Source organism: Platalea leucorodia, assembly GCF_965183815.1.
Source record: "Platalea leucorodia genome assembly, chromosome: 8".
Lineage (NCBI taxonomy): Eukaryota > Metazoa > Chordata > Aves > Pelecaniformes > Threskiornithidae > Platalea > Platalea leucorodia.
In genome coordinates, this window is record NC_138830.1 from 5,167,933 (window position 1) to 5,305,566 (window position 137,634).

The following is a 137,634-nucleotide window of genomic DNA, read 5'->3' on the forward strand; positions in this document are numbered from 1 at the left end:
CATCCTCACAATTATTCCTTGGCCTTTTTCTCCCCTACCTGTGCGTCCTTCCCACCCGCCCCCCCGGGGTGCCAGCGCGGGGCGCGGATGCCGCAGGACGAGGACCCTGGTGCCCGGCCGCTGTGCCCCAGCACCTGGGTGGGATCGCTTCTCTCACCACCACCCCACGCAACCCCCGTGAGGCTGAACTCTTTTATATTTACATAAATCCTGAATATCTTCGCTGAAATAATCAGAGCTAGTCCAGTTTTGTACGGATAGGAGTGTTTTAGCTCTCCGATTGTGGTGGGATCAGAGGTCCTACAGCTGGCACAGACCATGTCCCTGCGTGGTCCACGCACAGAGGAATGCATTGCTCTGCAGAGTTTTCTCCTTAAAACACAAAAACAGCCAGCGGGATACGAAGGAAGCAAATATTACACATCTGCAACCAAATCCCATAAAATTAGCAATGAAAACACTTTTCTTTCTGTACTAGAGATACGGTAGGTGATAGGTAGTCATTGGATACGCGAGGCAGATGCTCGTTGTTTTACTTTTCCATACGAAGTGCACCCATGTGAGACCCGGCAGCCCTCCAACGTGACCAGTCATTTCCGTGGCCACCGAGCTGAACCCACATAATCTCTCCCCGAGATTTAAAAGATAAATGTGAACCCTTGATACGTCATTATACCAAATTAACTTGTACCTCCGTGCCTGTAAGGTTTAGGTAGATAATTGAATTCCTCTTCGTTTTTGGTTTGAAACAATCTTTTTCATCATTAGGCTGGTTGCCAGAAGTGGGTGTTTGTGGCCAGGTGTTATTGCTAGGGCTGAGGGCCAGTGTGCTCATAAACAGAGAAGTGACATAATGTCTTTGGTATAATGAGACAGCTTAATGCAAAGCACTGCAGGAATTAGGGGACACGCTTCAAGAATGGAAATAAAGCGTATGGAAAATGTGCGTTTAGCGCTCTGTCAAAAAGACACTCGGAAAAAACCCACCTATTTGATTAAATACTCTTGGAATGTAGTTGTATTATGAAAAATGATTACTTTAGCTCCATTATCTTAACGTTCATTGGAAATAAATTGCAATTAATTGAGTAGCCTTTAAACCAACAGTTAAAATTGATTTTGACACATGCCAAAACCTCGCAGTTTTGGCATTATCTTCTAGATGCTGGATGTTGGTGGGAAAGAGCTAAAAAGGTCTTTTTTCCTATTGAGAGTTTGCTAACATTTTTTTTGTTGTATAATTTAGTATTGATGTTGCTTAATATTTGTTTTTAAGAGACCAAAACAGTTTGCTGAATCACTTTCATGGTTCATTAAAGCAAAAGCTGCAGCTTCTGTTCTGACTGCCTAGATAACATTTTCAGATAAACACAATTTCCTGGAGTTTGTGCTTTTTTTGTGGTTTTTTTTTGTTTTGTTTTCTCCTAGGTCAAGCCCAGAACCTTTACCTTATGAAAGAGACTACGCTTTCAAAATATTGTATGTTAAGTGTGTGTTGTTGCTTGATATCTATAAATCAGACTCAGAGTCTTAACGCCCAAGAACGTTCCGTTAACTCTAAAGAGAAATGTTCACTTTTATATAGGAAAAAAGTCTGGGCAGAGAAGTTGGAAGTACCAGATGGAATAGGTTGTGCCACACGGATTATAGGATTTCCCCCCCTCCTCCCTTCTTATTGATGTCTTAAATTGAACATGTTCCATCTGTCTGCTCTCAATAATGAATAGTTACTTTTTTTTTATTGTAAAGGTAACAAATTCCATATAGAATAAATTAATTCAAGCATGTAATGAAATGTGCTAGGAGTGTGTGTGTGTGTTGGAATTATGTATAGAAATCTCACGCAGTTTGTGAACTGCAGCAGGTAAGACTAGTGGCAGAATTGACAGCTACTCAGGGAAGGGCAGCTAAAAATTGCTATTAAACATGGTGCAAGGAGAAGTTTGCAGCAAGAACTTTGGGATCTCATAGGAAGAGAAATTCAGTTATGCCACAAGTGTTTATTCTATTTAATAGTACTTGGATGCAGGGCTTTCAGTCGTGTCAGGTCCCCTTCCAGCACGAAGGGGCTGTAAGTAGGTAGAAATGTGGTTTTTGCCTATATCAAGGCCTCTTCACGCTGCTGGAAGGAAACGGACCATAATGTCCATTAGGCTCCAGTTCCCTCTGCATCTTCTGAAGAGGATGAACATAGTGCTGTTAGACCAAAAGCATTTTTAATTTCTCCTCACTGGACTAAGTCCAAAGGATATAAACTTAAACTCAAGTGCTTCGTACGCTGAAGCAAAAACAATGTAACCTTTTAATGCAGTGATGAGCTGTTGGGTTTCAGAGACTGATATGTTTGGTTTGAGATAATTCCCTGCTCCTGCTCAAGAGTGCATTTTACTTTCTCTTCTTTGCTCTGTAGTGGCTTGAGATAAAGGCGCTGTGCCTTTTTTGCACATGTTGCTATAAGCAGAGAATTAAATGCAGAGCTTTAAATGCTAAAACAGGCACGTTTTGCTGTTAAAAGTTGATTTTATTTTTGTATGAACACACAAATATATGTATTTTTGTTCTCGTATCGATGAATTTTAAAAGGCTGGCTCTTTAAACTTTTGGGAACAGTTGGTTTTGATTTTGGATGTAATAATCTTTTCTTTCTGTGACAAGGGTTTTTATCTGGAATTGGAAATTACTCTTTCTTTACTTACAGATAATTGATGCAGACCGAACTTGTTAAAGTCAAAACAAACAACTTGGTTCTTTATTACATGCTTATGTGCTTAGTCACTGACTTTATATTAGATTCTGCAAATGGTACAATTTATGCAGTGACATGTCGGAGACTTAATGTTGTAATTTTCCTGTTCCTAATGGAGAATTAAGAACCTAGAGAAGCTCGGAGGTTCACATGCGCAGAATCCCTACTGCTTGGGTGCAGAGGTCTTGCAAAAATTTAGTAAGTGAGAAGGAGAACAAAGATCCTTAGTTGGGGAAAAAAAATTGGATAGCCTGTGGCTGAGAAGCTGATTGGGACAGGTAGGCACAGTGGGGCGCGGGATAATGAGGCACATGGCAAATGTGATGCACAGATGTGAAGCCAACTGTAGCTTTGGTTCCAGGAGCCGTGCATGCCACAGCGCTGCGCCTCGGGGCTATGTCTACACCAGAACATTTGGAGCAGTAAACGACGGGCAACATTAGGTTCAAATTAATCTATTACTCCAGAGCTGTGAAATGTTGGTTGCTTGTTGCGGAATTACATTGCCTCTGGGTGAAATGTTTTAGGGAGATATTAATGCATGCTCATGGCTCGCAGAGCAGATTAAGAGGAGAAAGGGAAATTAGAAGGGTTAGGAGGGCTGTTGAGGTGCACATTTCTGGTTAAAGTATATGAAAAGAGTATTACATATTTCGCAAACAGGCCTGCTCTCCTGTTGGCCACCTGTTGGGACTGAAATATCCTATGCCGTAATGAAGGCAGGTTTGCAGAAGCCTTGTAAATAGTTTAGAAAGCAGATAGAGGCGACGTTGGCCTTTCCGGAAAATTTGGGAATGTTTCTTCTATCCTACTCCGGGCTCCCTAGAGCCCCGACCGAGACAAAGCCAAACTTTGACTCTCAGCTATTTACCACTTCAATTTTGACTACGCCACTAAATGACAGGTAGTCTCCTAAAGTTTCACAACACGTTATTAGGATTAAGTAATCAGATCCAAACTGTTTTCCCCTGGTACCTAAGTGGTCCTGGCAGGCTCCTTTAAACAGATCCCCGGTCCAAACGGACGTGTATTGCAAGCTGTAGCGTAAGATATTCTAAATCCTCGTCAATTAAATAAACTTTATTCGATCGGCACAAACTGTTTGGAACTATCTATAAAGAATATATGTCTTTTACTATATTGTTGCTTTTCTTATAAAAACACTTAATTGAAATGCCTAAGAGCTGCCCAGCACAAAAGTCAATAAAAAGCCTAGAATAGAGTTTATAGGGGTTGTCTATGTACATAATTAAATCCTTCAGGCACTTTAAAACTCTGCAAAATAAATGGTTATGCAAGAATGGCCTGCTGAGAGAAGAAATGCTTGTATCAGCTTTAAGCAGCTGCTCTCTGCTCGGTGTTTCTGGGCTGGAATGAGAAAGCTATTAGAAGAGGGGACGACTGCAAGCCCCATACAAATCATCTTTGTTACTGACACTTCGGGGAGTGCTTTATGGTGGCTGTCAAGCCCAACACAGAACTTGGGCTGTGCCTGCAAAAGTCAACTGGTGTTATTTAAAAAGGAGATGGTAGTGACAAAACCAACATCTATGCCCAAATAACGTTAGGGGCCAGGATGGAGGGAGCTGAGCCGGGAGTTAATGCCGGCTGCGGCGAGGCACCGCCGGGCGAGCGTGCGTCTGAGTCCCGGGTCTGATGGAATAACAGAGGTTAATTGCTTGCAATGGTCTATTGCTGTAATAGGAGTAAAAGGGGAGGACTGTACTTAGATTTGATTTCACTGTTCTTTAGGGAATACAGATCGAGGGGGTGGGATTGTTATTAGGGGCAAAGGAAGTAGTGCTAAAAAAAGAAGAGTTTAATGAATGTAACCAATAGAAAAATTGTAGGTTTGTTTCTCCCTCTGGCCCTCAAAGTTATGATAAATGATAGCACAAGGAAAAGATAACCTACCATGAGAGTAGGATCACCAAGGCCAAATACTAAAACTCCCAGCTGACTGCCCCATACACTGCAGCCTCTGTTCGTGTTTATTTTTTCTGCTCACTCTTGGTTTCGTCAATCAGTATGATAGACGATAACTCCTGACTAGAGCAGCCTGTGTCCTGCTCTCTCACGGTGGGTAGCATGTTGTGGTTGGCGCCGTGCAGTCGGAGGATCACCCGCATCAGAAGCATCAGGGGATGAGGTAGAGAGCAGTCTTCCAGCAGCCCAGCTCCTGGGAGAATAGCAGGCAGCGGTGTTATCAGCACGCAGCCGCGCTGCCAAGAAAATGACCACACATTAGTAGCTTTGTTTGGGTAGAGTCTAGGGGGGATGTCGCTCGCAAAAATTGAGACGCTCTCTTTCTGTTAAATCATCCCGGTTGCGAGTGTTAAAAGATAGCTTGTTCAAAAAGAAACCATACGTGGCTTGCCCGAGGCGAGGCCACGACAAGACTGCGAGCAGCTAGGAATTTGTAATGCTTTATGTCTTGAGAGGCAGACACGCACCCGTCTGTCTCGAGACAGCAACAGGTTTGCCGCTCACTTCTGCACCGAACCGTCTTCTGCCGTGCCCGAGGGCAGCCTTGCCTTCCCTGCCTTGCCTTGCTTTTCCTTTGCCCCTGCCTTGCCTTTCCTCATGCCTTTCCAGGAAATCTGTAAAAGAGAAAATAGGCTTTTGCTGGCCGCTGACATGTGAAAGGCTGCTCATTAAGCCAACAGCTCATCAGATGGATGGAATTTCCTGCGCGCTATCCGCAGATCGCTAACGTTGTTTATCTCCTCTCTCAGCGCTGATATTTGCCGTGTCCGTTGTCGTCGAAGGTTTCACTCCTATTTCGCTAATTAAGGAAAATAGAAAGTGTGTTTACTATTGCTGAAATCTCAGCTTTTTTTGGGGGGGGTTTGGTACGGCCTCCGGGACCGTTTTATTTTCGAGCCCAGCACACCCTGCCTCCCCCAGCAAAGGAAGTAGCCAATGTGAAATTCTTTTGATATCTTGTGATGTAGCAGTGGTCAAACATTTCCTGTTCAACATTTTTTCCAATGTATTTGTGGTTCTTTTCCCAGGAACAAATGCTTCAGGATTTCAGTGGACTGGGCTTTACCAGACACTTCAGGCAAAGCTGATAAACGCATCCACCTTGGAGCAGGGCAGCCGATGTGACCGCACTCTCTTGGAGCATCCAAATAGGCTTCTTAGGAAATAACCCTGCGTGTGCTTTCCCGCTCAGTGTAAATTTCTTAAATGAAACGTATCTTTCCTCATTCTCACTGGTCTCTGCCTAATAACTACTGCTCTGTGTTGAGGTGAAATTTAACACTAGAATATTAGTTTTATTCCAGCTAATTATGTTACTGCTCATGAACCCTTGGATTTAGGGTTGGTCTGTTTCTAGTTATCCTGCCAAGTTTTTTACTTGACGGAGGGGGTCTGTTTCATACTACTTGGCCTCCCAACCTTTGTAACCCCTGGTTTCCTCTCTTTTCTGAATCACAAGTTTATGTTCTCCCCTTCTGTGAAAAGATTGAAAGCTTGCTCAAGTACAAACTGACCAAAAAGCAGTAGTAATTTTTAGTAGATCTTTTCTTAGCAAAATATTTTTGCTGAAAAATAAGGTAAACGCAGTTGTGACTGCTGATAGAAAGGAATCCAACTATTAATAAAAAGCAGAGAGGGGTTTTGAAACAGGGCTTCCACTGTTACAATGGAGACACTTTCTATTACTTTATTTAGTGCAACACCTGTGGCTGCTCACATTGCTCGTGGCTGAAATAGTCCAGGTCTATGCAGAAAAAAATACTGCAGTTTCATTAACTTATTTGTACTTTATGTCAGTGCTGTAGCGAGGGCTGGGCTTGCAGGGACCGGGCTTGCGGCAGGGGGGCCAGGAGCAGAGCTGGTGTGTGATGGATGGGACCTGGTGAACAGGGGTCTTGTGCTGGGACTGCTCGGAGGATGCATGGACGACCCCAAATCCCGTGTGCCATGAGCAAGTGATCGCTCGTGTGACCTATGCGCCATGAGTGGGGTCCATGTGTGTGCCCACCCCGAGCATCCGGGCTAGTGCCCTTATTGTGGATGCTTCGCTGCATGTGCACACCCATGCCTAGGACCTCGCTGCCTCCTGGCATGGCTCTGCCTACAGCTGGAGCTCTAATCGGAGGGGAAAGTGGAGTTAAAAGCATAGCAGATGATAGCAGAGAAAACTTAGGTATCCGTATACTCAGATTGTCCCAGGAAATATCCTTGAAAGATTAAACTTCCCTAGTTGAATTACTTTGTGTTCCTGCTTTCTAGAAAAGAGATGCTCAATGTTTTCAAAGTCAGATATTGATGCTTAAATTGAAATGAGAATGTTATCTGAGTTTTGGCTGCTCCCTGCATGCCCAGACCTCTGGCCTGCTCCTGCTGCCATTCAAGCATCAGAAAATCATCTGCCTTCTTCTGCTGATAGCCATGCAATTAGTGTCCATCTCCCTCCTAAGGACAACCACGTTACCTCGGTGGGGTGTAAGCAAATGGATATTTCCTAAATCTCATGGTTACTTTCTGCCAACCAACATTCCCGTTAGGTTTTAGTCTCTGGTTTCCCAATGTTCATCCAGACTGTGGCTTTGTGTACCGTGTCTAAAAGCTGTAATTGTCCACTCTACATGAAGTACTGCTGAAGAGGATCTGAACATAACATCTTCATAGTCGGGCTGCGAGAGGTGTATGGGAGCATTTATGCAACAAGAACTAATTCTTTTAAATACTGGAAGCAAGAGAAATTCAAATGTGTATCATAGCTGTTAGATTCTAATTTCTCTGAGCATAGGAGGACTAGCCAATGGTGCTTTATTTGTTTTTGGATGAAAGTGGATTTTGAGCATATTTAGGAAGTTTTAAAAAGGCGAACAGGACTCAGGTGCTTACGGGCTTTAAATGGGCCTCCTTGGACTCTTCTCTTGGTTTCCATAAAAGTTAACTCCTGAGATTTATCTTGGAAATAGAACAACGTGTCTAATAAAATAATTTACTTTGTGCTTGATAAATATATAGACAGTAAAACACTGCTAAGCTGGTCATTGAAATCAGGGGCAGGAAACAGGATTCCAGTGTTTTGATACCGTAGTGAAAGAGCTTCTGAATCCAAAGCACGGGAAAAAGTTGCTTTGGCTCCTTATTGCTCCATTTCTATAGGCAAGATGATTTTTAACAAACAGGTTTAATCACAAGAAAACAACATAGACTTACTTGAGCTAAATTAAAGCATGTTTAAGAAGTATGTATATCCAGCACTTAAACTCAATTAATTGTCTTGACCAACATAATTCAGTGATATGCGCTTCTTTTAGCTCATATTTCAACATGAGTTTTATTGGCCTTTTATAGCCCTGCTCAATTCAAACCAGAACGTGCTGCGGCTTTCCCAGCGCTGACTCCTCTGGGTCCAATTCTGTTTTTCTTCTTCAAGATCTGATTCTGCTCCCATTGTATTCTAGGACAAAACCTCCAATAATGTCAGGAAACCAACAGCCTTTATTCCCACTGAGGTTGGTGGGAAGCAGAGCTGGGTAAGAATTGCCAGGTTCTTCTGTTTTCTTAAACTAAACAGTCCAGACTCCTTTGGTTCCCTCTCATAGATGGTCTGTCCAAGTAACCCTACTGTGAACCTGTTCCAGCCTGAATTTTATTCAACGTGGGTGACTCAATTGCGCGTAGTGTCCCTGAGATCCCAGCCATGTGTTGTGTAATAGAGTGAATAATCTCTTGGCTTAATTCATTCGAGATACACTTTGGCCCTTATCAAGGTGTGCCTCATTGATACCATGTAGTCATCCCCAATCGCCACTCCATGAGCCTTTCTCAGTCTTAAAAGGTGAAGGACGAGTTTCGGGTTTGTAACAGATAACTTGCTATTTGTGTTATTAGATGTCAAACAATTTCTACCCTTTTTGTTTACACACCCTTACTTTCTGTGATAATACCGCTAACGAAAGCATTTAACAAGAACAGTAGGAAGATTGCCCTATAGAAAAGTCCATTCAACCCATACCACTTGCCTTTTCCTTCCAATAACGACTTCTTGACATTTCCAGACAAGCTGGAAGATAACTGAAAATCAAGTCAGAGAAGACCTGGAATAAATGCAAGTGTTGCATAGCCTTCAGCATCGATTTGCAGAGCTGAGTGTGCAGTAAGTTTATACTGCAAGCTTTTATAAGTGAGAAAAGCCCCACCGGATTTGACAATCTTCCCAACCAAACAAAAAATCCTTGAGATTTCTCTAAAGAGGCCAATGCAGAAAAGACTGCATTGCTGGAAATGCAACATATATCCTTTATCACTTTCCAAAGTGATTTTATATTAGAAGGTCACGCAAAAACTGTTCACCTACAGGTGAGGAGCACTTCTCCTTTTGTGCAATGAGACCTTTGTCCCACATGACATGCAAAATTTCACCTTAAACTTTGAAATCTTTTACTATAACTGAAGGAACACAGATTTGACTGTCCTCTCTGTCCAGTGGCTTTCTCTGCATAGTCCTTCTTCCCATGAATTTAAAATAGTTTGCTTCCAAAATGTAAAATCACACTGAATTCAAGTGAAGTGACAGCATGCACTGGTTCATTACATTATGTGTCAGAGTAAATCAGTGGTCCCCCAGCTCCTTTTTGTTAGAGATCTCCTCTGCGATGGCTTGACAGATTGGCACTGCTTCTGTTTATCTCCCATGTCACCTTGCTTCCTACTCATGTACCATTACACTCTACATATGAGCTGCTTTTGCCACGTGCTCTGGTTTAGGTCCCTGCAATACCAAAGAGAAGCTGCTTTGCTTTCAAGGCGCCAGCCATGGACGTGTCCTTGAATCTCTTTTACAGCTTTCTTCTGATCTCTATCTTTCCCTCTACCAAGCAGAGGAGGAGAAAATACATAGTTTGGGGTTTGCTCTGGGTTAGCAGTGTTATGAGTTGCGCATACAATGTCTGCGTTTTTCATCTGAGGATTGCTGAAAAGAATTGGGAGTGTGAGAGAAAACAAATGACTATTAAAATACCTGCATGCTTTTAGGTTACTTATGCGTGAAGATGGATGTGCTTGAAGTTTGTCTCAAGACCTTACCCTTATGTAAAACTTTATCTAGTTGTGAGATTTCACCTTTGCTATGGCTTCTTATATGAAATTCATTTATTTTGAAAAAAGTTGTTACCTTCCTTTGGCTGAGATCTTTGCCACTGTTTCTGCCATCCAGCGTGCAAACCCTGCTATGGATTCAGTAAAGACAGACCTGTTCACAGCTGAGAACATTATCTCAACCAGCTGACTTAGCATGAGTTTCCTTATCATACGCTGTCACGCTGCATTGAAGGCTGAAGGCTGCTTTGCATTTGAAGCCTTTAGGATTAGCATTGACAAGGAGGGGGAAAAGGGCTCAGGGGAGGTTTGTTTGATTCCTCTCATGGTGAGGATCCAACGCCTACAGCGATAGGTTTCTACTTGTTTTGGTGATTTTATTTGATAAGACCCTCCCAGGACTTTAGAGGTCATGATTAATTTGCACGCGTTGGTGGATGAGGATCTGCCAAGTTGTATTTGTCGTTCATAGCAAAGTTGGAGGCTGTGGATCCCTTTCCACTGCCACAACACAACACACCAGCACTGATGTATGGTCGTGGCAGAGTACAATGCGCTTCACACTGATTAGATGCCGGTCCTGGCTGGAACAAAGGGACATGTCCACGGGGTGAGGCGGGATGCCGGGGCTGGGCTCCTGCTCCCCGGCCCCTTGGGCTTCATTCAGCAGCAGCGTCTCGCGGCCGCTTTGTTTATTTGTTCCGCGATTACGTGTATGAGCTTCCAGAATTTATGAGATCAGAGGTCAAGTGAAAGGTCACAGTGCACAGGTCAAGTGAGAGGCTAAAATTTGTGAAACCAAGGAAATGACAGGACAGTGCCAAGTGAAAGGTCAAAAGTCAAGTGAAAGGTTCAGCGTGGATGAAAGTGAGCAGCCTGCGAGCCGGCCAGACCACACACCCAAGCGGGCCCATACCAATGTCCTCAGCACCAAAATGCGGCTGAAATTTCATTCCCTGGCATAGACCCGGGAGAGGAGATGGGCTGAGCAGGCATGGCTCAGATCAGGCTCCAGTGCTGGCTGTGGTGGTGCAGTTTGAGGTTAATTGAGGTTGATTCAATCTTGGACTTGAATAGGTATTAACAGCAATGAATTTTGAGATTTTCTCACAAAATTTCCATCAGTCTGTGACAAGTCAGAGTCAGATCCTCTCCTCTTGCCAATAGTTCTAGTTTTATTTCTCTAGTATGAGTCAGTGTTAGTTCGTCCTCACCTCTTCCGCTTCTGCTGCCATATTTACATGCAAAAATCATTCTTGTATACATGTGTAAACCAGATCAATCAAGATGACTGTTCCACATTTGAACGCTGTCGCATCAGAAAACAATAATTTCTGTTTGATTCTCATTTCAGCGTGCTTTCCTAACAGCGGCTCGAGCCAGCAGAGCACATGCTTACTTCAGGCTCCTGGTTTGTCCCTTAGGGATCTGTAATTGTACGTGCAAAGCTTTCCTATCTGTTTTTTTAATAAATAAAAAGAAGAACAAAATTCAATTTAGTCAAGACATCAGTTCATCTAAAATAGCTACTTTTAGACTTGCTGCTGTTTTGAGATTACTTTTGTCCTGTTTGTGTTTCAAAGAGTCAAGAAATTTGTAGTATCCTCATCAGCTGAGACAAAGAAAAAATACAAGGAAAAATGATGTCACCCTTCCTTTTGTCCAGTCATCCCTTTCTTCAGAAAAACTTCAAACAAAACAATGAAGTCTGGTTTTTAACACAGGACATTAACCAATTAGCGGAACAAAGTTAGTATTGGCACACCTTGTAATGGTGTAAAGGACTGTTGCAGTAATTAGGCTCCATATTAAAAAATGAGAGGCCTTTTTTTCCCTTTCTAAACTGCTCCCTTGCTCTCATGATAAGCCACGGTCCCTAGTGACGTGGTTCCTGGAATTTGTCTTCCAGTTGTCTTCTGTTGAGTTAGGTCCCTGAGAATGGGACTCATCTCCTGGTCAGAAAAAGAGGAAAAACAACTGTTAATTGGGACAGTAGGGGAATGCAAATCAGTGCTTTAGTTCCTAGAGTTGGTAGTTCTCAAAATGCTTTATCTTGCCTACACCATTTGCATCCTTTCTAGATTAAACTTCAACCTCCTAGTGTTTGTCCAGCTTTCCAACCCCCCTCAGAAAAGGTGAGACATGGAGCAAAACATTGTGTGCTTGATGAGGGAGACTGAGATCTTGATGCCAACCCATGTCGACTCACAGACTTCCTAGAAAATTGACGTTTATGCTGAAATTTACGCAAAAAGAGATTAAATTTTACATTTATGCAAAAAGAGATTAAAAACTGTAAGAGGCGAGCAGTTGGTCTTTGATTTAAACCCAGGTCCACAGAGGATTTAGGTGCTGCAGCACTGAGGTCTTCAACATCTAATCATTAAATATCTGTCTCCAGCAATAGCTTTCCTGCAGCTATGTAGGAGTAATCTGTCCCTTTGAGCAAAGTGGTCCATCTCCCCCAGACCCTCCTAGGTACCCCAAGGTGGGGTTGGCAAAGCCAACACGCTATATCCATCTACATTCGCCATCAGGGACCACGATAATGTGTATGACATCTTAAATCCCTTTCTTTTGCCTCCCAGTTGAGAGGTATAGGATGAAATTGGTTTAAAACACTTTGATTATATTAATTTCATGTTTTTTTCATGGGGAACACAGTCATCTGCTGGCTGGTATTCCCCCACTCTAAATTACATGGAGTGTTACTTATTCTTAAGAGTGGTTGTCTCGTTAGGAATTACAGTGAATCACATCACTGTTCTCATTTGCTGCACATTTGTTATCTGGCTTGCATGGTTCCCAGCAGTGTGGGGACAGTTTGTTGAGTGGCATGTTAATACCATTTATTTTTTTAAGCCTAACTAGGGGTATAAAATTCCTAGTCAAAATTCTGTCACGTTCTCTGAGCACTGGTAAATGAGTATCTCCTTACAACTGTTTTTTTTCTAGCAGAAAAGTATAACTTGGTATATACACGTAGGAGTGTTCCGTGGTCTCTGGGAAATGGGACTGACAAAGAAACCTCTGAAGTCATCTAAGGCCAAATTCTTTCCACAGAAATCTGTATGTATGAGACCTGCTGAACTTGCACATGTATATCTGAGGGCAGATTTTGACCCTAGGTAAGCAAACATCTACGACCAAAGAGTTGTTTACTTTTCCTAAGTTTTGCCTTTCCTGGGTATTAATATTACTCTCATAAATTTTGTTGAGCTACACTTTCAAAAGTTAAGACTCCAGGCCCCAGAGGATGAAATACAGCAGCCCAATTACACACCACCAGAGTCAGGCTCTAAAAGACAGGAGTTTGTGAAAGACGTGAACAATATTTAGAGAGCTGGTTAATATTAATTCCTTTGGGAACTATAAGTCTGGCCATTAATAGGCTTAGAGTGATAAAAATGGCAATATGGGGTGCATGTATAGATGATATTGTCAAAAAGAAGCAATTAGTAGCACAGAAAGCATATGCACATATGGCAAGCAGGTTGAAATGAGAACTACTGCCAGCAATATGATAACAGAGTTAATGGCAAAACAAGAATGAAACAGTAGCACAATTTGTTCCTCACCTAAACAGAGCTAAGATTTTTTCATCCAAACAGATTTTCTTTCTCTAAGATTTTTTTCATCTAAACAGATTTTCTTTCTCATTCTCTCTGGCTATTGCTAAGGTCCTGAGTCAAGACATCAGACAAATGCTTCTTGTCTACCTTTCTACATGTATTTGACTGAGACTAGAGAATGTGATTATTTGCTGGAGGATCTCTCAGAAATTGGGGTTGAAAGCCACGATCTGAGTCTCTCCAGAGTCAGTAGAAATACTGGCAGCGGCATCCCAATCTGAAACATCCCTCCTGCCCAGGTCTAACTTGTCAAGTGCTTTAAATTGGCCAAATATTATGTTCCCTACCAACTGTTCCAATCTGGGCAGAGGAGTATTTGAGCCCAGACTTGCAGACTAACGGGCTCTAAGATCGTGATTTCAGTGTTGTTTCAAGCAGGTACCAGACGACCGGAGGGTGCTGCTTACAGGCTGCGTAGAGCCCGTTCTGATGTTACAGATAATCGACTGACTTATCTTCCAAGTGCGTTCAACGCCTCGTATGCTTTCATCCTTATCTCATTATGCTCTTTTAGGGTTAAAAACTAGGAGTTTACAGGGCAGCTAAAATGCTCTCTGTATCCTTGGAGAAAAAAGAAAAAGAGTTATCATAAACATAGCCCTGCCAGCCTTTGAGCTGAGTGAGAGCTTTTGCATTTGGGCTTTGGAAAGGTATACACCTGTCACTCTAAAATGGAGCAGATGGGTTATAATCTTATCTGCTCACCCTAGATTTGTTGTCGGAGGGAAGTGAGGTAAGAGCAAGTGGTAAATGCAATGCAGTTTATCTGCAATGTGGGCTATGCTTTTCCCTCAATGAAAGGGACTAAAGAAATTGGTGAATGGGAACATTTTTACTTCCCCTGAACAATTGTGTTCTCAATTCTTATCTCACAATAATTGATATTATAGGAGCAAAAGACCCTGAAAACAAACTGGCCTGTCTTATGGTTTCTTGCAAGTTGAAATGCTATTTTGATTACTTTTCTCATTCTTACTAGTATGCTTTGGCCTGTTCACTACACTGACTGCTAGTGAAAAACCCTAGCATTTGTTAAATATTTTGGCAAGACCACTGCCTAAGATAGTGCTATTTTCTTCTTTTGGACATACTTCATGAGAAAAACCCGTGCAACCTGTGTTATTGCTGGTAAATAATGACTTTTTATTTTATTGACTGCTGCTCTGTCCGATTCCATTACTCTCTCTCTTTTCATCCTAGTAATTATTTGGACGTTATTGCACAGATAGTTGCAATTGAATAATATACATATAATATAAAGAAGCCTCTACAGCAGATATCTTTTCTTGATGCTTTTGCCTCTGGAATTGTCTGATCATGCATATGCTATGTGAAAGCTGCTTGTACTTCCCTTAAGATTTTGTCTTCTAAAAATTGCACATAACTTTAGAGATCCAGGTCTGATTATAGGGTCAGCAAAGGAAAGGGTAATCACTCAAGCTTCAGTGGGCCTAATCACTCCCTGTGGAGTGATAATTATTGTCCTTCACCACGCTTAGAGTGCAAGCAGTGTCTGCTCTGTCACATAGCTTTACTTGCTTCCTGCCCTCTATTAGGATATTAAATCCTCCAACTGGCAAACCATTGTGACTCTCTGGAATAAAAAAAGATCGAAAAAAAGATGCTGTCCATTGAAGCAGAACGTTGAGATACTCACACAATAAAATGCAGCACCTTATACATCATGCACTGAGAGAAGCGGCAGGAAAGTTTCCAGCATGAAAACTACTGAAAGCTATGTCAAATATGGGCATTTATCATTTGTATTTAGAAAACAGGAAATGATTTGGCCCATCTCATCATGACTGGAATGTGGAAGATGAATCTGGGACCACGGAGCATAATTATTTGCAACTCAGAATATGAAAACCTGCACACACTACTGAAAGCAGGCCAGGAAATAGCTAAAATATCAAAATGACCTGAAGAGGAACAGAAGGTGCCAAAAGGTTGAGAGCTTGTTAAAAATTGACCTGCGCTTAAGGGCTTCGTAGAAAATCTAGAAAGGATTGGAATCAGTCTGGGGGAGTTAGAGGAAAATATAAAACCATTTCACAGCTTGGCAATTGGAAAAGACTGGAGTAAGCTGGAAATTGTATTTTTTATCTACTGGAAATATTAGATATCACATTGGTATGTTTATTTTCTAATTTCAGTAACGCAAGAATGGCAGTAGTATCCCACAAGCTGGGAATGCCTGCACTCTGGAGGTGATGCTGCTCATATCCCAAGAATTTGCTGTCTCTTAGTTTTTGCGGCTAATCTAAGGGCCACTGGAGTCAACAGGAGTCTTTCAGTGGGATTTGGATCAAACTCTTTAGTTCTATGTTTACATAATTATAAAACTCTTATGTCAGGAGCAGTTCAATAACGGGAGAGCACAAGCCAGGGTTTTAATAAATCCTTTCTACCGCCTATTTACAGAAGATATTTCTCCCTCCATTCCCAGTTCTGCTTTTGGCATATTGCTCCATCCTACAATATTTAGGTTGTCTGATATCTCCAGGTCCTGCAGAATCAGTCTCCCAGCTGCTAAAACCAGCTCCCAAGAAAACGCTTGTTGTGGTTTGCTCGTAGCTTGCTTTGGAAAGAGAGCGAATAGCAGAGTTGAGGGCTGGAGCTGGAGTATTACAAAAATATCAGTTATACTTTCCAAATATCTCACAGCTGTGAAACAGTTGACATGGCACGACAGAAGAGGTGCCACCTCGCTAGGATGCAGATATGGTTGCCGATATAAGCAGATGCTGGAGTAATCCTGGAGATTTTCGTGCTTGAGTCAGGAACTGAAAACCTATGGAAAGGTTCAGGGTGGGATTCGCTTTTGGGAAAAAGGCAACGTGTTAGGAAACACACCAAAAGTTTTAAAAATGGATGCCTAATGTTAGGCTCCTCCACCTATATTTAGGGTTCTGAATAAGTTTAGTCTGATTTAAAAAAATGTTGGCGCTGGGCATCAACATGCTCAATTAAAAACTCTTCCCATTACATTTTAATGAAAAAGTAAAACTTAAACAATAGATGATGTCTTTCACAAAGAAGCATCCGTAAGAGAAAGACTTACTCAGCAACGCAACTGCTAGAGCTGCAAAATGACCTTAGGAATTCGCATACTGCAAGTAAATATTTATTGCCATTAAATGGTTGGCCCCAAAAGCAAGCATTCACATTCTGGCTAACCATGTGGAAACTGAGTTCATGCACATGTTGTCAGCCATAGGCCCTGCACCACATCATTAATCTGCAATAAGTATTTGGGAGGAAGAGGCTGGGTGTGCGGGGAGGCTGTGCGCTCGGTCCCGCGGTGTGAAGGGGAAGATCATGTAATAACAGAAAAATAGAGTGGGTGTCAAGAAAAACAAGCCACTTACCTCCAGCAGCAGTGAAATTTATAGTAAAGTTTCTCTTCTTTTTCTACCCTACATGAAAGGAATGCTGCAATAAAGATAAATATTATGTTTTGCACAAATATCCGCTTTCATGGCACCCACTGTAACACTTAGTACGTCCTCCTTTGAAGGACCAGAGCAACATCTCCTAAAACTTCAGTTATTTCTTCACCACCTTTTCCCTCATTATTCACATACTTATGTGACATTCTTTTAGTTCCGTCATTAATTGGTAAGCTTCACGTACGTATTATCATAGATGTCTTTGAAAGTGTAATAAAGATTTTGAAGTCATTTCATCTGACTGCGAGACCATTGATTACTACCTTTTCATGAGCAGCTGGAAGAACCAATACCACTGGCAAAATCAATGAGTGCAGGTTTAAAAGAAAAAAAAAAAAAGTGAAAGAATTGTACTAAAATCACCTTGAAGTTTTGGAGTTTCTTTGTAATTTTTTTGGAATTTGACTCAAAATTGATTAAATTAGAGGTTATGGTTTTGCAGAAGCCAAAAATGTATCCCTGAAGTGCTAAATTACCTTTGTTCTGAGTTAAAACAATTTATTATATTATCCAGAAAAAAACCATGCCATTTTGGCAGAAGACTATGTAGAGTATGCATTTATTGTTTAAGGGATTTTAAAGACGGTGACGATGGGCTGCAGTCTGAGGACAATGGAAGAGGACAGTTTTGTATTTCCCCATATGTATCAATGCTAACGTATTTAGGGATTGCAATTTATGCTTTATGGAAGTGCTAGGGCTGAACCCAAGTCAACCAGTACAATAAGAATCGACAGCCGTGCACATAAACAGCACTCTCTATATGCTGTCCAAAGCTCCTTGGTATTTATGGTAGACTCAACTGGGTGAACAAGGGATGCAATATTAAATTTGAAGTTGAGTTTTCCTGCACTACTACTACTTTTTCTTTTCTGGTTGGTATTGCGACCATGTACTAATTTCCGTGGGTATCTGTTCTCTATCATTAGTAAGTCTTTCTGGTGTTTTAAAACCCATTTCCCATGAATTCCTCATCATAATGAGTATTTTAAAAACTGAATTTTTTTTACCAAAAATCGTTATTATTTGCTCATACAAAACCTATCAAGGATTCCTTACATGACAGACCACTGCTATGAGAAGAAGGGTTTTTTCTGAGCTACCACAGCAGAAATATTTGCACAATTGTTAATATCTGTTGGTGTGTAATCTGCCATTTGCAGCAGCTCTTTCCTCCATCAGCCTGAATTATTAACACTGCCTGTTGGCCAAGGCAAACACTCTTCCAAACATCTCTGGAGGCTTAATTCAGGCGTTTCTAACCTCTCCGGTTTGGAGTTGAGAACTTTAAGTGGTTTAATCCAACACAAAATAAAAGCAATGAAAGGGCTTGCACTCATTTCAGTGAGAACTGAGCCTGGCCCTAACCCCATACAATAATTATTTCCTAGTTTTTCCTAGCGAGAGCCTTGCAGATTGCCCCCCATGATCAATACGTGCTATGAAGAATGAGTTCAGGGATGGAAAGTTGCAATCTGAGACGATTTATTCGTTGCCATTGTGATTGGTTAGGGATAAAAGCTGGTGGAATACAAAACCCTTCTGAGTCTTAACTACAGTGTTGAACGCTATAATTATTTAAAAAAATACGTATCCTGACTCTGCTTAGAAGCCTGTTTGCTATAATTCACCCCTGTGTTAATAGCCTCCTAACATATATGAATGTATGCTAAAATGGGTTTTAAACTACCAGATTTATGGCTTGGCAGACTGGTAAATGCACAATTATAGTTCATAATAGGTAGGTATCTGCTGCCCCTTGATTTTTCTCTTGTTCTATTTCCTTCCAGAGTGATGTCATTAGACATTACGCGGATGACTAATAGTCCTAAGGAATGACATTCACGTGCCAGAATGCCACATGTCGGTGTTCCCGTACGGGCTCCGGCACTGTCCACCATAAGATGGCAAAAACACCCTAAGCATTTCTGTTACAGCAAATCCTCAGCCTTGCCAAATCTGTGGCGGATCAGCAGCATAGAGGCAATTCAGCTAGGGGAAAAAAAGAAGAATGAAACCACAAAAGCTATTTAGGAGCTCTGAATATCTTTCTAATCAGATTGCTGGGAGTGCGTTTGGACTTGTATCTATTCATTCTGCGGTGACGGAAGTAAAGGAACTATCCAGTGAGCTATCTGGTTTTCCCAGAATTGTTTGTACTGCTGACCTTTAATATCTACTCATTTATCCTAATTGTTTTTAGCTGTTTGAGGAAGAATCTCAGATGAGAAAAGCAACTCAATATGTATCAGAGATCCTATCTGCTACAACTTTTGTTTTAATTTAAAGCAGACCCAGCATCATTTTGTGCGCCGGTTGCACAGTACCAAAGGCAGGAATTTGTTGTGGGATTTTTTAATAAAACCGTAGGCCCAAGACAGAGGTCCCTGGACACAGGGAGTGTGATCTGGGGGTGGGGTTGCTTAGACGCCTCTTGCCCAAACGCATTTCCTGATGTTCTCCGGCTGGGGCAGCTTTTGAAGTGGTGCTTTCTTGTGGGAGAGTGGGGAGCACCATTTTAGGGATGTGGCCAAGCTGGCTCCGTCAGCTTTGCCTGAGTCCAAGATAGGAGAAATCCACTGCCAGAGTGTTATAGCGGGAAGTCTGGCTCTTGACATCCATAAAACTCCCTCTCCAAGTGGAATTTCCCAGATTAAATGAGAATATTGAGTTTTCTCAGTATCCCTTTTTTGAAATTGGAGTTGGGCAGGCTTCGCTTCTTCCGGGGGATGTATTAAATCTATAATAGTCGTGTTTTTCTTCCTCCTTCCATCAAATCCCAGTCTCTTGGAAGGGAGTGGGAGACTTGTGACATGTACAAAGTGTTTGCTGATGGTTAATAGAAAAGAATCTGGGTTATCCAATAAACATGCCCCAAACTTGCAACTCATAGGGAGCTCAGGTTTAAACAGTAGCTCCGACTACTGCAAAGCGGTTGTGGAGTAAAATAGCAAAGTGATACGCAAAAGCTCACACTAAGTATATCACTTTGCTTCAGAATTCCTGCATTTACTGCTAATGCAAGAAATAGCCTTTGAACTCTAATCTGGTGTCTCCGGAGTAGTGCATAGCCGAAGGCGCTTCTTTCATCGTAACAGGGTGACAGTGATCCAGACTTGCAGAGCATTTGGTACAGTCCCAAAGCAAGATAATAAACAAGATAATACTGTAGGCTTTGCATTTCTGAGTACACCAGCCTTTTACAAAGACGTTTCAGGGATCCTGCCTCGCAACTTCTGTGTGACATAAAGAAGTATTAGTGTCATTGTCTTGCGTGAAGAAATATGAATATCATTGTCTTGCATACAAGGAAAAAGGAAACGTGGCATTTTTGTGACTTTCCCTCGGTTTGTTCACTAAACCACCAGCAGAACAATTTCTTCAGCTTTTTTGAAGAGAGAGCAAGACCAGAGAGCAAAGTGTATGTTTCTACACTGCTGCAAAGCAATCACCTGCAAGGAATATTTTACCTGTTTAGACTATGAAGTTAGCCAGTGGTTATTGTCACCAGGGGTGGTCACGAAGTGAGATATTGGTCTTAACCACTTAGGATCTAGGAGAGCTGGATATTTCTAATACTTAGTTGAATTCACCTTGGAGAATCATAAAATATTATGACACAACCCGTTTTTTCTTTCCATAACAAATACATTTCCATCTTCACTTGCAAAGTGTTTGTTTGCCTCGGTTCAGGTGGCAGACATCTCATTTTGCTCTTGGCGAGGGTTGGGCCCTTGGCTAGTGGTGCCCATGCTCTGCCGCTGCCGTGCATCTGCTGCAGATCTCCGGAGAAGCTGTTCAGCTGCACCCCGGTGTGACCCTGTGCTGGAGATTAAGTAATGGTCAACCTGGGAAAAATACTGAGATTTTAAACAATTTATGAGACACCTCAAATTAATCTTATACAACAGCAACAGTGTTGTTCTGGTCCTTTCACTGGGGTGTATCCTTTCTGCTTTCATTAAAAAGATGTTGTGATCTCACTGTTTAGTTGGGTAAGACACAGTTCCTTCATAATGGCATTAATTTTTTATTCAGTTTTTATGTGTCCTCAACTTGATTATGAAGACAATAATTTAATTTGAAAAAACCTTCCTTTTTTTTCAGCTTCAGCAGTGCTACTAAATTTGGGTGTAGATAAATGACCACATGAAAACTTCACAAAATTAGTGTTTACACATAATCTGGCAATGAGCTATAATTTGATTGGTAAAAAAATCATTTTGTGTACCTCTGCCCCTATTCTGCTGGATAATGAAAATTTATATCTATGTTTCAGACATCTGGGGAGGATGTGACAGCTTTGGGGCTGAATGAAAGATTATGCCACAGTGACCCCTGTCAGCATTTCCTCACGGACTGGTTACCCGAAACCCAGTGGCAGTTAGACTACTTATTTTTATTTTTTTCTTTTTCTTTTTTCTTTTTTCTTTTTCCTTTTTCCTTTTTCCTTTTTTCTTTTTCCTTTTTCCTTTTTTTCTTTTTTCACTAGAGCAGACTCTCATTTTATTTTGGAAGGTTAATGACACCGTAAATCTAATAGGCCATTTTAGTGCCATCATGTGGGTATTAAAAGTCATGTGACTGGTCAGGATCCCATATGGAGTGTTTTGGGGTTGTCTCGCGTAGGAATGGCAAGGCTCCTATATGGCTGTAAGAGCTGGGTATGTTTTCAATTACTTTCTAGGACAGAGCTGCTTGGAAATTAATTTAAAATCTTTGCCTATGGTTCTGTTTGCCACCTCTCTCAGATTTTCCTTAGTAAACGCTTGTGTATCAAATTCACCTTTGATTCTCTCTGGAGATAATCTGTGCTGTTTAATTCATTTATGCCTCAGGACTATGAACAAACGCGTCTTTGTGCTTGAGGCGCAGAACCGGATCAGAAAAGGGTGATTTTCCAAAGTCGGTGTATTCCCCTGTCTGTCCCAGCGCAGAGGTTTTCTATGCTCCTTGTGCTCTATTTTCTGCCCCCAGACCAGCGTACATCCCATGTACTCCTATGGTAACACCCCTTAAAGGCCTCAAAGCTTCCCAGTTGCACAGGTAGAGGCATTTAAGGTCTTCTGGGATGTATGTGGGCTCTGAAGGCAAGAATGAAATGAAACAGATAGGTGGATAGGTGGGGAACAAATAAAAAAATGGCAGCTAGAGGGTACTGAGAGCCTCCCGTGGAGAGAGAGGAGGTCAGAGCATCTCATGGAGAGTGAGGAGGTCTGAAGACCCCGTTGGGAACTGCCGTGAGTCCTGATTTGGTGCAGATAAATGCAGAACCGGGTTCACTTTTGTGTGCATGGTTCAGTTGCATAAAATACATCCAGATGTTTTCAAGAACTGACAGGTTTTAATGAAGGGTTTGGGTGCCAAGGCTCACCTTCAAAAATTGTGTTTCCCTCCTGCCGATGACAAGATATTGAGACCACGGACATTTTAAATGTATTATGTCCATTTGATTGACGTGGGCCTGTTCCAAAGTGTGGGGTTTTCTTCCCAAATGTCCATTTTTTAAATCACTTTGCCACAAAAGATTTCCACTGAGCTCCACCAAAATTTGTTTACTTTGGGAAGAGAGTCTCCTAAAGCATAAGGATGACATAGGGTTCAAAAATGTGAATGATGTCGTAACAGAGAGAACTCCCTCATGCGTCATACATTTGGATATTTTGAAGAGCAGTGACTGTATCGTTTCCCATGGACACAGCTCCAGGAAATGAATAATGCTCAGGAACGGTCAGAGATGAGCCTGCGAAGATTCACCCACCTCCTTCACTCCTTTGCTTCTGCTCCTCCACTTTGCATGTATTCTTCTAAAATATGTTTTTTTATGGGAAAAAAACATCTGAAGAGTTTGGAGCTTGGGGAGTGGGATGGTTTCTGAGGCCCTCTGAGCATTCCCACTTCTACTTCACTCTCTGTTGTTTCCTATTTATGTGGGTGGGTGCACACTGCAGGTCCAAAGGAGGTTTGACTCCAGATCTCAAACACTCCCGACCCAGGGGCTTCTGAACGACCTTTCTCCAAAAGCTGTGCTAATTTGGGTGGTTATTTAGCAAACACACTGCTTGGAAGAGGCAATTTGTTTTTAACATGCCAATCTTAGTCACTTGCAACCTTCTGCGTCCCTAAAGGGAGAAAAACCCAGGCTCGTTCCACCAGCATGTGCTGGGGCTGCTGGTGAGTTCATCCATCAGGGAAGTCAGAATAAATGTCTTGCTGCTCACACAGCTTATGGTGCCTCCTGTAAGGCTGGCTTTACTTTCAGCCAACATCAATGAATGGCAAAGGTCCTCGTCCCGCGGTTATCAGGTCTCCAGAGGAGCATCCCGTGGCTCCCAGGGGCCCATGCAGCCGGATTTCCTTTCCAGAAAAAAACAAAGAACGGAGACATGGGATATGTCCTGTATCGTCCCTGATATACTGCAGGATCACCCACATTAGACATAGCCAAACAGCTTTTCAGCAAGACGCACTCCAAAATAAGAGATCTGATGGTCTTTCGGTTGTTGTGGAAGAAGGGACAACGCTCCCTTCTCTGGCAGTCTCTGGGGTTGCTCTGGTTCAGCATGACCGTAGCAATCCCATCCCTTCATCTCTTTTGTCTGCTGTCGCAACAGCTCCTGTGCAGCTCTTAGCCTCTGCTTTTCATGTTCACTCCTCATCACCTGCCTGGGGCCTGCTGCCTCTACCTCCAGAAAGTCCAAGAGTTACAGTACGTGCACTGGAAATGAACGTCCCAGGGAGAGGTCCAGGTCATCGTGCTCTTTTACCTTGATCCTACCCACAACTGGTCCTGAAGAGTCATATACTGTATTGCTCTAGTGGGTCTGCAGTGCAAATGCTGCCAACGCTTAATTCTGTCTGTCTTTCATGGCGTGCAACGCTTAAATCTCGATCTGTGAGTGTAGTCCCTGCCTCACTGAAGTCAATTAGGATTTTGATAGTATTTATGCTAGAAATCCTTGAAATATTTTTTCTAGCCAGTACGCAATGTCTGTACTTCTCCAGTAGTGAGAGCAATGGTATCTCTTCACTTAGGCATTCCTGAAATCTTTTTAGCTGGCAGAAGTTTTCAGAGAATGGACAAGTGGCAGCAGTAATTGCTGCCTTCCCACAGACTACACCTGTGACCTGAAAAAATTAGCAATATCTGTCATAAAGCTGGCATATTTGAATGCTCATTTGTCGTTTTCTTTTTAAGCTTTTATTTCTGCAACCTCTTTAGAATGGATATCCTTCACTTTCATATTCACAGCCTGTGGTACCAAATTTCATCTTAGTGTGACTTAAAATATTCACACTATCAGGTCCATAAGCATTACATCCGCATTTTTTTGGGGAAAAAAAATATCCAAGTTATAAACCATAGAAAAATAACATTTGTAATGAAAATGCTGACAGCACCTTAACTGTCACTGGGCACTGCTATAAACAAGCATTATGTTTATGTGCATGAGAGCAAATCCATGCAGCGCTGGGCTTTACCAACTTTGGGGACCAGCAGCACGCGCTTATACAATTTATTTATTTGGTTTTCTTGAAAAGACACTGGATTGCAGTACTGCGTTGCAATATGTTGCTAATTAGCTAGTGCTCCGCTGATATGGTAACTGGCTTCCTCTATACCTAGATTGGTAAGTTGGAATTTGGAAACCCACGGATGTGATTTAATTGCTCTCTTAAACTGCGGAACAATTAATTGTTCTGTAAGCAGTGATCTATTCCTCATTTTCATTTCTAAATCTGCTCTGGTGATGTGTTTTGCACTAGGAACCTGGCATATTAGGCAGTACTAAATGTTTTAACAATGCCTGTAAATTTAAATCTGTCATTTTAAACTTCTCCCATTGTTAATTTTATGATTGGGAAGGGATTTTTTGCTCCTCTCCTAAGTGATTGAGCCTAAGAAATCCTGGGGTGCTCTGAAGGCACTTGAAGTCAGCCTCTGCCAAGGTTATGTCCACTAACCCCATAAATATCCCTCAGCTCTCGGGGAAATCCACCCGTTCGCGGACAGCCTGCCCGCCTCCCGTGGTGGTCAGCAGAAGATGGGGTCGATGCTGGGCTGTGCGCTGACAACGTGAGGTTCCCCCAGTCCTGCGGCTGTTCCCACAGCTGGGGCTCTGCGGGATGTTTCCAGTGCAGCCAGTACCTTCTCCTGGCTGCATATTTTGGGGCAAATATCTCCTGCTGGGAAAGGTGGTTGTTGTGTTTGGGTGTGAGCCTGGCCTGGAAAGCAAAACCATTTACAAACAGGTCGTTGCCATCTTGCATTGTCAAAACTGGCAGGAGGAGGAATAATTTTAGGGAATCAAAAAACCAGACAGAGGAAAACCTCTTGTTAAACAACACAAGGTGCATGGGGCAACTGAGTAATTCTGTATTTACATGTACATTGCAGCAAATGCCCTGTAATAACAGCTTTTTTTTTTTTTTTTAGCTCTTTAGGTTTTGTGTTATGAGAAAGTATGAAACATAAATCACACGGAGCTACTCCTGGCCTTAAGCCTTCAGGATGCATTTGTTTGAAATCAAGAGCCAAATTCCCTGGATCGGAATAAACTGTTAGGTGCCAACTGGGGCGAAATGCCAGCCTTTGAACTCCTGCACATTATGGCTGATGTGATCCATATGCAAGACTTGCGTCTTTCTCCAAAGTGGTTTCTTTTAATTGATTTAGCAAATTAACAATATTAGGCCTTCTGTAGGATAGAAAGTACATTACTCACCGTGCCCTTATATTACCCTGAAAGGAAATCTATTGTTCTTTTGTAATGAAATGGTATCACAAGGAAAAAAAAAAGGTAGCAGTAGCAGGTAAAAGGAATCACATTCAGCTGTCAAGTATGTTTAATGAGGAATTTTAATTATGAGGCTGGAAATCAATGAGCATAACTTTAGCAATGAAATCTTAAAGGGAAACTAAATTGCTTTCTATCTTGCAAAGTTTACTGAAGCAGTTTGAGCGGCTGCCAACCATCATTGTTCTGAGAAAAGGAACTTGAGGAAATTGCAAGTCACACTGTAGCGTTTATTGTAGGAATATTTAACAACAAAAAAGGAGGATTTCCATGGATTCATGTTTAATGGGTTCTTCCTAACTGATTCATCTCTGCCTTACGATTCGTAAGAAGCTTTGGTTTCACGTACCGTATAAAATCTGTTCTTAGGAGAGCGTGGATGAAAAGCGATTGGTTGCACTGAAAATTGATAGTGTATGATTCATAGGGGATAAACATTATCTTATTTGTTCCTTTGGGAACTTGGGCTATGAGGAACAGCATGGCATGAACATTCAGTGCGGTGAGAACCTAAACCTCCGAAACCAGAAAAACAGAGCTTACGTAAACAAATGATCTTCAGGTCTCTGTAACATGTAGCTGTGTTTCATGACCACGAGCTGGAGTGGTGTCTTCAGGATGCTACTATAAAGTCGTGTTGGTTTTTCCAGTACAGCTGAAACTTTTGTAGCTTCGTAACTGTACCGTAATGTTTTGTTTAAGCTGTAGCACACCATGTAAGGCCAAAGCCAGTGGCTACCAGAAAATGGTCCCCACCATACATCTAGCAGCACCTGTGAGGCTGGGCTCAGTCGCCCCAGCACAAAACCAAGCTCAACATTTTCTCTAGCTCTTGCTGGAGAAACTATAGGGCAGAATTAAGCCAAAATGCTTTGCAGTACCTACAGACGTGCCTACCACAAGAGGTAGTTTTGGAAAGCTGTGTTTCCATTTCCTTTTTAGGCATACTTTGGTTTCTCATTAAGCTATGAAAGGTGCAATTTATCAGCATTAAATGAGTCATCCCTTCCATTGCTGGTTGTTGCTGCTGTTGTTTGGGGGTGCTGCATTGCTCCCCGCTGTCGTTTAAATCAAGGCACATCTCTGACTCCCCTGCTGTCCCTCGGAGCCCCACCACCAGCGTTTCAGTGCCTGTGCTTGGGGATTAATGGTCTGAATTAGCATTTGGGTATTGCAGCAAAGGGTGTTCGACAAACCCTTAATGCAGGTAGGGGAGAAGTAGTTTTGAAACCAATCTAGTTGCCATTCCATAGGAAATCCAAGTCATAGATCACGGTTATTGGTATTTTAAAAGTGGCAGTGCCTGTTAAAGGCTGGCTATTCCCTAGAATATAGAGGTATTTGGGGCTGCAGTGGAGACACATTGGCAGCAGAGTGGAAGCTCTGAACTCACCTGCCAATGCTCTGCCTAGCTTAACTGCTATCAGTCGCTCACTTTCATGACTCTGAAATTCATGCAGCCCCAAAAGAAAGATAAATAAGAACAAGTCAGTTTTCACCCTCCAGACACAGACCAAGGAAATTATTTCAAATAAAATATATCATCTCAAGCAGGGGCAGATGAAATAGTTTTCTACTGAAGTTGTTCTCCCAGTTGACAGAACAAATTACAGAATTTCCTCCACGGGATATATTAAGTATCTTTTCTAAAATCATAATTACATTCAACTCTTTGGCAAAGATACCTAATTCTGTGTTTGCGGTAAGCTGTTTAGCGACACCTGAAAATCTTCATGGTGGAAGATAAAAGTAGCTTGACCCAGCTACTATTAAATACTGTGAATCAGATCTTTACCAGATACCCCATTGATTTAATAATGATCTTCATGGCCTCGGTGGAGCTATAGTCGCTGATACAGGATGAGGCTTCATCAGTGTAGCGAAACCCCTTTGAGCTCAGTGGGAGCAGAGCCAGGCCCACTGCTTGTTCTTTACTATTGTCCACTGAAACCTAGGCCAGCTTTATTAAATAAGAAGTAATTTTAAAAGTCCTGTGTAGAACCTATTCCAGGATCATTCCAATCTGGTTTAAATAATTTCAGGGAAAAAAGCTCCTATATCTGTGCTCCACTGCCCGTATAGGTAGCAGCCAAGCTGGGATTAAATAATAATGAAGACAATACATAAAAGAGCAAAAAGGGATTAAAATACTTTTGCAAAAATTGATGATATTCCCTAAAATCAAGTCTATTAAATAGAAATTATTAGTGGTCTTGTCCACAGCTGAAAAGCTTTGACTCTTGTCACTCATGACTGCGGAGCGGTTTCCAGCCCCGGGAGGATCCAGGTCTGCACGGCCTCGGCACGGGGGCTGCAGCACGGGGACCGCGGGATGCGCCGTGGGGCAAGGTCTGCGGGATGCCCATGCGCCTGCGGGAGCTGCCGGCTAGGTGGGTCTGGCATGCTTGGTACCACCCCCCCGGGCTGCCTGAGACACTGATTTTGGAGGGGTATTTTGGTCCGTGCCCTGGGGAATAAGGGGGGCTGCTCCCTTCACATCATTAACAAAAGCTTCCCTGCCAGCAGTCCTCTGGGGGGAACACTGATGAGCAAATTTCCCAAATGAATTGGTTGTTTTAGCCTTGGTGTCCACGGCAGGGGACTAATTTTATTAAGGGTCCATGGCATAACGTGCAATTCAAACAACAGAAGGATTCCAGAGGAGTTCAGAGCTTTCCTCTATCCCTTTTACTTTAAGGCAATTTAGGGTCATGTGTTTATGGTATACATATTTGGCTTTCTCTGACTCGTGTGAGAACCACTCACCCTGACTGTCAGTATATTTTTGATAAAATTGAGGTAGAGATGAAGCAGCCTATATTCTACAAGAAATCTCACTCACTGTATCTATAAATTCTCTCTCTCATCTCCTGTGAGTGGTGAATGAGCCTTCAGGTGTCCGCCGCTGTTTCTCTTATGGTGCTCCAAGAGGCCACAAGAGATTGAGAGGGGGCTGCAAAGCCCAGAAAATTTTACTATGGTCAAAAATAAAGAAAATCCTGCTCACCTCTCCCATGCCTTCACCCTTCAAAGGCAAGTGTGTTTTCTCGTCACCAATGCATTTTATACTCCTGTATTTATAGTGAATATAGAAATTCATGTTGCTTCAAAGAAAAGATTTTTCCTTTGAAAAGGTTGAGATATGTTGTTTTCCAGTATATGCCTTTTTTTTTTGTTATATTGGGCAGGCAAATCATTGATGTGTACATAGCATATATCCAAGCAAGACCCAAACATCTACATGTGGAGTAGCTGGGGACCAAGTGAGGAAAGAAAAAGTGAGCTCCTGATGGAGGTGTAACAGTGGAAATGTATTTTAAGAATATTTTTAATTGCTGAAGGAGTATTTGTTGCTAAATATTTGCATGCGAGTGATGTGTAAGTCTGTAAGAAGCTCATTTTAATGCCAGCTGCACGGTGTTACTACTTTGTGATAGGATCCTTCCATCCTTCTGTGCAATAGGCAGCCAGGGCTGCTGTCAAAATAAAGTGGTTGTCATGTGTGTACGCAGCCAAATACTAAGCCATGGGGTTAAGGACTGGTTACTCTAAGGATTTAGTAACTTTCCTATCTTTTCACAGTCTTTCTGAACCTCCCTGTTGCTTGTCGCCCCATGGAAGTATATACTTTATATGTATAGACCTTTATTTTCCAGTGTATTCACTTGTTGACGAGTCTATTCTGTGTCTATTCTGCCCTTCTTGGCAATTTTGCTGAAATCCACAAAATTCATTCCAGCCCATGCCATCGACCGAAATCCTCATCAATTTTTCAACGAATTTCTAATGCTATCGGAGGGCTAATATATGAGATGATCCCAGTGTTGTGTCAGAGGAAAACCTTTTGAGCAGGGGATGGATGTACAGTACGGCACAGCATATAAATCATTTTCAAATTAGTATTCTGTACATCTGGAGAAGAGTACATTTGTGTGCCTGCATAAATTGCCTGTGAACACATTTCAAAACCCTACGCTTAATCTTAGCAATGAACATTTCAAAAAGTAAATTAATATCTTCAAGGAGAAGAAATACAGTATATTAAGCAGAAGCCCACTGGAAACTGTATAGTTAAGAATCTGTCAGCCTTTCCATTATAAGCTCTGTTTTTTGAGGGGTTTATAACTCAGTTATAAAATTTCACACTAGGCTAAAGGTTGGCACGTATCGTCTCAGTTTGGCAGGGTGACATTTTATTAGCTCTGAAGGAGTTTTGGATCCCACGTCAATGGGATATTATTTTAAACCACAGAAATGAAGTTTAAATAACTTGGGGTATGACTTAGCCATAGGAAGGTGAGACAAGTGGGACTGAAGCCTGAAGCGACGCTGTTGACTCGTGGAGGGGTGACACTGGAGGTGCCGCGGGGCTGAGGTTGGGACCATGCGTCAGCCCCAACGCTGAATTTCTTTGCTTTTGTCCGCTCCCCTTAATGGGACTTTAATTCACATCTTTATGGTTAAATGTATATTGTGCTGAGGTTACGGGTCTAGTTGGCGGTTTATAAATTAGGTTAATTAACATTACAATAGTACAGTGTGAGCGTGCGAGTGTGTTTGCGGGTGGATGTGTGTGTGCAGACAAGAGCGCTCCTTGGAAGCAGAAACAGGATTAAAGTGTCTGCGGGAATTGTAAATTTATTGTGTAAATAGCTTTATGATTTGTTGTGTGTTTGGATTAATGCAATATATATCCATTTTAAACATTGATCTTTAAGCAAGTAATGTAATAAATCTGAGTATTCCTTCAAATTACTGTTTACACTGGCCATGCTATAGATTAAAAGAGACAGTTGCCTTTATAAATTTACTTGTAGGGTACATGGGTGCGTATAAATACTTCTGCTTCCAATTATACCAAACAATGATGATAAACTGTTGTGAGTTGCCCGGACAATTGTACACGGCCTGAGTCACGCGGAGGGACGGTGCCAGGCAGCGACCCATGCGCACATGGCATGGGGGGGCAGGAGGCTATTGTTTAGGCCAGGAAATGTGTAAATAGACACCTAGAATAAAAATTCTATAAATGTATCGAAACGAAGATATAGTTCCTTCACAGCTGTAACGCTTCTAAAACGGGGAACTGTGTAAACTCATCAAAACATGAGAACATGATCATTTGTTTTGTACCTACAGCAATTTTAATGGTTTGCAGTAACGTGTATCTGTAGGTGCTCCTTGGCGTTGGGCTGCTTTTGGTTTTCCATATCCCTTCCAGGACTGCTGATGGTGCTGGTTTTCATGCTCCGTATTGTTAAACAGGCTTAATTTGATAGTTGGGCAGCACCTCAGAAGGGATACTGGGTTATCATTGCGACTCCTCAAAAACGCATTTGCACCAAACACTGTGGCTTTAAACATGGGGTTAAGACATGCCAGAGTTCATAGGCATGGAAATGCACTTAAGGAGATAAATACATGGGCTTAGTTTTAGTTTCAGTCTTTAAAGATAAATCTTGCGGCCACCAGAAACCCTCTGAAGAGCCGACCGGCTGCAGCCTCACCAGCTGTGGGAGGCAGAGCCAGTGGCCAGGGTGGTCCATGCTTGAGGAGCAAGGCTCTTCCCAGGCAGGCTTCTTTGCTCCCTGATTCACTGGGCAGCCGTCCCACAGCAGGGGACATGGCTCCCTGGCTTGTCCTGTTTGCAGCAATACGTTTAGAGTGGTACAACTGAGCGTACCACTTGGTCTTTCTGCAGACATCCTGCGGTGACATCTTAGTGCACAGAGTAAGTCAGCTTCCAAACAATGCACCAAAAAACCAAATCCCTGAAAAATGGTCCATCTTCAGACATGGTGGGGAACTGTTTTGTGCCCTTTATAAGCAAAAAATGGCTTTCTGAAGTGTTTACATTTTTCCACAGTTCAGGGAAAGTGTGGCTGGGTTGAGCTCTTACACAGAATCCATCCCCCGTATGAACACAGGAGACGAGCTGTCCCCGTCTGGCAGCTCCCGGGAAGGTGACACCCACGTCGTACTGACGGGTTGCACCAACAAGAGCTGGCCAGGCTCTGCTCCCATGTTAAATTAATCAAATCATGCAATTTTAAAACTCAGGAAGGAGAGATCACAATTGGGTCCTCTCGCTTCTTTTGCCCTCTTTGTGATCCCTCCTCTTTCGCATGTATTTCTAAGAGCAAGAAAAAACAGTGATTATCATAAATTATAGGAAGCTGGCAGCAGCAGTAATTAACAGGTAATTATCAATAAACAATTTAACCACAAAAACTTGGATCCCACCTACTACTTGTCAACAATAAAGTCATGGAGGCTCCACAGGCCACTGGACAAACAGTCCATGGGGAGCATGGCCGGCGCTGTTACTGCAAATAAACAACGCTCTGCCGAGAGGCTAAACAAAAGCCCAGCGCCGAGCGACCGCGGGGAAGCAGGGAAGAAAAAGCTCCCTCGGCAGAAAAAACAACACAAAACCCAACAGCAGTTACAGCTTGAAGAGCCAACCTCAAACCACTCGCAGTTTATTGCAGCCCCAAATAAGTATCCCATAAACAGCAGTCAAAGCCCAGCGTTTGGCGTCTTAAACAAAACATCTCTTTGAAAGTGGAAAAAGAAAAGGCATTTTGGGGGAGATAAGGGGAGAGCTGGAGGGAGAGAAAACACTGCTATGTCAACTGGTTGACTACAACAGACGCCTAATTGTGCCGTACCCAATTTGAAATCTCTGTTTTCATGATACTGAGGCAAAAGGAGACGTGTGGGGCAACCGCACATGTACCAAAAGGGTCCCCCAGATGTGCATGCAGATGTGCTTGGGCAAATGTCCTCCTGTCCTCATCCTTGGGAATCAGGAGAGGTTCACTGGTGACTTCTAACAGGGCAAAGCGGTCCCTTTCTTACATGTGCAAGCGGGGTTACTTTTCTCTCTCTTTTTTCTTAAATATGACCATAGTGACCTTGGAGGAATGACAGCCCTTGTTCACACTGCTGTACTTCCTAACGATCTTCATCTTGCATTCCTACATTGGGATTAAGGCCAACTTTCTGTTGGAGGGAGTCAGATAAGGACAGCAGAATGAAATAAGAATATGCTGAACGCAGAATTAGTTTTTTGTGAGTGAATATAACATTGCAAACTAATGTAATGAAATTAAAACACTTGGATTTTTCGGTTTTATGAATTAATATCAGAACCTTTTATAAAAATGAGTTACTTAGAAGTAAACTTTTATGTTAAGCAGTTGACATGACTCAATCTTTAGATTTGCACTTAATAAGCCATATGCTCGTATCCTCCTGGAATGTATATGTTTAAAGAAGAGAGCGATAGCTTAATTTGAAGCCTTTGTTGTCTGCCACTCAAAGGAAGCCCCCAGTATGCTTGTCGTGACTAACACGTCTCATCTGTGCTGTCAAGCTTCCTATCAGCCCTACCGCACCTACCCTAAAGATCTGCTTCCCAGCCATTTCTGAGCCTCTGTTAGATGCTGCAATGTGTCTGCCTATTTCTTCCTTTAAACTGTCCGTAGCCTGCTGTTTTTTCCTGAGGTTCTTTAGTTGCTGCTGCATTTTTTGAGATTTTCTTAATTTCAATTTTTTTGGAGAATCCTAGATCTTCTAACAAACCTTCATGCTGTGTCCCCCAGTAACTTAAAAGTAATTAAGCAAAAAGTAACGATTTTCAACATCTATCATTTAATTTGAAATTACATATGGATTTAATGGAGGGGGAGGAAATAGTGCTTTGAGAGATTAGTTCTTAAATTTTGATTTAAGAACTGAGTTATTAGCTGAAATAATATGAAGCGGGGCTGCTTTTTTGACCTTTCTAAAGTCTAGCCTAGTCAATTATTACAGCAAAGCAGGGAACCAGAGAACAGCTTTGAATCAGTCAGACCCAAACTGATTTAAGTTTGCATGGGGTCGAATAAGACATTAGTTAAAAATAACTAATGCATTCTTTGACCTCAGTAATGAGAAAGGACGTTTACAGGTTTTTCACTATACATCTGATCCTGTTTATTTCGTTTTGTGATTTAAGGATGGACTGGACGTTCCCATAGAGGTCTAGATAATATAATAATTTTTTTTAAGTTTCCTGCATCTAAGTATTCTTTCAGTTATACATTTTGTCCATCAGTTTATATCATGGCTGTATTTTGAGGCAAGATTGAATAAGAAAGACAACCATGGACCCCAATGCTGGAAGGAGCAGGATCATTAGGGCTCCCACCTCCTTGCAACCTGCTTTAAGTTCAAAACCCAGGTTAGTGCTGACAAACCTGCTTTATCATTGTTTTCCAGGCAGAATTAGGCAGGCACTATGGCTGGAAGACTCCTTCCTCCTGAGACCTTTATTATTTTGCCCTTCTCCTCTCCCTGAGCACCCCTGTGTTGAGGGGAGGGGGGAAACCTAACCCACAACCCTGCAAGCTGAGGGAGGGCAGCTAAAGGTGGATTAGTTGCCTGCTCAGTGGGGGGAGAAGTTTCTGCAAAATATTGGTTAAAGAGGGAGAAAATAAAGCAGAAAAGAGAGCGAGTGGTGGAGACAAGCGTGTGGGAAAAGGAGAAGGAACCAAGAGGGAAAGGAAGGGGAAAGGAGCAGCGATGGCAAAGCGGGCCCAGCCTTACAGAAGTTTTATGCTAGTCAAAAAGGTCCCAACTTTGGCTGCTTCTTCAAGCTCCAGCTCTTCCCGAGGATAAGACATGAAAACAGAAGTCATTTCCGTTTTTTATCTAGGTATCTCTTATTTCTGGACCCAATTCATTGTCATCTTGCTGCCAGCCGACGCTTCTCTGGTTTGGTCTTTTGGCGTGCAAAGGCTTCATAGCCCTTATTTATGCATCTGCCTTTTTCTGTTGTATAACCTGAGAAGATGCCTTTGTAACTAGTATATTCGGTGCTGTGAAGAAAACATTAGTATGTCAAGTTTCCAGAGACTTTAAAATAGGCCAGCTGGCTTCTCGGAGTGCACAGCTTGAAATGGTCACTTCCATTTTCAACTGAGCAGCGCTGCCGTCAGGAGGAGCGTTGATTAAATTGACCACAGTCCAAGGTTGGTAGAGAGCATAACACAAAGTGACTTCTCCCCAGAGTGAGCAGAAGATTTCTGACGTACACGGGGATAGAGTATGATCATTTTTCCCCCCTGCGCCGCAGTATTTACTTTAAAATACTATGTTTCCTTAATAAAAGAAGCATTAGCTTTTGCTATTAAATTTGCTCAACAATTTAGGTTATATTTCATCGCTTGTACCCAGCTTCACACATAAATGTTTTGCAACATAGATAGCCCGTGTTCTCCTAAGCTTTCAGTAATACAGTTTTCAGGAATAAATGCTGCTCGTATGAGTAAGGTTTTGTAAGATTAACAAATATAAGGCTTTGTTGCACTAAAGAAATGGTTCCCTCACTTGTTTCTATTTAATCAAATGGCTTCCGTGATATTTTATTTCCTCATCTTCAGTGAATTCTTTCATAGGGATGTATCCCAGTCAATGGGAGTGAATGAGTAAGGAATTAATTTTCATGGTCTGTTGCTCCCATTGCCTTTGTGCAGCGCCTAGAGCAGCAAGGCCCCAGTCCAGCAAGGTGTTAGACCCCTCAGGTCCCATTTAAAATCCCTGAGGAATATAGGGTTTTCACCACATTAAAAGAAAACCTCAGAAAGGTGTCAGAACAAGGATGGGGGGTACTCCGTGGAGTAAATGCACTTCTGTGTGCTTCGGGAGCATCCCTGTGAATGGGAGGACACCCATCAAAAGCAGGAGCCATCTGAGGATCCTTTCTCTTGGCAGTAAAACGTTAACACGATGGTCCCAGGGCTTCCTCCAGCTCCTCAGCAGAACAAAACCGCTGAGTGAGAAAAGATAGTGGCAACTCAGGCTAACGAGCATGTATGCATGCTTTCCACCCGCTTTGCACCTGAGATATTATCTATTAGTTCTAATTGTCCCCAAAATCCAACTAATCCATTGTGCTTCTACCTACTCCATTTTTATAAGTTTTTATTTTTTTTAATTATATTTGCAAAGCCTTCTCGCAGCCCAAAAACAACTGGATGTTTTGGAAGCAAAACACCTTAGCACGTATTGCAGATGTAACAGTACTCTTCTATAACCAGGAATGGGTACAATTGTGTGTCTCTGGCAAAGGAGCTTAACTGTCAAAGGATTAAGCCACATCCTGATCAATGGAAGTGACTTCCTAAAAAACAGGCAGGGAAAGATTTCCTGTAGTTAACAGCAATAAGAGAGAGGAACTTTAAAAACAACTCTCTATTTGATAACTATAGAAATCTAGCTAAGTCTTAGGGATTTAGCCAGGGAACATATTGGTTCCAGCAGACTATGGTAAAGTTAATTAAGGATGATTAATGGAGCATTTTCCTTCCAATGATATCTGTGACAGAACAAAGCTGTCTGAGGCTTGTCAAGCAGAATTTGAGTTGAATGAGTATTTATGTGATCAAATCTGAAGGGCTGCCTCTTGACAGAGCAAGGATTCATCAATCAATTGCGCTGGCTTGCAGTGGTGGGAAATTGGTCTATCAGCATAGCTCTGCTCCCATCCCCCATTTTTTCATTCAATCACCCCTTAGGCTACAATGCATCTTTAGCTTTTACCTCTGACCACCTTAAGGGCTATCAGAGAAAAGTAAAAGCAAGAGCTAAAACATCTATTATAGTGGTTATTTCTCAGCCGTACTCATACAATTGATTTCTTTTAAGCAGAGGCCCAGGCACTGTAAAGCGATACAAGGCTGTTCAATGAATTAATTGGTTTTAATAGAAGTTTAGCTTTGAGCCTGAAGAATATATAGTGCTCTCTTGCTAGAAAGTCTCCTATTAGGGAAACCACCTGCACAAAAGGCCCCGGTCCTCTCTTAATCCCACTGCCCTCATCATAATCACTTCTTTTAAAAAGGCAAGAGCCTTCATTTAGAAGGAAGGGGCACTGCACGCGCTCCAGTTTCTGTGCGTTTAATCGTGCGTCAGTTCCTGGGAGGGGAATATTGCGGCATGCACTTGGCTGTGGGTTGCCCTCGCAGCCCTTTGATCCCCGGGATGTAAGTCATGGCAGGATTTGGGCAGAGGAACAATGCCATTTTGAATATACCGATATCTTTGTTTAGTAAATACCTCGGTTGCTTTCACTGCTGTAGGGATTAAATGGAACTAACCAAGAATCATTTAAAATTATGTGTATCTCATGGAAAATTCACAAAAAGACAAGTCTGAGTCCTACTTTGAATAAAGGTGAGGCAGGTGTCCTTTGTATTTCAGGAGGCACAGGTTTAGCTCCATTTTCTAACCCAGTACGTAAATAATTTTTTATTTAACTGCTGAGTGCTCAAGCTTTGTTCTTTTGGGCCCTCACCGAGCAAAATACACAAGTGGTATTTGAAACTGAAACACCAAGACAGTCATTAAACTTCTCCATCTTTAGCCATGTAAAATGCCATCCTTAGATGTCTAGCCTACATTAGTCATCTATTGTTCAGCAATTTAAATTGATCGTCAGTTTAAAAAGAGAGGCACCTCTTGGGGGCAATTCACCCATTTTCCTATAAACACCTAGGTGAGGATGATGAGGGTTGCATTCAAGAAGCCTAATCTCTCTCTAAGGGGAGCTTGGACTCGACACCTACCTTTGAAATGTGTAAAGCTTCCAGTAAAAATAAAACCTGTGAGAACTGGATTACTTTCTTTGGTGCAGTCATAAGCTCGGTTGCGTGTCTCCCTCATTGGATTTGCACACTAATCTTCCTTCTTAAGTTACTGGTAGAAATCAGGTTTCTAGGACTTTTGTGAATTGGAAAATTGAAGTTCTGCCTGGTAATAATTTTGAGGTTTGGTACCTACCTCAGCTAGGCCAGCTATAAATTAGGGAGGATAAAGTCAAGACTTCACTTTTTCCCCAGACTTGCGTACTTTTACACAAAGAAGCACAGAGGAGAAAACAACAGTGCTCCAGTGTGCCCTGACCTAAGGAAGAATAGCTCAGTCACGGGTTGTCCTTACTTTTTTATGCAGGTTTCCATACCAGATTATTCCCCTGAGAGCAAATATCTTCCCTGTGTACGCAAATTTTATATAAATCCAGAGAGGTCTGTAAATGCAAATAACTCCTGTAGACCTTATTAGTTGGCCCAATATGATTATTGTTGAGAGCATTTCTTTCCATCAGTAGAGAATACTATTTCATATGTGCAAGCAAGCTTAGAAACCAAATGTCTAAATATTTAACCAATGTTATTTCAAAGAATTTCGTTATTTATCTTCTTTATGATTTATATTATCACATTTTCTGTCTGTAGTTGTGGTTTATCATAAGCAACCCATCTGCTGTAACAGCCAAATTGGAACATTCATATAAGATGCGTTCCGATATCATAAACATGACAAAAGATAGATTACATTTAGTCTTTCTCCATGTTTAACCAGTTTAATTTGTTTCCTATGCAGAAGAGGCTCTAAATTTACTTAATATATGTTAGCACTTAGGAACATGGTTAGGAACATGACTAGGGTCTTAACCTATTCGTAAATAAATGGGAAACTTCCTGTCTGAGTAAAAGAAAGAGAGAGAATTTATGTCAAACAATCAGGAATTTAATACATAGTGCTCTATTAGGATGTCCAGTTTGTGTACATACTCTTAAGGCATGATTACGAATAACTTCACTTCTTATAAACAATGTGACTGAAGAAATTACTCACAGATACAACAAAAAGGGAAAGAAAGGTAGGAAGTTTTAGCTGCAGCCAATAAAGGAATTACTTTCCCTGAAAAGGTTAAAAACTCATGCATTTATTTTTGTTGCCATAATATTTGTCTTTGCAGGTTTAGCTTTCTTAAGAATCCCAAAGAAGATGCTGCATCGGGAAAGATTTTAGTGACCTGGGTTCAAAGTCATATCATAGATCCAACATTTTCTCCGACAGCTTTGGTTTTAAAGTAACCCTAATGCTGGACTAAATTTGTGAAGTGACTGTCCATATTTATATCGCTCTGGAGAGAGCTTTTAGTGATTACAGGCTTGATCCGGCAAGTTGTTGAATGCCTTCAACTTCTGTCGGCTTTGGTGGAAGCCAAGGTTCCTCAGCGCGCAGCCAAGAGTGCTCAGCACCCTCAGGACCCGGCCCGATGTGGTTTTTCACATGGAAAGGTCAAGTAGAGGGCTTTTCATTTCAAGCTAAAGAGTCATTCATTTTTCTCTCTTAAGGTAAAAGTCACATGATTAGAGAGTGTGTGATTAACTGTTAAGGAAACAATGTCCATAATGATATATAAAGGTGTTGCTTTCAAAAGTTACGGTTGGATTTCTTCAGAGGTGTTAAATATATGGTGGTCCAATACCATGCAATTCATGAATACTAAAAATAAATATAAGCTTATTTCTGTGATGGTGATTTACTACTAAGCAATTTTGAGCAAATATATTCACATTATAGGATATGAATACAAATCAAACATAACTGAGCTGGCCTTTATGAGAATGAAGTGTCAGTACATTTGAAAATATGTGTAACGCCAAACTTTAATCATTTTACCAGCACGTTAATATTGCAATTGATTATTCTGTGGTCCTGAATGTTTAAGGTTTTGCTATTGATTTGTCTGCTACAAGGACTGCACACCTTCCAGGGCTATCTGGCACTCGGTCCTTCCCAGGTTGGGATACTACTGGTCTGATTCTGTTTGAAAAAAGAGCTTATCCTGTTGAAAAGTCCTTGTCTCCAAAGAGCGTTCGCACCATAGGAGCATACAGAAAGGGAAAAATGATGGTGGAACTAACAAGTTACACGTGTGCCTTCACCAGCATCAGCTTGGCTTTCATTGCACCTCTTCTCTGCTCATGTCATTTTCTTGGGATGGAGTTCCCAGGGTGGAGACTTCAGCTTCATTTCTGTATGTGAAGTATTTTATACACTGTCAGCACCAGGAAAAGTAGTGGGTAGCACTCTGGGGTTCTTATTACAGTAGCATTACACTTGCTTAGATAGGAAGGTAGCACCAGGCCCGCTCATATTAGCTGTGATGTGATGCAATGGTTAATGCATCTCTGATGTGAGCAAATGGTTAATGAATTATTTTTGCAAATCCTCAATCAAAATGATTTGGGGGCTTCACCACTAGGACAGCAGAAGCCAGGAGACCTATGCGATGGGTGGGGAATATAGGGCACAGAGGTGGTTCTTGCTTTAGGACCTTACAGTCAAAGGAAGCATTAATGGATGCATATAAGAGAGGAGGAAACCAAGACCTGTCATCTTGACAGCAGCTGTAGCATACCATGAGATTAATCCTTATGAATTCAAAGAGGAATTTGAAAGAGAGTTGGGAGGAGCCCGGTGAAATGGCTTTGGGGGTGTTTGCAGGGAGAGCCTCCTCCAGCTGGAGGGCAGGGCTGGAGAAAATGCAGCATTTCAAGAGTTACCTCTGCGGTCTGTTATTGGAAGGGGAGTTGACATTGTGTTTCTGCACGGTGATGGCACCCACCATGGGGGGCTAGAGCACAAACTGCCCTGAAAGTGAAGAGGGCAGTTTTTGCTTGAGGAGATGCACAGAAGAGAGGTAATGGGGGGATTCAGAGATGTTGCAGGGCAAAGCGGTGGAATAAGGAAAGGGCAGCAATATTCGTCTGTGATCTTGGGTAGTTCACCTTACAGTCTGGCCATAATATGACTACTTAGATTTTTTTCTTTTTTTTTTAATACTGTATAGCCAAAGAATGTTGTATTGGTCATTAAAATTATGATGGCAGTGCCAAAAACAGTTACTTCCTATAGGACTTTTTAAAAGATGGACAGATTGAAACGAAGCAAAAAGAAAGGAGGAACTATCTGGAAAGGCAGGAGTAAATTGTGACCACAAACCCCTGGCTATCTAGTTCTGTTTATCCCAGCCTTGCTCTGCTTCCCTCACTGATAACGCAGTTTAACATACACCCGGGCATTGTTCTGACACTGAAAGATGAAGCAGCTTTTTACGAGCCATACCCCTCAGCCACGCTTTCCCTTGCAATCCCTACTGGCTTGCTCTGCTCCCTTGATCCCATTTTTCTTCCCTTAAAACCAGTGTGTTTATTGGGACCAGTGCAATGGAAATTCCACTTACTGTTTATATCTGAGGTTTCTCTTCCCTTCCTATATTTCCCTGGGAATCAGGGCAGTATAGATTCTTGCTCCACACCCATGGCTTTGTCTTTGGCTTTTTTTTTCTGAATTATTTTCCCTGACTGCATTTCCATAGAGCAGCTGTTTGTGTTTAAAAACCACCTGCACAAGTAGTTCTGTTTTCAGTGGAGGAAAATGTCACTTTGTAAAAGGAAAAAGCCCTAAGGTGTTGGAGTTCGCTGGGAGTTTTAATTTGATGCGTATTTTTTCCTACCGATTGATGAATGTTCGAAGCGTAACTTTAGCCCTTGATAACTAATGAAACTGGGTGGTACTAACGGTCACCGTCTGGCATGGTGATGCGTAGTTAAAGTGACCCCCTGTGAGGAAGGAGATTGAGTTTTGACCCAGCAGGAAAATCCCAGATCCCTTGATTTCAGCAGATGAGAGAGCATGAAATGGAGAAAAATAAGAAGCATTGCCGCAGAGAGTGAAACTATGGGCAAATGGTTGAGCTCTTGCATGGCTGGGCAAGGACTAAGAGGCTGTGATACGTGCAGCATGTAAGATCTCCTAGGAAAGGAGGATGGACACCAGGGGAAAATCTTGCCCTCGTTTAAAGCCTGTGGGAATTTTGGGGACTTTTTGTGAAGGGCTCCTGAAGTTTAATGGGGAGCGATAACATTATTTCCCAGCCATTGCTAATCTCGAGGAGCTGACGTTTATATTACACTCGTGTATTGTGCTGAGGTGTTTGTGAAGCCGTCGAGCGCAGCCAGGAGTGGCCCCGAGCCTGTCCCGGCCCCAGGGAAGCCCTGTTTGCTCTCTCCACGTGCCCTCCTTGGCCTTTCTCCTGCTGCTCCTAATGCCCTCCCACCTCCTACTCCTCTTTCATTCTCCCCGTGTGGCACTGTTTTAGTTTAAGTTCTTTCCAAGTGATATTAATTCTTCATTTTCAAAGAACCAGCTGGACTGAGTACTCGAATCCTCTCCGCTCTCCCAAAAACTGCCTGTGTGCTTGGTGCTGCCTCTGCTTGGCAGCGTGGGATGCTCACAGGATGAGAACCACATCAGGCCAACAGTAAATGGCAGCAAATTCTGGCTTCCAGTCCCTGTTGAGGCCATTAGATGATGATTTCTTGCTGCAAAGCTGGCACCAAACCTCCCCGGACCAGTGCTACAGTAGAAAATCATTTATGTGTTAGATGATGGGACCAGTAGCAGTGAGAGCAGTAGCAAGCTAAGAAATAAATTGTACCAAAGTTTGAAGAGATTTACACCATTATTTATAGATATACATATATTTTTATATATATCTTTTCAGACGTATTCAGGACTTAATGAGTATACTTGTTCATTCTGCCATCAATCCCATCCAAATGGTTTGAAGAAATTGTCAGCGGCTCACAACCCGTGTCGGCAGAAGCCAGGCTCTCTGTGTGTCCTAGCAAGACAACTTCTGGAGTGTAGAAAACATTTTTGATTTTGGTCCTCTTTGCAGACTGGTTCACTGCCTCCACCACCTCCCGGCTTTCCGTTTGTCTATCTGCAGCTTTGCTGTCCGTACGTAGCGGTGGCTGTATCCTCCAGCTGGAGTTTGGGTAGGATAGTTGAGCTCCTTCCTTCTCCATGCCAGCTAGACTCAGTTGCACTAAATTGGAAATCGGAGAGGTCTTGGCACGCCATGGCTTGTAAAGGCCTTGTAAATGGCTTGTACAAAAAATTTTCCAAATGGAAACAGCACTGCGCCTTAAGTTTAAAGTAGCTTTGATAGGAAAGAGAGGTAAATATATGCCTTTCTACCTCTGTGGGTATATTGTAAATGCCAGACAATGGAAAACCAGTAAGGAAAAAGGCATCTGAAAGAAAAGAAAGCACTCGGGAAGTTAGACTTGCTTGGTTTTTGGCTTGTATATCAGTTAAGCTCAGCAGTCTATTCAGACACAACTGGTTTTAGCATAATGGCTGCTGCTGGGCGTTGTTTGTGAAACCACTTGATGTTGTGCACGGGTGGAAGCTGCGCTCACCACACAAAACCCGCTGTAATCACCAGGGACTGGCAGCCACCTCCACTGGCATTTTAGGAGGGCTGTCTAAATGTAAAAGCAAAACGCTCTCTTCCCACTTAGAGTGCATCTTCTCAGGCTTTAGAAACTGGTGAAGAGTTTGGTGGAAAGCATCCTGCATTATGGCATCCTGGTCATTATAACAGGCTGGAAAACTCGCCAAACTATTTAGGCAGGAGGGTGGTAGGCACATCTGGGATGCGTGAGAGGGAAGGGAAAGCATGGACAGAAGAATGAACTGCTCTTTTGGCAGAGGTTTGATCTGATTAGGGGGCAATGCCAGGACCATGTCCATCGGGAGACTTGGACGCTTCTCTCCCTCACCTGCAAAGGCAGTTTGCACCAGAACAAGTAAAATTTGGAGACACAAGGGGCCAAACTCAGGTGAGCAGGCTTTGAAAGGTGTTCGGAGCTAGGCAGGGAGGCAGCCGGCCGGGCAGCTGTGCAACACGGCCAAACGAGATGGGTGCACGGATGGGTCCATGAGGGAAGGTGCTGCCACGCTTCCCCTCCCGCCCCCCGGGTGCAGCTCGGCCTTGTGTGGGTACTTGCACCAGCACACGAGAAGCCGACTCAGGCAGAGGAACTCTTGAAAAACAAACCTTAAAAAAGTCAATCGTTTCCTGCCAAATTAGCTTCCTGAGCTGGCTTCCCAGGGCTCGAGATAAGCAGCGAGCTGGCCCCGTGGAGAGGCCAGGAGCGGGCGGCAGGAGCAGAGGCTGGCAGTTGGCCCGTGCCGTGGGGCTGGGGTCGGGGTGCCATGGCCGGGTGGGAGCTCATCCCACACACCTCCTGCCCTGACCTCTCAAAGAGCCCGAGCAGGTCCCAGGTCATCCACGGAGGGAGGAGTTTCTGCAGGTAAGGAAGAAATGCACTGCAAATAGGGAAACCCTCTCTCACCTGGGAGGATAAGAGTTTTATACACTCCATACAGTAGCCCAGAGAAGAATAAAATCCCCTAAAAACAAAGGTCCTAATCCTGAGACCTGGTGGCAAACAACAGAGGGATGCCCAGGAGAGGAGCTCCAACTGCGACCACTGTCCTCGGGGGAGGTGGCATCGGTCTCCAGGACTGATGAGGACACTGTTGTCATATTTATATAAAAACACACAGCTCTAAAACCTGAGCGAAATGTTTGCAGGGTAAAGAAGTGACTTCACTGGGAAGGCTTCCTTAAGAAAGCTGAAAGAATAGTGGGCAAATCCATCATTGCTCCTTACTCAGCCTTCGTGTGGGTTATCTTTCTATCAGTATTCTGCTAATCTCTGAGTATCAGGGCTTTGTTTGGGTAGATGTTGGTGCTTAAATAGGTCTGAATACAATTTCAAGCATAATGTTCATTTATAAATGTCACCATTCACAATCATGTAGCAAAGAGAAGCAGTTCTGCAAAACCTGCACAGCTAAAAGTTAAACAAGTTGCATGCAACCCCAGCAATGTGGGCTGATTTGCTAAAGAATAGTTATTTGCTGAAGAAATCACCATGTAATGTTTAATAACAACAACTGATAGTTTGGCTGCATACGTTTCATGAAAGCAGCGGAGAAAGTGCTGCAGAGAACATTTTCATTGCTATTTTGGAGCATAAATTCAGTTTGTGACTGCTTGCAAAATTTCTGTTGTCATCTGCTCAGGCAGAACTTATCTGCAACACCTCCACAGGCAGGTGCTCTAAGTGTATATATAAATTCATCTTTGTAGTGGCCACTGGTGCCACAACAAATGTCATTCCAAACAAACTCTCTGCTACAGGCTGTGTTGGAAATCATCATTTAACACATAATTTAGAGTATATCAGAGTGAATCTCACGCAACCTGACCGTAATAATTCCCTACTGAAATTGCCTCTTTTTTTTAGCATTTTGACATGAAGAACAGAATCAAGGTCCTTTAAACATGTGGGTGCTTTGGTTTAGTGCTCAGCATTCGGAAATGAGGGTTTATAGGGCAATGCTTAATTATTATTTTTCATGTGAATTTCACAAAGTAAATCACAGTATATCTACTGATACCGTTACTTCTGTATATGAACAAAAATTACATGGACAGCCTGTTCGTTTGCTCATTTATTAAAACTCAGCTTGCTGGGCCCAAGAGGGCTGCCCAGAAGTAATCCTCTCTGCTCTCCCAGCCTATGCAGGAGAAATCCAGAAGAGAGGATCTCAAACCATTTGCCGACATTTCCCTGTGGTCAGTATGGATGCATAACTTTCTTTTTATTAACACAGCTAAATTCAATGGGTCCGTTCAGCTGATTTCATTCACGCATTGAAAGTAACCGTGCAGTCCCACGTAGCTGCCCGGGCATTGCATGCGGAGCTGGTGCTCCACGGTGTATTTTTGGAAGGGCTCCATGTCTTACCAGGAAAGTAGAGATATGCTTGTGAGAGGCAGCCTTCCTCCCCTTTATCTTGACTCATACTGCAAATTATGATTTTAAGCAGTATTTTCGGTCAGGTAAGACAAGCTGTGACTGTCCTTTGTTTCCAGTCCACCCGTTCCAGGTGGCTGTTTTCTATCTTGTCTTGCTCTCTGCTCTTTCTCACACATCACTTTTAAAGTGTGAAATGACAGAGCAATAACTCTTTGTTGCACCCGCTATCCATCTAACCTATGTTTTCACTCTTACTTTGGAGTCAATGCAACTTTAGACATAAATCAGTGCTTCTGGTTCAGTGTGTTCCTGTTCCAGCTCTTTTGAAAGGGTGTGAACAGCTACATATTTATTCAGACTTTTGCCTTTTAAAGTGCATGGCTGCGGTGACAAACTCTCCGGAGTTGTTTGGTTTATGGCGCTATTAAAGAGGGCGACGCTGGCTAATGCCAACTGATGAGTTCAACTGTAAAATTATGGTAACGTGAGAGAAGAAACAGCAAAAGAGAGAGCAAAATTCAGGGTGCTGAGCCAGGAGAGCAGAACTGCCACCATCCCCCAGCCTATGCTCTCCTGCGGCATATAAAAACCCCCACCTTGCCCCATGATTTTCCCATTGTAAGCAATGGGAGTTCTGTGCAAATATCTGTTTTATAACATGTGTATCACAAAGCAGTGTGCGCTGTACACCAGGTAATGTTCCCTTTCTGACTGCTAAACAAACATTTGAATTGTTGCCCTCTCTGTCTAAAGGCAATCAGAGTTTTTCTGATTCCCTCAACGGGGTCAGGATTTCATGATAGGAAGATTTTATGGCCCTGCTCTGCATTTTAAGTATTTGCTTCTGTTGGCTTTACAGTGAATCTCTGTGTCTGTATGATCCTGGTTGTCTTCTTTGCTAGAACTCTGACATCTCCTATGTGCTAGAGGTACCTCCTCGACTTGCAGAGATTTACCAGACATGTCCCTTTCTTACCGTTGCTGCCTGCCTTCAATTTTGGGTACAGACATCTCAGAATGAAAACTTATCAAGGTTCAAAAATGCAATTTTTATATTGCATCCTTCTGAAATGCCCTACATTTTCTCTCTCTTAAAAGTGCTGTATTACACTCATCAGTTCTCAGTTGCCCCTTGGGAATTTAGCATCAAAATGCAGCCTTTGCCTTTGCCTCTCTGTTGTCTCTGTGCCACAAACCCTCTTCCAGGTGTCCCTCTCTCTATTTCGCATCTATTCATGGGCTCGTCCCTGTGACCCAGCTTTGTGGGGAACAAATATATGTCACAGAATTTCCTTTCCTGAAGTGAGGAAAGGGATCCCGCTGACTTCAAGGAACCAAGTCCTCCAGTGCATAGCCAATGGGTCTCCCAGTAAAACTGCTTGCTTAGCTGAGCTTTGTGTCCTCTTCCAACTACACAGCAAAAAATGAAGCATCCAGAAAAGCACAATTTTTAATTATTTGGCTGCTTTTCTCTTCAGTGGTGCTCTGAAAAGATGTTTCAACCCAAATTTTTCAAAGAAAAATACAATTATGGCAATTTAAATTGTCGTTTCTAAGGCTAGACTCCTAGAGAGTGAGATGCCAACCACATGGAGTTGATGACCATGGCCTCTCTGGGTTTACCTCAGTGTTGCTCCACTGACTGCAAGTGAAATGGCATCAGCCAATGGCAAACCCAATCCCACACCTGAATCCAGGAGGCTTCAGAAAAGCAGATTTGATTCTAACGGTTAAACTATTTTTAGAGTATTTCTTTGTAGAAATTATTTTCTAAATGAGAAGCTGGCAAAAACACATTCTCCCAGTATATGACAAATAAGTAAAAAATGAGGGAGAGAGAAGCAGACCTGGAGGAGGCCGCAGGGAATGCCGTGAGTGTAGGACACGCAGTGCTCCCAGCCCAGGGGGATCCTCAGGCTCCCGTGGTGGGGTCTGCCCCATTCCCACCCCTGCCCTCGTCCCCGAACGCAGCCGTTCCTTTTACACAAAGAATACAATCAGGCACAATCAGGGTTAAGTATCTCTGTCGATTAACTAAGCACAATACATAGCGGTGTGGTGTTGTGGGGGCTCAGGGGGCTGTGCTGTCCCCTGCAGCCCCCCAAACACCCCCTGTGCCAGACAGTCCTGTCCCCAACAGCAGCCATAGGTAGATGCCCTGTGCAGGCAGCTGCTTGGCCGGGCACCCGTGGGGGAGCTGGTTGTGGCCGTCCCCCCCCATATCTGCTGTGTTTTGAAGGGAGGGGCTGGCTGGGGGTATTTGGCATGTCCCCAGCTCTGCAAACAGCGTCAGTCCCCAGTCCCGCAGCGCTGCCGGGGGTTGACCCTTGCACGGGGGCCAAGCCTTGCTCCCAGCCTCTGCAGGACGCAGCCACGAGGGTCTCGCACGGCGCTTTGGGGCAGGTGAACACGGCGATGTTGGTATCGGACCAGCTCTGCGGCCTCCTGGGGACTCTCTGCCCAGGAACAGTTAAATATATTTTTCCTAGTATATGACTTCACCGCACCAGCAGTGAGATACCATCTTGCCCTTTGTGTTCGGGATGGATGACATTTTCTTCTTTCCCAAGCGGCAGGCAGCACGGCCCCGTCCGGGCTGGCAGGGAGGAGCGGTACAGCCCTCTGCCGCTGTCCGGCAGCTTGCCCAGATCTCCCCCGATAAGGAGCAGGGAGCTGGGAAACTCCAGGCTGGTTTTTGGTGTAGATGCCCAAGCTGGTGGCGTAGGTGCATTGTTCTGGATTTGAGTTGGAAAGGGATTATTTCTGAGTACCGAGTGTACTGTTTATGGAATAGCACTTGGCTTTGCTTTTCTTCCCTGGGAGCGTTGGGTAACAGGCATTTCTGTCAATACTCATTTCTGTTTATTTGACTCATTATTAAATGTGAGCAAGCATTCGGGTTTGTGGATGTGCATGGATATATACATGTGCTGGCCTTACACCTCCACATGCACGCACAGACTGCTGCTATATTTAGTTTGCTACTTGGGAGCCGGGAGCGCTTGAGAAGAGAGGGAGGAGGAAGGGCGAGCAGCTGGGTGCTACTGCGACCTCCCCAGCCCGGTGTCTGGAAAGGGTTTGCAAAGGTCACTTACGTCCTTCCGAATGCACCTCGTACCACCAGCTGATTTGCAAAGAGGCTAACTTGAAAAGAATAACACTTTGGGTATTTGCAAGGTTTTCATTTTATAGTCTTCACCCCAGCTGGATCCGAGGTCTGCAGCAAGGTCAGGTCTAGCGGCTGGCTTTACACCTGCACAGGCTGGGTCTTTTCAATGGCAGGTTGGGCCTCCCATGTGCAACCTGGGCGTAAAGTTCCCCTCATCTGAAGGCTCCGTTGGTTGCTTAAATACCTCATTTTCACAGCAAATACCACAGAATTTAGTCTATGAATGGAGTGGATATCTCATAACCCTTAAATTTTGGAGGGTCAAATACCCACTGATTGTTAACTCCAAGCTCCCCAAAGATTTGATGTATCTTGGCACAGTATTTTTGTAGGTGTTGATAATTAATGAAATTAAACAAAAAAGATGCTGTCTGAAGCAGTGATATACCCCAGAAAAGAAGGAGCACAAAACGCCCCAAAGCATTAATTATTACTAAACGTACGTAAAAGGGGTACAGCTGGCATTTGTACAGAGGCACCATTAAAACCGAAGGGCATCGTTTTAGGATTGGACCAAGCCATTTATTTTGGGGGAAGTCTTAAGCAGAACCTATGCATTTGTGGGGTTTAAAGAGTTTGGTTCACTTATTTACTTTGGATTTTTGTGTTCACTTTCATCCCCTTTTGTACTTCCTTGGACAAAATCCAAACAGGCAGAGTAACTACAGAAAAGCTGTTCTCACCACAGGGAAATAATGTATTATGCTAATTCCAATTAAAGGAAATTTCTTAAACTGCAAATATAGCCTTCAAGAGAGAAATGAAAAGTGTGGAAATTAACATTCTTGCCAGATTTCCAGCTCAATTCTGCATACTCAGGGGGTTTGGGTCAGGCTCAGATAAGCATCCAAAATTTGGGGATGTTTATCCAAACCTTATTTCTGAACCTTCTAAGTTCACTCCTGACTAATCATAATGGAGTTAGTGGTAGCAGGATATGAATGTACAACGTTTAGCTTAGAAATTGGCAGCTCCTCATCATTTCACAGCTAGGAGCCTTTGACCAAATATCAACTCTGCTAACCAAAACAAAATAAAATAATGCCTTGACTTGGTCTCCAGCCATACCACCTTGTGCTACAGCCCTGGAAGATCTTCCAAGCAGGGCTGGGCCAAGGCAGGCTTTGGCTGGGGACCTCCCAGGAAAATATTGATGTTACTGGAAGCATCCCTTGTGATTCAGGAGGTGACACTTTCCCTGGGTCGGTGTTGAACTTGCATAACGGTTCCGTGTACAGAGGTGTCCTTTCAGATTTGGGAAATTTCAGAGGGCTGGTGGGTCATTAAAGATCTTTTCCGAAAGGCTTGGAGGTTAGCTCCACGTTCACTCCACGTGAAACGCTAATGCAATAACCAACTACGTTACACGGCCAACGAGTTCCCAGCTGGAGGCGGCACTCCTCACTTCACTGGCTCCCTGCTCCATCCCCAGGCTGTTTGCCTGTTCAGCCACGAAGGATGTGAGCTGCCTGTAGAGTTTCATGTTGAAAGTGTTTGGAATTTTTTTTCAGTGAAATGAGTGGAAGATGACTGAGGGTCATGCATTAGCTCCTGAAGAAGCAGGCTTTTTTCTCTCTTCGTCGTTGCTTTTGCCATCGCACCCTTTGCTTTAAACATAGGGGACGGGAGCTGCATCTTGCTGCCCTGCTATAGGCACCTCCTTATTGTACACTTTACCATAATGTAGCAAGCCACAATATTAGCTAAGGAGATGACACAGGTCTATCCTCCATGGATATCACCCTTCAAAACACCACCAGGCGACTCCCCCGCCGCTCACCTATCTTTTTTCCCCTGTACATTTTATTTTAGTCATGGGGTGGCACTCTAAGTAGTTGTATCTGATTTTTATTCTGGCATTGAAATTCATGCCAGGAATAAATCCACCCAAATGCAAATTCTTCCCAAGTTAAAAAAGCACTGAGATGCTCAGTGAAGCTATACCGGGAATGAATTTGACCACATGAACTTGGATTGCAGGTACATACTCTATCACCTAAAATCCCTTCAGGTTTGCTTAGACTTACCTCTGAATTACAGATATTAAATCTGCAGGATTGTAATAGAAGACAGCCCACTGAAACTTTTATTTTAAAGATAAAAATAATCTGTCAATTGAGAGTAACAACAGACATCATAAAAACACATTAAGAAATGTTCAACATATATTTGAATATAGCCCTTATGGCTATAGAAAATACTAGGATTTTTAAAAGTTTAATGATTACTCGTTTGAGATATTTTATGAAAGACATTTTATAAAACATTGCTTATATTCCTGCCATTTCTCTTGCATCTTCCTCCTGAAATCAGCAGAAATAATTGCTTACTTTCTACCAGACTCTATTCACCAGTAGCGTAGACGGACAATTGCGGAAGATTTTTACAGTAGCAATGTGACAGTTTAAACTAAGCAACTGTTTCCATCTAATGTAGATTTGGCAAGATGCTAGCTTCAATGTAGCTTATGCCACTCAGATGTCAATTTTTTCTTCATTAGGCCAATATATTAGTGAGCTACACCATGCTCTAAAACTCGCATCAATCTCCCACCACATTTACTCTTTTTTTTGTAGTTGCCTTCTCCTTCCAAGGGAAATGAGCAACTCCTATCATGGAATCATAGAATCATAGAATCGTTAAGGTTGGAAAAGACCCTTAAGATCCAACCGTTAACCTATCGCTGCCAAGTCCACCACTAAACCATGTCCTCGAGCACCACGTCTATCTGTCCTTTAAATACCTCCAGGGATGGAGACTCAACCACTTCCCTGGGCAGCCTGTGCCAGGGCCTGACCACCCTTTCAGTGAAGAAGTTTTTCCTAATATCCAACCTAAACCTCCCCTGGCGCAGCTTGAGGCCGTTTCCTCTCGTCCTATCGCTCGTTACTAGGGAGAAGAGACCGACCCCCACCCGGCTACAGCCTCCTTTCAGGCAGTTGTAGAGAGCGATGAGGGCTCCCCTCAGCCTCCTCTTCTCCAGACCAAATCAACCCCAGCTCCCTCAGCCGCTCCTCCCCAGCCTTGTGCTCCAGACCCTTCACCAGCTTTGTTGCCCTTCTCTGGCCACGCTCCAGCACCTCGATGTCCTTCTTGTAGTGAGGGGCCCAAAGCTGAACACAGCACTCGAGGTGCAGCCTCACCAGTGCCGAGTACAGGGGCACCATCACCTCCCTGGTCCTGCTGGCCACACTATTCCTGATACAAGCCAGGATGCCATTGGCCCTCTTGGCCACCTGAGCACACTGCTGGCTCATGTTCAGGCGGCTGTCAACCAGCACCCCCAGGTCCTTTTCCTCCAGGCAGCTCTCCAGCCACTCCTCCCCCAGCCTGTAGCGTTGCATGGGGTTGTTGTGACCCAAGTGCAGGACCCGGCACTGAGCCTTGTTGAACCTCATACAGTTGGCCCTGGCCCATCGATCCAGCCTGGCCAGGTCCCTCTGCAGGGCCTTCCTGCCCTCCAGCAGATCGACACTCCCACCCAACTTGGTGTCATCTGCAAACTTACTGAGTTAGTTACAAACTTACTTACTCTTCACACATTGCTTTTTTTCTCTTCCCAACACAAATCGATGCATAGCTCCTGTTTGAATTGGAAGTGGGTATTCAGGTTGGAAAGTGAATTTTGTGTGTGTGCTATAGCATGGATGCCCCGTAGCAGCTGCATCACGAGCATTTTGGCATCCTGCAGGATGGAAGCTTGTGGGGGGGTCGCTGCCCAATACATGCAGTAATTATTGCTATCCATGTCATCGAGAGGTCTGTAATGATGTGACCAAGGATATTTAGAAGGAATGGAGAGAAAATGTGAATTGCCTGGTGCTTATAGAAATAGTTCTTGGGAGCTGCTTTTGGTTTTAGAAAAAGTAGAAACAGCAGAAAAGCTGTTCCAAACGGTTGCGAAGACGTGATGGGCTTCTGTAATTTCAGGGAGAAAAATCAGAAAATCATGTAGCATATGACTGTTGATAACTGCAAGAAGAACAAATGCTTTCCATCCCAAAACACATTGTACCATCAGTGTTTGTTTTAACAGCCCCTCTTCAGACATTAAAAAAAGACTTTTTATTATGATTTCTGCCTTGGGCACTGATCAGCAATGTTGAAAAAAACAAGCAGAAGCGTTTGGTTGCTTATCCTTCCTTCTTGTTTCCTTTTACTCTAAGTTCTTGAAAGGTCATAAAGTAGAGAAATAAAAAAGCCACTGAAGTCTAGTTTTGTTAACTTTATCTTCTGAACATTAAACATTGTTTCAAATTTCTTACGGTACATAAAATGTTTTGCCTTGCTGTATCATGTATACAGAACTTGAAAAAGTAAATGAGACAGCTCAGAAAATGTAATGGATGTGTAATAGCAGCTCTTTAGATCTCCTGTTTTTAGCATAGCATCTTTTTGTTCCTAGAGGTGCTTTTAACATGATATCTAAAGCTATTTATGAAGTCATTTATTTTTGCATGGTGATAGGTCTTATTTTGCAATTAGCCTATGCTTTCTATCTTGCTGTAGCGTGTGAGCCCCCCTGAAATGTTGTTTAGTCTTCATCCACCCTTTTTGTTTTCCTTCCACAAGGCATTCACCCTAATAACTTCCATTTCACGGGTGCAGTATATCCTAGCTCCCTTCGGCACCTTCTGCAAAAACATTTCGAAATCGTTGCATTGGAACAGAGTTCAGTTCTTTTTGTTGGGCATTTTCAACATAAAGAAGTTTTCCTGTTTGCCTTAAATTCATTCATCACATGAATTTCGGCTGATGGTTTTTAACCACTTTTGCTCCACATCCTGTTACGGTGGGCAACAGCGGTGCTTCGTAAGGGCTGTCAGCAGGAATACAGCATGCCAGCGGCAGGCACATCGGTAGAGACCGGGTTTTCCCCATCTAGCTGGAGCTTTAGGCAGAACTGAATTGCTAAATCATCATTTAGTCTATCTGGGGCATCTCTAGTGCATCCAGACACAATTTATTCCGATGCAAACTGGTGTGAGCTCAGTGGGAACGGCAGCCTCGCTAACGCGCTCTAATCCGCTATCATTTGCATATATGCAATCGAGTGAAGTTAACAGGATTTCCCTGACGTGCTTGCCAGCAGTAGCAATGGCATTGGTTTCCTCTAATATGTCAAGCAGGTCGCTGTTAATCAGTCACCGTCGGGCTTTTCGTGCCAGCTACTCTGCTCGTTCTGCTGCTGCATGCGGGAGCAGCTGTAGCTGGGAAGGTCTTTGGGTGCCAGCACGGGTCTCAAAAGCTCCAGGGGTAAAAGAGAAGACATTTTAATAGTTAGTGGGAAATTTTGTCCACTCCATACCCTCATAAGCAAGCACAGAGGGAAGTTTGAAGGCATGGCCAAGAGCATTGGCTGCAAAGCCTCCTTGGAAAGCTGGGGGTGGCTCCGAATCCAGCAGGGACAGTGGGGTCGTGGCATTAGTGAAGGAGGTTTATGAATTTTATCCTCATGTATTAATGACCCAGGGTATCCTGTGGCAGCTCTTTGCGCACAAGACTCCTCAGGACGTGACCACGCATGTGCCCACTGAAACGTGAGTGCAGGGGCCAAAGGGGGCGGCTGCGGTGGGACCCTGCTCGAGTGGCCTGGAAGCGCTGGGAAGCTTGGAAGGAAAGGTACAGAGAAGAGCTTGATAAATAAGATGATGTGAAACTGAATCACTGCATAGAGATGAATCAAAATTATAAAATCAATAGATATTGATCTGTATATATCACACAAATAACTGTGCCTGAAGAGGTGCCCAGATTTAACATGCTGATTATAGGGCAGTCAGTAGAAATAACTTGAGATCTGAAGAGCTATTACATTTTAGTTGTTCTGTGCTGCAACTGAAGCTGATAATATCTTAGCTGAAGTCTCTTTTAAATTTTTTCCTGCTTGAAGTTCTTGGTAACAAGTATATTTAATCAACAAACCAAAACCGAAGAACAGATTTTTGGCTTACAAAATACTCTTGAGCCATCCAAAGCTGGAGTCCAAACACTACAAATTCTTCTAAAAATATACACCTTTCATTTTAACTTCCATTTGCTTTTCCTGCTGGCCTCGCTGATGCAAGCCAAGGTCGCTGCACTTTGGATGTGTCCAATAGCCGCTTGGCTACCGACAGGAGTTGCAATGAATCACCTGGAACATCATCCGTGGTCACTGAACCCTTCCTGTGGCTGGTTGGGAATCAGGACAACAAAGTCTTCGTTATATCCCATTCATATGTATCCCACTTATTCTTTCCATACCCCTTAAACTGGTGGAGCTGCACCGTATCAAAAGGAAGAAGGATTTACAGGAGGCTGGGGATTTTTGGTCTCTCTTTGCTTCTGGCATTGACTTCCCTCCCTCCTTCCCATCAGTAGATATGTTAAGGGAGGATGGATGTGCTTAACTCTCAATGTGGCGAGTAGCTGTCACTATTATTGCTTTCTTCAACATTATCATGGAGTTCTTTGTCCCCACATTTTGCCCGCTAAACCCAGGGTAAATACAAACCTAATAGATGTGTAAAAAAGCTTCAGACCGGTTACTTGTCATACATGGGCAAGAGTAGTCTGAAACTGCTGCAGAATTACTTCCCATCTTTATTCATGGATTGACGATGTTCATTTTCCTTTGCTGGATTAGATTTGCTGAGTAGATTTCTGGGCATATAAATGATATTTTGGAATGAAACCCTCAGATTTTATAAATCGTTCAAGCCAATTCAGTTTCTTCTTTCTGTAGAAGTATTTCCTGGTCCACAACAACCTCAATCTAAACCGACTGCTTTCTGTTTGAGATGAAATTCATCAATTAGCTTAGAGAGTTAAGTAAGAATTAGGTAATTCTAAAGTGCTAATGAGCACTCACAACTCCCACTTTCATCTTTTATAGCATTGTTAAATACACCACAGGCAGTAGGGAAAATTGTGGTCGTTCATATTGTAGCGTATATTTGCACTTTATCGCTCAAGCTGACAGATTTCCCTTGTGCCATAGACAACTAGTTTGAGCTTCTGCCCACAGTGCCTGGCAGGAGAGCTTCTATCTTCAGTTTACTTCTAGAGGTGTCACAAATATTACATTAAAATTATGGGATGCACAAATATCTGGCATATCCTGAGATTCCTGCAGGTTCCCAGAGGCACCATGCTTTGGGTTGATCCAGACCTTGTCCAAGGGCTGCAGCCCTGATGTGCTCCAGCATGCCAAGTACCAGCACCGTGCCCCAGCCTCTGAAGGCAGTGGGGGGATCTAGGACTGGCTTTCGTCTGGAGATGGAGCAGTTCCTCCATCTACAGCCCTGGGGCAGCCTGGGTCTGGGCCGAGTGTCCTGTCTGATCCTGGGATTACACAGCAATTCTGGGTGGAAATCGCACTCTTGTCTGGACTGGATCAACACTTTTGGTCACTAATTCAGCTCCAAGGTAGCCAGCTGTCTTGTGTCAACACTGTCTTCAGCACTTCGAGCTGCTGTCCCTTCTCTGGTGAATGTGTGACCACCTTCCCAGGCACCAATCTCACTATAACTCCTTGAAAAGCCAACAGAGATGACCTCCTTCCTCAGTCGATACATCCCACAACAGCTCCCTTAACCTCAGCAGATCTCCTGCCCTGCCCCACGTGAGGACCTGTCCTGAAGGACGCACCTGGTGCACCAGGGAAGACTTAGGAAGGGAACGAAATGATCTTAAGTGGCACATACTATACTGGATTCTCAGCAATACAGATCATACGGTTCTCCGAAATCCTTCCTGGTGGAAAGACATCTATTCCTAACACATTGCCTTGTTTTGCTTCTACAGACCCAAAAAATCGCAACCTGTCTTGAGCACATGCCCATGCCCTGCTGCTTTTTGCAGTCACTTAGTGAGGTTCTGCGGCGGCTGGTGTTGTGGTCGGGGCAGTCTCTCCCCCGCTCTGCCTGGTGGGGATCGTGATCCATCTTACGTTCTGTGCTTGCATGATTGCTAGGTGACTCCTAGCAACACGACTTGACATCATGAACTCCGTTTCACATTTCTCCCGCAAAAAAAAAAAAAAAAAAAAAGGCTGAGTTTTATGTGTCCTCCCCAAAACTGTTTCTATAGGAGGAGCGTTCATTTATGGTACCAATCAGCACAATGTGCTTATGTTTAAAGATCTGTTCCAAAGCATCAACTGTTCATTTGCAAAGCTAAAATATTTTCCTAGCTAAAAAAGGGCGATAAAATACAATTTCTGCTACAGATGAGCCATATTAAAACATGCAGAGCTGTTTTAACTGGCAGAGACCAAGCAGGCTCCCCCTATTTATCCATGAGAAGCCATGAACACCAGCGGGCAGGCAGGAGTTTCTGTTCACTGCAGTCAAAGGAAAGCAGTAAAAAGCAACTTCTTGGTGAATGAAAGTTATGGGAAAATATTGCACGACGTTCCTTCCCAGCCCACCACCGATTTTCTCCATGAGCAAATCTCCATATTCCATCTGTCAAAACAGAATGATAATCTTCCCATCCAGCACACTTTTTATCCCGTCCATGCCAACTGTAAGCTTTTCAGGGCAGAGGCTCGTGTTTATTATTTTTCTACCCACAAAGGACCCCAGTTTCAACTGGGGCCTCTAGGTGCTGCTGTAATACTAATAAAACTAATACTCATAATTCTGCTAGTGGCAAATTTTGCCCAACATCTTAGGCTTAAATAAGTTATATGGAAAAATGGTTATAAAACAGCCTCCATCTTCCTTCAAATTCTGCAGGTCATTTTGCATCTGCAAAACTCAGTTTATGGATTGATATGCATCTTATATATTGTATCTTGGGAATGTTTTCCTATGAATCTCACACAAAATCTGCAGCATGACTTGTGGATAAAAAAAGCCACAGGAAAAAAATGCCTGAAGCTGTACCACTTACCTCCCTCCTCCTCCTTCACATGCACACATGCCCAGCTGCTTTTTTTTTCCCCCTTTGTTTTATCAGTACAGTGCTAAATTGCCAAGTTTGAAATTTCTTCAGCAAATAAGGGATGCATGCCAGAACACAAGTGCCCCGAGGGATCTGAGTCTTAGGGGAAAAAGCCCTTAATTTCCAAGTTTATAGGTAGCAGCACTTTCTTGAAATTGGAAAATGTTCAACTCATTTATAGAAGAAATCTGCCACAAGGATATGCTGATGTTCACAGCTATTTCATTAATAACCCATTCTGATCAACACACATTTTTTTGGTTATAGGACAGGTTTATTTTGACACCTGTATCAAATATATTCTGCCCTCCCTGCCCCTAGAGATTTTCCCAGTGAGCAAAATCTCCTTGTTGTGTAAAATCTCTTTAGTGCAAACCAGGTAGCTCTCGGAGAAAGATTTTTCAAAATTAATCAGGCACCTTTACCCATGTGTGACTAATTTATGTGGAGCAGCACTTCGAATGCGCGCCCAGCGGGCTGCCATGCACGCACAGGGCTGGTTAAGCATTTATTGCTCGGGACCCTAGTTTCCCCACCCAGGGTGGGTGCACGCAACCAGCTCTGCCCACCGATGGCGGGGAACCTGACCCACTCACATGGCATCTGTGGGCCAAATACTTTACGACTTAATCCCGGGGAGATTGCCCGAGCCCAGGATAAGGATCAACCTTGCATGTTGCTCTGCCGCCTGAATAAATTAGCATTCCTAAACTCCAGTCCTCAGACTTATCTACCAAGCATGATTTGAAATGTCGACGGGGATTTTAACCTATTTACAGTTTCATAACAAGCCCGTAACAAAGAATTCTCCCTCTCCTACCCATATGTAAATAATATCTAACGCTACTGTCAGGGCTTGGCAGGGCAGCGATGTTTCCGAGGCAGTGTGGATCCCTCGCCTGCCTTTAGCAGGGTATCTTTCCACTCGTAGGCAAGTGCCTTGCAATAGGAGGAGGATTAATCGTCGCTATTAGAGCCCTTGCTTTCCTCCGCAACCTTCTCTTCCCAGGGATGATGAGTTAATTCAGCTGGAACAATGTTAGTTCATCAATTTTTGTGGTTTATCTGAAAATCGAATTGCAGTAATTTCATATGCCAGCTGACTTAATGCCCGTTTAGTTCAGGTTTTAGACAACTCCGGTCGATGATCACGAGGGGTTTAATACAAAACGTAGGTGGGATGAAACTGTAACACCGATGCTTTCAGGCAGGTTTTTCTTCCCCGCTGTGGGAGTTGGTTGTGTTGGCTGTCTGCACGTGTGTTTCTGCGTGTAGGACATGTATCCGCCTCTTCTGAACCTCCGCTAGAACCATCCACACATGTACATTTAAAACAGCAAATGCAAACCTGAAAATTTTAAAATGAGTGTTTGACTTTTTATTGGGTGATAAATTGCTTCTTACTCTTATAAAGTCCGCAGGTGTTTATGTCCACTCTACTACGCCTAGTTAAAACTGTGGCTACGATAGGAATGCTTTGAAAATAGCCAGTCACTCCTAAAATTGATTATTAAAATAGAATTACCTGTTATGCATCACATTAATTCTTGTAGTGCAAAGTTCTGTTGTTTAACCCTTCCAATCCCTTTCGGCCTGGCATTTTCTCTGCTTCGGTATTTTCTTTTCCATCCTTTTGCTTTGCAAATTCTGTTGCCAGACTGTGGATAGTGCCGAAACCCGAACGGTGCCCCAGGGCTCGCTGCCACACACTCTTCCTGCGCGGCTCTTCCCGATGCCACGACGGGCTCTGGGGCTGGAAAAGGACTTCCAAAGCAGGCCCTCAGACTGTTTGGCAAATGAAAAGGCTTGAAAATTAAAACTTTGGAAGAAGTGAAGAGTTAATGGATCCCTATTGAATTCTTATGCACATGCATACAAAGGAAGCCTGGAAAATCCTTTTACTGTGCCTTCTACCACCCCCCAACCCCCCCGGGTATGGTGCCTTCTCAGGGAGTGTTTGTTAGAGTTCTTCCATTTTTAGAGCAGCTTCTGCAAAAAAAAAGTTGTGGTTTTTGCAGCTTCTGCAAAAAAAGTTGGGCAGAGAAGCAGTGGCTACATCAGGTAGGAGCCTCTGGCCACCCCACGTACAGCCTCAGTCTGTGGGGTCCCACTGCTCCATCTCTGGATGAGCAAATTGCGGGAGCAGGAGCAGGCACAAAACAGTTGTATTTCAGCAAGGATGAATGAGAGAGTGCTAAAAAAAAACCCCAAATCAGACTTTTTTCGGTCATGTTGGTAGGTTTTAGAGGGCCATGTTGAAGGTCTTTTACTCTTTGGGTGGTTAAGAGAGGAAAATGCCCTTCCAGGCTGCCCAGCGCACAAGGAGATATATAGAATAAGGGCATTGCCAGTGGAGTTTCCCAGATTTTCCAGAATTTTGGCTTTTTTTCAAAACATGAGAAAGGTAAAGCACAGGAAAACGCACAGCTTCTGGGTGGAGAGGAGGCCAGCACCCACATCAATCAGCCACTGCCTTAGATTGCCCTGTCTGTAGTAGGTGTTAAAACGAGGTAGCTAACGCGGGTTTCTCCCCTGACTTTTCTCTTAGCACACACGCGTGCCAAACTCGCCCGGCGGGGACTGTCTCGCCTTGCGGGTGCAGTAACCTTGAATGCCCAAAGGGCCCAGGCTGGATTTGGAGGCTTCCAGACTCTTCTGTAATGGAAGTAATGAACACTACGAAGGAAAACAGCAATGCTCCTCAGCGTCCAGCGCCAGAGCACGCGCCTTGGCAGGGAAACCTGGGGGAAGATTTGGCGGAGGAAAATGAGATTTCTCCCATTGCAAGGAGCATGCTTACGGTGGGGGGTGAACAAGCAGCATTGCATCCCTCAGTATCACATTTTGGGGCTGGCTGCAAAGGGCCAGGGGTTGTTTGCAGTAAGGCGTTATAACATCTCTTCCTGCCGTGAGGAAGGGCAGTTTCCACAGGGTTTGCAAGCCTTCCTCCCCAAGGCAGGAGCAAGTTCACCCAGGCAGCTGGGTACTAGTCACTGACCCATTTTTACATCTTCCTTATCGATCAGAAGGAACGTGCTATTTTAGAGCACGGATTTTAATACAAGAGAAAAAGTGGAGTCTTTCTGCTCAGTACTCGGGTAGTTTTGTGGCTCCTGCCAGTAGCAGCATCGTGGCTGCTCCAGACCGTACGATGGGGTGCGAGCGGGGAGCAGCACCCATGGGAGCGCAGGAATGGCTTCACCCACGCCTGGGCCCTACCAGCGCGGCGGCATCCCACGAGCGTGCCTGCCGTGCATCTGCTCTGCGTGGGCGCCACGCACTCGCTCTACGTATTTATTTATCCCAGCCGTAACGCGCCGTGCCCGGGGGGCTCCCGCAGCAGCAGGAGGAGAGCAGACCCAACCCCGGGCTGCCACTGTGCGCGGCGGGGGGCTGCGTGTGCTCCGCAGCTCCCCCAGCACAGCCCCGTCCCCACGGGAGTCGCAGAGGTCCTTCAACTTTTTTATCGCCTGCACACGCACCACGCTAATTTTTTTGCAAGGATATGGGGTTGTTTATTTTTTTCCTCCAAAGGCCGTCGGTATTTTCGGCGGAGGGTGTGTGTCTTTTCTGCATACTCATTTCAGACTGGTAAATGCCCCTCTCTGCCTGGCTATGGAGGGGACAGCCCAGCTGGCTGTGCCCACCGCAACCGGAGGCTTCGGGCTTCGCGCCCCGTAGTTGCCAAAAGGGGACCCCCTCGGCCGGCGGGGTGAGCCCCGGGGGTCCCCAGAGCCCCACGCTGCCCGGGGGAAGGAGTGCCGGGTGCGGCAGAGCGGTGATCCCCCCGCGTCCCGCAGCCGGGCCGGGGGGAGGAAACCCACCCTCCAGCAGTGCCGGCAAAGCCAGCCTGACCCGAGCAAATGAAAATAATCAAAAGTAATTAGAAGCGTGCTGGACTGCTCCTCGGAGATCTGTGCGAGAGAATAAACATGCCGGAGCCCTCCAAGCCACTGCAAAGGCCCATGTCTGAGCTGTTAGGTGCCCTGACCTTGTCCACATAAAGACGTGATTTATGAAGTGCAGGGCACAGCAGCAGGGCTTCTGTCTTCTCCAGAAGAACCAAATTACTGAGGTGGAGATTAACATGCTTTCAGTTGGGCCCATTTCCAGACCAAGGGAAATTTTTTATTTACATTTTTTTACCTTTAATTTCCTCCTCCTCTCCCTCACTCAAAAACTGCCTTTTGGCCGGGAGGGACGAGCCCGGCAGCGTGTGAGGGCAGGAGGGGCGGCGGGGACGGGGCACCGGCGCGGGGGCCGCGCCAGCACCGCGATGCCCCCCGCCACCGCTCCTTCGCACGACGGCTGGAAAGGGTCCGGCTCTTCCCTCTGAAATAAGCAGCAATACTTGTGTTTTTGCTTGATTTTATTTTTTTTTTAAGTCAATATCTGTAACGCAGGGCAAGAGGAATTAACATGCAGAAATTGTGTCGCCTTTCCTGCGTGTCGCTGCCTTCCCGGGTCTGTCCCGGAGCGTTTGGGTATGTCGGAGGGCTGTTGTTTTCTGCGCGTTTGTTTTGCTTTGCTTTTCCTTTCTCCCTCCCCGCTTGATACACTCGCCCGGTATTTTAAACACTCACCGCAGTGTTAGACAGGATGCTCAATGTTGTGTTTAGTCACCTTGAGAAATATAACATTAAACCCCACTTAAAAATGCGGTTATGAAGTGGCTTGCTCTATAAACGTAAGGATAATATTAAGCCTAATATGAACATTTACGGTATTTTAAAAAATCGCCAGCGACTTGTCTGATTTTTCACCGTTGTCCTCTGCAGTGTTTGTCCACAGGAAGCCCATTAAAAGTGGACAGTGCAGTTATTTCATCTGGCTTTGGCTGAGCTGCTTTGCTTTGCTTTAATGATGTGCTGGAATGCACGATGCCCATAGGGTCTCCATTATGAGAACTTTTACTTCTGGGACGACCATGAAGTTAAAGGCTTAAAAGAGGCATCAGTTTACAGCCTGGTGGGAATTACTAGCAGACTCGAGTACTAACTCCTTACTGCCTCCACTAATATAGCGACTTATTTTAAATAAACAACTGCAAAAGCGACCCCGTGGAAATGTTTGGGCCTCCTGAAGCGCCTACCAAACCGTGCAAGGGGAGAGAGGAAAGGCTATAGATGCGTTTAAAGGGTTCTGGCTTGGAAGAAGAAATAGAGAGAGCGAGGTGTAGCATCAACGTCCCCTTACGAGACGGGGGGTGAGGTGAGGTGAGGCTCAACCCCCAGCGCCTCTCGCCGCGCCCCGCCGCGAACCCCTCGGGGGCACGGCCCTTCCTCCTCCTCCTCCTCGGGCCGCGCTCCCTCCGCCCGGCGGGGGCAAAGCCGAGCTGCCTGCAGGGGAATTGCCAAAAAACGAGGGTTCTCCCCCCCGCCCCGGCAGCTGCGCACCGCCCGCCCTCGCCCCGGCCCCGCTCCGGCCCCGGCCCCGCCGCCGCCGCGTCCCGCCGCCGCCCCCGCCGTCTCCCGGCGGCCAGCGCCACCCAGCGGCCGCGGGCGGCGCCTCCCGCGGCGGCGGAGCCCCGGTGCCGGCCGGCCCCGCTCTGCCGGTACCGGGAGGCCCTTTTGTTTGTCCACCGGCGTTTCCTCCTTTTGTGGCAAAGCCGGGGGTGGGAGGGGGGGGCTCCGGCTCCTACCGGGGCCTCTGATCAGGCCTATGGGCTCGAGCAATCAGTTTCCCAGATTACTTGTATTTAATACACAATGCATCATAAAACAAATCCCTCATCCTGACAGGAAGAAAATAGAACAGCTCATAGCTCGAGCCGGTCCAATTTATGGCTAAATTAAAAAAAAAAAAAAAAGAGAGAGAGAAAAAAATATAATAATAAGAAAAAAAAAAAAAGCTCCAACAATGGGCGAGCGGAGGGAGGGCAGGAAATCAGTGGCCCGGCAAACCGGGCGGGCGGCGCGGTTCTCAGGCCCGGGTGCTATGGGAATCTCCCACCAGGTTTTTTGAGGTTATTGACAAAGGATTTTTTTTTTTTTTCCCTTTTTTTTTTTTTCTGTCCTACCTACCACAACTGCGTGCGTTTTTTTTTTTTCCCCCTTCTCTCTCCCCTCCCCGCCTCGAACAATAGCTATTATCTGAAATAACAGTTCAATGTCACAGATAACAGGCCGCTGAGACGAATTAATCATCATCTCTTGTCACCCGGCTTCTCGCCCTCCCTCTGCCCTCCCTCCCCGGCCCCCCGGGAAAGAAAAATCGACTTTTAGTCTGAGAAATATATTTGCACTTAAAAAAAAAAAAAAAAAAAAAAAGAAAAAAAGTGGGTGGCACTTCTGCATGGTGCAATAAAAGATACAGTTCAGCCCTCTTTTTTTTTTGTTTCCTGCCCTCTTCGCCAAAATGCACATAGATACGTGTTATCTTGCCACGGTTAGCTCGGACGGTGCCAAACTTTGCGGGCCGGTTTGCGGCTTTGCGTCGCGGCGGGGTTTCGGGGCCGACGGGCGAAGCCGGGAGCGCGGCGGGGGCTGCGGCCGCCCCGCGGGTGGGAGCGGGCCCGGCCGCCGCCGCGGCCCCCGCCGGCGGGCAGAGCCCGGCCTCCCGCCGGCTCCATTCATGGGATTCGTTACCAAATAAATACAGGAAAAAAAAAAAAAAAAAAAAAATCGTTTAGGAAGCGCCGGCGAGTGGTTCCGCGGCACCAAACGGGGTCGTCGGGAAACTGGTCGGACCAAAAGAAAAAAAAAAAAAAAAAAGTTGCATTTCATTAAAAATTATTATTAATAACCACAGTGACGGCGATGACGAGGATAGCTCGGGTAACGAGCCGGGCGCGCTGGCTCCTGGAGCGCCGGGAGAAGCCGTCGGGGCGAGCGCGGCGCGGCTCCCCGCTCGCTGCGGGGCCGCCGCGACGGCGCTCCCGGCTGCGGGGAGCGGGGGGCGAGCGGCCGGGCGGCGGCGGGGACGGCGGCGTATAAATAGAGGCGAGCGGCGAGGGCCCGAGGCACCGCAGCCCCCCGCCGGCCCCGGGCGGGGGATGCGGCCGGGGGGGGTGTGCGGGGGGGGGCTGCCGGTGAGCCCCCGCGGCGGGGCCGCTCCTCCGCGACCTGGCGCTGACCCCCGGCCGCGGGGCCGCTGTCGCTTTAAGCGCGCCGGGAGCGCCGCCGCCGCCGCCGCCCGGGCCGGGGGGGCCGGGGGGGGGGGCGGCCGCCGGCGCGGCCGGGGCTGCCCCGCTTTAAAGAGACAGTGCCCGAAAGGGGAGCGGCGGGCTGGCAGGACCCGACGGGGTGGGCGGGGAGGGGGGGCGGGCAGGGCCGGGCCGGGCCGGGCGCTGCCCGGGGGTGCGGCGGGGAAGAAGCGCCGCGGGCAGGCTGCGGGGGTGGGGAGGGGGAGAGCCGCCCGCCCACGCACGCACACTTTTCTCCCATCCCCGGCGGAGAAGTGGAAGAAGTTTGTTTTGTTGAGCGGTGTGCGGTGGGCTTTTTGTTGTTGTTGTTGTTTTTCTTTTTTTTCCCCCCCTTAAAGAGGGTTGTGTGGGTTTTGGGTTGTTTTATTTTTTTTTCCTCCTTCCTCCCCCCTTCTCCCGATAACTTTCTTTGCACACACACACACACACCGAGCCGATAAGACCAGGAGGGGCCGAAAGAGGAAGGTGATGGCGAGCCGGCAGCAACCCGCCGAGCCCCGCCGCCGCTGAGCCCTCGGAGGCCGGCAGCCCCCTCCCGGCCTCCCCGCCCGGCGCCCCGGGCCCCCGCCGCTCCCCGCCAAATGCTGGAGCGCTCCGCGCCCGCGCAGCGCCCGCCGCAGCCCCGGACCCCGACGGCCGCGGCCTCCGCCCGCTTTTGACGCCAAGATGTTGCTTCCAGCCGCCTGAAGGATATTTTTCCCCTCTCCGCCCCCCTCCCTGCCCCCGCGGGCTCCCGGCGACACAAGGTAAGAGCGGGGAGCGCGGCGGCGGCGCTGCCCACGGCCCCGCGGGACGCGGCCGCTCTGCCCCGTCGGTGCCCGCCGCGCCGCCGGCCCCGGGCTGACCCTGCTCCGCCGCCCCGGGGGGTAGGGGGTGAGCCCCCCCCCCCCCCCCGGGGCAGAGCGGGGTGTGCTTTGAAAAGGAAAATTAAATGCCCCCCTTGCAAAAAATACTCGGCGGGGCGTGCGGCGGGGCGGCGTGCGCGCCCCGGGGGACGGGACTCGCGGCTCCGCTGGGCCCCGCCGGGGTTTGGGGTGGCGGGGGGTTCGGGTTAGGTTTTTCCCCCTTTTTGGGGGGGAGGCATAGTCTGCCCGGGAGGAGGGGGGAGACCCGGCTGTCCCGGGGCGACGCTGGGCAGCCCCGGGCGGGCAGGCAGCCGCTGCCCCCCCTCCGGGACGGGCCTGATCCTGGCCCCGGGGGGGCGGCGGGGCCGGGGGCGGTGACCCGGGCAGGGCCCGCCGTACCTGGGCCGCCCCGGGCCCGGCCGCCCCCGCGGGGGAGCAGCTCTCCGCGGGGCTCGGTTAATGGAGGAGGGTGAGCGGGCTGAGGCTGCAGCCCCAGCCCGTGGGGGGAAACGTCCGTGGGCTTTCGTTACCGGCGCGGCGCGGCGGGGTTCCCGTCCGCCCAGCGCCGAGGCCAGAAGTGCCCCGGGGGCTGGACGTGGGTGCAAACGTTTCCCCTCGGGGAAACAACCTCCCTCTGCCTTTTCTTGTCGTTTAGGGCGTGGGTTTGAAGGGTTTTTTGGTAATAAAATCGGGTGGTTTGCTGCCGGTGCCCAGCCGGAGGAGTTAGAAATGGAGCAGGGAGCTGCTGGGATGCTGTGGGAAGTTGAGGATAGGCCGGTGGTGGAGCTTGCAAATAAATAATGAGATTCACTCATATGTAATGATTAGGAATTTGTCATAATATTAGAATAGAACATCCTCTTTAGCTTGTCCACAAGCAATCTCATTATATTTGTTTATTGTCTGCATAATTGGAACCATTTATTGGTATGTATTGAATACTGCCATATTTTGCATGAGTGTTTACATTGTTTTTCATTTATTTTCTTTAGTTTGGCATAGGGAGTTCTGTTATTTGCTTCAATTAAGGGGAGTGATTTAAGTGTTGCACAGAAGGGCTGTTTGGGAAGCGTAATATTCAAACAAGATAAATAACTGCCTACCAAATAAAGTTTGGTTCAGAGTAACAAATACAAAAAGACTAAGTGGGTGCTGCAAGCAACGTAAATCCTGAAACAAAACACAAACCTCAAATGAAACCAACACCAGCTATTTTAGTAATTCTTGTTATATTCCCTGACAGAATCATATTTAATTAAAATAATAATTTTAAATGTAAATGGTCACTGATGAATGCCAAAAAAATCAGATCCCTCTTAAATTATCGTAGCATTTCTTAGCAAGAATTAGACAACATCTCGATTACACCTAAACATTTGTCAAGACATTTTTCAGTACGTTTATTGTCCTTTTATTAATATGTATGTATTCTGATCATTCCTAAAAAACAAATCTCACCAGAGGAGTGTATTTCTGAATAAACATGCCTATGTTATTATTATCCATTTGTTTACCTGGAAACCTGTGATTTATCTTTTGATTAGTATGCCCGGACAGCGACAGAAAGATTTACTCTTTCATATTCTTCCTTTTAGATCTTGGATGAGTTTTGCAATGTGAAGTTCTGCATAGATGCCAGTCAACCAGATGTAGGAAACTGGCTCAAATATATCAAGTTTGCTGGATGCTACAATCAGCACAACCTTGTTGCATGTCAGATAAGCGATCAGGTATGTGGTGTTCACTTTCTGGACTTATTTTTTTAAGGAACTTTGAGGTGTCAATGGAAAAAAAAAATAACAGCAATTCACAACAGATTTTGGCCTGTTTGCTGTTGTGGTAAAAGATAAGGCACAGATGTGAAATGCAGAATAGAGTAATTTTGATTATGGGCTGCAGATAATACGAATTTTCTATTTTTCCACCTTGTTGTTCAATTCACAAACAACCCCTATTTTTTTATCTTCTACCTGATAAAAATTGGGGCTACTTTCTTGGGAATACAAAGCCTGTATTTGCTGATTTTGGATTAGTAGCGTTTTCTGGCTCCTGTTCCAGTTCAGTTGGATTGCTGTGTTAAACCGTTGGGTTGATCAGAAGCTGTAATGTGAAATTAATGGAAAGAATGAGGATACAAAACTGATAATGCTGCCAGTGTAGTTGTATGTACGGGGCTTTGGCTTTGAATGCACACGTGCAGGAAGATTATTATGCCTTCTCATACACTTTGCTACAACTCATAATGCTTGTATGCTGAAGCAGGATCTTCAGTGGCTTTCTTTTTCTTTTCATTTATTGCACTTAAATCCACCCTTTGTTGGGCTGAAACGTTATTTATCCTTTTGTGTTGGAAAAAAGGCTGGAATAGGCGGAGGAAGGACGCAGTGAAGCATTTTGTTTTCAATTATGCTGATGAGTTATTAGGTGTTTCTTAAATCAAGGTTCGCTTTAGTCTGCGGATAATACGTGCCATTATGAAATATTTTAACGGTGAAGTTCGGTTAAGAAAGCTGTACTTCTTTGAAGTAAAATACCTAAAAGAGGAAAGCAACAACTGAGTGTGAATTCTTGTTTCCAATTTAAACTTTGCTACCTGCAACGTTGGATTTGATTCATTTAATCAGTATTTTATTTTTCACCACTTAATTAACTGCATCAAGTGAATGTTAAAGACTATCTTTAGCTGATTTAATTGCCTTGACAGTATTGAAAGGAGAATCACAACCAGACACAAAGCTTCAATTAGAAATCATTCCTTCTAATCAAATTTCTTACAGATAGGAAATGAATGTGAGACAGCCTGCTATTTCCAGCACAGCATTATGTATTTCGCTCGTGCAAGATAGCTGATTAAAACCGGTTTAAATAACTTTTTCAGAAACTATGAGAGAAGATTTTTTTTTAATTTTCAACTTTTACAGTTCAGCCCTGAGCCCATGTAATACAGAGTGAGCCAGCCGACCGAGATATAATTTCTGTTTTATACAGCAGCTGGTTTAACTAAAGAAACCATAAAGATTATTAGTAAATGCAAAATACATTTTCCGAGTTGAAATATGCTTTACACTGAAAAACAATACATTCTCTCAAGGCGGAGCATTTATGGAACAGTGATGCAAAGAGGAAACTATATAGATCAATTGAAACAGCAAATTCAAATATTTTGTGTTTAATAAGAGCTGGCATAGACAGGAAAGATTAGAAGTGGAATCACGTGCATTGGTCAAAGCAACTTACTGTCTTTGCGTCGGTATCGGTGATCTGCAACTGAAACTACGCGCTAGGCTGAAACATCAGCATCTACCTCCGCGACGCGGACACGCACCCGCGTTTTGACGTTTTTGGAAGGAAAGTTATGGCGCTTGTAACTTTCTTTTTTTTTTAGTGTTTACATTTCTGAGATTTGGTAATGGTGGCTGTACTGCTGCCAATAATTTCTTTCATTCACTGGAGACTTGTTATTTATTTTGCACAGTATCGTGCTGTTCATAATTCCATATTTTAATAGCTTATTGTTGCTGAGATTTGCAAATTAAGAATTGGTTGTCTTTCAAGTAGCGTGTTGTGAGCTGGGTGCTGTCAGCAAGAGATTGTTGTTCATTTGGCCCTCTGGAAACGCTGCAAATTTACCCACAAAACTGTACGCGTCCTCCAACGTTTTATGACCAGAGCCTAAAAAGTTAATGCTAAAAATGTGCTCTCGAATCTTAAAGCGAAAAAGCCTTTCTAACAGCTCCTCCTTCTGCTTTCTTCTGGCACAAGCTCACCAGAGGTAATATAAAATATAATAGGAAGGCAAACTGGGAAATGGACATTACATGGCCAAACGTGTGCGTGTACAAGGAGTGACAAATGCAAGTCAGGACTGAGCGTGCATGCGTGCCCGTGTGCTGACTGCCTCTGGGTCGCTCTGCCTCTGTGGCTCCTAGAAAAAAAGCGGGGGGAAAGGAAAAAAAGAAAAAAAAAAAAGGAAAAATTAAAAAAAAAAGGTGAAGCTCGAGGATGTGTATCAGTGGTTGCAGCTGGAGGACAGAGGCGATGCAGCCCAGCTGGGACAGGAGGCCCCAGCGCAGCTGGAGCCGCGGCCAGGGCTGGGTGCAGGGGTGGGGGCACCCCGCTTCTCCCGCGGCCCCCGGGAATAAGCAGCACCTCAGCAGCCCTCATCCCACGGGGAGCATCCCCGCTGCGGGAGACGCTGCTCGCTCCCGAGGCACAGACACTCGATCAGCAGTAATTGTTCGCCTCTAATTGCTTCAACTCATCTGTAAAATTCACAAGCAAACATTGGGCTGTACCTGAAAAGGTAAAAGATCCTGCCAGCGCTCCCAGCTCCACGCTGCCCACAAGTTTATGCTACTAAATTCAAGCTTGACTGACAGACAGGTATGATTCCCAGACTGCTTGAGGCAGGATTTAGATGAATCTCAGGGCAATGTGTAATCTAGTCACTCTGCTAAGCTCTACCTTCTGTATTTAACAAAAAGAGCAAAAGAAAAACATTTTTTGTTGTTTTCTCTCTTGGATTTTTTTCAGAGGCACACAACCCCACCCACCGACTCACGGTTGAGGTTAGGTTTCATCACTTAGGATCAACTTTACAAAAGGCCTGGGCTCTTTCTTAGGACTGTATAAATGAGCTTTGCTAAGATGAACAGCTCGATAATGGTGGGATGCAGTCAAAACATGCATGCTGGATGCAACTCGTGTTTCATTTGATTGGAGGTGGAGTAGGGTTTAAAAGCTGCATATTTTTTTTTTTTTTATTTCAAACGAGGTTGATCTAGGATTTCTCTTCGCTGTCTTCCTATTATCTCCTGTCATACCCAATCTAACCTGAAAGTATGTAATTCAAGATGTATGTGAAGAATAAAATTCCACAAACAGGGCACTCTCATTTTTTCCTTTCCCCAGAGAGACTACGGTGTGTGCAGAGCTGCAGAGAACCTTGTCACTGTTATTGCCTTGGAATGTGTTTTTTCAGCTCAGAGTCAGCTAGGATTCAATACCAGTTTCTGCTAACTTGGACGACTCCCCTCTGTTATCATTAAATGTCTATTAGCTCAACTTTTTAATGACTTTGGAATGATTAGCCCTGTTAGGCTTTCTGGCAGCGCTGTCATCCCAGCAAAAGCATTATTTTAAAATGTATGCGTTAAGGAAAGTGCAGTTGCAAACACAGCAGTGACTATAGCAATGGCCTGTCAGGGGCTGTTACACGTTCCAGGCACGTTTTCAGGCTGGGATCACGGTCACCTTCAAGCTGTAAAAAAATATATTTTTTTCTTTTTTTCTTTTAAGAAACGTAGTTGGTAGCAGTTGAAGTTAAAGCTCCTGAATGTTGTTTTTCTCTTGCTCATCGCTTGCAAAGCTCTGACAGCGATACAGCCACACAATGCTGTGAAGCTGCTCTGAGCTTCCAGGTCTCTTCCCCCTCAACAAAGCAGCTGCTGAAGATTCCCTTTGGTTTATCCATGGAAAACTCCAAGTGGCTCAAGATCAGTTTGCTGAGGTTTTGGTTTGCTGTGTGTACTGAAATAGGTTTTGGCGTTCTTTTTTTTGTGTGTTTTGTTTTGTTTCCTTATACTCACGTATGTGCCACTGCAATGGGAGAAAACCCAGTAGTATTACACTCTTAACAACGTGCCCGATGTCAGTGATATAAACTTACATGAGCGAACCTACTGCTGTCGGTTTCACCAGATCTGATCACATCTTACACGTTTTACAAACTTTTTTAATCTGCAGACACAGCTTCATGTTTCAGATTTTACTGCTGCTGCCCCCCCGCCACGGCAGGCAGCTCGCAGGCAGAAAACGGCGGAGGCTCCTCCGGCAGCCCTAGACGCACAGCCACCTGCAAAAGTTGTGTAGTTAAGGAATAGTTTTGAGGCTTTGTTGTCAGAGAGTGAAATTAAGGTTTTGGCTGTTGCGGGTCAGGAGGGCACACGCACGCTGAGCTCATACGGGGCCCTATTCTGCCATGATTCCTCCTATGAGTTATTAGTTTATTAAGCAAATAAGGCTTAATCCATCTCCCACTGAAAATCTGTCTCCAGTGGAGCGGGGTCGTGTTAGCTTAGTGGTGGAACGAGGAGCTCATCGGTGGTGATTTTCCACTTACTGCAGTTAGAGCTGAGGCTGCGGGTGAAACTCCTGCCCTGTCTTTCTGTCTGCCTGTGTTATCTGCAGCCTAATGCACTGGTGGTGTTCCCGCTCTCGGCGTTGGCCTGTCCTGACGTGACCTAAAAGAAATTGTTTAGAACCAAAACCAGCAACTAGTTGTTGCCATTTCTGCAAAGTGATAAGCTTTTTATTGACGATTCATGTTTAATAAAAGCGGTAAGGCACGTTGTCTCTAAGCAAAAATGCCTTTTTTGTGATAAGAGCTGTCAAATCACACTCATGTGCTTGCCAGAAAGAGCATAGAGGGTTATAGATGTCCACAGAGCCAGGACAAGGCTGCAACTCACTCAGCAGTTCGTGTGGTTCACGACGGAAGGTGGGATGTTAGAAGACAACTGTGTGGTGAGGTCACCTCAGGAGAACGGGTGGACACGCAGAAGTTGTGGTCTGGTGTCGGTGGTGAGCGACCCCCGAGCAGGAGATCTTGCGGGGCCGGAGCAGCTCAGTTGGATGTGGCAGCCCTTCACCTGGACCCAGGGCTTTCACAGAGGCTAAAATGCACCTACGATGGAAGAAGACATGAGTATCCCTGGGGAGGTGGCCTGCAGCCCCCGAGACGCCGAAGAGGGTGCCCTGCGAAGGGACATCCTGCAGCTCCCTCCTCGCTTCGGGGGAGCAGGAGGCACCTTTTACCTCAGAAGGTGAAAAAATGCGGATTCCTGGTGCTATTTCAGGAGAGCGTCCTTGCTCCAGCCCCTCCCGCTTGATCCGCTTTGGCAGTTTTAGGGCACTTTGGAAACGAGGAAGGAAAGGGATCGCGGTCCTGGTGCCGAGGCGCTGCGGTGCTCCCCCACCATCTCGGCAGGGTGAAGGGGAGGGTCCTCTCCTCCCCGCCGGGCTCCCACCCGTGCCCCCGCAGCCGCTCGCACGCAGGCACTTGCTGAGTTTCGCCTGTGGATTTTTGCTGAAGTTTTCTTTGGGCCCCATACAGCGCTTGGGAAGGACTCCTCTACATTAGCCCTTGAAAAAAACTCCAGTTCGTTTCAATTTATCATTTGCCTGAGTACAGCAAGAAGAACCTGGCTCGGGTTTCATCACACAGTTCTCCAGCTGCAGAAGTTGTTCATCACAGGAGCTAAAATTGAAGCTTCACCGTTTGGACCTTTTTCTTTCTTTTTTTCCCCCTCAAATGCTTAATTACAGCTCGTTGTGAGGTTATGTATCCGCTCACCCTTCTCATTTTTCTGGCGAGCATAAATCCTGATTTTGTTCAAGCTCCTTGAACATAACACTTATTATTAGTTTTGGACGTTTAATTTGTTTTGCTTTTCAGGCAAGTTCCACTCTTGCTCCGAAGCAGCGCGGAGGCGAATGCCAGTTGGCAGTGTGCACGCCGCCTCTCCGGGCGCTCGCTTTCCTGGCCCGGCTTGGGGCGTGCTCCCCTCCAGTGCACCCAAGCCTCCAAAGGTGGCTGGGAGACGGGTCGGTGCCTTGCTTGGGGTAGACGTACCCATGGCATGTGGCGGAGGCTGGGAGCCCATCGGGCACTGGGTGTTGGTGCAGGAGCAGCAGCGCAGGGCTCTGTGGGTGCTGGTGGGCTTCACCAGGCTTTCACCAGCGCGTGCTCCACCTTTGGGGTCTTCTGTTCCTTCCCACCATCCCATGCAGAGTGGGTCCTCCCGCTTGCACCAGTGTGGTACAGGACAAAGTCACTCGGTGCCTTCCCCTGTGGTGCTAGCTGTAAGTTGGATACGTCGCCTGGAGGGTTAAAGTACAAACAGCAGCGACTCTGAGCAGCATGTCTTGCCTGCCCTAAAATCTGAATTTCCCAGGCAGCACTGGGGCACGTGCAATGTTTTCCAAAGCTCTCGTATACACGGGAATAAAGGGTTTAGTTGGATGCAATGGAATACAGCTCCTCTTCGGGGCTGAGCACGACAGATGCATGCGTAGCAGCTGGTGCCTTTGCTCGCACGCAGTGGCTGAAGCGTCACTTTTTTCCCCCCAAACCGGCATCCTTTGGTTAAACCTTTCCGAGGGCCGGAGGGCACGCTGGACGGGAGCGGAGGGGGGGTTCAGACAGGGCGGTGCGGGCCTCGCCGGGGCAGGCGGGATGGCCGGGGCACTTCAAAGCGCGTGGGCGGCGGCGGCCGAGCGCGCGGCCCCGGCCCGAGCTCGCAGGGAGTGCGTTTTCACTATTATTTCAATTATTACAACTTCCTGAATAGGTTGAAGGTCATTCATAATTCACGCTTCTGTCATCTTTACACATGCCAAATGCAGTCTATTAAGCATAAATAAAATTTCAAGTGCCTGACCAGGAAAAGTAAACTGGGATTCATAACAATGAGGCCTTATTCATCCATTTAAAAGTAAATTGTGTGTGTTCCTTTTTTTTTTCCCCTCCCCTTTCCCTTTACGGCTTTGCAGTTTGGGAGCTTTTATTTCTTCTCGGTAGCATAAATATATGACCTGCGGTGTAGGCAGGCACAGAGGACTGATGAGTTAGGCCTCCCCCAACTTCTCCCCACCTCAGACCCCCTGAACTTTGAAAGTGTTTCCAGATCTGGATCCGATTTTGCTCTTCCTATATAAACTGCAGTCACACACCGCTGATCCCAGGGCATGTGAAATGTGCATCTGGACTTTGCTTTTATTTTTTTTTTCCCCCCTCCCGGTTGTTCCTCTACCGTGCAGCAGCTCTTCCTATACTTCTCGAGGCAGAGTGGTGCACGCTCGCGAGCGCAGGTTAACCCAAGAAAGTCAGGTAATGAAATGGGCTTGGTGGGCTGAAGAGGTGGTAGTCAGAAAATTAAAACCTTTCATTAATTACAGTAGAGTCAGGACTGCGCCCAAGAAAGCTTTGCAACTGAAAAGTCCATTTATTCTACATTAGCGTTTCCTAATACAATAAATACTGCCTGCGGTAGAGGTTGCTGTTGTTGCAAAACAAGGGCAGCCAGGAGGGGACCTGCAGGGCTGGGGGGTAATTTATGAGCTTTCCCATCTGGGGGCTTGCAGGACCCCCACGCCGTCTGCCCTCCGTAGGCTGCTGCCGCCTAAAAACTCGGGCAACGTGGTTCATTTCCACAGTTAGCTTCTCACTTCTTCTCAGACAGGATAATTCCAGAAGGTTTTAGGTGGAAAGAGTGAGAAAAAAAGCCTTTTAAGTGAAGTAATAAGGAGAGCTATTAAAATCGGATTAAATTTACCTGTGTGATCATTTTGGTTTAAAGTTCAAAATGTTTTATTTTAGATCCTCACTGATTTTAGATCCTGATTGGAATGCAGTCTGGGATATAAACTGTTAGTGCAGGTGGGGTTTTTTTGTACATACAGAAATTGAAAAAGCTGGTTTTAATAATATTTAAAGTTAGTATAATAATTAATAATAGTATTAGTAATAGTAATAATAATAATTATTAATGATGATGGTGATGATGATGATGATGTCAAAATGCCAGAGTTGGAAATCCGTCACTTGGACCTTGTTTTGGAGGGCGCTAGTTCTGAGATGCAAAATAAAGAAACATCACTCAACCTAAAACATGGAATTTTTCTGGATACTCCGTCGCGTCTCCCCGCTGAGGTACAGAGAGGCTGGCCAGGTAGTTTCTGATGGGTAGCTTAGTCATCTCTGATGTTTTCAACCAACGCAGACATGACAGTGAGCTGCAGAGTTTACACCCCGGTTAGGGATTTATCCCACAGCTGCAGGAAAGATGCTGCATCGTACTGGGGCTTCCCAAAGAGAAGTGATGCACCCCAGCACAGCGCTTCGTGAACAAGACCCTCTTTATGCCCGCGTAGGGTCCATGTGTCCTCACTTTGCGACGAGAGGTGAAAAGGTCTATTGAAATGCCTCTGATGGGACAGCATGAGCAGAGGAGGAAAAATACTGGAGAAGGCTTCGCTGTGGTTTTTGTTCGCCCTTTGGTGTGGATGCACCACTGACCTCAGAAGAACAGCTGAGTTTACCCGACCGTGACACAAAACCCGGGAGCACGGAGGCAAGTCCTGGGCAGAGCTGTCCTGGGCAGAGCAGGAGCTTTGGCCTGGTCCCTCTGAGGTGGCGGAGGTCCCACCTGGCTGCTCCCACCCCAAGTGTGAGAGGTGGGTGCTGCTGCAGCGTGGAGGTCTGCAGAAGTCTCTCTGGTCAGTGTGCAATGCCACACACGTATTATTTCCACCCAAAGCAAGCCAGCAACCAGGCTTATCTTCCACGGATCAGACTGCAGCTTTCCTTTCAGATGTGCGGAGGCCGTTACACTTCTGGAAGAAAAAAGCCAGTTTTCAATACGTTTATCTTAATAAATGGAAAAACAACTGTTGCTTAAAGCAAGTATTCACTGGATGTGGCACTGACATCAGGTTTATTTGCGTGAGTTAAAAGCTGGCTTGACTTAAATGTGTTTCGGCCTTTGATCAAATGAGTTGCATTGCCCCAGCCGCATCCCCAGCATGCCAAAGCCCACGCAGCAGCCCCATGTCCTTCGACACCCATGGCGGCATCGGCTCTGGAGGGGATTGTGGTACTGGGCATTCGCCCAGCTGCATGAAGAGACATGCACGAGGCCCTGCCACTGCTCTCTCAGCCTCTCACACTCTCCAGAATACTCAGTGGAGTTCGAAATCCCCTCTGCAAGGGATAAAAATGGCAAGCCCAAGCAGACCCAGCGGACAGTTCGACCCAGCCGGCGTACAAGAGGAGGGAGGTGCAGCCTGGGCAGATCAGGCTGCCCGTAAACTCCTTCTCCTGGCTTTTATGGGGAAAATTGGCCATGAGCAGGGGGTTGTGGCATGGGTACCTTTTGCCCGATGCATTTTCCCAGCGCTTCTGGCACCTGGAGCGGCGAGTGCCAGGGTGGTGGGACAAGCTGGCCCCGGCAGCCTTCACCACCACTCCACTGCATGCCTCCTCCAGAGCAGTTTTTGGGACAAGGTGAAGAAAAGCGAAAACAAATCCGAAGAAATGCATCTTATTTAGTTATTTTTAGGTATTTAGCCGATATCTATGGGCAAAGGCTGCTTGTGCAGAAAGAAACGATTAGGCTATACGGCCACCTCCTGGAGGACATCGGTATGTGCTTGGCTGCCGGGGCCACCCGATGGGTGATGGTTCATGTGGCACCGGGCAAGGAAAATACCCACGCATCTCTAGGTCCCCCTGCCTACCTTGCAACAAACGCATCTGTTTGACTTTAAACAGTGGAGGTGATTTTCTACCTTTCTCCCAATGCACCGAAATGAGTACTGAGAGTTAAGAGTTTGAGAGCGAAACTTTTAAAAATGCATTAGTCCGAGAAAACGCAAAGGCATCATTTTTTAGCGTAGGGAACATAGCTGTCGTGGTTTTGTTTAATAAGGCCTGAGGAAGTTACTAATATTTATTTGAGCTGCTTCATGAAGTTTCTTAGTACTCTTCACATTTCCTGCTGAGGCAGAAAGCAGCCAGATGGATTTTGGGAATTTCCTTTCGGCAGAGCCTTGCGGTGCCAGCACGCGCTTGCCCTGGGTGCACGGACCCAAGGGAGCGTGGCCCCTTCGCCCTCCCGCAGCCTCCTGCTTCCCCGACGGGCTCCTGCCCAGAGCCTGTTGTCACCTGTACAGGGGGACCAGGTGCCACCGGCCGGGGTCACCACCAGCAGCTTTGGCTGCTCATGGCATTTCTTCAGCTGGGACTATTTTTTGCTTTGATTCCTGTTTGAAGCTAAGGAATAACCAGGTGTGCTGCTTTGTATAAGCCTTTCACCTCACAGCTTTCTGGGCTGCGTAGATGACCGAAATGGGGGGTTGGATACCTATGGTTTAATCAGTGACATCTTCTCAGGTACCTTTTCCCAGTGGGAAGTTGTCTCCCTTACATGGATCACTCAGGGATGTGTTTTATGGCTACTTGGTACACGGGTTTGGTATAACTAAGCATGCAAATTGCTGGTGATATTTGCAGTCATCACGTAGCTCGTTTTGCAGCGGAGGCTGTTGAAAGCAATCGTCCTTTTTATCCTCACAGAGCTCAAAGCACCAGCGGCTTTGGGGCTGGAAGGAGCAGACCTGCTATAGTCGAAGTCGGCACCTCTCCAGCAAACAGCAGCCAGCACCCACGCTGGGGCAGGGTCTGGCCATGCGGTTTTGATCCTGTAGTACTCACCGGCAGTGGTTTATGCCTCTTTGCCTGTTGTGGTAGTTACATTGCTTTCTCTTTTTTTTTTTTTTTTCTCCCAGATATTCTACAGAGTGGTAGCAGATATTGAACCAGGAGAGGAGCTCTTACTGTTCATGAAGAGTGAAGATTATTCACATGAAACAATGGCTCCAGACATTCACGGTTAGCCACTTCTTACTGTCTAATCTAATAGAAAGTATCATTGAAATTAAGCAAAATATTGGGGAGATTTATCCTCTGTTGGAGTCCTTTTGAAGTCCAGGATGGCTTCACTTTACCCAGGGAGGAGAGCTGGACCACAGTTGTATTTGTCTATCTTCTGCTCTTCGGTTTCTTGGAAAGCTGTTCAGTGAATAACCTAGTCTAATATCCCGACTCCTTCAGGCCCTCTGAAGAGTGGGTCTGCTCTCAAAAGCAATGCCAGCACTGGCATTGGGGGTTCTCTGTTTATTTTCTTCATCACTCCTGGTCCACCCAGGAGAGTAGCCTCATTCAGTGTTGCATTTTGTACCTGCTAATCTGGCGAGCTCTAGTTTGCATGGTCAATATTTCTCAGCATTGCATCCCTGCAACTCCTAACGTTGTTCAGGTTTTACCCTCACTTACTCGAACCTCCCTGGCAGAAACAGAGGTCTGCAGATGTAACTGAGGGCGGTAGTAAGGCTTCAAGATTGAAACTTGATCATTTTGTGGGTATTGCAAAAGGAGAGCAAGAGTCCACGTCCTTATCTCTAGGCTGTGCTGCTCCTGCAGGACCTGTATGGACCCTGATTATAGGTTATTTTTTGTCACTTAGCCAAATAACTGTTATTCTGTCTTCTTGAAAAGCGAAAATCTCAGGTTGTTAATGTTGCTGTCACGTGTGAGAACCTTTGAGCCATTCTTCCTCCTCACACTCATTCGTTACTCATCTGATGCACAGATTCTGGGTCTGAAACTCCTGAGCTGTTGCTCAGATTTGTCCCCCACCTCCAAAAGCTCCTTTTGCTCTGCTGCCCGTCGCGCAGCGGGTTATACAGCCACAGCCGGGACTGGGCGTAGGATATCTGCTTGATGCCCATTAGGTTGCAGTTTATGCCAACGTGGACATTTTACAGATTCTCAGGGATTCAGGGACAGCACACAGGGGTTTTCCCAGGGCAGGAGGTATCAAGGGCTGCACTTTCTTATAACTGCCTCTACATTTAGAGCAGTATCTTTTTTTTTCCATAGTGGTAAGTTCGTTTAGTCATTGCTAAAGATGTCCCTCTTTTCAAGCATAGTGTTTTCCATGCCTAGTCCCTGTGGTCAAGTAGCTATTGTATAAATGACACTAGAGGAAATCTCTGCAGTCACACACAGGAATATGTCCCACAGGGCTAACTGAGAAGCAGACTGAGCCAAAGTATTGCTCATGGACAGCGGACAACAGCGCCCCATGATGCTTTCTCTGGAGCAACTAAACTGTCAATAAACAACCAACTATGTGCATTTGAGATTTCAGCCAGACTCCTCAGGGCCTTTCTGCCTCAGAGCCCCTGGGCACGTATATCTGCAGGGCAGGTAACACTGGAACCAAACCAGGGCGTCTGACTCCTTGTATGGACCATAAGTAAAAAAAACAGCAGAAAAAAATATCATGGGATGCTCTTCTCTAAGTTTGCTTTTTGGGATTTTTGTCAGCTAATCTATTCTTTTGCAGGAATTACTAATTAGCGGAATGCAATATTCACTCCAAAGTGACACTCTAATGATCTTCTACACTCGTTTTCAGTAAGAAACATTTTGTGACTGGCATTATGGAATTTAAAGCAAGGCCTCTGTCTCCATTACCCCAACTTCATGTGTCTCTGGCTTACTTTGAACAGGGTTGGGTGCTGCTGAAGGACTCTAATGGAAATAAAGAGACTTTAAAAAACTATTAACACCCTTTTGGCTATTTTAGATGCTCATGTTCATGTCTAAGTCAGACTCCTTCATTCGGAAAGGCAGAGACTGGCAGCCTCTACTGGATATCCACCTTAGACCCTGTATATCCCCATTTAGGATAGTATATAAACCCACTGACCTTTGTTCTAAGCCAGTGTTAGGGATCCCTATTGGATGTTACCCAGGCAGCTAACAGGTAGTATTGCACTGTCATATATTGTAGAATTAAAGCATTATTATACAGCGTTACAAGGCATCCTTGTTTCTTTTGAGGTTCTTCTCTTTTTCACTGAATAGCCATTCATTTAACCACACTGTCATGGAACTCCTGATGGGACAGTAGTGAAAATGACTGAAAGCTGATGCAGTCCCCCTGTGCCCAACCCCTTTGTCTTCCAGAGGAGCGCCAGTATCGCTGCGAGGACTGCGACCAGCTCTTTGAGTCCAAGGCTGAGCTTGTAGACCACCAGAAGTTCCCCTGCAGCACACCTCACTCCGCCTTCTCCATGGTGGAGGAGGACTTCCAGAAAAAGCTTGAGAATGAGAATGACCTTCGGGACGTGCATGAAATCCAGGAGTGTAAAGAGTGTGATCAAGTCTTCCCAGACTTACAAAGGTAGATGCTTAAAACATGGTTGGATGAGGCAGATTCTGTAGTGGCTTCAGTCAGATCATGCAGGGCATCAGCCAGGGCAGAATCTGATACCTTCATCTTCTGTAGAAACCAAAGGTGAAGATGAGTAAGACTTCTGTGCTGGTTGGTGTTTTATAGCATAGAAAGCAATGGAGTCTCAATAAATCAGAAATTTTGTCCATGTACTGAAGTCCTTAGTGGGGACCTTAAATTAAGAACTGGATCTTCTGATAACCAGATCTTCAGCTGGCATGAATTGGGCTGGTTGCAGTGAAATCAGAGGAGTGATTATAGTTCAGATCAACTAAGGTCTGGGCTCCTTATTTTTAGGTAGAAATAACTTAGAACATCTCTGAGTGATGTTCACTGATGTTACCAATTTTATCTTCGCAAACAAGCCGTGCTAGTTAGAGGCAGGTTCTAGATGTTAATATATATATGTCTATCTATTAATATGTATTTATAGCTATACTGTCTTGAAACACTGGGGTTCATCTCTTTTTTATATATATATCTGGCCGTTTAAACAGATAGACCCATATGCATATGTATCTGAAATATGCATAGAATATAAAAGAAAGTGCAACTTTTATATGCTGAAAATCATTTACGTATTTCCTGTCACTATAGTTTTTGTGGTTTCTTAAAATATCATGTTGCGGTGCAGATTGTGGCAAATTTTGTGATTTACTGAAAGATATTGAGAGCGCATAGGAGCTGCTGCAGCACATACCTCATGGATTCACATCTTAATGCTTTCAGGACAGGGGAAAGTTGCCCTCAGCCAATGTTTGATAGTAATGCTGAGGTATCTCAGTAGTAAAATCCTGGGCCAGATCCTCCACTGCGATGAGGCAGTGCATTTCTTAGGAAGCTGGTTTATAGCAGCAGCAGACCTGGGCCAGTATCTCTTGCTTTCAGCCAGAGTCTGTAGCACAGCTCCAACACTCCCACAGTGTCTTCTTGCTTCTCCACGTTGTGTGGGCCCAACTTCAGTAACTATTAACTGCCCTTTTAGGTACAGCAGTGCATTTATTTGCATTGCTTAATAATCATATGCCCCTTAAGTATTGACTTGTCAATTTAGAGTATTTTGTGGGTTCATATTTTTCACAGAAATCTTTCCTAGTCCATGATACAGGATGTTGTGGTGTCTGTTGGAGGTTAGCACGGGGTTGTGCATGCCCAGGGTTAGCCCCTTTGGACAACTGCTCCTGCATGCTTCAGGTGCTGATTCTGCAAGATGGAGCCCGCTCTCCCAAAACACAGATGCTCCTTAGCTCCTGTTGATGGAGTGGAGGTTGCCTGGCATCACGCAGAGGGTCTCAGATCAGCATGTCGTATGACCTGATCCTCAACGCTTCCGCAAAATGAATGACGCCAAAATTAAAACATGATGTGCCAAACATTGCTCCGCGCATACTAGGTCGACCCCGCTGAGTGGGAGTTTGTGCAGGCACAAGGTCTTATTCGCTGGCCGATGCTGAGCAGCATGCAGCTCCGTGTGTCTAATTTCTAATCTGAGTGATTGATTCGAAGGGGCTGATGTAGGTAGATCAAGTCAAAAGGGTTGCAGCAATGTGGGTGAGGCAGGAGTCTGGACTGTAACATTTTTCCACATCTTGAGTTGTTTGGTGTTAAAGTTCTTTTCTGCCTGCGAACCAGAGGACGATATCTAACATATGGGAATCATTGAGGAAATGTAAATTTAGCTTAAAATATTAAATATTGAAGAGAAAGGGCAGAAAACAAAGAACGAGTCATCATAAATAGATGGGCAGTACTGTGAGAAAGAGTGAAAAATGAGAGAGAATGCAGTCATTCTCCGAACTCTTGAATTATTGAGAGGCTAATACACCACAAAGACAGTTCCCAGCAAAAAAGTACCGAAGTGTGCTATATCCAGATTATATAAAACAAAAGGCCCGAACGAGCCATGCTTGAGGGTGTGTGTAATTAAATGGAGAAAGAGCTGAGCAGGAAGATGGAGATGGGGGGGGCCAGGACTGCCCGGTGCTGATGGCAGATCACGTAGCCGCGGCAGGCGGCCGGGAGCTGGTGCCAGAGCCAGGGACAGGAATCTCTCTAGGTCTTACAGCAAATCTGTTTACCAGGTCATGATGGAGAGTCAATTGTTATAGAAACATCAGGAGGGGAAGCCAGAATTATTTTTTTCCTCTAAAGGAAGGAGTCTGAGAGGGGTAGAAGTAAAGAGCATCCACAGGGTGCAAGCATTTCCATTACCTGTGGCTGACAATGAAAGCTGCTGTTCGGGCTGCACAACCCAAACCAGACTGTAAACCCAGCAGGTTTTGTCCACTGATTCAGCAGAGATCAGTGGGAGCTTCACATGAGGAAGGACTGATCCGGTTTGGCATCCCAGGCTAAAGATCCCAGTTTCCAGTGGCTTTTTTGTGAATCCACTCTTACATTACATAGTGATCTTTCCTCGAACAATACTGTGAGTTATGATTTTGGATGTGATTGAGCGATACAAGTGTTTAAAAAATATATTTGCTACAAATGAATAATAAAACAGGAACTCAGAAAATTCGGAGACAAAAATGAACTCAAAGATGTGCAGCAGTAATTAGGTGGGGGATTAAATACCCTACTAAGAGACTGAATAAACTACTAAGAAATGAATGAATAAGCAGCTATGCAATTGGACACAGTTAATAATAACTAAGTATAACTCCAGTTGTAGTGTACCATATTTAGAGGCTTCTTATGCTGATTTTGTCCTGCTCCAGTGGAGTTATTCCTGATCTATTCCTGCTGTAAGAAAAATTGACTCCCATCAAAGGAGTGGAGTTGCATCAGATGGTGGGATCCAAGGTGCATTTAGAGGGAAAGTCGTAAGGTAGAAATAATTCAGACTGTAGGGAAGAATTACCAGAGTGAAATACTAAGAGGTGTATGAAATAATCTCCTTAGGGAGTGATGGCAGCAGCATCTCCTGGAGCATTTGCGAGTGGGCTGGCAAACCGTGAGAGGATGTGTTGTTCTGGTAGGGAGGAGGATGTTCTGCCTCCCGGCCGGGGCGAGCCTGGTACTCAAAGGACTTGGGTCTGTCAGGATTGGGCCTTTGGGGCTTTTTAAATTTTTTTGCTGTAATTACGTGCTCTGCTGTCTCCTCTTCCTATGCTGATCTGCAAACCTCTGATAAACCCGTGTGTGTGTGGGGACCTCACTGAGCCCTGTTCCTGTTTCTGCAGCCTGGAGAAGCACATGCTGTCGCACAGCGAGGAGAGAGAGTACAAATGCGACCAGTGCCCCAAAGCTTTTAACTGGAAGTCCAACTTGATACGTCACCAAATGTCACACGACAGCGGGAAGCACTACGAGTGTGAAAACTGTGCCAAGGTACAGTGAATTTGTAGGCTGCCTGGTGCTGGATGCACAAGAGCGTGGAAGTGGGGATGCCCGGGGCTGGGATGCAGGAGGATGTAAGGCTTCTGCCGTGCTCCGGACGGGTTCTCAAGGGTTTACACTTCTACTTTATAAATACGTTATTTTTCTACCCTCTTTGATTTGGAAATGGCTGTGGGGTCTGAACTGAGCACCGATGCAGGATGCTGAGCATCGCTGAGCTCAGGGCTTGTCTCCTTGCGAGGACTGGTGGGGTGTAAGAGGACCACTGAGGTGCAAGGAACCCCGGGAAAATGCAGGGTGGATGGCTCCCCAGGCTGTGCGCCAGCCGCTGGGACCAGAAACTTCAGGACACTACTGCAATATAAATCAAAATAAGAAATAGCGATGGGCCCCAGCTGTGCTAAGTGAGCACAACTCTCTCATCTCCAGAGCATCTCTATTGCTTCCCAGCACTGGGCTTGCTGTGCAGATTATTTGTATGGGGTGTCGTGCGCTGCATTGCTTTTTACCAGATTCCCAAAGCTTGGGCCTTTTGCATGAGGATTTTCTCATTTTTAAGTAGATTTGCTGCAATAATGGGGATTTTATATTGAGCTGACACTCATAAGATGCAGCCGAGCCCTGGGTGCTAGGACTGTGTCGTGTACAGGATTTCTCTGTCACACACTCCGTTGTCACTATAAAGTACTTCTATTGCAGTAATGCTTAGAGGCTTCAAGCAGCTGGATTTTTGACTCGTTTTGTGTGAAGACCCTGACCTCAAAAGCCCAGTTTCTAATGGCAGGGGCAAATGCATCTGCTGCAGCAGCTGCAAAGGGGTTAACAGATCCACCAAATACTTGGCTGACCCTGGGAAACCGAGGCCCCGTCCTGCAGGCACAGCTCCCATTGATGCCCATTAGCAAGGCTGCGATGCAGCCACGGTTTTTAATCTTAAATACTCCCAAATAGCTCCAAGGTTTGAATTTTAAAAGACTCTTGTAATAACTGGCTTCTTCCGCAGTTAAGTTTCTTGGTTAATCAGTACTCATTTCCTAGCAGGTTTTCACGGACCCCAGCAACCTTCAGAGGCATATTCGTTCCCAGCATGTTGGGGCTCGTGCTCACGCTTGTCCAGAGTGCGGCAAAACCTTTGCCACTTCTTCAGGCCTCAAACAGCATAAACACATCCACAGCAGTGTCAAACCTTTCATATGTAAGTCTTCAACTAAACGTCTTCGGTTAAGTGTTATTTCGTTTGTCGAAAAGCAGCGTAATCTGGAAGCAGGACTTTGTGTTGTGCTCCCTTTGAATTTCCTGCTGGCTTCACGGGGGCTGTGAGTTATTAAATGAGCACTGGGCAATTCGCAGTCCAGTGCAAAGCATTATTTTCATACGATTTTCCTTTTCAGGCAGACACTCTATACTGTATAAATGTACCTCTTGTCCCTGGGGTATTTTTCCACGCACAGACGCAAAGAGCAAGCGGGGAGTGAGATTTAGCAAGAAGGAGCCGTGCCAGGCTCGGCGGCCGCAGCCTCGTTGCTTTGCACCGCGCCAAGCTGGCTGCTCTCCTTCCTGCCCCTCTGCACCAGCAGCAGCCCCCCGCGCTGTGCCCTGTGCTGGATACGGCCCTGCTGGCCCAGGGGAGGAGGTGGCAGTGCCAGGGTGGGCAGGGCAGGGTGGCAGCGGCTGCCACCACGGTCAGGACACACTGGGAATTAGGCAGAGCCAGCAAAGGCTGCTTTGCTGTAGGAGTTAATTTTGGGCCACAGAATCTCCACAGCAGATGCCATGACTTTTGCTGGAGTTGGAAAATAAACCTTAGAGGCAGTGAATTACACTCGGAGGAGCTTGCTGCCCTCCTTGAGGCTCCTTTGCATGCCCCAAATTTGAGTTGAGCTGTTAGATCTTCACCAACAGCTGCTCCAGCAATAAAACTTGCCTCGTCTGTGGGCCTGACTCTGTACCGGGCTGTAAATCGGATCCTCAGAGTTTCACGGGTTGTGTTTACTGCTGAGCCACATCCTGCTAGGAGATGGGGAAGCTGGGTGCACGGGAATGTTGCAGGTTGCTTTCTCTGCCTTTCACCAGGAAAACAGAGGCAGAAAATATTTAAGAATATTGTTCTTGGTAGCACTAATCTCCACCACAGTCTGTTCAGGCACCTGCTACGGCTTGAAAGGCACCTTGTGACCACTTCCCTTTCTTGTCCGCTAAACTTCTTAATCTTTTGCTGCTCTTAATAATTTATCAAAATACGAACACCACACCTGGACAAAGCTGCGGCCACATGCTAAGATAATTCCTCAAGAGGAGGAGTATTGGCTTGGAAGACTCATTTGTGTGAAGTCTGCGTATCTGCCATTGGGTTAGATAATACTTTTGGTTTGGGCTTCTTCAATGAGAAAATGTATAATTAGATCCAATAATAAACATCACTAATAATTTTTAAACCTGATTACAGGTTAAGTAATTACACTTAAAGATTCTAATTATTAGAAAACAGTAATTTCTGGCCAGGTAGGGAGTCTTCAGACAGTCCTGTTGCAGTCAATGCCCTACATAAAAGTCTATAAGTGGCACCTCTCTTAAATGAAATAATTGCTCAAATGCTCTTTGTTACTATTTATTCTGATAAATCAAAACACCAGCCAGTATTCTTCATATGTACAGTGCAAGGGATGAAAACCCATTGAGCAACCTACGAATAACAGCCATGTAATTGCAGAACAGAAGGGTTTGGAGACCACATGTTCGGTAGGCTTTGCTGAGCGATGGGAGGGAGGTAGGGTCACCTAAAGGAGATATCTGTTTTCCACCAGAAGGCCACACACCATGATTTACTCATACCAGTCTGTTTATGGCAACTGTCTCTTATTACAGTACACCGCCCAAGCTTGAGTGAAAACTCACCAACACTAAGGTAATTACTCACTGCCTTCGCAAAATCTCCAGCCTCTCCAAATAGAAACCACATGCCATAATAGACTGAACATATTCAAAATAGTACTTAGAGTAATTTTTTTAATAAGCAGAAAATATGCAAACTTAACTGCTGGCTAATTTGGGGTCCAGAGACAATCGCGGTACAGAGTGTGCATAGGCACGAGATGAATTTCTGCGATTTGGGAGCCGGATTGGGAGTTCGTGTTAAACCTGGGGTCTGTAGAGCAATAAAAGCTGCAAGGAGAGAAGCTTCCCTTAAAAGTTAGTTGCTTAAAAGTATGGTGCTGAGATTTAAAGGGTATAATAAGGTGTAACAGGAGAAATCAAACACAGCTTCTGTTGCTTTGATACGTGGAAGCAATTAAAGTTGATAACCGTCCCCCATCTACTAAGTTTAAGCAAAGCTTTACTTGGAAATAGAAGTCATATGATGAAAAAGAGGTAGATCTTATAACACAAGCTTATCTGAGGAGTCCTGGCTCCTGGGAATATCCATGGAGGTCGAGGTGGCGCGATCGATTTACACACAGAGCCTCCTCCAAGATCAGCGGGGCATTGGGTGCGCTCTTCGTTGACGCCATGTTACGCACAGGCTTCGGGTGATGGTCCCCAAGAGCAAGACTGCTCTGGGGAGTAAGAGCTTTGGACCTGGCCCCAAAATTTCTTTGCCAGCCTTGAAAGCGCATGGATTTAATAGATTGCCTGTTAAATGCAAGAGGCACCTTGAGCAAGCAGCACCTCATTAAATAGTTTTAAATAACTTTTATGCTCAAAAAGGTGAACTCCTCAGTACAACTGTTGTTTGATTGAGATTATAATAATAAACATTTACGTATTTCAATGGTATTGCCATTATTGGTTTAATTTAGTTTTAAAACTGAAATGAAATATATTTAATCAAATGATTAATTTGCATCTTCCTTAATAGTTTGTAAGGATATCTCTCAATTGTAAGTGTGTATTTTTGCTTTTATGTGGAGTAGAATATTTCTCGGTTCTGTTGACTTTTAAATATATTAATGGAGAATAATAATTTAATAATGTATCAATGTTCTTCACGGGAGAACTTCCAAAACTTTAGGAAGACCAAATCTGTGCCAATACACCCCTTCTCACCCACTTACCCCTCTAGCCTACCTGAGTGAAGCGTTATATTGAATACCGTCACGTGAATAAGAAGCAGGCCCTCAACAATACCTGGTAGAAGATCAAAAAGTTCACAAAACATGGTTTGTTTTTAATTATACAGTAGCCTAGCCTTGTAAATGGATGCAGTGGAGGTTTTTTTCCTGGAAAAATACATGTGGTCGGATGCTCTGCTGCTATGTGTTAGGCATAACTCTATCAGTGTTGGTAGAGTTACCCTGCTTTACGCGTGGAGAGGAGTTGGCCCATAATACCCAAGGTGAAGCTTGTGCAAACCTATGGATATGTCACTCGAGTCACCATTTTGGTCAGTTTAATTTTGGTTAATTTTGGTTTCTGTGATCAACCTGATGGGAGCAGGGGGAGCTTTTTGTGTAAGAGCTCAACAGTGAAGGTAAGGGGCCTGATTCTGTACCGTGAAGTCTGGTGGTGACTTTCTTTTGTGGGAGCAGAAACCTTACACCTGTGATTAGGCTAAAAATAGGAGAAAAGAGCAGAAAAAACAGAGCTTCATACTGCAACAAATAAACAACAAATAGTTCTGTATTAAATAAAAAATAGTTTCATGTTAAATAGGAAAATAAAATATTTTCCACAAAAAGAAATAGAAAGTACTTATCAAGAGAAAATCAAGTGTTTTCAAGGAACAAGAATATTTTCTTTTCTCTTTTTCTTTTTTCTTTTCTTTTTCCTTTTCTTTCCTTTTCTTTTTTCTTTTCTTTTTCCTTTTCTTTCCTTTTCTCTTTTCTTTTCTCTTTTCTTTTCTTTTCTTTTCTTTTCTTTTCTTTTCTTTTCTTTTCTTTTCTTTTCTTTTCTTTTCTTTTCTTTTCTTTTCTTTTCTCTTCTCTTCTCTTCTCTTCTCTTCTCTTCTCTTCTCTTTTCTTTTCTTTTCTTTTCTCTTCTTTTCTTTTCTTTTCTTTTTTCTTCTCTTCTCTTCTCTTCTCTTCTCTTCTCTTCTCTTCTCTTCTCTTCTCTTCTCCCTTCTTTTCCTTTATTTTATTTTATTTTATTTTATTTTATTTTATTTTATTTTATTTTATTTTATTTTATTCTTTTCTCTTCCCTTTTCCTTGTCCTTTTTCTCTCTTCTCTCTTTTCTTTTCTATGTTTCTTCCTTCCTTCATGTCTCTCTTTTCTCTTTCCTTTCTTTGCCATCTTTTTTCTTCTTGCTTTTTAATTTTATTTTTTATTTTCTCTCTTTTCTTTCTTGTCTTTCCTTGTGAATGAAGATTTCCAGGAGGAACAGTAACTGATACACAGCAACAAACATTCTTCCTGAATTACCACATTGCAAATTTCCTGTGTTTGGGCCCAATTCTGCACTCTGTACCCCACGAATTGTCCCGGGGATGTCAACGGGACGTGAACAGGGAAAACGGGTGGACCAGGCAGGATCAGGCCCTCGAACAATAGGAGCATTGTTGCTGAGATATGAAGCAGCCTGCTGAAGAGGTAAACAGTTAAGAGATGACAACAAGTGGTCAAGTTTCTCAAGGGCAGAGATTTAGCGGAGCAGGAAGGTTAGCGCGGGCCCCGGTGCGAGTGGAAGTTAGAGGACGTGATTGCAGTTCATGGGAACCAAGAGTGCAGGATGGGATACATTCAATTCAGTTTCCTTTGCAGGCTTAAAATAGAGCCATTGTAAATTATGTCAGTCTGTCTCAAATCATGAAAATGATTGTTAAAAAGGCCTCAGAATACACAATGTGTATTGTTGTGTGGCTTTGATGTGTGAAAGATGAGAGCTTATGATATAACACAAATTAAATAAAAATAAAATGCCATAGGCTTTTTCCTGGCTGGGAAAAAAAAAAAAAAAAGGATTTATTACAGAGGGATAACGCTGCTTACTGATAATGCTTCTGCCTTGTTTTTAAACAAGGCTGGAGCTGATGCTGTTAGAAGCAAGGTAATGCAGAGGTACGGACAAATTTTAACATAATGAAGAGCACAAGACATAGCACAGCCTTGATACTTGCCCGATGTCCCTGCTTGTCCAAAGGATGACAAAAGGGGACCTAAAAAGGCACTGGGCAGCTGACCATTGTCCTCTTTGCAACCACATTTTAACTTATGGACCTATAATTCGGTTGCTGCCCCAGTTGGCTCCCTAAAAATCAGGGCCATGCAAAATCCCATTTGCTTCAACGAGATGACTCACCCTTCATAGTGTCTCGCTGTGCACCACCGGGGCCACTTTCAGCCTCCTGCTACTGAAAAGGATTGCTGGAAGCCGTGCTCCGACGTGCCAAGTTTTGCAGGCTAGATCAGGCCCACGAGCTCGAGGTAGATCTCCTCCCCTCTGTGATTTCGGGCTTTCTCCAAGTGCTTCTTTTGTGAGGCTGAAGCTATTCTCATCCCAGAGGAGTTTGAAAGGAAATCCATCGAGCTGTTTTGAACATCAGACATGCAAATAAATACAGCTGCATTCTTAAAGGAAATTGTTGTTGAAATATAGTGTACTTTTTTCATGTGCAAGAGACAAATAAGCAATATTAAGACTGGTAAAGTTACTAAGATGTTGGATTTAGAGTTACAGCATCCCAGGCACCTGCAGGGACACTATGCATTACACGAATAGAAGTGCTTTGGACATATGAGACTGAGGTTGCTCAGGCTCTAGCCTGGCCTTTCATGAGATTAAATTCTTAATTGTAAGCGGGAAAAAACGTTGTTTGTTAATAAGGTTATACACTTGGAAATACCTGGTTGTCTCCTCCTTCACCTCTTATATGTCCTTGTGGCCTTGCAGACTGAAAGCTCTGTGAGGCAGCTCTGTCTATCTCCTACCTGGTCCTACAAGTATTTATTTTAATGGCTAACTTTGCACATGTGAATAGTGACATAAATGGATGTCATTTGAAGACGCAAGTGCTCGCTTGCGCAGGAGCACCGTGGGTTTGTACGGTGTTACAGCATTAAGCCGCGGCTCTCGGCAGGGCTCTGGGTGCTAATGCAATATGGAATAACGGTACCGAGTATGCAACACTGTGCAATACAAAGAGCAAACAAGGGAACTGTCTTTTAGTGATTTCATACCTTTTCTGGTTTGTTGGAGTGGGTTTTGGTGCTGTCTTTAGACATTTGTCTGCTTGGATGCCTTGCTTTGGAAGAGTACAACCGCTTTTCGTACGTTTGTGCACCCAGACTTCTCCTTATGGCTTCCTAATTGACATTTGGCGGGTAAAAAAGTGGTGTTATTTGCAAAATTTGGAGGGTGGGGGCAATTACCATAAAGCCTGAGATGTGTTGTTGTTGTTGTTTACATACAGGTGAGGTCTGCCATAAATCCTATACTCAGTTTTCAAACCTTTGTCGTCATAAGCGCATGCATGCTGATTGCAGAACCCAAATCAAGTGCAAAGACTGTGGACAAATGTTCAGCACTACGTCTTCCTTAAATAAACACAGGAGATTTTGTGAGGGCAAGAACCATTTTGCAGCAGGAGGATTTTTTGGCCAAGGCATTTCACTTCCTGGAACCCCAGCTATGGATAAAACGTCCATGGTTAATATGAATCATGCAAATCCGGGCCTTGCTGACTATTTTGGAGCCAATAGGCATCCTGCTGGTCTTACCTTTCCAACAGCTCCTGGATTTTCTTTTAGCTTCCCCGGTCTGTTTCCTTCAGGCTTGTACCACAGGCCACCTTTGCTACCTACTAGTTCTCCTGTTAAAGGACTACCGAGCGCAGATCAGACAAACAAAAGTCAAAGTCCCCTCATGACAAATCCTCAGATACTGCCAGCCACCCAGGATATTTTGAAGGCACTAAATAAGCAACCATCAGTAGGGGAGAATAAGCCAGTGGAGCTTCAACCAGAGAGGTCCTCTGAAGAGAGGCCGCATGAGAAACTCAGTGACCAGTCAGAGAGTAGTGACCTTGACCTTGACGATGTCAGTACCCCCAGTGGCAGTGACCTGGAAACCACCTCGGGCTCTGATCTGGAAAGTGACATTGAAAGTGAGAAAGAGAAATTTAAAGAAAATGGTAAAATGTTCAAAGACAAAGTAAGCTCTCTGCAGAGCCTGGCTTCAATAAATAATAAGAAAGACCACAGCAATCATTCCATTTTCTCACCATCCTTAGAGGAGCAGACTGCGGTGTCAGGAGCGGTGAATGATTCTATAAAGGCTATTGCTTCTATTGCTGAAAAGTACTTTGGTTCAACAGGACTTGTGGGGCTGCAAGACAAAAAAGTCGGAGCCTTACCTTACCCTTCCATGTTTCCCCTCCCATTTTTTCCAGCATTCTCTCAATCAATGTATCCATTTCCTGATAGAGACTTGAGACCGTTACCCTTGAAAGTGGAGCCCCAATCACCCAGTGAAATAAAGAAGATCCCAAAGGGAAGCTCTGAGTCTCCCTTTGACCTCACCATAAAGCGTAAGGAGGAGAAGCCACTTACTCCCATACCCTCAAAGCCAGCAGCCCCCTCTGCGGCAAGCCAGGACCAGCCTCTAGATCTCAGCATGGGCAGCAGAAGTCGAGCCAGCGGCACAAAACAAGCCGAGCCTCGGAAAAACCACGTCTTTGGAGAAAAGAAAGGAGGCGACCTTGAGCAAAGGAAAGCTTCGGAGTCCTCCTTGCAGCATGCCCGGCCCACCCCGTTCTTTATGGATCCCATTTACAGGTAACGGACTATCTGCTGCCTTTCGGCATCCTTTGGTACAGCCAGTTAGGTCTGCCAGGGCCAGCTGCCTGCAGATGCAGGACAAGCCCGTTCCCATCTCACCGTCCCTGGAGGCGTCATCCCACCGCCGGGGCACGGGGTGGTCCAGGCTGCATGCTGACCCGTGCACACCGCCTTAAATCCGAGCTGCTCAGAGCAAACCCTGGGTCTGGTAGTGCTGCAATTACCAAGTCTTCATGACTGCCCTCGTTGCAGTGAGTTATTAGTTTAACCTGCACACCTTGACATGCAGAAGTTGAATATATTCTCTTACCCAGAAACAAATTGGCATCAGTATTGAATATTTGTATATTTATCGTGTATTTGACATCACTGGTTTGCCTCAAATTCCTTGTCTTCCAAAATGCTGCCCACTTGCCTTTACTGCCCTCTGCCTCTGTCTTCCCCTGGAAATTAGAGAGCAGCTCACCAGGGTGCCAGTTGTACACCACCTTTTTAGTTCCTCCTGAATTAAGTAGAAGTATTTCCTAAGTACAACAAAGAAGCAAATTTGTCCTAAGGTGTATAAAAAGTATGGAAATTGAGTGATTTCTGCCTTTTTTTTTGCACTGATTTGAGTAATGGGTTGATTTATTTGGGCATTTCATTAATTGAAGACGCAGTGTCCTTGTGTGTACAAAGCCTCACCAGCGGGCTAGTTAATCTGATCTACCTTATGAAATCAATGGGACCCTTGTCGTTGGCTTCGACGGGTGCACAAGCAGACACTGTCAGTGAGCTGAGATTTTAAAAACCAGTGGTAAAATCCTGACCCCTCAGTGTTTCCCAGCAGTGCTGAGATGGGTCTCACCAGGATCTGGATTTCACGTGTGTCCTGTGTACGTCAGCCCCTCTTTGCCCTTTGCCTTTCTGCTCGTATACCTGTAACCAACCAAAGTCATGCATGTAAATTAGTTTAGAAAAATATTAGCCATAAAAATATTTGTCTGTAATATAAATGACTGTTTTTACAGCCTATTGTTAAAAAAAAAGTTACTGCCATGTAAATGATGTTAATTTATTGCTTTATCTGAAAAAGAAATGCTATGGGGAAAGTTTTTGGAGAATGCTCTCGCATAAGACAACAGGTATGCATTATGAAGAAACAGGATATGGTGCTATTTACTGAGATGGTTTTATTCATGCCAGATTGATATCTGTATTAGACCATAGGTTTTCTTTGCGTCATATTCATTTTAAATGCCTGAAGCAGTGGAAATAATGATCCGTGGTTTATGGTCCTGCATTACAAACTAATGAAATCTGTACAAATTCTGGCAGCATAGCACAAGGCCAGTTGTTCCCGAGCCTTCCTTTGCCATGAGTTACATCTACGTATGGACAGTAGGATCTGTCACTTAAACCGTACACATCAGTAACGGAAAAAGCAAAACTTCAAATTTCCACACTGCTTCTGAATTACCCGCGCTGCGTTTGGCTGCCTATGTGCCCACATGAGTTGATCGCAGTCTTTGTTGCTGGCGTATCAGATTCAGCGCGTTCCCACAAGCCCACCTTTCCGGCCCTGCTTGTGCACGGCCTTGCACAAGGAGAGGTTTCCAGGATGGTGGCTGCGATGTCTCACATGGGCAGATGAGAAGGGACCCATTGCTCAAGGCTCCTGTTGCCGTGAATTCCTGTCTTCCGAGCGGAGAGCACACTCGGTTGCCTTATTTCTTCATAAAAGTGCTCAGTAGTTAGTCATTGGTTCCTATTATAATTATTACCGGTCTTTTGAAATGGGATTATTTCCTATGTAAATGGTATCGTCTTCCTTTAATGGCGATTCACAGCCCCCACCCGCAGTAACGAGTCGTGTGCAGGAATCGAGAGCTGACTGTGCTTCCTTATCATTTACCATTATCTATGAGAAACAAATTACTTGATGTATCATTGACTATTTTAAACATGAGTAGCTGTATAATTATTAATATCTGAGACCGATTCATCACAAGCAAATCTAATTTTAACATTTACAGAGTAGAGAAAAGAAAGTTAACTGACCCACTGGAAGCTTTAAAAGAGAAATACTTGAGACCTTCCCCGGGATTCTTGTTTCATCCACAAGTAAGTATTTTGGGAATTTTGATGTTGTAAACAAGCCTGTTGATGCTTCAAAGCAGGTGCAGAGAAATGAATGCAGTCTTAGTCATTTTTGGATTTCCTAAAACACACAGTTTTTGCTGCACCATTGTAGTGGAAAAGCATAAGCATTGTTCTGAGCTTCTTGATGTTTTGCAGATGAAACAACATGTTTTGATTATAGAGGAAGCTAGATTTCAAACTACATGTATGTTTTAGAACCGTGTTCCTCCAAAACTGTAGCGTAGCTACCAACACTTGCAGCTACCCGTGTCTTCTTCAGCACTCCTGTGCTCTGGCCTGTTGCGGTGGAGTCGATATTGTCTGCAAGGAGACGATGTAGATTCAAAGTCAGGCCAGCAAAGCTGAGCATCCCAGTTGTCAATATTTAAGGACTCCCAGAAAAGAGAGAAAACCTTCCACTCCATGCTTTCAAGTCTCATAATGCAAATGCTCCATCTCTTTTAGGTAGCTGTTGTGGGCTATAGTGTATGCAATGACTTTGTAGGATCCCTGCGCCCCCATGCCTGAAGACATGCTATACGAGAGGGCTGCTGTCTTGTTCATAGGCCATAATCCTGCTGCTTATTTGCTGAATAACAAAAATTTTGGAGGGTCTCCCTAAAACGGTGTAACAACTGCAATGTGTATGTAGTATAGCAAGAGGACCTGTATGCAAACTATACGTTGCCTTTCTTCAACAGCACCGCACCCTCATTTTGTCTTCCTTCTCCTTGCTTAAGGAGATTTTGCTAATAATTTGGGTTAAACCTTATGCCTGAAATAAAATGCTCTGTGGTATTTGCAAATTTGAACCTCTTGCTGACTATAGGCTGTTTCATCCTAATAATGACACCCCATATGGGTCTTGCATTTTAAGCGCACAACCAGGAGCTGCAGTCTCTGGTTCAGCTTCCTCTGATTCCTGGGCAAACCATGCCAATAATCTGCTACAATTTGGTTGGTTTTTTTTTTTTTTCAGTGAAGGCAACAATTGTTATGCCCTAGGTTGTATGGAATATATCCTGAAATATGGGACTTCTGGAGAACTGGGAAGAGCAGCTGATGGCATATATAGTTGCAGATGCACAAACATAATGCTATCACATAGGTAGAGAGTGCAGAAAAACACCCTGTTCCAGTTCCAATGCCTGTAGGAAGTGAAGGGTCTATTAAGTATTAAAATTATTGAGAATCTAGGTAAAGGATTTAATAGCAGCTCAGCACCTTGTGCTGAGTTACCTTATTTGCCCAAGTTACAAAGCAACAAGTAAAAATTCCCATTTCATAGCAGATAGTGCTAATGCACAAATACACAAACAGGAGCTCAATTCTCTTTGTGTCCCCTGGTGTAAAACCAGGCAGGTTCCTCTCCATCAAATGAGTGATTCTGTTAGAGCACCTAAGGGGCTGTAAAGTAATAGTAAATTATTTCAGTGAGGGCATTTTAGGTACCGTCTCGATGGAGGAAACAATATTATTTTGCTTAGTGCTAGCTAGCTTTTCAGAAGGTGTAAATCGATGTCATTTAGTGAGGTTGGATCAAGGGGCTCTGAAGGTTTTGCCGCAGGTTGGTCTGCTGACAGTGGTAGGTAGTGTGGTCAGTGGGTGGGAAAGGAGGCTGTTTGAGTAAAATGTACTGTTAGGAGTTTGTGGTGGGCAGGGAAGGAGTTGGATACTCTTCTACGTAGCGTTGTATGACTCTTGAGTTACATGGGGAACTGGAGAAGGGTTAATGGGAGTTAGGCCAGGATGCCGTAGGCATGCAGGTGAAACGGAGACATTGGGCGTTTTGCCATTAGTGGGCAGGATGTCGGGATTTCACCCCTCGTGTTTTTTCACAGAGAGTTGGTTAAATCTATTGTCGGTGCCCGAGGAAGGTCCCAGGGTGGTCACCAGGTCCATCAGTGTGAGCAGGAGGTGTCGGATGCCACCTCCCCACTGCGGTGCCAGCCGAGGTGGGGCAGAGCCAGCACCCTCTGAACACATGCACGGGAGCGCACAAATATGCCCGTTACACACTTTTGCCCATTCCTCCGCATTTCTCATTGTGCAATAGAAAAAAAAATCCACGGTAAATACTGGCTTTCATCTTATCACTTACCTAGCTGCTAGGGATAACGTCTTTAACTTGGTGTGAGATGGATGGATACAAAGGTTATGAGTGTAACATGCACTCTCAATACATTGTAAAAAAACCTAAAGCACCATCACATGTCCTGTCAAACGAGTAAATGCCAAAATCTGCTTTATTGCTGACTTTAACAGAAAGGAGTCTCCTGTTTGCAAAGGCAGAATTTGGCTCGGTATTTATAGAGGACTGGGGAACGGCTTGCAGAAAAGCTCTTTTTCCTTTATAGTCCTATTCACTCCTGTAAAAGTACAGGTGTGGATTGCACCGTGAGTTTTAATTTTCTGCTGGCAGGATTTATCTATGTAAAATATGAACAAAATTATTGTTTGTGTCCTACAAGTTTGTGTTTCTGTAGGTGAATTAATTTCTGAAACTTGCCATCTGATGAAGCCAGAATTTATTTTTTTTAACTGGATAATATGACAGCTAACAGATGGATCTTTAAAATAGGTTGCTGAAGTAGAGATTAAAGACATAAACCCTGCAGTCCTTACCCTGTCCCTGCCTGGGCAGAATTCCTCCTGGTGGCAGTGGCCTGAAAGCTATGAAAATTAGATCATTTAACGGTATTTCACAATAATTTGCCATTACAAGGATTGCATTTTTAGGGAGGGAATATCCCGATGCAACAAATCATTCAGAATAACATCTTAATTGGTATCTTTAAATAAAATCTTAATTAGTAGATTGATTGCAATGAGGGTTCCAATGCAGGAATAATGTGTTGTTTTTGTTTCAATTTTGCTCCCAGTTCCAATTGCCTGATCAAAGAATTTGGGTAAGTTCATTGCTTATATTTTTGATTTAATCATTGTGAAATAAATTGCGTAAGAAAAATATAATATGAAAGATAACTTACCACTCAATTACGGAGCGTGCCACACTTTCCTACAGAGTGTTATAGCTGTAGTGGATAAATATCCTCTTATGTCAAATTGGCTTTATTTTTGTCTACCTAATCTTGCCGGTTTTATTTGGTGAAGGCAATGGGAGCTTTACCTGAGCGAGGGTTTCAAAATGCAGGTTTTGTTTATATTTAACTGAAATTGTTCCAAGCCATTTCCTTCAGAGATTGCAGTGAAATTTCCAGGCTGAAATCTTGTTAGATTGCAATAGTTATAAATATTTAATCTGCATTCGAGACATTAAAATACAGAGCCTCAGAGGACTTCATGTTTCTATCTCTCATTGACTTCAGTGGGAGTTAGTCAATTTACCAGCTTTGAAGTTTTGAGCTTAATTGCTCATTGCTGTACTTAAAGCACAAATAAAACACCCATTTATTTGCTGTGTTTGGGTCAAATTTGTCCTGTGTGTATACTTACATCGTCCCCCTTATGCGAACAGGAATTGTGCTTTTAGTACTATGGGATAAATTTGAGCTTGCTCTTCTATTTTTGTAAAACGTTATTTTTAATACGTCCAAATTGTTCATGAAAAAAAAGCCACAGCAACTGCTTTTGCAGATGCAACTCAAATAACACCGTGTTTTGCTCTCGTATTGCTGGCTTCTCAGCTGCAGCACTGAACCCATAAATACTTGTCCCAGATTTTTCCCAACCTTCGGGCTTCGGAGGGGAGAGCTGGAGCCAGCCGGCTGCGGCTCAGGTCCTGACTCACTCTCGCTCATCACTTGCAGTGAGACGTGGACTAATTTCACAAGACGAAGCCAGAATTTCGCAAAACGAGATCTGAAATCTTCACGTACTCTTCCCCATGTGCGTCTCTGTATGGGGCTAGCGCAGGAGCCCTCAAAGGTGCTGCCCCTGCAGATTGGCACTTAGCCGTGCTCTCCTCTGCGTGCCATCCATGGCACGCTTCAAAAGCAGCGATGGACCTTTGCTTTGCATACACGCGGCTTTAATCCCATTTTCTTCCTGTAAAGCGATGGTTTATGCAGCTGCAAAAGATCCTGAGATGAAAGGAGCTAAGCAGGCACCGAATGACTCCTGCGAGCACCCATAGATGAGCTCAACAGATAGGAGGTAGGGTTAGGTGCCAGACTTGGAAAGCACAAGAGGTGGTTCCCAAACATTTTCTTTGCTCTAGAGGGAATTCAGTGTAGCACATGAAGGGGCCGTGGTAGGATTTGTGATTTGGCCTGGGCACCCTGAATGCTCTGCTCTCAGAAAAGTGGCTCTATTTGGGCATATTTGGGAAGTTAAAAAACCTGGTGCAGTCTGTTTCTTCTGTCTGCTTTCCTTGACATTGGCTTGGTCCTCAAATTTCTATCATCCTGCTTTTTTTTCTGAGCATATGTCACCTGGCCATGCTAGTGCTTTGAGCAGCTGCAGCAGAAATAGGTATTTAAACCATAAAGTGCCTAGAGCAGGATGCTGATTCATGGATGAATCTTCATCTTGAGAGATTTGAATGTGTCACACGAGCCTTTCTATCTCAATTCACAGTTGCATGTGCCACATATTTCAAGATTATTTCAGATTGTTTTTCATTGTTTGGCAGGAACCCTATAGTGCAAATCAATGGGCAACACCCTCTCTTGAATGGATCACAATTTATTTAGTCTGTAGGCTCTTTCATCCCCTTCTGGTCCCATCACGAGAAGGTTGCTATAAAGAGGTTCAGACTTTATTTGCAGTAGCTTTATGGAGAATCATTGTAAATAATTAAAATAATTTTACAAATAAATGAAAAGAAATTCGGTGAATGCATTAAAAAAGCTTTTATTTTACTGGGCTTGTTTTAGGGCACGATCCATTCTGTTAGATCAGCTAAATCCCCACCAACTGCATTAATACAAATAGAGTTATTCTGGAGCGATACTGCAGATCAGCAGGAGTTTCTCGCTACTGCTTCATAAAGCTCAGCCACGTGTGATAGGTCTCTTGAACGTGACTATAGCTCGGCCAAGTTCCATGGCTGGATGTCCAAATACACACAGTTTCAAGACAACAAATTCACAAGTTGTGGTTTTTAGAGAAAGCATTATAACTTGGAACTGGGGAGGAAGAAATCCTGAGCTCTAGTAGTTGGGTTTTCAAGATTTCTCTAAATAACACTAGTAAAAATAGAAAGCAAACATTTGAACAATTTTTTTCCCATGAGTTGCAGCCATAAAGTCAGTTGTTTTTGCGATAATACCAATGAAGGAGTTGCGTTTGTAAAACATGAGGTCATGTAATTCATGACATTGTCTGCTAGATTATTTCATATCATCAGGTTATTCTTAAAAAGCAGCAACAACAAACCTTTGCTTTATTTATGCCAGTTTTTCTTCCGTTGGTTAATAAATTTTAAGACAAATATTCAAGGCCCCTGCTGATGATATCTTGCCCGTTGAAATGTTTATAAATACTTGTTTTAGCCGATTATGGTAATGTCTGCATTTTTGAGTCGGAGCTGGGGAATTGCGACTGCATATTAGTTTGCGTCAGTAGGAGGTTAATAGCCTCTCAGGGAGCGGGAGGGAGGTGGGGGAAAGCTGCTTCCTTTTCCAGACATCTGGACGCAGATAGAATCAACAACTCTCATATATGTAAATCAAAAGTTACTGTTCTATATAAAATACTGTCATTCACTGATCTCAGATTAGGAGCAGACATGACTTGTCCATAAGGCAATAGCTGTATGTAAAATGTGTAATAGGATCTTCTCGCTCTCCTACCTCCTCGGAGAGCTTTCTCCATGGACATGGCAATTACACTAATCCCATTCTTGGGGTCAAGCGGTGCCTTCCTCCCAGTGCCCTGTTCAGGGATCACCTCAGCCCTTGGGTGCTCGGCTGGGGTGCAGACCGCTCCCAAAAGCGCTGCCCGGTGGCTCGAGCCACATGCCTGCCTCCTTGGTAGTCCCCGTGGACCATCCCTGGAGAGATGAGGTGGCCATGAGCACCCACCTAACCTCCGAGGACAGATGCTATCGCTAACAGCTTGCTCCAGGAGTTTGGTGGGTTGCTGACCAGTAGAGTCTCCATGGTCAACACAGCTCTTGTGGAGGCAAGTCTTGTTTTACCATCAGTAGTAATGGTGTTTTGAAGGAGTAACAGCTACTTCAGTTGTGTTTCAGCTGAAAGAGGGAGTTTCATTGCGGGAGAAGGAAAATCATCCCCTGGGTTAATAATTAGTCAAAAAAAAAAAAACCAACTTGAAAAAAAAGGGTAAGAATAAATTAGTGATTTTTACAATGATTGAAGATTATCAGTGAGTCCACCTCGGGGCGTCGCTGGGATCTGAACTGTGGGGTATGTCTGTATATGACATAGGAAGAAGGGTGACCAGGCAAAGAGCAGAGTTTGGGACTGTTTATTGAGAATAGCTAAAGCCAAAGCTGACGATGAAGATTTTGCTGAAGATTCACAGAAAGCTGAGTCACCAGGGATTAAAATAGCAATAAAACTCAATGTCAGTGAGTACCTAGTAATACTGAGGAAGAAGTGTGACTCTTAACTTGTGTCATTCAGGAAAAAGATCTTGAAGTTGATAGTTTTATGAAAATATCATCTGAGCGCTTAGCAGAAAGGAACTGAAAGCATCAGTATGTTATACTGCTTTCAGGTCTTGAATACAGCTGAAGTCCCTCTCAAAAAGGACGTAGTAGAATTAGAAAAGACACAGAAAAGTGCAACAATGATGATCAGAGGTAGGGAACAGCTTCCATGCAAAATGAGACTAAGTAGATTTTGATTTTTTCAGCTTGGAAAAGAAATGCCCGAGGGAGCTGTGCCCCAGCTCTATGAGACCATGAATGGTGAGCAGAACCTGAATGAGAAATGGTTATTCATTAGTTTTAACAATACAAAAAAAAAAGAGGGGCACCCAGCTGAATTATCAGGCAAAAGGCTTAGAAGGAACAAAAGCCAGTATCTTTTCATATGCACCTAATTAAATTGGTGAACTCTCCTTGACAAAAATATAAATGGACTGAAAAAGGGTTTAGCCAAATGAATGGGAGCCGCAGCCAGCAATGGCCATTCAACACCGTAATCGAGATGCAACCTCCAATTAAGGCTCTTGCACCTCTCATTGCTGGTGCCTTACAGAAGACACCGGGGAGAAGGTCTGTCCCTTGCCCGCCCTCCTGCGCATCCGCTGGGGCCACTGCTTGAAGCCGGGGTACTGGTTTCCCAAAAGTGTGTGTCACATGTTTTTTTAATTTGTGCTTGGTCTTGCTGCCTGAGTTAGTCCTCAGCGCGACAAACCCCAGATTCCATATTACCCAGTTAAGATTTTGCAATTAGATGATGAGTGGGGGCTGTGTACCTGAATATAAAGTCATGGAGGGCGTGTTGTGGGTTTAGGATGGAAGCAGTTTATGGGCTGTAACCAGCCCGTGCTGCCTGGGTGCCCATCTCACGATAGGGAATTGCATCCTGAAGGCCCCGAGCACCAGCACGCTCCAGGACTTCTTAAGAAAATGCTCCGATTTTGGTTCCTGAGCCCTATCTCTAGCAGATGGTAACTGCTATAATTAACCTGACAGCAGTGGAGTGCCACCGACTTGCATCAGCAAAGGCTTGGGGCCGAGCACTTCCCGTTGTTGCTGGTGCATTTCTTGAAAATTATAAATCATACCAGGTGACTACATGGATCAGTCTTTAAAAAAAAAAAAAAAGTAACAAACACAATAGTCATCCCTATGGTGAGAAACGTATTTTTGGAAAGCGAGTAATACTTTAAAATAATTGGAAGTGCTTGTGTTTCCTCTGAATGAGGGATTTAAGATTAGGTGCTGATTTCATACCTATTTTGGGACTGATGTAATCCTGGAGGCAGTGTTGGAGATAGCGCTGATCTGCATCGCTGTACGTTAGAGAAGAATCGGTCTCAATTTCTCCTCTGCAAAATCCTGGAAATAAGAACTAAAAAAAATAAGCATGACTAAGCCATTTTAAATGTAAAGGGGAAAATAGTTGCTTTAATATATTACTGTAGGGGACCACGTACATGAGAAATGGTGATCCAAAAATGATTTAAAACCACTAGATAATGAAACTGACTTGAATATTAAATATACATAAATAAAACATTTATTATACTTCTCAATGCTCTTATTATTCTTTGCCATAAATATGTGCTATCATAACCCATGCACTGTCTTGTCACTGCTAATCAGCCCGAAGGCCAAAGGTCATTTTTCATTCATACCATTTACTTTCTGCAATTGCAAAATAGAAGAATGAATTCTTGCGGGGAACAATTAGAAGGAATTAAAGGCAGTGGAAAGACTGTCGTAAAAGCTTTAAGAATCAATTCTGACTAAAGAAAAAGATGAAGTCGTATAAAAAGAAATATATGGTAATGTTGAGTTGTATGGGTTGATAATGACATCTCGGTGCCGAGATAGAATTACCTCCTCTCCCAGCAGCATCATCATTACATATCTCACGCCTGTGATCAGTACACGTCAAAATCCTTCATATTGACAAATGTGCTGTCCACTTGCATCTGTGGAGAATGTTTTAGCAGCTGAGTGATTATGAATCAAACCCCAGAGCTTACAGCCCCTACTGCCTTGCAATGCTTTCACATTTGTTGCCTGACAAGTAAATGTATCTTGACTTCCCTCTGAGATTTTTTTTTTTTTTTCACTGTGTTTGATGAAAGACATTTGGCAAATTGGCAGTGGTACCCTGTACATTGCAATTTGTCCTCAGCATTAGGAATCTGAGCATGAAATGAGAGGGCAGGCTACAGGCTAAAGGGAAAAAAAAAAACCCAACCCAAAGCCAGAGCTAACCAGCAGGTGAATAGTCGTTCCAGGAGACAAATGTGCAGTTCTGCCCATTAAGATAAAATTTAAAAAAACCCAACAAATATACAATTCTTCCCATTAAAGTAAAATTTTAAAATAAAATTTTAAAATCCCAACAACTGGAGCAGCCTCTTATGGATTTTGAAGAATGGGCTGGAAAGGTGTGCTCAGCTGAGGAGCGTTCAGCATCTTGTCCTTCATATCATTTCCTCCCTCGTTACTAGCGATGTGTTGCACAGGGCTCATGCTGTGGTTTTTATGCTCCGTAGGTGAGATCTTGGTTTTCTTTTTTTTTATTTGTTTGTGGTGTTATGAAGAGGCGGATGGTTACTCTCACCTGTCAGAGGCTCAGCAGCAGTCTTGAACTCTCCAAGTGACAGCGTTTGAAGTTTTGGAGCAGTTCTTCATGGTCATTTCCAGACACCTTAAAGGAAACCATTCTCCAGAAATTATTTAATGCCCACTCCCTGAAAATTAAAGCCCTTTAAGACAGCGAACCAAGAGTGGAGGCATCTCAAAGCGTTTAGAAGCAACTGAAGGTAGAGCAGGAATATTAAGAAGTTGTAGAAAAACAGCATAGGGGTCTAACAGGTAATGTAAACACATAGCACCAAACCCACCAAAGCTTCATTTCTTATGGCTTTATCTCATGGTCTTTGACTGTGATGGGCAAGAAGACTGGACTGAGTGGCTGGATGTGGCTGGGACACTGACGGAGCCTCTCTGGTTCTGGCTTGTTGCAGCCCTTGGTTGAGCTAGAGCATTCATAAGGTGTCCTCTGCAGTATTTGTCCTCTGCAAGTCCTAAAAAAAAAACCCCAAACCCCAAACCAACAACAAAAAAAAAAACCTTGTAGGAATTCAGGTATTCTTGGGCTCTCTATTTTTTCTGTTGATTTGGTCAAAAATGGCCAATGGTTTCAGGAGGTGGGATGTACAGAGTCATAGGCACACACCCACAGAGCATGACTGCATAAGCTGGAATTTTATAGAAGCTGAGGCTTAAAAATAAGAAGAAATGATCACTGGCTAATTTAGATTTTGCATAGAAGCAGCTTTCCATTATAGCAACCAGGACAGAAGTTCTGCTGTGTGCTGGCCTTGCAGAGAAACAGCATCCCGCTATAGCAGTTACGGGCATTATTCCAAGTGGGACAACATCATGGCCTCCACCTTGCCTAATGTGCCCCATAATTTTTGACCGCAACTCTATGTTTGCCTTTTTTTTTTTTTATTTTATTTTTTATTTTCCCTTGGCAGTGTACGTCATTTGTGTTTTGGGTTACCAGTGAGGGCAGAAAGCCGAAGCAGTATTCACCATGACGGGTTCTGTGCTGTCTTCTGTTGCAGATGTCAGCTATAGAAAACATGGCCGAAAAGCTGGAGAGCTTTAGCGCCCTGAAGCCGGAGGCCAACGAGCTGATCCAGTCGGTGCCGTCCATGTTCAACTTCCGCGCGCCGCCGAGCGCCCTGCCCGAGACCCTGCTGCGGAAGGGCAAGGAGCGCTACACCTGCAGGTAGCCCCAAAACCGCCCCGTGCTGCCCTCCCGGGCTCCCGAAATCCCCCCTGCTCGGACAGTTTCCAATGAAACATAGAAAGTGTTTCACTTCGGGGTTCTTATTTATTAAATTACTAGTGTTATGAAACAAAGCGTTTGCCCTGTATCGTACCGGTTTGATAAATGAGGTAGAAACTGTTATATAAACAATTCTTTTTTCCAAATTTTCTCATCATTTTCATATGCACAAGCGTGCTTTCATTATTGATTTCTTTGATCGTAAACTACAGACGTGTTTTTTCTCAGGCTTCTGGTTTTAATATCCAAAGGGATCAGTGATAAAATACATGACTTATTAGGACTTATGTGTACAGGCTTTAAAAAAAAAATACAATGAAGATAGTCATTGTACGTGCAACCAAAATGAATGGGAGCCTTGTTGAGGAGAGTAGAATTAGCTGTGTGGGTATTTTGAAGGCTTATACATCAGGTTGTGAAAAAATAAATGGGACGTTAGAAGTGAAGGGATGCAATCTTCATAGTCATCACGTGGAGCAACCACCGCCCTCATTCGCTTAAGAGAGCGCTGCATGTGCTCTGTCCCCCTGCAAAAATGGGCTGAATGTTGTTATTAGAACTGGGCCAATTATAACCTGAATCTTAATATGTTACTTAAATGAAGGGGGAGGGCTCACGATATTTTTATTTTTTTGCCATTATTGTTCCTGTGACATATTATCGAGTTTGGAGAATGGGTTTTAAATTGCATTATTTAGGTCTCTATATCATCTCCAGAATGCACGGGCGTTTGACACCGGCATATCGGTTTATCTGATCTTTTTGAAAACATGTCACCTTCTTTCAAGGCATGTTGTTATAGAAACATACCTTGATGGATTAGGTCTTTGAGTCTTGTCTGCTCCGATCCTATTCAATGCACAGAATGATGTCACGTTTGCTGACATGTAGAATTGGTTGAAAGGTTTGAAATTTGCTTACATGGAGGCAGAAATCCAAGGCTTTAATAACAGATTCTCTTGATTCCGAATCTGAATGTGACAGATAATCACCTAGTGAGTTTAGAAATTTTTGGGTGATCTTTAAAACTGGTATGTTTTCATGTATCCCTTGCTTATGCACAAGAAAAGCTGGTCGGTGCCAGCAATTACAGTCTCATTCTTGTGTGTGTGTGTCTCAGTCATTTAACGTTTGCTGAATGGTTTTATCGAAATGACGTTACAGTGAAGCAATACCAATAGTACCATATATTAATGATTCAATTTGGGCTATGCATCTGGGGCAGCTCAAATAGGGACGAAGCCATTGAAGGTTGCGTTGTCTTATCAAACCTTTTCTCATCACAGATACTGTGGCAAGATTTTCCCGAGATCTGCAAACCTAACACGTCACCTGAGGACGCACACTGGAGAGCAGCCCTATAGGTACCACGACCCCTTACCCATGTCTGCGGTGTGGTTAAGTGAATAAAGCAAGGGAATGAGTGCTCAACAGCCTTGTGCGGCCAGCTCCAGTGCTCGCTCCTTGGCATTGGTGACCCACCATTGCATTTTGGTCTCAAACAGGGCTTTTTGCATTCGATGCTGATATTCAGCGTTGGAGCTGCGGAGATGGGGGAAGGTTTTGGTCCTAGTTAGTGACATTCTTTTGGCTTAGGCAGTCGCCCAGGCACCATCCGCAAGTCCTGCCTTTGCCTCGTGGGATAGCTGGCACTTCTGAACCAGCATGGTTGAAGTGCTTTTTAATAGGGCTCATGGTCATATTTTCCCTTGCAAAAATGTTTTTTTTTTTTTTGTAAGAGCTCTGTGGTGTTATTTGCAGCCTGAAGTTGGGTGTTTCGTCAATCATCTGATTTCTGAAGGGTCCTGGTTGTGAAGGCGTTACTGTATTTATTTCTTTCCTGCCTAACCCGGATCCTTTCTGGGGTCTGCTTAACCAAAAGCCATGTGGCTGTACTCTCTTGTTGATAAAGAGTATGTGTGATATTGTATCCAGGACAGTCACATGCAGAAATGTGTATAGAAGCTTCATCTTACTGAAAATGAAAGACTAATTTAAATCAACTGGAAAGAAGCCAGTTCATGTTCCAGTAAAACAAATGCACCAATTTCTGCATTTTATGAGCTGTAAAGAGCAGAGTAAGCTCATTGTTTGTGAGGAAACAATATGTTTTTTGCCTCTAGTCTCTCTGGGAAATGAGATTCACATCTAATTTTATTGAAGAAAGGGCTTGATGCATGTTATGCTCATCCACTACATAAAAGCCACGAGCAATTAGTAGCATAATGGACGATTTCAGCACTAAAAAAAAAAAAAAAATTGACATCATTGACAAGCGTAAGAGAAGCACGGGAGAAGTAAAAGACTGAAAAACTGAAGTGGTGAAGACTGTTGGCTAGTTGCCAGCCAGAGAATTTGGAATAGTTATAGTATGACTTAGTAATGGCTTAAAGAGCAATACAGTAAAGGCTTTAGGGACTCCAAATCGCTACAGAGTATGAAAATTGATGCCTCTGGTACCAGAGCGATAGACTAAACTGCTCACATTGGCACAGTATTAAAGGTTGGGATTGTTTATTGCTGGTTTTTGCAAGATAACCAAATTTCCTCTGGGATTAGCAATCGAGCAAGCTAATTCCTCAAGAAAAGATTTAATCACACAGTATAATTTAGAATAGGAAAAGAAATAGCCCTTTTTACCTTATTTGAGCATTAGAAGAGATCGGTTTCATGTTTTTTCCAAAAGTGTTTAATTGTATTGTATTGGCAGCACATGAAACAATAGAGTTATTGCTCTACTGTTTTCAAACTTCCCAACTTCGCGTGCAACAGTTTTAAAAACATGGGAATCAATTACCCTAGCTAATTTGATGCCATTAACTCTGAAATATTACGCTTATTCCTAAAGGCAGTATTTTAAATATAAAACCTAATGTGAATTAAAGCTAAAAAACCCACCGTAGAAGTGACGTCTCCATTCCAAGAGCACAGCTCTCCAGTTACTCAGCCAAAACTTTTCTTTATTTCAGGGAGGGTTTTGCCTCAATAGGGACCAAGGAACTGCAGTTGGATACTGAGGCTGAGCCCAGAAGGTGCCTCATGTCTCTTAGGACAAATCTTACATTTCCAGCTACTAACAAACCCTTTTCTTCCCACCTGTTTTTGCTCTTTTAGATGCAAATACTGTGACAGGTCCTTTAGCATATCTTCTAACCTGCAGAGACATGTCCGTAACATCCACAATAAAGAGAAGCCATTCAAGTGTCACTTGTGTGACAGGTGTTTTGGTCAACAAACCAATCTTGACAGACATCTAAAAAAGCACGAGAACGGGAACATGTCTGGTATGTATGCCTTTTCCCTCCCCAGCATGCCCTACGTCCCACCAGTGTTCATATACAGGGACCTCACGTTCACTTTCAATACTACTGAGTGTCAGTAGGCACACGCTGCTCTGCGCCGTCTGCTCCGATGAGTGGGTTTTTGGAAAATATGTAAGTGCCTAAGCTCTGCTGACATTTAAAGTGCTTTGAAAATCCCAGCATAAACTCTACCCTTGTATAACTTAATACCACTGGATGATGTCTTTTCTTTTGGTTTTAATTAAGCTAACCATAGCATTTTGAGAACAGACTGGGAAAATTGGTTTAATCCCATCTCTGCAATCACTTGGCTCTCAATAGGAGTCCTAGATTTAGAGTCTCTGGGGGCACTCTAAAAGATTTTCTTGGCACCCTCTAAAATATTCCCACTGTCAGGAGCTGAAAAGCACTAGCTATTATGGAGGTAATGGTGCCTCCCAAGCCCCAAAGCAAATTGGTCACTGCACAGCAGCAGCAAAGGCAGCGGCAGGTAGTGGATATCATTGGTCTGGTTTAGGTATCTGCAGGGTTTAATAAAAACCCTGTCTGCACTCTTTCCAGTCTACGTTTTGCTCCACTGGAAATAACCAGGTTCCTGCAGTGAATGCAGAGCTGTCTTTTCCCCGATGCACAAAGACGTCTGTCACTGGTCTCTCAGTGCTAATGAACCTGGGTGATTATGTCAATGGCTGCTCCATATTTTAAGCAAATCTGCATAATTAGCAGCTAAAATGAAGTTCCATTTGCTCAGTTCAGCCATTGGTCTAACACAGTTATTGACTGACAGTGTTGGAGTCGCAAGGGAACAGGAGGGAGATGTTGAAATAGATACTTGGCAAAAGCAATTATAAACCGTGGAAATGGCACCCAGCATGCAAGCAGTCATTTTGGCTGGAAACCACCTTCGCCCATGGTTATTAGTACTTCCCTTCTAATTGCCAGTTTCACAGCTGATAGATCACTATGACCCAACTTTTCTGGGTCTCACCCATTTTAACCATCGTTTCAATTTCAATTTGATTTTAATGGTAAAATATAGAAAACGTAAAGGGGCAACAACAGAAGTCCTCTATTTTGCTTTAAGGTACTGCAACATCTTCACCTCACTCAGAACTGGAAAGCACAGGGGCAATCCTAGATGACAAGGAGGACTCTTACTTCACAGAAATTAGGAATTTTATTGGAAACAGCAACCACAACAATCAATCCCCCCGAAACTCAGAGGAGAGGTAAGTTGCAACTGATCTGCCTTCAAAAGGGGCCACTTTTCCTTTTCCAGATTAAACCTGATTTTTCATTTTTGATGAGTTATTTTAGCAATCTGGTTGCTTCAGCATTCACCTCGGTGTCTTATGAAAAGAAACGTGTTGATTCCCTCCCCATCGTGCGTGAGCATATTCCCAGTGGCAGATGCTGGACAGAAGGTTCACCTATGAACACGTTTCTCCTTGTATCAGGAGCTCTCAGTTTCAAGTTCCCATCGTTGCTTTAAGTCTGTTGAAAAATTCCCTCATTTTACATTCACGGCTGAACAGGTGGATTCTACATCCTGTGGCTAAATGTAGAGAGCCTTATGATTTAAATGCAATTTAAATGTGTGATTAATAAAGTAGACTAAGCTAAATTCTTGGATCAAATGAAAGATTCTAACGGAAAGTCCTTTCCCGTAAGTAACTCAATCCCAAGAAAGATGCTGACTAGCAAAAAGCCCGTGAGGCTGTGGGTAGGTGTTGGTAGTCCACAGTGCTCTAGCACGTGAGAGACTTTTTCCTACTAAGATTTATTAAGTATATGAGTGTTTCAGTTCTTCTGAACTCACAGAACAGAGACCACTTCTAAATATTTTCAGCTAATAAAAATACAGCTAAGCAGAAAAGGCTGTAGCATGGATACACACATCAGCTATACGTATTTCTTTGAGATTGGTTTTGCATTATGCATTATTTGCGCTTTTGAATTGGCATTACATTACATTATCAGCATCAAAAATTTCTTACTGTTGGTGACAAACTTCACTGTCTTCTCAATTTCCAGATGCCTTTGTGAAGGGATGAAAATGGTGGACATAACATAATTTCCACGAAAGTATTGGATTAAGTGATTACATGCATATTCAAATTTCATTCCGTCTTGATTGGCAATGAGGGCTTGGGATTTTTTCTTTGCACATCTGGTCTCAACATGTCCTCCGACAGGAAGTCAGCAAAGTGAAAAGGTTGCTGGGTTGTGCAGTGTTTCCTTTCTAAATTTGGCACTTCAGACTGCTCTTGATGGATATTTTATCCCTGGCAAATTGCTGCATTTGAAAGCATAATTAGAGAATCTGTTTTCTTAATCACATGGCTTTTGTTACTTTGGTTGTAGTCCATCTCCCTTTCATTTCTAGCAGCCTCAATTGAGCATAACAAGCAAGTTGGCAGCCCAAACGGCGCTCAACAATTTCTTATTTCTGCCTATTTAAATAAAAGATGATAAAGAGATACTTCTCTGATTATCTTAGAGGGGGTTTGCTGCTTCAGCTCTCCGGACTCTGCACAGCCTCAGATTTTTTGATACTGTGATATAAACAGACTGTTCCCTAGCTTTTTTTTTAATGCAATACTAAACTCGTGACAATCAGCTGGAATTTGCTCAGAAAATAGATGAAACTATTATGTTTAGGAAAATGATGCTATTGTTGTAGAAGAAGCTAGCTTTCACTTGCGTACGCTCCATAAGAAAGTCCTTCTGTTACAACAGCAAGTCCAACGCTAAATACCAGATACGCTGCTAGGGCTCATCCTTATCTTGCTCAAACTTTTGGTATATTCCATATTGTCCTGCGCAGTTTGAAGCACATGGAGTCTAAAGCAAACCGCGGGTGGACAATAAAGTTTCCATTTTTATAACTGTATTCCTGGAAGAGTAAGGACCTTTTGCACAATGAGAACAATAGATGAATCAAGGCCTCCGTGCTACATAATGCAGCAGAGCAGATACACTGGTAGCATGAATTCACGTGGCTCCACCGAGTCCAGCCCTTCTCCATCACCAGTACCTCTGGCCACGCGTTTGTCAATGTGGCGGCAGTGCCGAATTTCTGTAGCTCTCATTTGATGAGGCGGAGACGATGCAGCTGCGGATGCTCAGAATCCTGCAGGGTTGAGGCCGTTAGCAAACGAGCCCCGGCTTCAGCGTGGATATTATGTCCTTGATAAAATCCCGTAGGAAGTAGTTAAAAGAAGTCATTGTCTGAAAGCAAAAGAGAACGTAATAACAGCGGGTAGACCAAATGGTTTTCCATGTGTGTATTGCTATAATTACTCATTTAATAAGAATAAATACACTTAAAATGCTATCTGACCTTTCTTTTCATTACTTCTTACCCTTCAGATAAGTCGATAATGTAGTTCAGTGTGGAGGCAGTATTGCAGACCACTCTTCAGGTCTTCAGCTGAAGTCCCTTAGGTTCCCATGTATGTAATCCATACATTCAGTGAAGTAGTATGGCTTCCAAATGGGTGGTAGTGTGCAAAATTAATTATGCATGTAATTTTGACTTTAAAACTGAATGCAGTATTGGATATCGTTTTTGAAAATGCCGGATTTGATTTTCAGAGTTTCTTGGCCTCTACAGCTTCTGTTAACAGTCAATGAGTTGTTTTGCCCAGACTACATATATGATTGGAAACATGAGATGAAATAACGCGTGAGAAAATTTGGAATGGATATCTGAACGTACCTCCGCTTGAACAGTAGTTTTAAGCTCCCAGGATGACAGGAAAATCCCATGCTGATGACACTGTAACGTCCCACTGATTTTTGAGTGGAATTTTCTCCAATACTGCCTAAACATCTGAAGCTAAACAGATACAAAATACAGAAATTACTTTATCCTACTGGGATGGATCCTTTTCAGATCTGCCTCTGACAATCCACTGGTGAGGAGCTTTCATAACTGATTTGTGATTATTGCTTGGGTTTGTTCTGGTACTTTCAGAATGAATGGCAGCCACTTTAAGGATGAAAAAGCCATGGTAGCCAGCCAGAACTCAGATTTGCTGGATGACGAAGAGGCGGAAGATGAAGTCATGATGGACGAAGAAGATGAAGAGAGCGAAATTGCAGGGAAAGCAGTCAAAGAGCCTGTTACAAGTGACATGCACGAGGGGACTCCGGAGGAGGACTACGACGAAACGAGTACTTTGGACAGGAACTGCAAAGCTTCCCCTGGCAGGTTGGTTCCTTCCAAGTATTGGTGTGCCCGATACGTGAAATAAAAACAATAAACCATACGAGACTGCCAGCACCAAACTGTGTGCCGTGGGAACCGGTCTGAAGTAGCCAGTTTCCCAGTTACAATAGCAACGTGCATCTGTGTTTGGGTCAATACCAGCCCTGTTTTCAGTCTCTTTGTGCAATCTGTAGCCCTTAAGAGGAAAAATAACTGTGCTCGGGGAGCTATTGTCAGGTTCTGGGTGAGACAGGAAGCGTTCATGGGAGAGACGTTATCTGCTCCGTAAACCGACCTGGATCTCCCATAATGGTCTTGTGAAAGGCTGTGGAGACACCAGGAGAGAGACGACCTCTCCCTCCCCTGCTTCCGCTGCCCACCCTCTCCTCTTTAGGAAAAAAAGGGGAATTTCTTTTATTTCAGGATCACGGTTCCACAGGGCAAGGTAGTTCATGAATGTAAGAAAGGGGATATTGCCGAGATGTGTAAACCTGGGGGGACAAGGGAACACAGAGAGGATCCTTTAATTGACGTTAAAACCTCTGTGGTGTTTTTGTAGGTATAAAGAGGAGGAGTATAATAAGACTGGACTTTCGGCTTTGGACCACATAAGGCACTTCACAGATAGCCTCAAAATGAGGAAAATGGAAGAAAATCAATATAGTGAAGCTGAATTGGCAGCTTTCAATACTTCCCAGCTGCCAGAGGACCTAAAACAACCATTGTACAGGAAATCCAAATCCCAGGTAAAAGCTTAACTCGGTTAAAATGTTATTGTCGCCAGACACCCAAAGGATTAAACTGTTAGTGTGTGGCAGGCAAGGTCGTTTCAGCTTCATCAGACAGGGCTGTGCTCCACGTCCGCAAACCTCAGCCTGCCCCGACCTCCCCCTGCGCTCCCGCCGCACCAGGGAGATATGGCAGGATGCTCTGGCCCCTCGTAACGGAGGACTTGCTTACTTTTTTGCTATTTTTGTTTCTGTCTGCCACCCGCAGAAATGCCGTGGTAAGAAATAGTCCCGCTCTGCTTTCATACAGCCAGCGTGGTCCCCCTGATGCCGTGCAGTTTAGCTGCAGCCTCGCAGGGATGCGACCCAGTCATTTGGCTGGCTTGGCTTTTTGGTGGTTTTTTAAAAGTCTATTGAATGTTACCTCCTCTAGGTCCTCAGCATGTTTTAAAACCAGCAATAACTGGACTGATGTCTTAGGGCTATTTCTTGATTTTTTTTTTAACATCATTAATTAAAATGGGTCTTTTTAGCCCCTTTGAAAGATTCCCGTTTCATAAACTGCAGAATATGCCTGTAGAAAATGTCAGAAAAGGAGACTGGTATTTGGTAAAATACAGGCCCAGCCAAGGGATAATGTGATTCCTCAGGCTCTTGAAAAGAGCCTCTTGTGCCAAGAATCTGAAGGCAAAGGAGACTCTGGGACCTTGTCTACTATCAAAGGTTTCTCAGAGCTTCGTGAAGCCAGATGAAAGCAGAAATTATTATTACTATTAGTGAGTTGAAAGTGTCAGTGAAAAGGTTGACAGTGGTTTTACCTAACGTGCTTTGATATTTTTAAATAAGTCGAGAATAGCAGTTGTAGCCTAAATGATGCCCTAACCGTGTAGGGATGGCATGGGTCCAAGCTCAGATCCGCGCCGCGGGATCATGACCTCTTTGTCCTTCTTCTTTCCCCGTCCAGGCGTATGCGATGATGCTCTCTCTCTCCGACAAGGACTCCCTTCATTCCGCATCCCACAATTCTCCCAATATGTGGCACAGTATGGCGAGAGCCGCCGCAGAATCCAGCGCCATTCAATCCATCAGTCACGTATGACATTGTGAAGTCTTACCGGGAATGGGACCAAGTCCAAACCAGTAGCATGGCTCTTTCATATATGACTATTTAAAAGACTGCTGAGCAGAATGCCTTATAAATCTGCAGGGTCACTCATTTAAAGTCCGGTGACCTTAAACTGAATAATTTTAAAAAGAAAGAAACTATTTATTCTCAATATTTTGTTTTGCACAGCAAAGGCAGCTGCTGACTTCTGGAGGATCAATGCGACTTAAAAAAAAAAGTTTCAGTGGATTATGTAAACCGGGGCCGGGAAAAAGTGTCTTCCAGTTCACCCGGCTTTGAGGGGCAGGGGCAAAAGGGTTAAGACTGCATTGATACACACATGGGCACTCCTTTAAAGTAGGAACTGAATTGATTTTCTTTTTGTATAAGATAGTTTGACACGGGATTGGGAACAGTTGCTTTTATGTACAAATCTCTTCATTAAAGCTTTATGCATTTTAGCCCTTCAAAGAAAGAAAATAGTTCTATCAAATGCACACTATCCATCGTAAATGTAGAAAGAAGTAACAGGGAATATTTTGTTCTCTCCGTAATTCTTTTGCCTTTTCAACTGCGTTGTTAAAAAAAAGGAAAAACAAGGAAAAAAACGGAAAGAAAAAAAAAGAACTCTGAGAAACAATACATAAGAGCCTTGTGTATATTGTAAACTATGAATGTTCACTACTCCAAGAAGCTAAATCATCCAGATAATTCCGTGAAAGCACCGCGTTCATCCACAGCACCACTAGTTCAAATCATTGTAAGGAGATTTTAATTTTCGACAATCATGTCACTATTTTGTTGTATTGTTTCCTTTCCCCGCTACCCTCTAATTTTTTCTTTGTGTTGTGTGTACCATGTATTTATTTGTTGGCAAACGATTGTTTGTTGATTAAAATAGCACTGTTCCTGTAACAAACAGCACTGCTCCAGTCCCCCACTGCGTTACGATGTAAGGCACCCATGTACTTCAAAAAAGTGAGGTGAACTGATCTGTGTATATGGGAGTGCAAAACAGTGTTTGAAATTTTCTTACATTCCTCTTTTATTTTATTTTTGCCTTTTAATGAACTAAATAACTAATAGATGCGACTTAGTTTTTTTTGTAATACAGTAAATTGATTCAATTGTATAAACAGTTATAATTTCTTCATGAAAGCATGATTCTTCTGATTAAAAAACTGTACCCAATATTTTATGCTGGTTGTCTGCGAGCTTGTGTGATGTTATGTTCATGTTAATCCTATTTGTAAGATGAAGTGTTCCAAATTTATGTTTAAAAAAAATAAATAAATAACGGAAGGTATTCAGTTATTTTTTGGGGGTTTTTTTGGCCTTTAGTGAGGGACCAGATTTATTTTTCCTTTTGTTTATAATCTCATTTTGAAATAATCGGCAAGTTGAGGTACTTTCTTTAAATGCTTTGTACAATGTAACTGTTACGCATTTCAGTACATTACTATGGGAGGATCAACTTAAAAAAAAAAAAATAAAGGACTACAAAACTGAAGGGATCTTTTTCCTTATTATCTTGGTTTTGTCTGGCTCAGGGCAAAAATGGTGTATTTTGTCTGCAGCCTGGGGAGCAAAGACTCTGTCTGCGGGGTCATTAGGATGAGGGTAACCGGAGGAGGGGGCACTGCGAAGCATCTTGGGCTTGGTCGTGCAGTTTAGGGCCTGATCCAGAGTCTCTCAATAGACCGTTGGAGGGTTTTAGATCAGTCCTTTAAGCTTCAAAACACTACATTGGAAGAGAAATAGTTCGCTCATTTTACTGGAGGGACTGGTGCAAGGTCACCTTGAACATTGTGGAGCCTTGAGCTCGGGCTGGTGATGCACCCGCCTGCTGCTTGTGGGGACGACGATGGGAAGCAGTGGCTTGGCTGGCTAATAGCAAAACATGGACTCACCAGAATGATAAAAATCCATAGTTAAGAAGCTAAATGGGCTTCCAACTGCATGACATGAGCCTTTAGGGTCTAAAAGGGGAAAAAAAAAAAAAGAATATTTTAGTTTGAGTGTATCATTTGAAATCAAGTCCAAAGCCCTGTTTCTTCTGGACAATCTGCAGAGCGGTGGGAGGTGGGACGTCCAGGAAAAGCCGGCGTTGGCCCAGGCAATGCGTGTTTTCCTGCTCTTCCCATCAGCAGAGAGAAAAGGACTGAGACAGCTCCAAAGGGGACCGTGGGGATGTCCCTGCCTGCCACCCCTGGCCAAGCTTGGTCTTTGCAGCTACTGCACAAGGGTGTCCTTCACATTTAAGTGGCTTGAAAGAGTGAATGTGGCACACTGTGGAGTCTTTTTGTGCAGTGGGACCAAGGATTGCTATCGCCAGATGCAAGCGAGCTGCCATGGGCAGGCCATGAGGGAGCACAGCGCTGGGTATCAGCAGCCCCGGGGCAGTTAGTAACACACTGCATGTTAAATGCTGCACCGCCCCAGTGGGAAAGGCACATTTAGGGAATATGGTTTGTGGAAGGTTTGGTTAAATCTGGCTCCACTGAATCAAAAAGTACCTCCAAAAGTGGGGCCTTGTCTCCAGGCCAAAGGCAAGGAGTGCTCCGCTCTCAGCCTGTTTCAGTACATGAAGACCTCTCATAGCTCACCAGACCCTTAAGTTACATTTCAGAATACCCTCTATGTGTCATTCTTGTCTTCAGCCCAGCTACGGTTTGACTTGTTTTATAACCATCATGTAGCAACAGGGGCATCGGCAGGGCTGAATCCAAACCCAGCGAGGACAGGGGTGGGCTGCCTTTGCTTTGCTCTTACAGCTCCTGAGCCTCACGCACAGGTTGATGGCAAGCTGAGACCTACAGGCCAGTGGTTTCCATGCAGGAAGCCTAAACCACACCTGGAAAAAGAAAGAAAAGGAAAAAAAAAAAGCCTGTGTGCACGTTCTTGTGCTCACTTCATTGGCCTGAGGCAATGGTCAGGTACATGCAGATAATTGCATAAATAGGCTATTATTTTTAGTGCAGTTAAAGTCACCGTGAAACTTGGGTTTAGGTTTCTGCCAAATAAAGAGAACAAATAGATTAATCAAGTCAAGTTTTATCTGCAAACAACTTTCCAGATTGTTTTCCCCTTTAATTTGATGCAATGACAGTTCTTATCAGCTCTGCCCTCACCTGCCCTAGATGAAAGGGGTTTTGGGAAGTGGAGAAAGGGTGGCACGGTTTCTCCTGGGTTTCATGTTCGGGGTTATGGTAGCACACTCCCATCATATAACTGTCAGGGAAAGTACTCCTTGAGCTGAGCCATAGGGTTAGTTTAACCTGCGCATAACCAGGTCTATTGACCATCAGGGAGCGGCTGCCACCGCCTCATTGAATTCCCAGGCTGATGTTCCCATTGAGAGCCTTGAGCTTTGTATTTTCGTGTCATAGAATCATAGAATCATAGAAAAGGTTGGAAAAGACCCTTAAGATCATCGAGTCCAACCGTTAACCTAGCACTGCCAAGTCCACCACTAAACTATGTCAAAGTATCCCATGCAGCGGCACTGTCTACGGGGTGCGTTGAGCAGAGAGGGCAAAACATATCACAAGGGGTCCTTCAACTCCAGGTAGATACCTTACCGTGGCCTTGATTTGCACTGCCTTTTCTCAATGGCAGAGTTATTCACCCAGAGGAATAGCTGAAAAGCAAACCCAGATTTGATTAGCCATCTCATCCCCCAAATAAACAAAGAAAACTGGATAATTTTAGTGTTTGTGTTATACCCTCCCCAACGGACCATACAGATGCACTTGTCCAGATGCAAACAGATTGCTAAGGGAGGACCAATGTTTCTGGCTTTCTGCTACAGTGATATTTTTTTTTTTTTTTTTAGAAAAAAATAATTTCAATATTTTTAAAAAAAAAACCCTTTAGCTTATTTCAGCATCATCCTACTGTTCACTCCACTGGAGTAGTTTTCCATAAGTCAACAAATCATTCCCATGTGATACAGCAGCCTTACTAGACAAAGGAGCTGTATATTACCACCTCAATTCCTATCTGCAGAATCTAACAAAGCACCAGCATGACAAGATGATTAATCAATATTTCACCCTGGCCCAGATCCTCAATACCACTGCAGGTCCGAGCCGCTGTTCCTGTGTCAGCCCTGCTGTTTTACTGCGTTAATAGCCGCATTTGTGGAGTAATGGGAGGGGAAGCTATTATAAAAACATTTTCGAGTCTGCTTTTGCTCAGTGATTCAGTTTGGCCCATTGCTCTGTGAATGTCTTGAACTTTAAAACTTTCTGTCAGGTCCCTCTTGCTCAGACGTACGGAGAATTGCTGCAAACTCCTGGGTGATTTCACTGCACTCTGCTGCCTTCCAGCTATATTAAGTCTCACTTGTGGTTTTGCTGGTCAGTCAGATAGTGGCACAGAAAAGCTAGTTCATTTTAAAGATGCTTCCAGTAATGGCTTAAACAAAACAAAGGCATCCAGCACCAAACAGAAGACCCTTTCTCCATGTTGAAGTCCACGTACCTTGCCAGGACTCCAGTTATAAGAAAAATGTATTTTGCAACCTGGCCAAACCCATCCTCTTTCCCACCCCGTTGAACGGCCATGTAGGTTTGTGAGTATACCTAGGCTGTGGCTTCCAACAGCCCAATTAATTAATCCTTTGTTTCTATACAGAAAATGGTGCCAGCTTTAGGAAAGGCTCACCTTTACAATTCAGAGTCACTTAATGAAGTCTGGGGAGAGGGTGAAGGGGAGAACATAAAATAAAAAGTAAAAAAAAAATACTGTATTCCTTTCCTTTTCCTTCATATTTTTCCCAACTCAGATTCATTTGCTGCTAGAGAAAAACAATTTTCAGCAGAATTTCCCAGAAATTCCCAGAATTTAGAGTTTAATCAGACTAACATTTAAATAACCCCTGAAAAGAGGCCCCACTGCCACGCAGTGATTCAGGAACTCTTGGTACGTCTCACAAGACAGAAGCCTTTTTCCCAAAACTACCACCTAAACTTTGCTTGGGACCGGTTGCCCCCCTGGATATGACCATAAACCTGGCTGAACACAGATCCCTTTGCCACCACGTGCTGAAAGCAGAGCCTCCTTTTTTTTTTATCCAGGAGCATCCGTATTTTAATGGCAGTTGAAGCTATTTATACCTATAAATCCATTTGGGGAAGTTTGGGGAACCTTTTATTGTGAAAGGTGCGGCAGAAGTATAAAAGTAGTCTCGTATAACGTGCTGGGTAGGAGCTTAGCAGTCTCTGCTCCATCTGCCTGAGCAGAGGGTCTGAAAGAAGGCACCCTCCTTTTTCCTGCTTTATTTTAATACAATTAATTCCAGAAAAGCTAAAGAAATGTGATGAAATGCTACACTTCTAAGAAAAAGTTTTGCCCGAGAGTCTTAAAGCAGGCCTCCCAGCTCGGGACGGTCTAGTGGGAGAAGAGGGTGAGTGGTCATTTTGATGCTTAAATTATCAGTAATTAAGAAGTTGATTTTCTGGGATTGAAGAAAATTTTAAACAGCTGCTTCTTTCAGGTCTTTTCTCCTCATTTTCATTAGCATGTGCTAAGGCAATCTGGAAAATATATTTAGATCTATATTATGCTATGTCAAGACCTCAGCATCTGTACCTTGGGGCAGATATATGTGAGATAGCCGAGGGTAGATGTGCCAGCACACACATGTGGAAGTGTTCAATTTGTAATATGATTATAGCCCCCAAACAAAGCCTGCTTGATACCTGTGGCATATTTGTTTCATGGTAAGCGCAGAAAATTCTCAAAAATCGTGTCATGTTTCGCATCACCAGCCAACTCAAACTAGAGAAGTAGCGCTTTAATTCCTGGGGAATCTCTTTCAGCAGGCACGTGTCAGGCCCAATTAAGGTCCAGGCAGCCCCACACTAATTGGGTTGAGGTATGCGGCAGTGCAACGTGGTCACTTAGCAAAGCAGCTCCTTTGTCCAGGCCAGTGGCTCCTTCGCGCCGGCCCGTCTGTCTTCTTGAGGGAGGCCGGTGGAGAAACTCCTGCTAGAAAATTGCCTGGAAAAGTTAACAAGTGGAGTGAGAGCTTTTAGTAATGGTGGATAAGACAGCTCGGGGTGCTCAGCCAGCAGCTCACCCTGTGGCCTCCTGCATTAAGGTTACCATCACAGGAGACAAAGGTGAGCTGCATCCTCTGCCCTTGTAACGCCAGCCATGGCACCAGCATCCTCCCAGGGCTACTCTCCCTTGTCTCATCTGCAGGTCTTTCTCCACTCTCAAAATAGTTTTTTTCTTCTGAAGTGCTAGTACACTAGAATAGAGAGAGAAAAAAAAAAGGCATGAGCTGAGCTGTGGAGATGAATTTAAGTGTTCAACCCCTTCTGAATTTCAGCGGGATTTGAGTGAAAATCCCAGCAATGCACTCAGTTTCCATGATCAAAATGAAGACAAAACATTGGAGGCCAGAGACTAACAGTCTTCATTCAAAACTGATTCTTACAAACATTTTAATGATTTAGAACTTCCTAATTATGGAACCAGGTGTTTTACTGTACCCAAATTTTTCATAGAATCATAGAATAGTTTGGGTTGGAAGGGACCTTTAAAGGTCATCTAGTCCAGCCCCCCTGCAATGAGCCAGGGACATCTTCAACTAGACCAGGTTGCTCAGAGCCCCGTCCAACCTCACCTTGAATGTTTCCAGGGATGGAAACATCTACCACCTCTCTGGGCAACCCATTCCAGTGTTTCCACCCTCATCGCAAAAAATTTCTTCCTTATCTCTAGTCTGAATCTACCCTCTTTTTGTTTAAAACCATTGCCCCTTGTCCTATTGCAACAGGCCCTGCTAAAAAGTCTGTCTCCTTTCCTCTGTTGCTTCTAGGCCTGTTGGGTGCCTGTCTGATGTGTCTTCTCTCGAATTCATCTGTAGTCTGAGCATGGCCAGGGATCTTTTCTAGCACCCAGCCTCTCCTGGCTCATGTCTTAAAGGAGGATAAGCTTTGCCACCCTCGGACCAATGTGAAGTCCCTGCACGCTGACATGTGCCTACCCTTTCTCAGGAGGGGACTCCCAGAGATGTGAAGTCCAGTGGGCTGCAATCACAACCGTGTAATAAAAATTTAGTTCAGAGGGATCCACAGACCCTCTGCTCTGTGTAACCACAAGCCACAAAACACTTTGCAATCCACTGTAACGAAGACCTTTATTAGATTTAGACTTGATTCCCTGGTACTCTTTTTGGAAGCAGTTCTGCTGTTTTTATTACTTAAGAGCTATTAAAACCTTAACCGCTGCATGGAGCAACTCACTCCAGCTTTACACTCGTCCATAAAAACTTTGAATGGGAGATCAAGAACTAGTTTTTGGCCCTAACACCCCATCAGCTGGGGAACGCCGGAATCAGGTCTGAATTTGTCCCTGTCCTGGCTGAGCATACAGACAAGGGTGAGAGACGCTGAAGGGCAGGAGCATGACTTGCAAATGGATTTTCCCCATGCTTTTCTTCGCTGCTTGTAAGGAAGGACAAGGAGTGGGAAGCCACAGTGACTTCTCCTTCCCCCTTGTGTCGATCATAAGCCAAGCTCTGCATGTGCCACCCTCTATTAGCTTAGGAAGGAGCAAAGTTGGAAGGAAAATCACAGTGTGAAGAACTAAGGAGAGCAGGGTCAATCCAAAAAAACCCAACAGAAATCTTGAACCAGCCTAAATTTGGCATGGTGCTGGTGGAGAAGCATGCAGGGGCAATCAGCAGGATGGCCCAGCAATGTTGGACCGGCTCAGCCGCCCCCTGCAAAAAACCCCTCTGAAGCATGAGCGCAAAACCAAAACAACCTGCCATGGTGTAATGGAAACGGCACCGGCCAAAAACCTCTATAAGGCAACTCCCTATGTTGCTCTTTATGCTGCTCAGATACTGGTGGTGTGTGTAATACAGAAGCTAGCTCAAAGCCTCTCATTATTTTCACTTTTTTTTTTATTATAGAGTCAAAAAATCTGGCTTTCTTAGCTCACTGCTAGTTCCAAAGCATAACTTCCTCCTCCTCCACGCTGCCACTGAATTTTTAATATTTCCTCTTTGGAAAATGTCAGGAGTCTCAGCAGGGTGTGGGTTTCTGCTCTAACACAGCTCTGCCGGGGGTGAGCGAGGCTGGGGTGTCTTAGGGCAACGCTTTGCCCTCGGAAAATACGTTCTAGCTACTCTCCCCACAGAAAAGCAAGAGAAAAACCTGAGGAACCAGCCTTGTAATTTATCCATTTATAATGTTTCTTCGTTTCAGCTGAAACAATGACCCCGGTACATTTTCTTTTAAACTTTGTCTCCCAGTCCAAGTGGCCACCTACTTTGTTGTCCAAATTTCTCGTGCAGTTCGAATCCTACAATGCGTAATCTCAGTAGGGTTATCAGTTATGTCATGCATTATACAGCCTCCAATCAGCGTAGTGGGAAACAACATTTTCATTTAATACCAGGAGAAACAGTGGAAGTCAGCGATTGATACCAACACAATGATGGGAAAAAGTGTCCAGAGGTGCTACTCACATAATCTCACTTTACAACATCTTGAAAATTCAATAGAAAGGACTTTGCTAACAATACCAGAATGACATACCACTGATTATTGTTCCTAAAGCTCTTAACAATAAGAAAGCTCTCTAAATATATCTCAACAAAAAACATATAACAGTTTGTTTCTTCTTTTTTTTTTTTTTTTTTTCGCAAAGCACATAGTATTAGTCAACAATTGCTGTGCGGTGTGAGCCCATTAGGGCTGTTGGCTGGTAATGTTCTGGGAAATGAGCTCTTGAAAGATCTTTTTTTTCTTTTTTAAACATGCCTAACAATTGTATCTTAAAACAATCCTGGAAGCATTAAGTATCTGCAAACTGCAAGGACCTACTCTAACTTATTTTCTTAAGACTGAAGAAAGAACTAACTACCCTTGCATTTTATTCCCTCGCTTTGAAATTCAGCCGTGAGAAGTAATTTTTAGCTCAGAGCAGAAATGAGAACCTTTTTAAGGACCAACTGTTTCTTGTTAAGCCTCTGGTCTCTGCAGGGTTGGGTGAGTTCGCCGAGCGACACGTGAGCACTTTCCTGGTTAATCTCCCCCCGGCAGCCCGAGTCACCGGCTTCACATGACTTTAAGAAAGGGTTAAAATGCAATTAAAGTGAACATTAAATACGCCATGACATTTCCCTCAGAAGGAAAGCTGAAATAGGCATATTTACTGCTAAACCCACACTTGAGAGGTTGAGCTAGGAACCACTTAGTAGTGTCTACTACAGAAGAGTAATTCATTGCTCAGCACCCTCCAAGAGCAGCACCCACCTCTGGGGCCGCTCCTGCTAGCACCGAAGCTCACAAATGAAGCCTCGTATGGGCGTAAAACCTTTCACTGGCTTTGCAGGATCAGGCCCGCAGCTATGTTTCATTGCTGCTTTATTGTACAGCACTTTCGGTGTGTACGGCCATCCAGAAACTCGTTGGTGAAGATTAAATAATAATTTAAATTCCTTTGATATTGTTTACATTTCAAAAGCAAACCGAACCCTTATACGTCGCACAAATCTTCACTGCGTTTATAGCATTAAAAGGCCAATGAAAGATCTCTAAAAATCATTAACTGAAGTAAACACTGAATCACGTTACAGAGTCAATAACAGAGAATTTTTGAATGAAATAAATGTGTCGTGCTTGAGGATATCGAGTGAACTATCCACTGGATTTTCTTTTATTACATGCTTTTAATCTCTCTGTTTATTATTGAAACAGTTAATAAGCAATTCCTAAAACAGATCCAGAAGGTGTCTTTAGCAGCCTGACTGGCAGCCCACACCACCAAAATATGTTTTCCACCAGCCCTTTGCAACCCTAGCTTGATTTCACCTTAAACACTTTTTGGAATGATTATTTTTGTTCTCTGAACTTAAACATTAGTTTTATAGATTCAGTTAAGATTTGTTTGCCATCGATATAAACAGCATTTACTGGGTACAAGATATACCAGAAGGAATAATTTTAACTTCTGACAACATTTTAGGATGATCAAATGAATGGAGCAAGAAAACATTGTGAAAATCTGACTTGAGCACTGGCCGCTTGGCACTGCTTTCCCCATGGCATCACCACATGGTGTTTGTTATTGTTTGTCAATAAACCCAAATTTATTCAGAGAAATAGAGCCATTATGTGCTTCACTTGGAGATTTTTTTTTCCCTTCCCCACTAAACACTATGGCAGTCCTTCAAAGCACCTTCTGGTACACTTTGTGGCACCTGATATTGAACCAACTGCCTGATCTTTGCCAGTTGAATATATTTACATATACTTTTAAATTAAGTATTATATATTAACTGTTTATTAAGCATTAAGCAAGATTTTGTTTTCTTATCTTTTCTCTAATATTTAAGTATAGACTTAATTAGCGGTATTACTCCACACAGTAACCTGAATGAAGCACCAGCTAAACTAGGGGCTGACACTGCCAAAGGCAGGACTGGAAACAATCCTGGACTTGATGTGGTTTCAAACACGGCTTTGCACATTTTGCTGCTTTTCACACCTCCCTGATTTTATATACTTACAATACTTATATATATATATAAGTATTGCATATAATAATAAGCACTTACATGTATGTGTTGCATGTAATTGCATATATACTTACACAATTTGGAGATAGCGTTTATTGCTCACCAAAGGGATGGTGGCAACTGTGATGGCTGTGATTAACCCTGGGAATAAGGAGATGCCTTCAAATTACCGCTGGGTGAAAGGCGTGGGGGTCCGGCTGGGGTGTGCGGCTCCTGCAGCGGGGTCGGCGCAGGCCGGCGCGTGCCGGAGCTGGTGGTTGGTGGTGGTGGTGGTTGGTTTTGAAGTCAAGTCATAGGAAGCCACTTGAATGGCTGGAGCCAGAGCGTCTCTGCAAGGGGCAGCCAAATACAAAAAAGCACGCAGGGCTGTATAGGTGCTTAATTACTTTGTTGTTTTTAAAAAAGTTTTTTTATCCCTGTTGAAAGGATCCAACCGACAGTACCAGGGAGCAGGGCTGGTGTTGCCAGAGGCTCCTCCCTGGGAGCTGGGTGCCTTTGAGGACATGGGGCAAAGCACCAAATTCCCTTTATAAACCCTTCAGCCGTGGGCACCTTCTCCTGCCTCCTCCCAGTAGAAAGCTTTCCCAAACCCTATTCTGGGAGCAAAAAGTCTCTCCTCCAAGGGATGGAGTCCTGACTCAGAGACACCCCACAGCTGAAGCCAAAGAGCCAAAGCACTTTTGCTGAGGGTATTTACCCTTATTTTGCATTGCCCGTGCCCCTGCCCGCCGGGGAGGACACCAACCCCAGCCTCGCTGCAGCCTGGGCACGCTTCTAGAGGCGTGCAAGTCACTAGCAGCTCTGGCAGGGGCAGCGGGACGGGATTGAGCCTCGGCGATCACAGCTCGCAGCCGGGCACGCTGCCTCAGACCCGCGCCCGCGCTGCAGCCCGAGAGCTGCTCTTACATGCCTGTGAAAATATGTACCCCGGTGACCACACAAGTAAACATGTGCCTCGTGAACTACATGATTCATATGTGATCTGAGGTTTTAGGAGCAGAGATTTCTGCATTTTTTTATGCTAGCCAACATGTTTGAAAGCACTGTCCAGGAACACAAAGACCCTACGTAAATGATTTTCCATTACTTATTATTTTTATGTCTTTTTATAGCTCACCCCAAACCTTACAGTAAAAACTGGCATGAGGTCTTTGAAAACAAAGGTAAAACTTTAACCGAGGCTTTAATGTCTGCTGGGGGTGCCGCAATTCTCCGTGTGAGCGTCAGAAACGGTGCCCCGGCGGGGAGGGTGGCGGGCGATGGTCGGGCTGCCCCTGCCTCCCCGCAGACCCTCCCCGCGCCTGCTTGTACGCACAACATTTCTTGTCTGTATCAATGTATCTAACATGTGAGAAATAAAGTGTGGAAAACTTATTTCAGCTGCATTTCATGGGCAGGCTCTTTGATCAGCCGATGCCTGAGTATTATTCAGCACGCAGGAAAATGGACAACTTAGGTAAAGAGCTAGCCGCCACTAAATGGCTGTCGACGTTGCCAGCAGTCATTAGGCAGCCTTTGGCTTTGAACAAGAATATCATAAGCTGGGGGACAAACTCCCCCTTCCCCTGCACCGGGGCAATATTTCACAGCTATCGCCCCGATGCACCAATCCACGGCTAAACCTCGCAGCAACTTGCAACTCAAAACAAGTAGCAAGGGTTTAGTTAACCCTGGCTTGCATTCCTGACTGCAATTTTGTTTAAAGAGTGTAAGGCGAGGAGGGAATCCTGCGAAGGGTTTCTCGTAACATTGTCGGTGATTTATTTTCCTTCGCAGAGCAGCGCAAAGCCCTCCCAGCCCTAATTGCCGGGTGCTCTCTCGTGGCTGCTCAGGGAAGTGCTCATGGTCCCTCCTCCAGCTCAGACCAGACTTTCTTCAAAACAAATTAAAGAAAAGGGCCCGTTGCCAATTGGAAGTAACTCTGGGCAACTGCAAAGTCCCCAGTAAGAAGACCCTTTACAGCCCAGTACCCAAGCGCTGGGCTACCGCAGCAACTTACTGGGCTGGGGCTGGGGAGAAAATTCAGGTTTTTACCTAATAATTGCTTGTTTGAGTAGCCGAGAAGCAAGCAGGAGCTAAACCAGGTCTTGTTGGGCAGAGGTACCAGCGATGACCTCCTTGTGCTGGCAGCAAGTTTCTCTCCATTAGCTGGTAGCTACTATAGCGATTTTGAAGTTCTGCTTTACCTTTTTTTTCTGTTATGCCAAGTATAAGAAACAGAGTCTATGTTAGTGTGTGGAGCCTTATATACGAGCCAGACCTGAGCAGTGCGGAAAGGCTGTCTTGATTCATTGCACTCATATGATTTTGGCTGCAGTAAATTCACTCTCCTGCTACAGCATGCAATTTGAGGGTTTATTGAATGCTGGCACAAACAGAGGGAATCATCAAAGTCTAGATAATTGCAGGGCTTTTTTGCTTCCACTGTCATTCCTTTACCAGCTATTGTCTCGCTGCTTGGGAAAGCACGGCCAAATACCTCTCATAAGAAAAACAATATTAAAAAAAATAAATTTTATTCCTTCTTCTATTTCTTTTCCTTGTGGTAGGACTTACTCTTATGTATGATTCTCTACAGTCTCCAGGAAGTTTCGGTTTCTTCTCTTATTTCACTTGCCCTTTATTCAGCGTTCTCTCTGAAACATGTTATACAAGATCCTGTCCTTTTTTTTGTTAGCACCCAAACTCTTGGCCCCTTTGTGTTACAGATGGAAATCTAACACCTCTTCTTCAGCAGAAGGAGTTTGGCCTGGGAAATCCCTGGAGAAGCTTTCTGTTCACCCCAGCGAGCACCAGACCGACCGCCGGGAGAGCGCCTTCCCTCCTCAGCCTTCGCCTACCATTTGTCTTCCCTGCAATCCCCGCGTTTCAGTTCCCCTAAAAATCACCCGGAGCTCATTGGCCATTTCGGAAAAGACAACTGCTCCATCGGAGTCGAAACCTGAGCTCGCACATATGGTTGAAGTTAAGCTAAGGTCTTCTTCCCAGAAATGCTTTGTGAAGTTCTTCTCCAGGCAAGTCTTTTCCAGTAAGATAGTGTCTCCTTGCCTGCTATTTTGCTTAGTCTCGCTTTCTTTTATCTTCCTTGTCGAACTTAAATGTCGCCATTCACTGCTAGCAGATGTGGTTTGGGATTCCTGCATTCTTTTATGCCTTTATTTCAGTGCTTTCATCACAGCTTCTCTTTCAGCTAGGTGAATCAAAGGCCTTTCCATAGTCCAGTCAATGCAAGCTATACATGATGGCTTGTTTTATTTGGCAATCTTCTCCAGTATGTGATTCATTGTCTGCAGGTGATTCATAGTTAGGAAATTACTTCTGAACCCTGCCAGTGCTTGTGGTTGATTAAAGTTCAGAAGTCCCTGTAGTCTGTTCACCAGCGCTTTTTTGTCAACTCAAATATTTGTGTGCAGTAAAGAACAGTAAAAAGTGGATGTGCTATTGACATGAGCAATTTACTTGAATGTTTGCATCTTTAGAAAGTTCTACCAAAATCTCTAGAACTGGCATGAAACTGTTTCACAATGTCTGACTAAATGAATCACGTTTTACAAATAAATATCTGTCAAATTGTTCAATTACTCGAGATCCAGTCATTAAGCAATAAAATAAAGCAGTAAATAGGAGACATCTGCTGCAAAGTGCTACAGAAACATAAGCATCTTTCTCAAGTTACCTTCTTTGCATTTTGGTATAATGATTCACCAAAAATGTCTTACCCAAGGCAATCAAACATCAGAAAATTGTCCCCCACAAAACAATATTGGCATAGCATGGTACCTTACCCAAAGCAAATACAGCTTAACGTCTCGGTGGAGGTTCCTCTAGGAACAAGAGGAGAAGACTGATCAGTTGACGTGCTGCAGCGTTATTAGGTGAGATCAGATGGTTCAGGATACTGAAACCTTGAAAGAAAAATAGTATTGGAAGTCATTGCTTCTGATCTTGAATTCCTTTTTTAAAGATGTAAATGCTGCCCTTCCTTTGAAAGACAATATTTCCCATAATGGCCTAGAGAGAACCCAACTTTCTCTTTACATCAGAGGTGCTTTGCATCAGAGGTGCTTGTAGGAATAACATTAAAACTCAAGGCATAGATGGTCAAGGGGTTTAAACACCGAGTCTCTAAGGACCGCCTGGTCAAATCCATTGCGGCAGTAACTGAATACCAAAGGTTGGTAACTTCCAGGTAGCAGCTGTCAGCGGGGGTAACGGCTCATTTCCATCAGGCACATCTCCACATCAGGACTGCCGCTTTCCCCAGAAGGATGAGGGGCTTTTTGGCAGCATCAGCCTACAGTGTTGACCCAGAAAATGGTATTTCCAAGACTACAAATTAATTAAAATACCTTTTGGAAAAGCACTCAGATAACAGAACATTTAAGGAGCTCTAGCCTCTTCCCTTCGCTTTCAGGCAGCTCAGGCTCGTTGCTTCATCTAGAGTGTCAGTTTGCAGAGCAGTGCTTGATTCACATTTCTTTGAAAAAGAAAATATTTTTAAAACTTATCTTGATAGTTATAGAATTTCCTGTGAAAGATACATTTTTCCTGCCAAAAGATTCCTACAATGCTCAAGTAGTATTTCAAAAACGGTAAAGCTGGAATGACACTTGCATATTTTACTGGTAATGGAGCATAGTAAAAACAGGAATGGAAAGAATACTCCAATATCCAAAGCTGCATTATCACAGAAGTATCAGCTTCTTTCAGACCTTTCTCTGTATAACATTTCAGCACCAGCAGCTCTACCTATAACTTGGCTCAAGGATTATGTTTAAAATTGGAATTACACATATTAAACCCATACCGTATGAAGGTTTCTGTGTATAATTCAAAATTCTTTTCTAAACAGAAACCCTGTAACTTCTCCGTGCTTCAGGTTGCAACGGTTTTTCTGTACATACCTCCACTTACAGAATTGGGTGGTTTTTACCAAAAGCGAGGTTTCAGGTATCTGTTGAGTGATCTTAGTTACCGCTCTCACAAGCCTGAGATCCTCCAGCAAGTGCAGTGTGTGTTTTAAACCTTCTCCCAATACATTTGTTGAGACAAATATTTTTGCTGAGTTTAATTTCTCCCAGGGGAATTTACTTTGGAGAAGAAATAGTTAAAAAAAACCCTCCCCCAGGATTTGACTGAGTATAATTGGCATCAATTTACCAAGAACATTGGGACATCGTGAAATGCAAAATTGGATTAAAAAAAAAAAAATCCCTAAAACAGGAGGTTAAGACCTCAGATTTCCATCGCATCCAAGAAATTGCATCCAGTGCAATTTAAATAAAGACGTTCAACAACTAGGAGCTGAACGCTTGACTTGCAGCCACCCTTTAAACCTGTCTCAGAAGACATAGCAATGCTCCCGCTTAGGCATGATTTTCCAAAAGCCATCAGCTCCTTTCTGCCAGCTGCCATGTGTGTTTGCAAGGCTCGCTGGCTCAGCAAACCTCCAGGTTAGACTGGCCCGCTGAGATTGTCCTACGGCACTCCTCTTTTATAAAAAACTTCTGCAAGCAACAACAATGAATTTGGCATTTTACTCGTACGCAGTACTCAGCTTTGAATTCCTGCCTCATTTAGCCAAAGATATTTGGCTTGGTCACTCTTCCTCTTTGATAGCTTAGATATTGGTGCACTTTGCCTTTATGCAACATGTGCTTTTTATTTTATGCTGTGCAAAAACTATGTCATGACGCTAGGGAAAACATATACCCCTGCAACCCAGGATAAAAAGGATGGTAGTCAATTCAAATTGGTGTCCACTCTTCCATGACAAGTGCATGCACATTTAGCTGATAAATGTATTTATTTCCAGTGTTTCTCTATGGCTCAGATGTCAAGAGAAGCACAAAATCCACCATGAGTGGCAGAAGGATTTCCATGAGGAGCCATGCCTCTGGCTCATCTACTGTTTCTCAACTATCCATCTTTTTAGTTAATCTGAAAATGTCCAAAACAACAAATGTGTTTTTAAAGTAGGACTCAAAAGACAAAGCACACATTCTGATAAAACATAAAACTAGTGTGGTTTTGCTTTTTTCCCCTGAAAGAAAAAGCAGTGTTAACATAAAACTCCAGCGTTCCTAGTTATGATATAGGTACTCATCACACATGGGGGAGAGAAAGGAGGTAGAAAGACAGCTTTCTGAAATAAAACGCCGTGATTGCATGTCACACTCAATTACACACAAGGAGAAGCGAGTGGAACTGCACATGCAGACAAATGCTACTAGAGCTGATGTCCACATGTGTCCTGGCTGTCAGAAAACAGTGGGGAGGCCAATGGCATCAGGAGCTGACCGGTCCCACTGGCATGCTTTTAGGACATATAAAATAAGCTTAAAACAAACAGTGAGCATGAAGCACTAACGTGGTGAGACCCTTTCTTGAAAGCCTGGAGAGACTCCTTGAAAAACAACTCTTCAGAATCATTTACAAATGCTGGCCCATCTGTAAACACAAGAAACATCCTTAATGTAAACAGCGTTCCTCGCTCTGAAAGCGCGAGGAGAAATGAACAGGAAGCAAGGCAGCAGAAGGAGGAATAAATCAAGGACAGACTTTTATGAAACAAGACATCTTGGTCCTTACGCATATACTCACACACCAAAATCGCTTATTAACTCCACATGGATCAAGCGAACTCCTTGGAAAAAGAGAGCCTAAAGAGATGAGGAACATGAAAGGAGCATCTAGAAACAGATGGGACATAACGTTTTCAATAAACCCGAACATAGATGGGAATCTCGCATAGCAGCAGCTAAACTACCTCGTGCTGTGAGCCCATCAAATTTCACAAGCTTAACAACATTGGACTGAATCTATACATGTGGATGAGAATTTGCAGAGGATAAATCTAGCATGTTATTTGAAGCTGATGAGCTGTGTGGTTCAGCAGTAGGGACGCTCCCTCCAGGTTAATACAAGGTACTCATGTAGCACGTTGCTGGAAGCAGCAGCTTCTCAATGTGTTTTGAAAGCAGGGGTATAATAATTCATCAATGTATCTTGCCTGGTCTATCGTTAATTAATTGATCTGACAATTCCCTTTCCCCTTCTCTAAACTGTGACTGGGCCAGAAATTCTTGCTCTAAGCCTGGATCTGGACCTCACTTTTAAATAAATTTTTTAAAAAATCCCCAGTGTCTGGTAGTATTCCATAGTTATTATTTGTGTTATAGGAAGACCAACAGGTCCAAAAATAAGACCAGAGCCAATATGCTCTAGCTCTGTACAAATATAGTGTAGTTCTTCTTGCCTTGAAAAATTTACAGTCAAAATAGGCAGAAACGATCAGAAGTTCAAACACAGGTAGTTAGCAATACAGAGAATAAACCCGAGTTCCTTGATACCCCATGTACTGCCCTGTCCGTGCTGCCCATTCATCCTAGGCCTTCAAATGCCTTCTAGTGACCACTAAAGGTTGGGTTTTGATCAAGAGCTACTGCGGTACAGATGAATACAAGTATTCCCCATGACAGAGAAGAAAAGCAGTCTTGATTGTGGAGAGAAAATGCCCCAAGGTACAATCAGATTTCCCATTAAAAAGCTTTGTATGTCTTCAGATCTGACAAGACACTAATAGCCACCAATTAAACCTGACACAACAGATAATAAAAATCTATAGTTATCTCTAATATGTAACAGTGCCTACAACTTAATTACCTTAATCACATTTACCCTTACTGTGAGGCCGGCGATTCATGACCCATCATTCCACCGACCTCCATCAAGCGTTTGATAAAAAGCACCTTTGAGGAAAACCTGCGCTTTACAAGAACACTCTGTTAGGCTACAGATTAAGAAAGGAAATTAGTACCTAGGGTCGAATTGCTTTGGTACTATTTACATTGGAAAGGGCTCCCTGATTTATATCTCTATAAATATTATCTCCTCACCAGGTGCCAGCTGCCAATGCCGGGCCAGGCCGGACTGCGTAGGGTGTAAATCAGGACAGGACATGGTGCGTCCTCTGTGTTTGAGGCTGATGAGTCCACTTGAAGGGCAGGTCCCTATGGACAGCGTGGTGTGCTGGGGTGACCGCCCCAGGAGCCGCCCCGGTGATGCGGGTGGAGGTGTAGGCTGTGACACAAGATCCTTCATTTCGGTCTCCAGGAAGTTTGAGGCAGAAACATGAGCCCAGAAACGTGCATCATAGGCACAGAAGGTGGAACACATAGGTATACACACGCGTATATAGTGTCTCTCCCATTCAGCTCAACAGTGCACATGAATTAAGGGATATCCCGGCAATCTGTAAGCACTCCTTTAAGCGGGAGCAGCAGCCACCTGCCTGACTTGGGGCAGGATTTATTTAGAGGACACCTCGCCCTTTCCCCCAAGTCCATACAAATTGCACTGCTCAGGAAGATGGGTTTTCTCTATCAGACATTATCAGCCCTTACCACGAAGTCCCGAAAAAGGGCTCACAGACTAGGTCAGACCTGCCTTTCCATATCTTTCTGTGCCACGAGGTCAGTCCAAAGGGGTGACCGAGAGACAAGCGTGGTGCTGGGCATCCCCCTCCTGCTCCGAAAGCTCTTCAGGACCCTCCTCACCATCCCGCGTCTTTCTGGGGCACAAGGCAATGTCAGTGACTCCATCTCTGGTTTTTTTGCTGTGATTTCATGCAGTCCTGACCCATCCAACAGGGAAAGGGCGATGCCAAAGCAAAGACCCCCCACGTTCAAAGCAGAGATGAGCTGCAGCCATGGGGGGCTCCCAGCAGAGATGGCGCTTGGGTCACCAAGCCATCTTCAAGGATTCTGTCTGTGAAGTGCCTTGATTAAGCAAGCAGAGGCTCTGCAGCGCACACCCATTTGCAGGAGACGTCTGGGAGAAAGAACATAAATTGTTTGCTCTGCGTTTCTGAAAAAGGCCTGTGCTGGTTAGACTCAAGGATATTTTTGACAAAAGATGGCACAGCAGAAATATTTCAAAGAGGAAATCTGGATCATTACATACGGTGTTATTCTCCTAGTCCAAGTGTTAGCAGGATTTATGGTAAGGTTATGCCTTCAACTATTGCTACCACAACTTCTAGTTATACTCAGTCATTAAATACTGCTTTTTGGAAGAGCTAAGAGCTTTTCATAGTAAATAAATATAAGTATCCTCATTTTACTATTGGAGAAACTATTGGAGAGCAAAGAATTTAGATCTTCCTGAGATCCCAGTCTGTGAAATGTCCATACTGGAAAACCTCAATGCTCAGAAAAAAAATGATACAGGATCTAAGAAAGCTTCAACTGTTTTATAGAAACATTTACGCACATCAAAACATTTCATCCCAGGCCACTGCCACTGCAGGTAGCTGCTAATTAAAATCTGGTGTGCTGTGGCTACCGTCTTTAAAACTCTGGCCAGCATATGTTTTATTTTGCTTCATTATTATTTTTTTTTTTAGCTTCTGAGCTTGTCTGATTATATTTTCAAAATTCAGTTTTATGTTTAAAGATTGAGTTTAATAAGCTTGTACGATATATAAAGAGATTATAATTTATTATTTAAAAAGTTTCCTGACAAGATGTCTACAAGAAACATGACCCAAACCACACCGCCTTGTAATAATACCTCTTAAAAATTCCTGACCTCCCACTAAACACTCCTGCAGACTTCCCTGCTTCAGTCCTCGCTGAATATCTCATATATGTCCCCTATAACATTACACAGGAGGAAATGAAACGGGAAAGTCATCAGCTCAGACAGACAAACGACAGCGATTATCTAGCACCGTGTTATTTTCTCTTAGCATTGACAAAAATGCACTTTTTCTGACAGTGAAGGGCTGGAGGTTCACGCAAACAGTTTTGGGTCCCCTGCGACATTTGGTGCATCTTCCCTCTTCTTAAAATGGGCCACTAAGAAGATGGTGCACTGGACAAGGAGAGGTGACACAGGCTGCTCCTGCGCATACAGGGTGCAGTGAGTACGGGCATAAGAAGTGCAGCCATGAGGAGTACAGGCGTGAGGAGTACAGGCGTGAGAGGTCCAAGTGGGAGAAGTACAGGCATAAACGCGAGGAACAGCGCAGTCCCTCTGCGGTCAGCCCCAGCTCACAGGGGTTTGGTGCTCGCATACCCACACCCAGGCTCAACCCAGGGGTGATGCTGCCTCCGCCTGCACCCCAGCAGGGCTTCTCAGGGGCTCCTCCACCCCCCGACCCTGCTCCCGCACATCGCGTTCACTGCGACAGAGGTTTTCCCACCAGCGAGCGGTACTCCAGGCTGAGGGCTGTTCTCCTCTCCTGATGGTTTCCATGTGCCCGATGCCCCCCGCCTCCCCGTGTGAAATGGCCGTCTCCCTTCCCCACACTACACCACCTCGAGGGACTTTATTCGCGGTAGAAATCACTGTAACTGCTCAGCCTTGTCTTCGGGTCCGACTGCAAATCCCCGCCGGGCGAGCCGAAGCTGTGGGCCCCCACCGCCTTTTTGGCATCGCCGCTGCCCCTGTGTCCCTGCAGGTGACGACCAGGTTGGGCACAGGGTGGATATTGTATCGACACAGCAATTCGCCAATTTGCGATTTGTGTCACTATGGATGTCATATTTGCTAAAAAGGACTTGCTTTTCTAGCTGGAGAAGAGCTTTTTTTATTTTTTATTTGTTTTTTGTTCCTTGTGATAGAGGTTTTGTAACTTTAGGAGCGTTACTGTAAGAGAGCTTTTGTGTGAGCGCGGTCCACAGCATGCCAACAACCATTCACAATCACTAATAGGTAAAACTACTCCAGGATTTTAAAGCTTTTAACAAGACCTTGTCTAGACTGGTATTTAGTGGCAATACAATTAAATCATACTGCAAAAGAAAAAAATAAAAAAGAGATGAAATTATTTTAATTACCTTTTGAAGCCACTTCTCCCTTGTAGAGGTCAGACCTTGATCTGATTTAAATCGGCGCACATCAGGTGTTACTCCATGGAAGCAGCAGCAGTGTAAAGGTTAAAGGGATCACGGTGTCGGTCTGTAAGACTAGCTAAAGCCTGGTCTATAATACAGCTATATTTGCAATAAATTAGTTCTTTTTTTTTTTTTTTTTTTTTTGCTTGCTACGACCTTTGCCAAAGGAATCCCACAGCACAGGGTGGTGACTCGGGACCTCATGTGAAATGCCCGGGATGCAGACGCCGGGCGTAAACCTTCCTGCGATGCATGGATGTGTTTTCCCTGCCTTCTCCCCCCAGGCATCTCCTCGCCCTCGCGTGCCGCCCTGCCCCGCAGACCTGCAGCGTGGAGCGAAGGCCAACAACGGCTTTGCTGAAGGCAGGCGCCAACGGGCGCCCACCAGGGACTGAGAGGAGGCATTTGTGGCTCTTCAGTGTGGCACCAACCCAGGGATGGTTTCACCTCTGAAACAGGCTCATGATCCCCAGCCCAGGGTGGGAGAGGGCTGGTCCGTCTGTGTTTCTCCCATATCGTCCCATTTATCGTGTCCTGGTTATGCTGGGGTGGACGGCTCAATGGCGATGCTTTGCTCCTTGGGCTTTCGCAGCCCTCCACATCAGATGCATCTCTGACGCCCGATATTCTTTCCCTAGATAATTAAACCTTCATTTGTTGCTTCCTTGCAACTCCAGATTTTAAAACTATACTTTTTTTTTTTTTTTTTTCTGTTAGGTTAGGATCGCTTCCAACTTCCAATCCCCAATTTAGATTACATGCTCAGAAACTAACTCCAAACATTTACTGCGTTTGAAGGTCACAGTGCTATTGATTGATTTCCAGTTATAATGTATGTTGTCCTAACATGAGTTAAAAACATTCTGGGCTAAATCCAAAAATGCTGGGATCAAAGCATCTGGACTTGTTGCTTTCATGTTTGGCACATAAAGGGGCTGGCAGTCACCAATGTGGTCTTGGCTGGGCTATAGTTGTTTTCATTCTCTGATGTGAAACAGTTGGGAATCACAGACCCTCCAACGGTTAGAGTGGACTAAATAAAAATTGGCTTAATAACCTGCCAAGCATTTGAAAGTGCCAGTCTCCACAGTTTTTCACAACTTATTGGCTATGGCATGTTTTTCTTTTCATTTCTCCTGTGTTTTTTTTTTTTTTTCTTCCTCTCTTTTTTTTTAAAGAAAGAATTTTCTATAAAATTGGACTTTTTCAGTTGAGTATTTGAAATAGGTAAACTCTTCATCTCATCAGACTCCATTTATCATCTTTGATCTGACTTCACTCATTCCTTTGGCTGCTCCATCTGATTTTTTAATTTTTGAAAAAAAAAAAAATTATAAAAACATTTTCCCTATCTAACTTATCACACAAGAAAATAAACAAGGGCCGACTTCTTGGCTAGCCCGCCTTAAAGATATCCCAGCACTGCATCTGCACATCAGCTTTTCACTTTCAAATTCACTTTAAACAGATTATTCCTAAAGTTTTTTTATTAGTCTCCTTAAAAGTCTTCTATTTATATTTGCTGTTTATAAAATAGCATCCAGAGGCCATTGTGCAATGCGCTGCACATAGAGTCAAAAGCCATCAAGCTCTCGAGACAAACAATGGAAATACTTTACAGATGGGAGCTGTTTTACAGATGGCGTACGGGGGCAGGGGAGACGCGAAGGTTGGAGAGAGGAAGGAATATGGATGTTGGCCACAGTTGCGAAAGAAGCCAGCGGCAGAGCCAGGCCCTTAACCCACGTTCCCATCCAGTCGCTTCCCTATTAATTAATTTTCCTCTCTCATCCTTTTAGAAGACACGTTATAATTTCTTACCCCCTTCTCTTGTGTTTCTAAAAAAATAAAACGCTGGTGATGGTTGAAAATTCTAATTCTTCGTGCACGTCAAATCTTTTCAGTCTCTTTGGCTAATTTCAAGGAACTTTGCGCTGGCTTTGGGAGTGATGCTTTGGAGCAGACGCGGGGGCTGCCCATGGCGAGGGCAGCCTGGGGCAGTACCAAGAAGGTCAACGCCTCCAAAGAAAAGAGCTGCTCCCATTATTTCCGGCTGGGCAACAGCATCTCG

General features: G+C 44.2%; 1 protein-coding gene across 5 annotated transcripts; it reads left to right on the plus strand.

Annotated features, from left to right (window-relative positions):
• Positions 1-64,715: 64,715 nt before the first annotated feature.
• On the plus strand, positions 64,716-115,606 carry MECOM (MDS1 and EVI1 complex locus). Of its 5 annotated transcripts, XM_082319391.1 has the most exons (16): positions 65,208-65,212; positions 66,907-67,041; positions 77,660-77,762; positions 79,908-80,124; positions 83,361-83,508; positions 84,556-84,712; positions 90,864-92,226; positions 94,245-94,332; positions 97,233-97,259; positions 104,542-104,708; positions 106,055-106,132; positions 107,883-108,052; positions 109,155-109,299; positions 112,050-112,286; positions 112,843-113,029; positions 113,976-115,606. In XM_082319391.1, exons 3-16 carry the CDS (start codon positions 77,714-77,716, stop codon positions 114,108-114,110), a joined length of 3,168 nt encoding a protein of 1,055 aa, XP_082175517.1. In that variant the 5' UTR covers positions 65,208-65,212; positions 66,907-67,041; positions 77,660-77,713; the 3' UTR covers positions 114,111-115,606. The 5 variants fall into 5 exon arrangements, with proteins under 5 accessions (XP_082175513.1, XP_082175515.1, XP_082175514.1 ...); XM_082319387.1 differs by lacking the exon at positions 97,233-97,259 and having other exon boundaries at positions 64,716-65,212; XM_082319389.1 differs by lacking the exon at positions 97,233-97,259 and having other exon boundaries at positions 64,716-65,212; positions 91,842-92,226.
• The last annotated feature ends 22,028 nt before the right edge of the window (positions 115,607-137,634 follow it).

Excerpts from the sequence above, each read along its gene's own strand:
- MECOM (XM_082319391.1), top strand. The coding sequence starts at position 77,714 with ATGAAGAGTGAAGATTATTCACATGAAACAATGGCTCCAGACATTCAC. Across the intron at positions 97,260-104,541 it reads TGCCTGATCAAAGAATTTGG|ATGTCAGCTATAGAAAACAT; the intron begins GTAAGTTCATTG and ends CTTCTGTTGCAG. Across the intron at positions 106,133-107,882 it reads ACTGGAGAGCAGCCCTATAG|ATGCAAATACTGTGACAGGT; the intron begins GTACCACGACCC and ends TTGCTCTTTTAG.